The sequence below is a fragment of the Felis catus genome, chromosome C2 (assembly GCF_018350175.1).
Source record: "Felis catus isolate Fca126 chromosome C2, F.catus_Fca126_mat1.0, whole genome shotgun sequence".
In the NCBI taxonomy this organism is placed as follows: Eukaryota; Metazoa; Chordata; class Mammalia; order Carnivora; family Felidae; genus Felis; species Felis catus.
This window is the reverse complement of record NC_058376.1, coordinates 54,750,243-54,894,421: the sequence shown is the minus strand read 5'-3', so window position 1 is coordinate 54,894,421 and position 144,179 is coordinate 54,750,243. Positions and strand designations below refer to the sequence as shown.

General features: G+C 42.3%; 1 long non-coding RNA gene across 2 annotated transcripts; it reads right to left on the bottom strand.

Moving 5' to 3' along the window:
* Positions 1-89,504: 89,504 nt before the first annotated feature.
* LOC111562215 lies at positions 89,505-120,556 on the bottom strand. Of its 2 annotated transcripts, none has more exons than XR_002745250.2 (3): positions 109,941-110,634; positions 94,473-94,583; positions 89,505-92,334 (listed from the first exon to the last, which is right to left on the bottom strand). It is a non-coding gene; the product is annotated as an uncharacterized LOC111562215 (long non-coding RNA). The 2 variants fall into 2 exon arrangements; XR_002745249.2 differs by lacking the exon at positions 109,941-110,634 and adding an exon at positions 120,246-120,556 and having other exon boundaries at positions 89,508-92,334.
* Positions 120,557-144,179: the final 23,623 nt, after the last annotated feature.

Here is a 144,179-nt window from a genome sequence, read left to right as displayed (position 1 = left end):
AGAGAAAGAAACATTTCTGTTTTTATTAAATGGAGCATTATTTACAAAAAGCCATTGTTGAGATTTAGATCCCACATCATATAAATATCCATTAACCATTTCTAAATTAAAAAAACTCCAGTGTTGCTATGTGCAAGATCCTCTCTTGGGGCTTTTTTCCATAGCAATTAAAGGTGTGCTATTTGTCAGTAGCCATTTTTTGCAGTGATTTAAAGACCAAAGTTGTTTTACAGCTGTGTTACCGTTAAAGGTTTTTTTTATATGTATTAAATCAATTTATCACCGTTTGAAGCTTTGAATATCTGCAATCTTTGCCAAGATACTTTTTTATTTAAAAACATAACTTTGTAAATATTACCCTGTAATATTATATATACTTAATAAAACATTTTAAGCTATTTTGTTGGGCTATTTCTATTGTTGTTAAAGCAGGCCACAAGCACCTTTCTAAGAAATTTATTGTATTTTCAAGTTGTCCGTATTTGAGGTAACGATGCAAAGGCTCAGTTAAGATACTAATTTAGAAGTTCTTTTTTAAGGAAAATAACCAATAAGTAATCTTTTAACATATTTTTAATGTTTATTTTTGAGAGAGAGAATGCAAGCGGGGAAGGGGAAGAGAGAGAGGGGGAGACGGAATCCGAAGCAGGCTCCTGGCTCTGAGCTGTCAGCACAGAACCAGATGTGGTGCTCGAACCCACAAACCGTGAGATCATGACCTGTGCCAAAGTCGGACGCTTAACTGACTGAGCCACTCAGGCACTCCACCAATAAGTAATCTTTTAATTGGAGCAAAGGTTTAACTAAAAGTTTTAAGCAAGTCCCTTGTGTTGAATTTTTCCCATGGTCTAGAGTGAACATCCCATGAGAAAGTAAGAACCCTGGGTTATGGTCCCATCTATACTGCTAACTAACAGAGAACTTGACAACCCCACCCCACGTTTCTGTGCCCCTCCTCACCAGCAGAATGAGAGAAACCTCTTCCAAGATACATGGAAGTTAAAACGGTTCTCCATTTCAATTGTTTGTCAGGACTGTTTTGATTACAAGTGAAAGAAAACTTGTATCTAAGAAAAATGGGGTTTATTGGCTAATGTTACTGAAAATTCAGATGCATAGCTGGATAGTGGGCCTCAGAACGGTGTCTTAAGGACCCAGCGTCTCACCAGCTCTCCAGCTAGCTCTTGCCTACCTTCACAGGTTGCACGTGTATGGCGAAACAGCAATTGCAGTCCCAGACACCTTCTGTCAAGGTCTGGGAACATAGAGGGAAGAAAAAAAGAATGCATCTCTCTCAGAAGTCCCATGCACCCCAGCTTGCACCTTGGCAGTTCTGACAGGGTCTGGGCCTCCTTCTCTCGCTCATCTAGGCCAGGCGTCTCTGACACTCCCCCTGGGCTGGCCTGACCCCCATGTTGAGCCTGGAATGGAGACTGGGAGTGCCATCTGGGATGGGGGTGGGGACTGAGAGGAAGGAAACTTGAAGTCAAGTCAGGGGATTGTTACCAGGTGATGAGATGTCCCTAGCTTTTCCAGCACAGCATTCCTAGTCAGCGCCACATGCCTTACAGGTATGTGCTCTATGATTCTGCATTGTATGTGTGATTGTAGACTATTTGAATGGAAAATAATATTTGGCAGCAAGGTACCATCTCATTTCTTACCTTATAGGCAATTTAATTTTTTATGCATTTATGAGGACTTTTTCACTCTCAGCAGGAGTAACTAATGGAGTTCACAAAGCATTTAAATGGCCTACCTCCTGCACTGAAGGCTGCTCTGGATAGCACGGAACTGCACTCAACCTGATTAGGACTCCCACGGAGGTGCAGCCTTCCAGATGCAACTCGATTTCATTTTTGCACGGCGCCTTTCCAGCTGAAGGCTTCAAGTTTGACAGCTTTAGAAAATACTGGATTATGGTAACACCATCTATGTAGGACATGATTTCCCCAGAAGCTCAGAGATTCGAGCACACTCGACAGCCTTGGTGTTAGTAAGTATGAGGCCGTGCCGGAACTCTGCACCCAGTGTTTATTTTGCATGTAGAAGCTTCGTGCTCGAATCGGGGAAGTAACGTATTTAACCCTGAGTTCTGGATAATTGGACTGATGGTTTCATGTTGAAGATAGCAGTACAGACTGCACAGAAGTGATGGTGGACCTAGAAATTAGAACTCTAGCGAACACCCATCCCTTTAGTCAGCTGTTTGACTGGAATGCAGGAGCGCTTCAGCTCTGAGAATAGCCCGCCACCCGCGGAGGGCCAGGTATCTTTTCCCAAGAGCGACAATGAGAAATGCTTCCTAAGCAGTATGCTTGGGGAGGAGTCCAATTTGGAGAGAAATGATTTAGAAGTCTAAAAACCGCAATTCCATGTCAGTCTCGATGCCAGGTAGCCTGCGAGTTGTGCGCGTTTGCAAAATTGCAGTTCCCTTATAGATGCTGTCACACTGGTGGCATGGCACGAGGCTCAGGACCCTCCTCTTCACATAATCTTATTTGATCACAGCCCTGCCTTCCAGAAAAGACAACTGTCGTTTCACTTCCTAATTTTCTTTGAATTGCCTGCGAAATTCCTCAAGGTTAAACTGACATGATATATAAGCTGATAGACAGTCTAAACACATGGATTGTTGGCAAAATATAAGTGTTGTTTGCTTAAGATATGGAGTATATCTTCCGTGGGAGCACTCTACTTACTTACTTTTTAAGTATAGAGTAATTTAGCAATTTCAGTATACATAACAGATTGTGTGGGGAGATAGCTCTTGTGCTGAGGGCAACTGGAAAGTACTGGAATCTTTGCTCTTGCCTCATTGCCTGCCAGTTGTAGGACTAGTTTCCCTACCACCTTGGGTGAGAGCTGGGTGGTGGCAGGCCTCTCACCCCACCCCCCCAGGAATGCTTCTCACTCTTTTGGGAATTTCCATCCCCAACTCAACCAGACATTTTTAGAATGTGATGTTCATAAACCCCATTTTAGCAAGCTAGAGGATGCCTATATTTGGTTAACTGAAAAAAACATTTTTATTGCACTGTTATCAAGTGTTCAATTCTCACAATTGAATTGGTTGGGTATATATGTCTTGGATCTTTTTTTAATTTGATTATCCTGGATTCAATAGAGCCCACATCTCCTCCTATCTTTAGCTACATACCTAGCTATCAACAGGGATTGTTCTGGTAACAACTGTTACTAAATCGGAACAGAAAATATTACCGTGGGACCTATGGAGGGATATATTTGAACACATCAACAAGTATCAGTTGTTTTCACTTTCAGAGGAAGTTGTCAGAAAATTAATGGAATTTTTCTTTATGCTTTAAGCTCATTGCTTTAGCCTGATATGAGGCATTCATTCATTGCCTAAATTGTGAACAAAATTATACAACAATTTTTTTAAAGTCTTTTTTTAAGTTTATTTATTTTTGAGAGAGAGAAAGAGCACAAGTGGAGGAGAGGGGTAGAGAGAGAGGGAGACAGAATCTGAAGCAAGCTCCAGGCTCTAAGCTGTCAGCACAGAGCCTGAAACGGGCCTCGAACTCACAAACCATGAGATCATGACCTCAGCTGAACTCAGACACTTAACTGACTGAGCCACCCAGCTGCCCCTAAGTTAAGCTTTTTTAAAAGCATCCCAGTTAATAAAATTAAATGCTCTTGTATTATTTTTATGTTTCTGGCAAAGTATTAAATACAGTCTCCTGGGAAACATCCGGCTGAAGGGCTTGACTGAAGAATTACCAAACCTCATCCTTGTGCCTTCTGGCTGGGATCCTTCTTCTTTGCTGTATGAACTGAGTAGACTCAGTAGAGAAACCAACAAGCTCCCTCCTCAAAAGCATCCGGGATCCTCTGAAGGAGCCATCATATAGCGATGAGTAGGTCTCGGAACAGATTTTTCCTGAGTGACTGGATCCCCTGGGAGGCCACTCAGTTGCTTTAACATGTGTTAATGAGACTGGTGATCCCCTCCCGAGCCAGCTACTCATTTATAGGACTCCATCTAGTTCCTCAAAGTACTTAACATACCTGTTTGGGTCAGGTACCTACGTAGAGAAAAGCTGCTTTCATGATCACGAGCACTTGGGTGCTGCCACAAATCGGCACGGGTATCCGGTGGTGGGTAAACAGCTCCATGCAAAACTATGCCTCTAGATCCCTTGCTCAAAGTAACTGGGCACAGAGGCCAAGAGATTCATTCATTCATATAAAGAACAGTTCCTTATTTTTCCCCTGAGAGGCAAAACCACCACAATAAGTCCTACTATATGTAGAAAACAAATTTATTTTTAAAAAAAGAAAAAAAAAAATTCCTGAGTCAACAGATTCCAAGTGCCTGGATGCTGTCCAAATGAACCTGGCAGTAACACAGGCATGGATGAAAACAGTGTCTTAGGAGTCTGCCTTCTCTAGTCCTCCTGAGTATTTTTATTCTTTGTATCGGGAGATAAAAATAGGGGTTGACATCTCAAGGTGAGAGGAGAGAGAGAGAGAGAGAGAGCAGCATGTGTTCTTCAAAAGACCCAACAAGATAATAGATTTTTTAAAAAGCTGTTGCTGAGTGTAACGTACTTAGTTTCAAAGGGCTTTTTTTTTTTTTTAAATAAAATCTTTGCAAGCAATAGTAAAGAAATCTGGAACCCCCCAGGGTGACCAAAGTTAGAATCCTATCAGGGATTTAAATCTAATTATTAGCCTGAAAGTAAAGAAGAGAGAGAACGGGCCAAGTGTCAGCCTGGAAAACAATAATAGCCATGACAGTGTTCAGCAGCCCAGTCATTAGTGCCTTGAAGGATAGTTCAGCACATTTATTCTTACTCTTGAAAGAGAGCCACAGAGGTTTCTGGTTTCCTGTTCGTAGTTTCTTCTGTGGAGTAGCGAGGTTTCCTCTGCTTCTACACACCGTGCCATCCAAGCACCTGGTAGAACAGGCACTTAGAGGAGAGGCAATGTGCAGAGTCAGAGCACCCTGCACTTCACCAGCTGTGTGGCCCCGTGCAAGGGAACTCACTTGTCAGTGCCTATGTGTCTTCATCTGCAAGATAAAAATGAAATGTGAAGATTGAAAGAGATCACGTATGGGAAGTACTCAGCACAGCACCCGACCCACCGGGAGTCCCCAGGAACTGTAAACTATTTCTTTTTCCTCTTCGTATTAAACACTGGCCAAGGAGGAATTCCCCGTCCTGGAATGCAAAGATGGAAGAGGAGGATCCCGTCCCTATAGCACAGGGAGGGTCTTTGGAGCCCTACTCCTGCCACTTTTACTCAGCTCATCCATTTATGCATTCGTGTCAGTGGCTGATTCTCAAGACTTCTCGAAATGTGTTAAGAGCAGGCCCTCCAATCACTCTAGATAGAAGACTTAGATTAAGAACTTAGAGCTGCCTTTAGGCTAATAACCAGCAGAAACTAAATCCAAGTATATAGGAGAGAAGATGAATGTTGAAAATATTGAGTCCTGGTAAATATTATTTGACAAATGCAAGGATTGCAGTCGGGGGATTTTGATAAGGCTTAGGTTATACTGTAATCAGCCCATTCTCTAAAATGATGAGAGTCTTCGCTCCAGCCTGGGTGGCTGTAGAAAGCAAAAAAGGCAGCTGGAGACATGCTGTGAATTGGAAGTACCTTCTATTTGCTTCTTCTCCGCCTACTCATATGGCCATGGATGATGCCCAGTTCAAGGGGGAATCAGACGCCAAGTGAGGCTGCACGGCCTGTCCTTTGAGCAGAGTGCGGAAACTTGCTTGAGACAGTGCTTGGTTAAAGGCCCCAGATACATCTGAAGACCTGGTTTTCTATTAAGCCTTGAATGCTTACAGTATTATACACTCTCCATAGAGAGCGAATCTGAGCTGTCCTATGTCAATGTTTTAGTTCCTGACTCCTAACTTGGCAAGAGATGTGTGGTGAATCAATATGTCACAGTCTGTTAAAAGATGCTTCGCTGTTTATGTTTGTTGGGTGTTTAGAAATGCAATAACTATACTGGCGTCTTTTCTTAGTCTGTCATCTGTTTCCGAGGGAACAGAAAGTGATGCAGAGGGCCGATCACAGCACCATAATTACACCAAGAAGTGGGCGCTAGTATCCTCCATTAGGAACATTGCTATTCCATGCTACCGGATGAAGAGCATTTTATAGACACCTCCCTCTCGTTTCTTCCTCCAAACCAATCTCTCGCTTTGTTCCACCCAAAATAAAAGTACAACATGAATTGTGCCACTATCAATGAATTTTCGGTGGGAAGGATGTTCTGAGCAGTGAAAAATATAAATAAATTGGTTCTATGCTGAAATTAACTGTGGAACCAGGAAGATAAACACAGCACAACTAATTGTATCCAAGCAAGATTAATAAGAATGGTGTTCTATGGAAAGGGAAAAAAATCCACAGCATTAATGGAAATTAAGCAATATCTCAGTGAAACTCGTAAATTAAAAAATATATATCTATATGTTTAATTAAAAGCAAGACACTCTATTATGTCTTCTTTCTTACTGAGCTGCTTAAATTAAGAAAGACTAATGTTAAGTGAGAAAAATCAACTCAGGACACCTTGTCATCTGCATTTAATCGAGACTTCTGTGTCTCATACCAACTTTTAAGACAGGTCATGGCAATGGTGAATTTAGGAGTCTCATGTGAACTTCCCACGATGTGCAATTTACAGGTTTCTGTATCTCCAGTTTGGACATAGAAATATCCCAGGAATATTGTGACTGTAAAGTCACTTCCCCTATTTTTTCTCTGTGATTTTGATGAAAAGATACCATATCGGACGAATTAATATAAGCAAAGCTTATATCTACAGCTATAGCTAAAATTAGAAGTATGTTGCTTTCTGATAATAAAAGCTTTACAGAAATGTTTTGCATTTACTTGAGGTTTTGCTTCTTTTCAACTCTATCTCCTGCAGTGTTCTAGGAATCACAGTATCCATTAAAGGTCATATTTTGAGTGGAAGGCAGATTTTGGGAATTGTGCCCACATGCTTTCTCTAAATACCTTACCACAATCAATGTTAAGTTGTTTTCTCTACACCTACTAAGAGGCCAAGGTGACATTTGAGTTAATCTTCCTTGCGAAATCAGTGATGGCCACTCCTAGGTGATGGGGCAGTGAAGGGCCTCTCCTTCAAGATGCCTGAAGATTCCAGCAGTGCAGGAGCAAACAGAGGCAGGAGATCACTGTATGTCGGGCTTGTGTCTCCTCACTGGCCAGAAATGTTGCCAGGATGGGTGGACAGACAAGTGAGGTACCTGTCAAATACCTCAAAGTCCTTGGAAGAAAGAAGTTGTGACATATAAAGTCATTTCTTATTTCAAGATTAATTATGCAAACTTCTTGGGGCATCTGGGTCGCTCAGTCCGTTGGGTGTCCAACTTCAGCTTAGGTCATGATCTCCCGGTTTGTGAGTTCGAGCCCCACATTGGGCTCTGTGCTGACAGCTGAGAGCCTGGACCCAGATTCTGGCTCCAGAATCTGGCTCTGAGCCTGGCTTCAGATTCTGTGTCTCCCTCTCTCTCTGCCCCTCCCCTCCTCACACACTCTCTCTCCTTCAAAAATAAATAAGCGTTAAAATTTTGTTTAATTATGCAAACTTCTTTCTTTCCTTCTTCATCCCATGAGGTCTTTGTTCATCATTCATGAAAGTCTCATCACCCACTTGCACTTCCACCCGGGGAATTACATATCAGCAACTACTTACTGAGCACCTGCTTCACGTAAGCACCATGTCAGAGCCTGAGGATGCAGCCAGAATGAGACAGACAGACCTTCTAAGCTGGGGTGGATAATTTAATAAGCTTTTTACTGTCTCTGAGCCTTGATTCCCCCAAAGGGTACATAGGAAAGGAATAAAAGTAAAAAATAAGAATCCCACCTTCGAGACATGCTTTGAATACTCCATGAAATAAGGTATACAAAGGTATTCAGGGAACTATAACCAGGGTTGAATTAATGTTACTCACCCCTGTCAATCATAAGCAGTAAAAGAAATAAAATCTAAATGAATACATTTTCCAATTTCTTAATAATTTATACCTTTTTCAAAAAGATTGTTGGTGGGTATAGTTGAAGCTCTTGATATTTTTTTTAAGTTTATTTATTTTGAGAGAGAGAGAGGTTGGGAGAGGGGGTGTGGCAGAGAGAGAGAGAGAGGGAGAGAGAGAATACCAAACAGGCTCCATGCTGTCAGGGCAAAGCCTGATGCGGGGCTCGAACTCATATTAGATGATGACCTGAACCAAAGTCAGATGCTTAACCGACAAAGCCACCCCCAGTGCCGCTAAAGCTCTTCATTTTTAAAAGGGAGTGATTTAAGATCAAATAGCAGATCACAGGTTAGGAATCATAGGATGAACAGTTTTTTGGCCACACTTCCCTCCAAGAAACCTTCCATCAGAAGACACAAACCCTCCACCAGACTGAAAAGTGTGCAGGTGTAAAGCCCTCTGAGAGGAGGGTGGAGGGAGAGCCTTAGCTTGCCTCCCTGACCCACCCATGGGAGCAGCTCTGGGAAAACCTGTGCAGACCCAGGGAAATGCCTCTTCCAGGCCTGCCCTCCTGCTGGCTTTGCCTGGCATCATGGTCCAGTAAGTTCCAGGGCATGGGTGACCCCAGATCCTGGTAACAAAATAATCAACACACCTTTCTTCTGGATGGATCTTGGGTGAATTCTGCCCACATGCAGAGACCCCTGTTCTTCTGGCCTTCCCAAATTTTTCCAGCCTCAGTTCTGAAGTTTGGCCATTTAGTCTGTTCCAATGTCCAGGTAACCTCTACAGAAGGCCTAAAGGGGCTAAGTGTCCATGGTGGGGGTGGCAATGGCATGGTTGTTGGACAGTGAGGCAGGAAGCCTAGGAGCTCACTTCTTAGCTGTCACTGAGGAGCTGGGGGCTCCAGCAAGGTGGCTGGGCTTCCTGCATCTCAGCTTCTATATGCTTAAAATGAGGGGCTGGGCCTAGAGGCCACCAGGGCTCCCCCCAACGCTGCTGGCCTGTCGTCTCTGCTGTGAAGTTGATCAGGACAATCAGAAGTGTTTCTTCTTTAATATCCACCCAAGGAGAGGTCAGGAGGTGGCCTACAAAAGGAGCTGGTGCCCCAGTGACTACTTTAGGGTGACATGAAGACACCAGGAAAGAAATTCTGCTGACAAAAGGAGATTGCCCCTCTGTCCAGCCTGCACCAGCCCCCTGGAATGTCCTGAGGATACAAGGCCCAACTCAAGGTCAAAGACATGGCCCTCCCAGCTGCAAACCCTCCCAGGAACGCCAAATTTGGAGTAATTTGTCAAGAACACTTCAACATTCAGCAGACTATGTAGAAGGTGGGATGCAAATGGACCACAGGCAGGTGGGTTTTATTCGGTGTGTACAAAGTTGTAAACAACATTTGTTCCATTAAAAGAAAAGAAAAAGAAATCCCAGCAAACAACAGGAGATTCCAGATCTTAAAAAGTCTGGATTTCCAGCTTCTGTTAAATAAAAAAAGGAGAAGATCTGGCCACCCTGAGCCCACATGCTCACCCCCCATGGATTAGCCGGGGTTACCAGCTTCTGCTCTTCTGGGGGGTTGGGGGGCACGCATTCCCCAGGTCTTTATAGCTCTTTCCACAGCTGTTACTTGGGCCTGTATTTTAGTATTTTGCTTGTGGTAGAGAAATAATTTCTCTGAGCTCATGAATCCACAAAAAGTGAGAAAATAAAACATACCCAGAGGACCATTTGCTTTATCAGCAAGTCGAGAACACATCTTTGTAGAAATGCAGCACGTGGCTAGTGTTTTCTGTGCAATCCCCAGCATACTCCACTCATTTGCATTACCTGTCCTGGCTCTTAAAGGCATTTTATTCTTGTCCTCTCCCTGGAAAACTGGAAGGATGGAAATCTGCAGACAGCCTGCAACTTCTGTCCAGCCCTTCCTCTTCTGGAGTTATTCAAGGTCACGGCAGGATTGCCTTGGCACCTGATCTTGGCAGGATTCTGGTTGTCCTTAGCCCTTGTTCGCTTCATCACCTGCCACAGACTTAAGTCTCATCTTAAGGCAGGTGGGAATTTGGCAAACTAATTTAGCTTCTTTGCTTGAAGTACTAATAACATGAATTTCCATTATGATCTTCCCTGTCTTTCAGACAGATGAGGAAACTCGGGCTCAGACAGGTAAGTAACTTGCTGAAAGGGTGGAATTCTAGCACCGGCTGGTCTAGAAGGGGTGTGGGGAAAGGAGGTTTTCTTGTTCCTTTCTCCAGGGGAAGCAAGGTGCCCTTCCCCCACAACCTCCTTCTCTCTTCTCCCAGCACACACACTTAGCCCTCAGGCTGTAAACTGCCCAGCATCTCTGCCCCCCCCCCCCACCCCCAAGGTCACCTTCATCCAGCAGATGGGGCAGTGTGGGGAGAGGAGCCAGCTGGTGTCTGCCCGCCGCAGGCCTGCTGCCTGTGGGGGAGCCACCCCAGCCACCCCAAGCAGGCCTGACCATGAAGAGCAGGGGCCTGGAGTCCTCAGCAGAGCACCTGGCCACATGTGGACAAGGACAGGCCAGAAGGTCTCCCAGTTTTCTATGTAGGGCTGCCCAGTGCTACCCAGTTCTCAGGAGGGAGAGTACCAGGAAAGGGGTAAACATTCATCTGAGCTCAGAAATGGAGCTGAGACCACTCTGCCAAGATACAGAGAAGCAAGATTAGTAATATCATGGGACTTGGAGTGTATATAAACATCCTAAAGAAAGAGCAACCCATTGCATTGGCACTGACGGGGCAAAAATACGACCCTGGATGTGGATTCCGGGGGTCCTTTTTCCAGTCACACTCTCAGTCCCTATTGATATGCACCTACTACGCACTACTGTGTATCACTGTATTCATAGTGATATGCATCTACTCTGCACCTACTATGTGCAAAACCTACAAAGTACTAGGTACCTAGACAGACAGTTTCCCCAGCATCCCTGGCTAAGGCCACACAATCCACAGGGGAGCATATTTGCTGAGCATGAGTGAGATCTGCAGGAAATCCTGACTAACTTCTGAGGCTTCTGTGTTTGAAGTTCCAAGTCAGTGTTGAAGCAGTCAATTCAGCAGCTATTGACTGAATGTGCCCCCCCCCCCCGCCTTAAATTCATATACCAAAGCCCTACCCAATATGATGGTATTTGGAGGTAGGGCCTTTGGGAGGTGACTAGGGTTAGAATAGGTAATGAGGGCGGGGCCCTCATGATGAGATTAACTCCCTTATAAAAAGGGAAAGGCAAATCAGGAAGAGCGCTTTCACCAGATTCTGAATCTGCCAGATCTTTGATCTTGGACTTCCTAGCCTCCAGAACTGTGAGAAATAAATATTTGTTGTTTAAGCCACCCAGTCTCTGGTATTTTGTTATAACAGCCTGGGGTGACTGAGACATTACGATAGGAAACAAATAGGATAAAATGGGAAGAAAGGGAAAGGATTAGGACCTGAGGCCCCTGGGTGGAGAAAGAAATATTTTGAAACAATGCTGGGAGTATCTGACCACAGCCAACCCCCTCAAGTGACTCCCCCTCAGGTTTGCTTCAGGAATTTGACAAAAAGACCTGACTATAAATACATAGACCGTAAAACCTATGACCCACAAGGAACTGGTGTGGCCCTAGACCACCCCTCATACAATGGAAACAAGCCAATCAAGAATGGACAACGCAGCACCTAGAGTTATCATGCCAATAAAGGTAAAACCTGAGAAGAAACAAGGGGAAAGGAAAGGTGGGGGGAGGGGGGAGGGCAACCACAACTTTATAAAACCAGGACTGTTGCCGATTATCGGTAGGCATTCACTTTTGAATGTCCCCTCTCTGCAAAGAGAGCTTTTCTACTATTCTTACTTTCTAATCTTATATTCTAACAAACATTTGCCTACTGCTCATTTTGTATCCACCTCTTCATCCTTCAAAGTGACCAGACAACGAATCCCTGGTATTGTGGTAAAGAGCCCTGCAACATTTCTTTGGGGGCTTGTCCAGGATATCAACATCTTCTAGCCATAAGTAAAGAGCAGCCGGCACCCCATCTTTCTTTCTATCCTAAATAAAGGTCTCAAGCCAAACAATGGGCACCCGTCAGCCAGTTAAGAGCGAATAGTGCAACTGCTGTTCTCAAGTCTCGGGTGACAGGCTCCTTGGATCTCCTCCCAGCTGATCCCCCATCACAGTTGGGAACGCTGGTGTGGTGGAGTCCCAATCTCCTTTCAGGAAAAACCCCCGGATGCACTGAACTCAGGAGGGGAAATAGCAACTTCTGGGGCCTGACCAATTCTACTCTGGATGCCTGAAAGCTATAGGCAGAACCTGATCCCATTTGGGTATCTGGTGGAATTTTCTTTTTCTGTCTTGGCCAGCCTCTCCCTTTGGGAAATGAGTAGAGAAGCTCAAACTGATCCCTCAGATATCCTCCCAGGAGTGATCTGAGTGACCTACTCAGGACCTACCAAGGGGTCCTCCTCACAGGTCCCAACTACAGTGGAAGATGGCCCTCTCCTTGCTTCTATTTCTAACACTCTGGCCTGGATCACCTCCCAGGTCCCCACTTTTTGGACCTTTCATTTGCAAAGGCCCCTTGCAGAGTGGAGAGCAGGACTTACTTCGACATCTTCTGGGCTCACCCTCCTCCTGATGCCCACGGTGGGGATGGGAGAGAAGACATTTGGCAGCCTCCCACAAGATGCAGATGATAATTAGAGCCAACCATCTCTGGTTAGTCTGCCTTGGGATGGGGACTTTAAGGAATATTCCCAAACAGCTGCAGAAACTCCTTTTGTTTTAGGGAATTTCCCTGTCCTCTCTGGCCCAACATGGATCACCCATTTCCACTTTTTGGTGGGAAGAAAAAAAAAAGAAAAGAAAGAGAAAATCTGCATCTTCTCATCTGTTCTGAGATGACAGGCTTTAGGACCAGGAGACCTCTTTGCCCTCTGGACTTTTATCTGCCTCCAGGCTTCTTGGTGGCACCTTACCTCATCAGCCTTCTCCTTCCTCCTGTTTCAGCACCACCTTGGGTGGGGTCTACAAACTGATTCCTGTACCAGCCTCAGTGCCGCAGGCACCACTGGCTCCTCCTCCCACCCTCACTCTGGGAGGGAAGAGCACACCACGTGGACCACCCTGGTGGCCCAGGTTCAGATTTCCCTACTGGTGTCCCAGGTAAAACTGACAATGGAGCACAAATTGAGTTTTAAATGGACACAGATGGAACATATTGGTATTTAAACTAATTTAAGTCTGGTTTAATTAAGATAGACATGACTTTGGAGTTATCAGCATTAAATATAAAACTTGTTCTACCTAGATTTGCTGAAGGTCAAGGAAACTCGTGTTATTTCTGTTGTAATTTGTCAGCAAAAAGGTGACTTAAAATGATGGTTAATTTTGTCTGTCTCAAAGTTTTCATGGGTAATTGTTGAAACTTTAAAGTTTTGCTTGGATGATAAACTGGATTAAATTCATTGGACATTAGGCCTTTTCCAGATTGGATGGAATACTAAATTAAAGCATGGCTTACTAAACATAGGTTTGTGCTTTTGACTTATTGCAGAGAAACTAAGGATATTTGGATCTGTTGGGAAAACATGCTTTGTGTTTGATTAATTCGTAAATTTGCCATCTAAAAATTCTGGTGTAACAGTTTACAATTGGTTACAATTGGTTACTACAGTTTTCACTGAAGATTAAGGTTTCTAAGAGTTAAAATTCTGCACAATGTAGTTAAGACTGACAGAAACAAGGAGAGCAATTCTGTATGTAAAAAAGTAGATGTGTAAAAAAGATATAAGGAATGGAAATACATTTTGGTTGAAAGTAAAAGAAAGTAATTTTGTCCTAAATGAGACCAGTTGTTTGGAGAGAAATGGCTTGGGACAAAATCTGAATGCAAAGAAAAGTTGTAGAAGGTTTGTGAAGGGAAATCTTTGGACAGGAACTTTATGTCTGGTCAGGATGGTCTAAGGTTAAAATGAAATGGATTTTAAAAGTACACTGGTAGGGCGCCTGGGTGGCTCAGTTGGTAGGGCGTCTGACTTCAGCTCAGGTCATGATCTCACTGTTCGTGAGTTCAAGCCCCGTGTTGGGCTCTGTGCTGACAGCTTGGAGACTGCTTCAGGTTCTGTGTCTCCCTCTCTCTCTCTCTCCCTGTCCCACTCATGCTCTGTCTCTCTGTCTCTCTGTCTCTCTCTCTGTCTCTCTCTCTGTCTCTCTCTCTCTCTCTCAAAAACAAATAAACATTAAAAAAAAGTTGTTGTTTTTTTTTAAAGTACACTGGTATAAGATTAAAATTGCCCCTACTTTTGATCCAAAAGCTGGGGAATTGGTGGCAATACCCTTGCACCAGCCTCCAAATGCTCCACATTTGTGTTGTTCCTGTTTAGCGGAGGAATGGACACCCGTGCCATGTGAGGGATGGAAGATATATAGGAAAGGCTTTTACTAAGATACATGGGTGCCATTTTGCTCAACTTCGCCCAGTGTATGCCAAAAATGGATATCCACCTAGCTGGAACATATTTATATAGGCATTGCTGAAAACAGCAGGGGAATAGACCTTGATTTTGGCCCTTTTAACACCCCCCTCAATGGATGTTGATTGATATGTAAATTACTGTTGGACCAAAATAAAATTAGTGCATCCTTCTACAACCAGGGGAATCTTGCTTGGTCACAGTCTTACTCCCAAGGTCCTGCAGGTGGGAAACGGAGGCGTAGGAGACATCAGGGAAGGCGAGTCAGCTCTTGCAGAGGTAGAGTCAAGCCTCGGTTAGAGTGACTACTACCAGCACCTCGTGAGACTGACAGGACTTTTGACTGCCAGTAGCATAGCCAGCCAAAACACGGGGTCAGGAGATGAGGTTTCTCCTATCCAGCTATAGGAAATTGAGATAAGGGACACCTTTCTTCCTTCTACCTATAGATGGGCAATTCCCCCACCAAGTTCAGTACTCCTTTGGAATGCATTGTGAAAAACTGGGATAGGAGGAAACCTGGATGCCAGAGGGAAATATCAATTAAATTTTTTTTAATGTTTATTTATTTTTGAGAGAGAGACAGAGCAGGAACAGGGGAGGGGCAGAGAGAGAGGGAGATACAGAATCTGAAGCAGGTTCCAGGCTCTGAGCTGGTCCTTGATCCATAGATCCAGAGCTGGTCCTTGATCCATAGATCCAGACTTAAGTACGTGCCCTTCTCCCTGCTGCCACCTTAGGCCCTCTCTGTAATGTAACAGTCATGTGTCCTCTACAAGAAGCTAGAGTGCCAGCAGAAGGGACTTAAGGAGGCACCACTATGATGTGTTTACAAGATTTAAGAAAGATAAAAGGAGATCTAAGTAAATTTTCTGATCTGGTTAAGTATATAGAGGTCTTTCAGAAGTATATTACGTACGTTTTTTAATTGACCTGAAAATATATAATGTTTTTGTTGAATCAAGACTCAATGAGACAGAGAAATGTGGGGTTCTGGCAGCGGCTACGAAATGGGGATGAATAACTCGTTATTGTGGGACTTCCAGTTCCCTACTTCTCACGGTTTGTGAGTTCGAGCCCCATGTTGGGCTCTGTGCTGACAGCTCAGACCCTGGATCCTGCTTCAAATTCTATGTCTCCCTCTCTCTCTGCTTCTCCCCCGTCATGCTCTGTCCCTCTCTCCTTCAAAAATAAAAACATAATAATAATAATAATAATAATAATAAATTATGCTAAATTAGCCACTATTTTACAGACGCGGAATGAAAACCTGGCGGCCTTCCTAGAGAGGTTAAGGGAGGCTCTCCTTAAATATACAGCCATTTCCTTTAACACCCGAGGCCTAGCAGATTCTGAAGGACAGAATCTCAATTGCCCCAGATATTCAGAGAAAGCTGCAAAAATTGGCTGTAGGTCTGGAAGGGATCCTGGAGGAGCTCTTTCAAGCTGTCAATTGGGTATGTTATAACCAAGATCAAGAGGAGAGTAAGGAACGGGAAAGGAAGCTTAAGAAAAAATCTGAGGCCTGAGCACCTGGGTGGCTTAGTCCGTTGAGTGTCCAACTTCGGCTCAGGTCATGATCTCGCGGTCTGTGAGTTCAAGCCCTGCGTCGGGCTCTGTGCTGACGGCTCAGAGCCTGGAGCCTGCTTCGGATTCTGTGTCTCCCTCTCTCTCTGCCCCTCCCCTGCTCATGCTCTGTCTCTCTCTGTCAAAAATAAACATTAAAAAAAAAAATTAAAAAAAAAAAAGAAAAAAAATCTGAGGCCTTAGTCGCATCTTTACATGTTGTTTCAGACCAGGCTTCCTGAGGTTCTGGCACCAAGTGCCATTTATGTGGCCATTTAGGGCCCTGGAAACCAGAATGTCCTCAGAGGGGACAACCGATGTTGAAACCCCATAAGGCATGCCCCTTGTGTGGAGACCATCACTAGAGATCTGAATACCCTCAGTGTCCCCAATCTGCAAGGGCTGAGATAACCAATGTCTCTGAAAGGGATTGATGGGGCCCGGGGCTCTTTTCGATGGCTCCCCTGAACCAACGGTCTATTGGAAACCCAGAGACTTGGGTAACTAGAAATAGAAGGAAAACTGATTGATTTGCTTCTTGACACTGGAGCCACCTTCTCAGCCCTCCTTTCCACTCCCAGACCACTATCCAAATGCAGTATAATAATTAAAGCCATCTCTGGAGAACTTATGACTAAATTTTTCACTTAGCCCCTGGGGTGCATATGGGGAGACTTGGTATTTTCACATTCTTTTTTGATGAATGCCAGAGAGCCACACTCCCTTGCTAGGAAGGGACATTATGACTAAGTTTGGGATGATAGTGCTAGTAGGTCCAGAACAGATAAACAATTGCCTAAACTTACAGTAATCTGGATATTGAAGATCAATCTTTTCGTAAGGTAGAACTAAATATGCCTTATGGAGTTGTTCCTATGGAAACTGGATGGCCAAAGGAGAAATTGAGGATTGAGAATGAAAAACTAGTTCAGGTGCTTAATTATTCTAATCAACATCACACAAATCCAAATAAGTATGGAAGAGGGAGGAAAGACTATAATTAAATTAATAAAAAATATCACCAGATGCGTCAGGGACTTTTTGAATGGCTACAATTTAACTTTCCTTCTTATGGTGTGACCTTCTCCCTAAAAGGCATTGCATTTGGAATATTAATGCTTGTTGGTTCTAATTCTCTTTATATGTCATTCGCAGATGCCATTGTATATGCCAGAAAAATAAGACATCCAAGAAAATTCTGGTAACCCAGATGTTCTAAACACCCTCCCATTATACAGGACCCCTGGATGACCTCTGAACCTGCCCTGACTGCCATTCCCCATCATCGCCCCCCTTCACCAGGAAGCAGTTAAGATCGATCGTCACCCCAATTCCTAACAGCATTCAAGAGTCACATGTTCAGAGGGGAGAATATGATAGGAAAAAAATAGGATGAAATAGGCAGAGAGCTAAAGGATTAGGACCTGAGGTCCCTGGGTGGGGAAAGACATATTTTGAAACAATGCTGAGAATGTCTGACCATAGCCAACCCCCTCAAAGTGACTCCCCCTGAGGTTTGCTTGAAGAATTTGACAAAAAACCTAACTAAAAATAAATAGACCATAAAACATATGACCCACAAGGAACTGGTATGGCCCTAGACCACCCCTCATACAATGGAAATGAGCCAGTCAGGAGTGGACAACCTAGAGTTATCCAGCCAATAAAGGTAAAACCTGAGAAGGAACGAGGAGGAAAGGATGGGGTTGGGTGTGGAGGGCGACCGGAACCTTATAAAACAAGGACCTCTGCCTACTGTCGGTGGGCATTTACTTTCCAATGTCCCCTCTCTGTAAAGAGTACTTTCCTACTACTCTTACTTTCTAATCTTATATTCTAATAAACACTTGCCTGCTGCTCACTTTACGTCCACCAGTTCATTCTTCAAAGCAGTGAGACAACGAATGCCAGGTATTGTGGTAAAGAATCCTGCAACAACATCACCCAAACTCTGTTCTTTGGCAATGAATTCACCAAATGATAGCTTTGCAGAATGACAAGTTAACTTTAGGTACCAGTCAAAAGACCACAAAAAACTTTAATCCACACATGTACCAATGGAGCCTGAACTGGGTTCCAGAAAAAAAATGGTAAGAACTTAAGTTTCTACTATGTCCTACCACTTTTCTATATATTGTTACTTCATTTCAGTCTTGAAGCACTCAACAGTAAGTAGGTTTCTCCAGCTTATTTTCTTCATGAGGCATGTGAGGCTCAGAGAGGGTAAGAGACACACCTAACTAAGGTCACCCAGTTGGTAACTGCTTCAGCCAGGTTTCAATCCAGTTCTTTCTGGCTCAAAGCCCCAGCTCTGCTCTCTGCAGCTGTGCCTGGGAAGGCTGTGCTGGAGAAAGCTTTTTTGGTCTCAGACTGTTGAATTCACCTTGAGTCACCGGAAGCATTTAAACCAGCTACATAGATTCTAAACAGCATACCTGTAGTTTACTTCTTATGTCAGCATCTTCTTCCAGACGACTGAGATGCGTTTGCTGGTGATAAGACCAGATTAACCTATTTCAACTTGATGGCTGGATTCTGACACACTTACAAAAAAGAAAAAAAAGGTCCGTAAAGGACAAAACCCACAGTTATACTGAACACAATCATATTTTGTCCTAGGCAACCTTCAGGTTTTACAACCAAATATTTACTAGAGATCCAAAAGGAGATAAAAACTACTATTCTTCCTTTATTCCAAGATACATAGTTTGGATACTCTGAAATCAAGGTGTGCCCTAAAATCAGTGTGTGATTTTGATGGCACAATCTTTTTTCTTCTTCTCCCACACCCCAACTGAGCTCTGACCTGCAAGTCGGGAGAATTCAAAAGCTGCAGTCTAAACAATTGTGTGTCTTTAAAATTAATTAAAATTAATCTTAGAAAAGAAGAAATATGAAGTAATGATAAGTCTGGCCAGAAGAACACAAACTGGTTCTAATATCCCCATTATTTTGAATGTGCAACAGGATTTCAATATATGTTGTTAAAAGAACCAATATCTCAATAAAATAGGCACTGAATTTTTTCTTAAGATTTAAAAAAAATTTTTTTAATGTTTATTTTTGAGAGAGAGAGAGTGGGGGTGGAGCAGAGAGAGAGGGAAACAGGATCTGAAGCAGGCTTCTCACTGAGAATGGAGCCTACTACGGGGCTTGAACCCACGAACCTGTGAGGTTGTAACCTGATCCAAAGATGGACACTTAACCAACTGAGCCACCCACGTGCCCCCTAAGATTTTATTTTATTTTTTTATTTTTTATTTTTTAATGTTTATTTATTTCTGAGAGAGAGGGAGAGACAGAGCATGAACAAGGGAGGAGCAGAGAGATAGGGAGACAGAATCCGAGGCAGGCTCCAGGCTCCCAGCTGAGCCATCAGCACAGAGCCTATGCAGGCGCAGGCAAACTCACAAGCCGGGAGATCATGACCTGAACAGAAGTCAGATGCTTAACCCACTGAGCCACTCAGGCACCCGTTAAGATTTTATTTTTAAGTAATCTCCACACCCAGTATGGGGCTTGAACTCACAACCGTGAGATCAAGAGTTGTACACTCCACTGACTGAGCCAGCCAGGCACCCCGGCACTGGATTATTTAATAGGAAAAATTTATATACTAAAGTATACCAAAGTATAGTGTATTGTAATGAACTCTCATCACCCAGCTTCACAGTTTTCAACTTCTGACCTATCTTGTTTCCTGCTCTGCTTCCTCCCTGCCCCACATTGTTTTGAAGCAAATCCCAGATGCCAGGGCATTTCATTGCTAAATGTTACCACATGTTATCTATAAAAGACAAGAACTACCCTTTTTAAAACCAGTGATGATAGCATTATCACACCTCTCTAACAATCATCAGACCTCCTTAAAATTAATACTAATAAGTCCTTAATATTATGGAATATGCATTCAGTATTTACATTCCCCTGATTATCCTATAAATAGTCCCCCTTGTACTCTCTCTCTCTCTCTCTCTCTCTCTTTATTTCTTCATATTTCCTTTGCTCAGAATCCAAATAAAGTGCATACTCCTGTTTCTTATTTGCTGTGTTGTTGTTGAAGGGAACAGTTATCTTTGTCTGGTAGTTTCCCATGATTTGGATTCTGCTGATGACACCCTCTTGACATTGTTTAATTTGTTTCCTTCTCTTCTGTATTTCCTGTAAAGAGGTACTAAGAGCAGGAGGTTTGCGCAAACTTAGTTTGGTTTTTTGGTTTTTGGGGTTTTTTTTGGTACTTGCATTAGGAAGTACATAATGCCTGGTTGTCTCTGTCTTTGGATATTATTAGTTGTTAATGATCATAACATTAAGTTGTAACCAGCATTTTTGAAAGGGCTTCCATTTACTAAAACTACCTCAAAAATATTCCATAAAAAATAATGAGTCTGAGATGCTGGATATGCTACCTGTTCAGTCTTATGTCCCATTCTTTTTTTCATGTTTATTTATTTATTCTGAGAGAGAGAGAGCTAGCATGAGTGCGGGAGGGACAGAGAGGGAGAGAATCTTTTTAATTTAATTTTTTTTTTTTTTTTTGAGAGAAAGAGAGCACAAGTGGAGGAAGGTCAGAGAGAGAGGGAGATAGAATCCAAAGCAGGCTCCACACTGTGAGTGCAAAGTCCAACTTGGTGCTCCTACCCACCCACCAATCTTTTTTTTTTTTTTTTTAATTTTTTTTCAACGTTTTTTATTTATTTTTGGGACAGAGAGAGACAGAGCATGAACGGGGGAGGGCCAGAGAGAGAGGGAGACACAGAATCGGAAACAGGCTCCAGGCTCCGAGCCATCAGCCCAGAGCCCGACACGGGGCTGGAACTCACGGACCGTGAGATCGTGACCTGGCTGAAGTCGGACGCTTAACCGACTGCGCCACCCAGGCGCCCCTCCTACCCACCAATCTTAAGATCATGATCTGAGTGGGGCGCCTGGGTGGCTCAGTCAGTTGGGCATCCCACTTCAGCTCAGGTCACAATCTCAAGGTCTGTGAGTTCGAGCCCCGTGTCGGGCTCTGTGCTGACGGCTCAGATCCTGGAGCCTGCTTCGGATTCTGTGTCTCCCTCTCTCTCTCTGCCCCTCCCCTGCTCATGCTCTGTCTCTCTCTCTCTCTGTCAAAAATAAATAAACAAAACAAAACGAAAAAGATCATGCTCTGAGCTGAAATCAAGAGCTGGCCTTTAACTGACTGAACCACCCAGGCAGCCCAGTCTTGGATTCTTTTGATGACAAGGAAAAGCAATTCCTTTGGGTTGGCCCAAATAACAGAAGCACAGTCATTTCTGGTCATGTGAGAGTCCAGTACCCAGGCAACCTTCCCCTAACAAAACAGCATTATGGAAACTTGTGTTTCAGTTTTGTTTTTTTTTTTTCTTTAATGGGGACAGCGTTGGGGACTGTAAGAATCACTATAACAAAATCACTATTTATAGTTTCAAGTATAGAGCTAGGTTACTTAAATGTTCACATAAAAAAGCAGCATGGGACTCCATCTGACTCTTGCTCAAGAATAATGTCACAGGCCATCACCTATGTTAACACTTACACATTTCCCTCACCTCTGCAGAACAAAGGGGTTGATACTCTTAAGCAACAGGTCCTTCCCTGTGCCCACATTATCTACTTCTGCATTGGTCTTAAGAGTCTGTGCATGTCCCCTAGTTAATCAAGTCATGTAATGTTCCGTTTATCATATGAAACTCATGTGTACACACACATAGCAGTAAGAAACATGGGGATCTTACAGGCATGCAGGGAAAGCGCCAAGTGTGTGAGCAGACCTCCCAGGGGCATCAGCTGGGTCTGAGGCAGCTGCAGGGACCAGAGCAGCCCCCCAGTGTGCGTGTTCAGTTCTTCTTGGCTCTGTGCACTTCTCTTGCCAGTATAGACTAGCTTCGTTAGGCTTTACTCTGCATATCTCTGTGGCCGAGACAGGCCATTAGAATGCCCAATACATATAGCAGACACTTCCAAACTTTTTGACCACTATTTAATAAATTCTTATCATGGCCAAGTACACACAAACATGAAGGTATGTAGGTGAGTGTATGTTGTGATATAGATATATAAATGCACACACTTCCACACGCATATAATCATTCAGACTCAAATTTCACACACTATCACCCTTGCTTTGTGTGAGATATTCTGATTTTTTAAATCCTATGCCTTTGTTTAAAGAATGCTGGGTGTGGCCCACCAAATTTATTTCAAAACCCACTGATGGGTCATAACTTTCATCTTAAAAACAATAACCCTGCAGTGAAGGTGGAAATCACAGGGCGTGACAGTAAAGTTCTTGGGAGCTAGACTGATTCCAAATGTAAGAATTAAGACTCTTAAGAGACTGGAATATCATTACATTGTGAATTGGATCAGAAGCTAGAGCATGTTTATGTCTGTCACGTAACAGGACGCTACTATTTCAAGCTCAGGTGATCAGACAGCTCTTTGGTTGTCACTTGGGATTAGGTTGATCCAAGCAGTGAGTCTATCAGGGAGAGGAACCCACCGCCCCTGCGCGCATCTGGAGCCCGGCCTCTCCTATTGCTTCTGTGACAGATCTGCACTTCTAAACAATAACCATCCATCACATGGACCCAGTTCTATTGTTCTAGCTCTACAGGGCACACTGTGCTCTCTGGAGCCACAAAGGGGAGAAAATATTCACTCCAATATTCCTGCATGATAAATTCTCCCACCTCTACATAAAACCCTGCTTATAGGTCTTGTCTTTTGGGGTTTTTTAATGCCCCAACTATGACAGGAGAACTGACTTGAAGCACTGCTGTGCACCGAACTCACACTGCCTTACATTTTTCACCTCTTTCCTTATAAAGAACTCCCAGCCAGGGGGGAGAAAAAGGATAAGAGGAAAGGAAAATCCACACAATATCAGTAAGTTTACCCTTGAGATTAAGTCACTTTCTTAGATGGTGTTTTCACAACATAAATCTTTTAGGCATCCTGCTTAGATTTTAAGATGTTTGGGCAGAAATCAAATTTCCTTCCAGCTTTTATTCAGCACCACCTTCTAACACGCACACGCGCGCACACACACACACACACACACACACACATGCAGGAAGCGATTTCTACTACAGGGTTAATTTCTCATTTCCTAGGAGCAAGAAGCTCTTTCTCTGGATTATGATCAACTTAGAGGTGTTATTAGTGTACGAGTTTAATAATATTTTTGGTAACTAGAAAGAAGGAAATAACCCATGAGTCATGAAAAACCTGAAAAGATTATTCTGATGTTTGTTTATCTTGAACTAAATTTGCAGGGAAATAAAATCACTCTGGCAGCTAAAACTGCACACTCACATTCTTTTGTATGAATTAATTATACTTAACTGCTCTGTAATGTCCTGATTAATTATTTCCTGTTCCAGTCGCTTGATTGTGCATTTTTGATACAAAACCTGCATCATGATGAGAATCTTGGACCTATTTCTCATGTTGCTTAAGGCCCCCGTAGAGCTGATCTGAACAAGTAGTTGCAGAGGAAGCCAGTGTCTTCATCAGCACCCTAGGAGGGCCGAGTCAGCACAGGCAGGGACAGCACAACTGTATTTTGGGCCCAGGGCATGGGACCATCACTTACCAACAGGCAGCAGCGAGATGGAGGTTTTAATGCTGTACTATTTGTGAGAAGCATAACTGTCACCCTACATAAACACTGGGTACTTGGCTGTCACCAACAGACTCTCGGATGTATCCTGAGTGATGGGGCTGTAGGGGAGGAAAACTTTTCCCTTCTTCTCTTTAGATTCTTTGGCTAGTCTAGTGATTAAATTGGCAGATTAACAGGAGGAAAAAAAAGCTAATTTCATATGTATGGGAACCCCCAAAGATATGAGGCTCTCGGATAGCCAGGCTACAAGCCGAGGCTTGTATACAATTTGAGCTGAGGTAAAGGGGGTAGGGATCTGGGACTTCACAGGGGAGGAAGACAATTCACAGAAAGCTGGGAAAAGCCAATGCTTGATACACACATGTTTGCATGCCATGCAGATATAAAAAGTTATCTCGGGGCACCTGGGTGGCTCAGTTGGTGAAGCATATGACTTCGACTCAGGTCATGATCTCATGATCTGTGAGTTCAAGTCCCATATCAGGCTCTGCGCTGACAGCTCAGAGCCTGGAGCCTGCTTTGGAGTCTGTGTCTCCCTCTCTCTTTCTGCCTCTCTCTCTCTCTCTCAAAAATAAACATTTTTTAAAAATTATCTCTGGGAGCACCTGGGTGGCTCAGTTGGTTAAGCTCCAGACTCTTGGTTTCTGCTCAGGTCATGATCTCACAGTTCATGAACTTGAGCACTGCATTGGGCTCTGTGCTGTCAGTGCATACCCCCCCTGCTTGGGATTCTCTCCCTCCCCCTCTCTCTCTCTCCCTTCCCTGTTGGTGCTCTCTCTTTCTCTCTTTCTGTCTCTCTCTCTCAAATAAATAAGCTTTAAAAAAGTTATCTTTAGGAATAGCTCTCTCCCTGGTATAGGCCCTTAATCTAAATTCTTTTAAGCAGTTAAGGGAGAGGTGAAAGAAGAAAGAAAGAAAGAAAGAAAGAAAGAAAGAAAGAAAGAAAGAGGAAGGAAGGAAGGAAGGAAGGAAGGAAGGAAGGAAGGAAGGGAAGAAGGGAGGGAGGAAGGATGGGAGGGCGGGAGGGAGGTAGAAAGAGAGAAAAACCCAACTCTTTCTGAGTCTGTTAGGACTTAAGATTGCCATCAGCTCAAAATAGTCCACACGCCAAAGTGGTCCCATATTCTGCTCCGTCTCAGGGCTCTCAAGCGCAGGAGGAACATTGCCAGGTAGGTCCTGGAGACAAGAAAAGCTGAGTATATAAGTTTCTCATCGCCGCTACAACAAATGACCGCAACCTCGGTGGTGTCACACACACAGAACACAAGTTTATTATCTTACAGTTCTGTGTATCAGAAATTCTAATATCAAGATGTCAGCAGGGCTGTGTTTCTCCTAGAGGTTCCATGGGACAGTCCTTCTTTGCCCTTTCCAGCTTCTAGAGGCTGCCACCCTCCATGGCTGGGGTCTCCTTCCTCCATCTTCAAAGCCAGCAGAGCAGAGTCCGCTACCTCTCCCTTTCTCTGACTTCTTGCTTCCATCTTTTTCTCTCACTTCTCTGGCCTCCCGTCTTCCCCATAAGGCCCCTTGCGATTACCCTGGGTTCGGATAACCCACAGCAATCCCCAGGCACCGCCCCAAACCCCCCATCTCAAAATCCTCAATTGTGTCAGTCCCTTGGCTGTGGGAGGGACATGGTCACATGGCCATCTCTGGGAGGGGCTATGACTCTGCCTTTCACGCTGAGTATCCAGACTGAGAAGGAGCCCGTGTAGGTCATGCCCGAGTTTCTGGTGGCAGGGCAGTGCTTAGCCAGGCCTGCACAGGCACCCACAAGAGGGTGGAGCCGAAATCAGCAGGTGTGAGTTCTTATAATGAAGGGGTGACTTAACCTAGACCCCAAAGTTATCCTGCTTTTCACCTGATTAAAGGCTGATTTGCATTCAGCTTGCCCTAAAACCACAGACTACTGTACTGTTACTATAATAACCCAAGATACAAAATTGGCTTGTAAAAGTGCATTGAGGACAGCAGAAAGGTGACACTGAGAATTTGAACAATGGGAGTACCAGAGAGTTAAATTACTGGAACCCGCATGAAAGGCTGATTTTATAAAGTTATGCAGTAAATGGGTTAATCCCAAACTACCGTTAGCAGTCACACATTTAAAGGAAGAGTGGGAGGGTCAGGAAGGTTAATAAGCTTTGGAGCAGAGAGGTGCAAAGAGGTCATGGTAGGCTGAGCCCCTACCTCGCCCCTCTCCCCTGACAAACCCACTGAGCCTGTCCCCAACAAGAGATGGACACTTCAGACATAAAGCCCGAGGTCCCTTAGGTCTTCAAGTTGTGTCGCTAACTGCTCTTTCCTCTGATCCCAGGCTCTGCACGAAACCCTGGGATAATTGGTCTTCCCAGGGAGCCCCCCACATAAGGAGAGGACGCGCTGTCAATCTCTAGTCTCCTTGCCAGATCAACTCTGTTTCTCATAGAAAATTAACAAACTGGCATGCTGGCTTGCATATATTAATACCTTGGGAGTTTAGTTAGCATGAATCAGCACCTCAAAGCTGTCAATCTCCGGTCTGCGTGACAGATATATATTCTAATTTCTCATGGAAATGAGCAAATAACTATGCTGGTTTATATTCATTAATGCCTTGTGAGTTTAGTTAGCATGAGTCAGTATCTTAACTCTGATCAGCTCAGGGTCCCTGCAAGAACTGAGCTGCAGTAAATTCCCCAAGATTTTCTTCTAACTAAAAAAGTCCCATCCCACCACCTGCCGCCCGCCCCCCACCCCATCACATTGCCCAACCCTCATCCTGCACCAGTTTCTTGTTTATCTCCATGGGGTTCAGTTACACAGAGTACAATGTGAAAGGCACCCCCTGCGGTTGTGCAGCCCTGCCCTGAATAATTCCCGAGGACCTTTTGAGATTTTGCTTAAAAGCTGCTCCTTTAGAAACTCTCGTAACCCCTCGGGGCTCTCCAGGCCTCCCTGCCTTACTTCAAAGAATCCTACAATTTCCTTCTCGCCCTCTTCACCCTCATTTACCATCTGTCTTCCCCACCCCCACGTGGACCCACGTGGTTTGTTTTACTCCTCTCAGAGGCCCATGCCTGGCACACAGGAGGTGCTCAATAAATGCCTGTTGCCCAAATAAATAGATGCTGCCCTGACCTCCTTTCCTCTGCCTCTTTTCAGCCACCAGAGACTGGAAAACGGATGCTAACACACCAAAAGATCCAGAAGGAGATATTACACATTGAGGGAAAGGTCACATTCAAGATAAGACAGAGAATGCCTTTGTGGAGTTAACAGGAGGCTGCCTTCCCAGGAGCAATGGAGAGACAGCCCATTAGGACAGACTGTGACAGGACAGTGCTGCCGCAGTGACAGGGCCGCAATGAGGCATCTCTAACCAACAGCCGGACATTTCTATTTGAATGTCCTGACATTACCACAACTCAGCATGTCCCAAAGCAAGGTCAGAGTCTTTTTCATCTGGACTCCCAAGTGTTCCTACTTCTGGGCGTTTCCCAGCATCTTAACTTTGGAATCATTTAGGATTCCTCTCTCTTTAAAGTTCATAGCAATTAAACCTACAACTCATGTGGGTTTCTAATAGTACTGCTGCCTTAATTGCCAATCCCCCTCTGTCATACACCCGGGCAACTACCACAACATCTTGAGTTGGCTTCCGGTGTTTGGTCTCTCACATTTTCTCACCTATACCATGTCTTGAACGTGTAAAAAAAGAAAAATACTACTTTTATAACCTCAACTCCTCTCTTTTCTGAAACTCCTTCAATGGCTCTGTGAAGGGCCATTCACTGTCAGCAAACTGGCCTTTGAGGCCTTGCACATGGGCCCCATTTTCCCATCCTCATTGCCTGCTGTCTCACATCTGAAGCCCTGATGCTACTCCCCGGCCATGTCTCCTCCTGTGGGGCAGGCACATCCTACCCCCCTCCCTAAAGATATCCATGCTTCTCCTGCTTCCATCCTTTCCTTCAGGCTGGGCTGTCCTCCCTTCACTTCCCTCTTCTCTAAGCCCCACCTACCCTTGGCATCCCAGCTTAAGTCCCAAGGCCCTTATAAAACTTTCCTCAAGGGGCGCCTGGGTAGCTCAGTTGGTTGTGTCTAACTCTTGGTTTCGGCTCAGGTCATGACCTCACGGTTCATGACTTCAAGCCCCATGTCAGGCTCTGTGCTGAAAGTGTGGAGCCTATTTGGGATTCTCTCCCCCTCTCTCCCTGCCCCTCCCCTACCTTCTCTCTCTCTCTCTCTCTCTCAAAATAAATAAATAAATAAACATTAAAAAAACTTTACTCAATTATTTCAACCCATATCTAGAGACTCACAGAGCAGAAATGAGTGTTAAGAGAACTTAGACTTCAGAGTGCAGCCCTCTTTACAGCTCAAGAAATTGAGGCTGGCAGAGCCCAACCTCGCCCCCTCTCAGAAGTCACCACTTTCCCATTCCTCATGGCACTTACTCGCCAGCTGCCTGTGTTCTTCCTGCTTCCCATCTACCCTATGGGAAGGTTGGCTTCAGGAGGACAAGGGAATCTAGGGGGCTTTTTCTGTAGCAAGCTCAGTGTCTCATTCTGTGTCAGGTTCAGAAGGCCCTCCACAAATACCTGCATTGAAAGACACTTGGTGAGTATGAGTACAGCAGCCCCCTTATCTGCAGGGCACATGTTCCAAGACCCCCAGAGGAGGCCTGAAACCACAGGTAGTACCAAATCCTATATACACTGTTTTTTCTTGTACATACACACCTATGATTTTATAAACTAGGCACAGCAAGAGATTAACAACAACTGATAGAACAATTATAACAACATGTTGTTTCTCAAAATATTGTTGTTACACTGTACTCTTCCTTCTTGTGATGATGTGAGATGACAAAGTACCTGCATGATGCGATGAAGGGAGGTGAATGACGTAGGCACTGCGACATAGCATGAGGCTACTATTGACCTTCTGATGATACGTCAGAAGGAGGATCATCTGCCTTGGGACTGCAGTGACCACGGGTAACTGAAACCACAGAAAGTGAAACTGCCGGGCATGGGGTGTTGGGAGGAGACTACTCTACAAGGAAATTAAAGTAAAGAAGAAAGAATTTGGTTATGGGTATTTCCAATCAGTGCCAGGTGATAAGGTGGCCTAATTCTCAGTGACCCATCCCAATTTGCTATGATCAGGTAACCTGGTCTAACAGAACTCTCCTAATGGAACTGATCCCTCAGTCCCTGAAAAAGCTGACAGCCTGAGGCTATTTGCCAAACAGACTTCTCACAGTTGGACGGTGCAGCAGGTTAAATAATGGCTCCCCGAAAAAGGTATGTCCCCATAATCTGTGGTTATGACCTTATTTGGAACAAGAGTCTGTGCATATGTAATTAAGTTAAGGATCTTGAAATGAGATCATCCCAGATTACCCACGTAGGTCCTACATCCAATGACAAGTGTCCACATAAAGGACAGAAGAGCAGAAGAGGCAGAGAAGAGGAGAAGGCCAAGTGAAGATAGAAGCAGAGACTGGACTGATACAACTACTGGCCAAGGAACACCTGGAGCCATGAGAAGCTGGAAGAAGCAAGGAGGATTCTCCTCTAGAGCATTTGGAAGGAGTCTGGCCCTGCTGATACCTTGGTTTCAGACTTCCAGCCTCCAGAGGTCTGAAAGAATACATGTCTCTTGTTTTAAGCCAACTGGTCCTTGGGAATTTGTTTCAGCAGCCTTAGGACACAAATATAGGGGAACCTGGAAGGTTCATCTGTCTCTTCCACCCTGTGCACAGAAACATTAATGGAGCAGTCAAGCATGGAAAGGTCATCGTAACTTGATCGGTGTTGGGATAGTATTCCCACGGTGTGGGCTGCACTCAAAGGAGGAGCATTTGTCCAGTTGGTGCTGGAATGGGGGTGGGGCAAAAGGAAGGGACAAAGAGAGACAAAGTAAAGGAAGATATTCATGGAAGGCCTTTGGAAGGAGGAGACCCTTAACTGAGTCTTGAAGAATGAGGACTTAACTGGATAAGAAGGCTGGAGAAGGTGTCACATGGGTGACACTGCACAGCAATCAGTGTAAGAGAACCCAGTGTGCTGTAGAAGTACAGCAGCCAGAAGTCTAGGTCTTTGAGGGGTTGGGTCTTTGAGGGCTTCCTAGACCACATTGAGAAGTACAGGCTTTTCTTTTACAGGTGACTGTCAACAGGGCCGGTACCAGGGCTTGTCTCAGTACATTTCTTGGTTGTCACAAAGACCAGGGGGTTTCTACTGGCACTTAGTAGCCCGCATCCAGGTACATTTAATGTCTTACAGTGTCAGTGGACTGTCCAGCACAACGAAGAATTTCTTGCCCCTCCAAAACTTTCAAAAGAGTCCCATCATCTTGAGAAAAACTGTTGGTAATAATACAAAATCCCTGATGGGGTTGCAACAGGTAAATGACCGGAGGGGAAGTTCAGACAGTTCATTGTGGTGCAATGGGAATGTAAGATACAGGAAGAGGAGAGTGATGGCTTGAGAAAAATTAGGAAGCCACAGCCCAAGTACAGTGAAGGCTTGATGAAGATGTGAAGACCTGAGCCAGCAGCAGAAGGCAGGATGGCAAGGGGGATTGGGAGGCAAATTCAAGAGACATTTAGGTTAAAAGTGTAGAATTTGTTTTTGAATAAGAGACTGAATCTTGGACTTCTAGTTCAGAGGTGTCATTAACACATAGTAAGAATAAAAAGAGGGTGACTGGATCATAATTCAATTTGGGACTTGTTGATATTGAACTGCCTATGAGACAGTGAAACAGAAATGTCCATTAGGCAATTGAAACCTAACATTCAAAGGATGGCGTGAACGTTGTAATCTCTAAGTAGTGTATTTTCAAACAGACTAGCAGAAGGTGGTTTCCCTAAGTGGACAATTTGAAGCCTAGAAAATTACTAGTCTCACCCTAAATGGATTGGATGTTTACAAGTTAGTGTCATTTCACCAGATTTTGATTCCTTTTTTTATTTAAAGGACAAAAGAAACTCTTGACCTTCAAGTGAAGGGCTTTGTTTGCACTCAGATTAGTTTGCAAAGGAAGATAACTGCTCAGGTGCTCAGGGTTCATGCCACTTGTGTGACAAGGAGCTAGATTGGTTTTATGAAACAAACAGTTGGAAAAAACAGAGCATTAGAGTGGCTTAGACAACTAAGACTGGAGTAAATGTTGATTCTTGGCCTTTGAAAGAGGATTCTAGATTAAAGAAGGTAGTATTTCATTTTCAAAACATTGTTCTTTGTCGTGCTACTCGGATCACTTGAGATATTTCTGTTAGCTTATGTTTGATTGTAAAAATAACGTCACTATTTTGCTTCCGTTTAGCAGGGATAAAATTTCCAGTACTGTTCATTTTCTTTAGCTACATGTAGTCCATGAGAGCTCCCAAAAGTTCCAGAAGCTCCTTTCACTTTTCAATCTGATGGCTTTATCTAAAATCCATGAAGGCAAGGACCAGACCTGTCCAGTCCACCATTAAATCTCCAACAGACAGCATACCACCGTGCACATGGTAGACACCCAGCAAATATTTGATTAAACAAACAAACAAAAAAGCTTTCATTCCAGTGAGTGAAGGAGTATTAAACCACTAACTACAGTAGTAATTCCTAAACTGCTTTTTGATGAAGTCTCCCAAGGGGAAGAACAGGCAGCTCAGCAAAAAGGCAGTCTGTAGGATTAACCTATTCTGGGGAGAGGAAGGATAAGGAAGAGTCACTCACACTGTGCCCTATAGGCTAAGACAGGAAGCAGGAGGACCAGAGGAAGTGGACGTTGAAGTCCTAGGACTATGGATGCCAGAGATGAGTGATGTAAGTAGGAGATTAGGAAAGAGAGAGGTTGGGCTCTGAGAGCCTCAATTTCCTGAGCTGTAAAGAGGTGCAGCACTCTGAGTTCTAAGTCCTTTCAACACTCAGCTCTTCTCTGAGTCTCCATATGTGATTTGAAATAATCAAGAAAAGTTGCATAAAGGCCTTGGGACTTAAGCTGGCCTGTGAAGATAAATCTCTTGTGGAAATCCTCTGAGCAAAACGATAAGATCAGAAAGGAGCATGGGCCTTCAGCACCAAGAGAGAGATGATTTGCTTTTCCGAGAAGGGGAGGAGAAATTTATAAATAGAAGAAGAGAAAGAGATTTATTTATTTATTTATTTATTTATTTATTTATTTATGAGAGAAAGAGAGAGAGTGGGGGAGGGGCAGAGAGAGACAGGGAGACACAGAATCCGAAGCAGGCTATAGGCTCTGAGCTGTTAGCACAGAGCCCAACGCAGGGCTTGAACTCATGAACCATGAGATCACGACCTGAGCTGAAGTCAGGCGCTTAACGGACTGAGCCACCCAGGCACCCCAAAGAAGAGAAAGATTTATGGTAGAAAGTATTAGGCCAAATTATTTACCAGGAATAGATGACCTCATATAATCTCACAAAACTTTCTGAGATTGGGACTGTACTCTTATTGTCCTAATTTTTCAAATTTGAGAACATTGAGGCACAAAGAAGAAGAACATGTCCCAGGACACATAACAATCAAGTGACAGGGCCAGGAATGCCATACAGGCAATCTGGCTCCCCAACTACCACTGGGAGAGCAAGGGGCATGGGGGCACAGGTAACCAGTGAGGTGTATTTCTTATCACAGTCCTGTAAGGTTTTTCACAGTGTGATGTAGGTTTTTATCTCCTTTTCCTCCAGTAAGTTTATAAGCCCTGAGAGTGCAGGAAGAGAGACTCTATCATGGTTTCCTATAATTCTTTATAGTTCTAGAACCCGGACAAGGGTTCAACCCTACATTTTTTTTTTTATTGGAGAGGAATCTATTATACACTTGTGCCTGCCCTACACAGGATTCCCTTCTGTCCACGTGTCACTACCAGCCTGGCCAGAAGTGGACACCTGAGTCAAGGTCAGCCTATGACCTTGAGTTTAATTATGATGGGGCGCTTCCCAACAAAAACAATCTCTCCTAGCTAGTATCTATTCCAACCTATCAGACCCTCTTATGTGGGGTGTGAAAACAGGATATTCAGAGAAAATCATTAGTCAGTAGCAGGATGGAGGCCAAATGACATACTGAAAGAAGACAGCAAGCAGAAACTATTAAGCAGAAAAAATAGAGTAGAGTCAATAAAGAGTCAAAGAAGAAGTTGAAACAGTAAGTAGCTGGGTTCCTGTCATAGAAAATACTAGAACAGAGAAGTTGTGGCTACCAGCAAGGCCAGCTTCACAGATGTGTGACCTGTGCAGTCTCACAGCACTGGGCTCAAAAAAACTCTCAACTTGCAATTTTTGCCCTGAAATTCTTTTTTTTTTTTTTAATTCTTTTTCAACGTTTTTATTTATTTTGGGGACAGAGAGAGACAGAGCATGAACGGGGGAGGGGCAGAGAGAGAGGGAGACACAGAATCGGAAACAGGCTCCAGGCTCCAAGCCATCAGCCCAGAGCCTGACGCGGGGCTCGAACTCACGGATCGCGAGATCGTGACCTGGCTGAAGTCGGACGCTTAACCGACTGCGCCACCCAGGCGCCCCTGCCCTGAAATTCTTAATAACTGTTAAACAAGGGACTCTGCATTTGTATTTTATCCTGGGCCATGTAATTTATAATAATGAAGGTGATCACAATGGCAACAATGACTACTTTTAAGAAAAGAAAAAGGAAGAGAGTGGGGGATTTGGGCAGACTGGAGACTGAAAGGTACCAGTGTCGTCCCCGTCAGCCCTCTCCATCCTCAGTTCTCCAGACCCACCAAGCACGGCCTGTGCAGGATTCTGTCCACTGCCTCCAGGGTAGTCTGTTTAGAACACAAGCCTCTTCATTCTGCATAAAACCCTCCAATGCTCCCAATGCCCTTAGGACAATGCCCCGTGGGATTATAAACTTGACACTGCAGTCCATCTATCCTCATCTCAGAAACAAGGACAGGCTTGGAGTACTCTCTGTGGGAGACAACAAAATATAACCAGGCACCGACTCGTTACCAGAGAAATATCCCCTCTTAGAGATTATGGCTTGTGTTTGGAGATCTTAAAATATTTCAAGATCCTGACCGGAGCTGATGAGGGAGATTGTGACCCTCTGGGGCGGTGGGGAGAGGATGACACCCCAAGGAGTGTGCTGGAGAAGTAACAGAAGATGGCTAGAATGAGACCTGGGGTCAGTTGAGAGGGACGATATGAAGTAGGAAGCTGCTAGTTACCCTAGAACCTCTGTTTGGCTGAGTTGGATGTAATGGTTGGGGTCAGAGCTAAATTGTGACAATGGAGCAAATGAGCAAATGAGCACAGCCTCTTCTTCTGCCCTTTTCCCAAGCAGAGCTCTCAGCTTCTCCTATAAACAAATGTTGAGTAGATATTTAAAAAACAAAGTTTTAAATAAAGGGTGCCACGTATTGGACCACAGGACTAGACATGATTCAGTCCAGCCTTGCTCACCTCTTGCTCTTCTTTCTCTGTCTGTCTCTGTCTTTCTCTATATACCACTATTTTCTCAGTTCCTGGAAAATTCTATACCAGGGATTTCTCAGAGGCTCTTTTCTCTTCCTAGAAAGTAGTCTCCTTCCTTTGCATTTGTGTTCTGATCAGCCATGGGCATGATGGCAGGATCAGGTAAACAGAGGCAGTTGTGTGGATGTCAGGTGCAGACAAAATAGACTTCTCTCCAACTCCAGAAGGAGGACTTTCTAACTACAAAGAAGTATTAAAAAGATGATGGAAGGGGTCCTGGGTGGCTCAGTCGGTTAAATGACCGACTTTGGCTCAGGTCATGATCTCACGACTTGTGAATTCGAGCCTTGCATCAGGCTTTCTGCTGTCAGTGCTGAGCCTGCTTCAGATTCTCTGTCCCCCTCTCTCTGCCCCTCCACCACATGCACTCTTGTGCTCTCTCTCTCTCTCAAAAATAAATTAAAAAACATTTAAAGAAAGATGATGGGAACACCTGGGTGACTCAGTTAAGCGTCCAACTTCGGTTCAGGTCATGATCTCACAGTTCATGAGTTCAAGCTCTGCATCGGGATCTGTGCTGACGACTTAGAGCCTGGAGCCTGCTTCGGATTCTGTGTCTCCCTCTCTCTCTACCCCTCTCCAACTCACACTGTGTGTCTCTCTCTCAAAAATGAATAAATATTTTTAAAAATTAAAAAAAATTAAATACATTTTAAAAGGATGATGATATCTGGGTTTTTGTTGTGAGACACTTTGATGGATTGCAAGCCTCTCAATGATTCAGATTCTGTCTCCTCATAATATCTCTGTCCTCTGTATGGGAGCAAACTTTGCCACCCAAAATGTGTCTCCTTGGCATGCAGATTATTTTAGGCTGTTTATTTTTAAGAAACAGAAGGCTCAGCCAAAGTATGGAAACAGCCCAAATGTCCATCAACAGATGAATAGATAAAGATGTGGTATATATATATATATATATATATATAATGGGGTATTACTCGGCAATCAAAAAGAATGAAATCTTGCCATTTGCAACTACAGGGATGGAACTGGAGGGTATTATTATGCCAAGTGAAATGAGTCAGTCAGAGAAAAACAAATATCATATGACTTCACTCATATGAGGACTTTAATATACAAAACAGATGAACATAAAGGAAGGGAAACAAAAATAATGTAAAAACAGGGAGTGGGACAAAACATAAGAGACTTAAATATAGAGAACAAACAGAGGGTTGCTAGAGGGGTTGTGGGAGGGGGGGATGGGCTAAATGGGTAAGGGGCTTAAGGAATCTACTCCTGAAATCATTGTTTCACTGTACGCTAACTAACCTGGATGTAAATTAAAAAAAAGAAAACAACAGAGAGAGAGAGAGAGAGAGAGAGAGAGAGAGAGAGAGAGAAGGAAACAGAAGGCTCAGGAAGAACCTTTGACATTCCCAACTGCCTAGAAGATTAGATAGAGGACTTGCTCCAACAGGAATCTGTCACCATAGATACCAACATTATGATATGAACTAGGGGAGGTAGACAGGGAGGAACTTCGCAAGTTCTCTATTTCATTGTTTCTATATGGCCTAGCAAGCATTTGTTTATGAAACATTTACTCGTTTTCATCTTCTATGAATTGTCTTCCTTCTCTTTGAGGCTCCAGACCCCTGCCCCCTTCTTCTTAGTTCTGGATGTCATATAAGCCTTAGTTGCCTGACTGCCTGTGTGCTTCCATATTCTTATGGACTCTGTACATATGCAATTAAATTTGATTTTCTCCTGTTAATCTGTCTCATGACCAGTCAAAAGAATCTTGAAGGGTAGAGTAAAATCTTTTCTCACCAACACTTCCCATTCAGACCCCACCCTGCCCCTGTCTGTAGTGACTAAGAGTACACACTGAGGAGTTAACTTCCCCTGTTGGACTCCTGGCCTCACCACTTAATGTTTATGTGTACCCGGGGGATATTATTTTTAATTCATTGGTTTGTTTGGTTTTTGTTTTTAATCTCTGTGCCTTTATCTTCATCTATAAAGTTGGGATAACAGTAGTACAGTACCAACTACAGAGCCAATAGGATTAAATGAAACAATTTATTACCTGACATCATAACTGCATGAAACATTTTAATTATTAGTGCAGTGTCTGACCCTTGGTATTATTTTGAACACTCAACTCAATAAGTACTTAATAGATGTTCCTTGCATTGAATTGAATGCTAAATCCCGTTGCTAAGCTCTTATCACTGCACCCTTACTTCTCTCTAACATAACTCTTCTCTTCAGAATCCTATCTGAAGTCAAGATAAAAATGAAAGGAATAATCCAAATCTTCCGTTCCTATGCCCCATAAAATATTTTGAATTTCAAACAGAAGCAGAATGTTTTCTGATGGAATACTCTATTATATTTTCTTGAAAGACTCTTTTAAAATATTCATCTACTATACTCAGTAAAAGAGGGCCAGTGTGCAAAGCAGGTGAAAGATATTATGAAGTTCTCTGCCAAGCCGTAGAAGAGTGTCAGTTAGTGGGAATTTATCATGTGCAGTTCATGAGGCCCCAGGGTCATGATGTTGGCATTTAAACATTAGCAAGAATAGCGCTGAAAGCAAAGCTGATGTATGTAAGAATGAGTGGGCCCCAGTGCTGCCTTTTGTTCTCTCAGGAAGATCATAGCATATTAATGGGAGCTACTCCTAATTCTTCCTCAGTGGCTGCCACATCAGTCTGAACACACCCTTCTGCAGTCCTCTAGATGGCTTATTTGATTATAATGGAGTAAATTTTAACAGGGTCTGCCATTCCCTTCTTTCCTTCCTCCCTCCCTCCCTTTCTTCCTTCCTCCCTCCCTCCCTCCTTCCCTTCCTTCCTTCCTTCCTTTTCTCTTTCTTTTATTAAGTAATTCAAGAATATTTGAGGCCATCTACCAGGGGCCAGGCAGTAAACTGTAGTGATCTGATACTTGGTCTCATGAATCTTCCAGTCAGACAAGGAATGTAGACACTAAATGTCAGTAAATTAGAAGCTGCCATGAATGACAAGAGACTGGGTCTGGACGATAAGACAAAGTCCCCTGGAAGAAATAATTTTCCTCTGAGATCTGAAAGATGCCCAGTCCAGCTAGGAGACACTGGCTGGGAAGAGAGAGTGTGGGTGTCAGCAAGGGCAGTGGGAGAGGGCTATGGGAGCTGTCCTGAGGTCCTCGGGGCCTATACCTGTTCTGGGGACTCCATCGGCCCCTCACGGTCTCTGCACCTGTGCTAGGGGTGACTTGCTGTCATGGTTTGAAGGGAATATTATGCCCCAGTCTGGACTTGATAATGGCCAGAGAGCACTCCCGTTTGCACACATGGAAGTCCTGGCAGAACTGTCTGCCTCAGTCTCGAGGTTCTAAGAAGCATAGCTAGAAGTGAAATGCAGGACTTTCTGTCTCTAAAACATGTGCTCATACCACAATGCTAAGTAAGGCCCAGAGGGCTTTCTTAGGTAAATCTTCCCACCTGAAAATACCATCTTCACACAGATGCCTGAAATTACTCTACCAGAGGAAAGATAATACCTTGGAACAGAATGTGGTTTTTTCCTTATGCCCCTGTTTTAAAAACAAACACTGAGCAAGCTTTGGAATGTTGAAAATGCTCACGATAAAGAAAAGGGGAACAGAATATTCTTAAGGGTATGTTTACTGTTGAAATCAAGAGTACTTCCATATCTTGAATTCCTCTATACCTTCAATAAATACATAATAAAAAATTAAAATTATTTTAAAATGCAAATACTCCTTGGGAGGGGTAACCTATTAAGTCAGTAACATTTAAGAGTGTATATGTTTATTGGGAAATTTTCATCCTAACAAGAGACATGAGAGCAGGACACAAATTATGGCTGCCCCCCCAAAGTTTGAGAGGGAGAGGCAGGGAATATGTGCTAAACATAAATATCATACTCTTCAGGACTTTACCTTGTACCAGTTCTTCTCAGTTATTATAAAATATTCTGTGTTCCTCAAGCCTAGTCCACATCTGCACTGGACATTTGTTCAGAGTGTTCTCTGTGTGAAATATCTTCTTAATTCTTATTTCACCTCCTCTAAGAAACCTTTGTAGATCTCCTTCGTCAGAAACCATCTGTGCCCCTCTCTCTTCCTACACTGTGTGGTGATATCTCTATTATTAAACCCTTACTGTATTAATGCTTGTCCTAAAGTTAATTAAGCATTCATCTCGGGGCCCCTGGGTGGCTCAGTCCGTTTCGTTTCAGACTGTTGATTGCAGCTGAGGTTCATGATCTCATGTTTTGTGAGTTCTAGCTCTGTATTGACAGGGTGGAGCCTGCTTGAGATCCTCTTTCTCTCTCTCTCTCTCTCTCTCTCTCTCTTGCTTCCTCTCACTTTCTCTCTGCTCTTCCCCCACTTGCTCTCTCTATATCTTTCTCTCTCTCTCTCAAAAGAAATAAATAAACATTTTTTAAAAATTAGACATTCTAGGTGCCTGGGTGGCTCCGTCAGTTAAGTGTCCAACTTTGGCTCAGATCATGATCTCACGGTCTGTGAGTTTGAGCCCTGCATCAGGCTCTGTGCTGGAGCCTGTTTCAGATTCTGTGTCTCCCTCTTTCTCTCTCTGCCCCTCCCCCACTCACACTCTGTTTCTCTCTCTCTCAAAACCAAATAAATGTTAAAAAAAATTTTTTTTTAATTAAGCATTCATCTCTTTCCCCTTTGAAATTGTGAATTCTCAGGAATCCTAGCTCTTAAGTTTGTTTATCTCCCACAGGGCCCAGCTTAGTGGTGTGTACGTAGTAGGGGTTTAATAAATGTTTAAAGGCTTGAAATGAAAGTATGTTCTTCCTAGTCTGAGTAAATTTTTGGTAGGAATTTCTCCATAAATAGCCATAATGAAGAGTTTTTCAGCTCAAGCCATTTGCAGGATTGCTTTGCCCTTGATGAATTTTCTTTGATAGAAAAAAAAAAAAAGTAACCTAAATGCTCTTTCCTATGATAAGAGTCATAATTTCAAGAGACAGAGCTGTTCATAGGCAAACATTTTGAATTCTGTACTATGTTCAGAGCCAATTAGAAGCAATTGGATTTATGAATTTTTTATTTTCCTGATTGATTTTCTATTTAGTTTCTTCTGAATAACTACTTAAAAATCTTTCCATAACATTCACCCTTTTCGTTGATTTCTAGCCCTAGAGAACCAACCTTTCAGCAATTATACAAGCCCTTCACACGGATTTTTTGGGGGTTTTCTGGGTTTTTTGGGGGGCTTCCACTTCTTTTAAAGTAGTTTATTGAAATCTTCTCCAGATAAAAACCTTGAAATCATTAAGCAGATCACTGTTCAGAACCATGTTAATTCTTCTATTTTTCTCCTTAAAGGAGATGACTAGTGGACAGCTTGGAATAGCAATGAGGTATGGTATTTATCTGTAATACCTCTCTCATGATGAATAACTAAATTATCCAAAATCCTATTACTTGGAACATTTCAATCATGGTAGAATAAGGTCTCTGATTTGGATCCTGGTTAATTTGGAAATGGCCTCCTTCCCTGGGGACATTCAGAGCTTCTGAGGCCAGCTGGTGATGGGGCCTGAATGTGAACACTGCAAAGCTAGGAATGTGAGCAAGAGCTTTTTAATTCCTGGTTAAAAATAGCCTGTGAGCTCTGGGGCTTTGCCCACCTTCGTTTTCTCCAGGGATTTCAGCTCATGTCCCAAAGATCCTCCCCTGGCCCTAAACACTGCCACAACTGTGCTAAATGGCTCAGGTGTCTACAGGGAATTGGACTTGGTCAACATTTAGAGCTATTAATCTAACAAGGGCTCAGACTCTGGGAATCCTTTCTGGCTACAACCTCCCCAGGCCTGGTCTTGGCTCCCAGAAGCCCTGTGTGTTCTGAAACCTTATCAAACCATCCACTATTACTTTCTTACTCATAGAAGAAGAGCAGGAGGGTCCTAGTGCTGGCTGGGCCCTTAGGGAGCATCCTGCTCAGGGATTCGAGCTTAGGAACTCTGTCGTCAAATAAAATCACATATGGATGCCCCCATAAGAAAGAACAGACAAGCGGCACCTGGGTGGCTCAGTCAGTTAAGTGTCTGACTCTTGATTTCAGCTCAGGTCATGATCTCACAATTCATGAGTCTGAGCCTCAAGTTGGGCTCTGCACTGACAGCTTGGCGCCTGCTTGGGATTCTCTTCCTCCCTCTCTCTGTCCCTCCCCTGCCTGTGCTCTCTCCCTCTCCCTCTGTCTCTCAAAATAAATAAATAAAAACATTTTAAGAAAGAAAGAAAGAGGGAGAGGGAGAGAAAGGAAGAAAGAAAAAAAGAGGAAAGAAAGAAAGAAAGAAAGAAAGAAAGAAAGAAAGAAAGAAAGAAAGAAAAGAAGAGGAAACAGGTAAGAACAGAGCTGCTGTGACCAAAGCATGAGTGTAGACCCCAACCACTCATCATGTCCTAGGTTCTGGTTTTATAGATTACACAGTAGAGGCCTAAACATATGGGATTTTGCATAAATTCAGTTAGTGGTCTTCAGCTTTTATTCCTATTGGTAATGCAGAGCCTTGGCCCCCAGCCAAATCCCCGTTCACCAGCACCTCTTCCCTCATATTCTTGGAAGCCTCCAGAGAGTTTCTTTCAATGATCATGACTGATATCGTTCAACTCCCTATATGTGCCTGTTGTGTTGTATGCACTCTGTTCCCCTCTCCTCCTGCCCTTGTTGCCCCCTTGGGCTCTAGGCAATGTGCTCCTAAATCCCACAGGCCTTGTTACTGCCTCTGCTTGGCACTTCTGCCAGCCTGGGTAGGCCCTGCTCAGCTTCAGTGAGTACCCTTGCTAGGGCAGTGGAGATGGGGAGACCCTGAGGTTGACTTCTGCCTTTATGCATTCCATTCTGTTAAAAGGCAAAGCTAATCTCTTAAAGAATAATTCAGGAAAATAGTGTTTTGTATTTGCTCACAGCCAGTGATTTGAATATTGAGTCAGTAGAAGGCTGGGATGAGGACCCATCTGATTTATTGAGAACTAAGGTGTTGGTTCTGGGTCTGGTTTATAGGCTGGATTCTTCCAAGATGAGTTCCCACCTTCAGGCTCTTCGGTTTCTCAGGCAAATCATTTCCCCTGGCGGTTCATTAGATTCATTAACTTGTAACAGTGGGTAAGGCATAAACCGGGCCATCTTCACTGGCCCCATCTCTGGATTCCTCCCTCCTAACTCCTGCCCCGAAAACACACTGTGGAAACAAAATTTGTAAGGAACTTAGTTTAAATTTAATTGATCTTTACCAAAATGAGAGATCAGGGTATTTTGAGAGGTTTCTAGGTGAAAATTATGTTTATCGTGGGTATGAATCAATGAGAACTGACCTGAACAATTAATTTTAAAATTTTGATCAAGCAAACCAATTGTTGTGCAGGATCTAAAAAAGGCACACAGATATACCTAATAACGAGGAAATGTGAGAAATACACACACACACACACACACACACACACACACACACACTCTCTTCCCTAAACCAGAAAGGAAAAGGAGGGAATTTTTCCATTCCTGTTATCTCCCCTTAGGGCTGTTTTAAGGCTTTGGTCCTTGTGAAATAATAAGAAATATCTATATATACTAGTCTTTGCCCCCAGTTCCTGACCAGGGCTCCTGAAACCCTTAGAAATCCCTAAATAATAAAAGCACGAGAATCATCTCTTGTTCTAGTGAGGTGACTTTGGGTGGGCTCCTGGCTGGGGGCTGGCCACTAGAAAGATCAAGGTAATGATTGGAAACTTGGAATTTTCAGCCCCCTCCCTCCATTCTTCAAAATGGGGAGAGGGCTGGAAATGGAATAAATAACTGATCATGTCTCTGTAACGAAGCCTCAAAAAATTCCCAGCAGTGTGGGGTTCAGAGGGCTTCCAAGTGGGTAAACACATCCATATGCCAGGAGGGTGATGCACTTCAATTCCCGGGGACAGAAGTTCTGCACTCCAGAAGCTCCCAGACCTTACCCTATGTATCTCTTCTTGTGGCCGTTCATCCGTATCTTTTTTCATATCCTTTGATAAACTCGTAAACATAAGTAAGTGTTTCTTGAGTTCTGTGAGCTGTTCTAGCAAAGTGTTGAATCCAAAGGGGAGGAGGTCATGGGAACCTCCAGTTTGTAGCCAAGTTGGACAGAAGTTGTGGTTAACCTAGGGACCCACTACTTGTGAGAGGCATATCAGGTGGGGAGAAGGGACAGTGTTATGGAACTGAGTGCTTAACCTTGGGGGATCGGACACTATCTTCAGGTAGACAGTGTCAGAATTGAGTTAAACTGTAGAACACCCAGCTGGTGTCACAGAATTGCCTGGTGGTGTGGGGAAAGCCCACACAACTGGTATCCCAGAAGCATTGTCAGTGTGGTAGTGGTGTCAGAGTAATGAAGAAACAAAAGAGGAGGATTGGAGGTTTTCCCTACACATTACTCAAAGTGTGGTCCACAGACCAGCTTCATGGACATCATCAGAAGCTTGTTAAAAACGCACAATCTCAGAGCCCACTCCAGAGCTGCTGAACCAGAACCGGCATGTTAATAATGTGGGAGATCCGTACACACTTTAAAGTTGTGAAGCACTGCTCTGGATGATATCATCCACTTGCACATGTAGAAACTATCAGAGTCCACATGTGGATGGGGTACAAGAGGGACAAAGTCCTGGGAACTTGGAGAGGAACAGGAGAAAAGGGGAGGGAGAGGGAAGCTGGGAAAGTTTGAGGGAGAAACAAACTTCATTCTTCTCCCTTTTGCCAAAGATTGGCTCTGGGCACCAGCCTTCAGAGTTGAAGCCAAGAGACACATCATCTAACTATCCAATTTCAAATAGGAACTGTGGGTTTTATCCAACTCCAGAGTGAGGCTGATATCAGGGACACTGGCGCAGCCGACCAGGACCCCCGCTTCCCGATTCCTGGCTGATCACAGCCCTGGAAGTACCGTTTAAGAAACTGACAACTGGCCTTTGAAAGAATACGTCATATTCACTGTTGTTTCCCCTTGAATGGAATCAATGCTCTGCCTCAAGATTTATTTCCAGCCTGACAACAATGTTCAAGACATGTAGGTGGGGGGAGAAAATCCTAACTTTAGTAGGCAACGATGACACAGCCCAAGATTCTTTCTGTTTAAACCTCCTTGTGCTAAGGCAGTTAGATAAATGCAGAAGAGAAGCAGGTAAGTACGTGGCTTTGCAAAATAACACTATCTCATTTGCAGAAGATGGGTGAAGGTCAGTAAATAGCACGTTTGAAAGCAAGCCATATCTCTAGGCTCTTCCATTCCTAGGCATTCTGTCCTAATGACGAATTTCTCACTGGGAAAGGAGGAGATACTGGCATCATGGGAATGGGGGCAAACCAGCACTGGCATGGCTCTGTTGTGTCTTCTCTGGGTCCTACTTTGTCCAGCAAAGTAGATTGGTCAGGGATCAAAGTCCACCCGCACATGCACCCTGTGTTCACACCCTTCTCTGGGTAAATACCACTGCTCTGTATCCTTTTCTTTTCCACTCAGAGAATCTGTCTTGATGACCCAAGAAATCCAGGGCTTGCAGCCAGAAGCCGTGCTGTGGACACAGGGCTTCCTCTTGGGCAAACAGCCGCACATGACAACACAGAATTAGAAGTAGAGCCAGGGCAATGCGTCTCACTCACCACTCTCAGAGCTCTGAGACAGGCTGCTATTAATCACTCCAGCCACATCTATCAGGCTTTTCTCATTTGGCCACGGTTCATAGTCACAGATGCACAGCCAGGGTCTTCTGTTAAATCAAATCCAACAGTTCTATGATAAGGATGACACAGGTGAATGGGGGCAAGAATGTATGTACAATCTTAGCTATGTGTCCACACTACTGAAAAAGGAGAGAAAGGAAATGTCTGTTGACTACCAACCAAATGCCAGATTATTAATTTCTCTGTCTTTCTCTGTCTCTATAGATATGTGTGGGTGTGCTCGCATGCGTGTGTATGTGTGTGTGTGTGTGTGTGTGTGTGTATGTATGTATAAAATCTTATTAAGCTTCATGATGGCCCTGCATGGAAGTCAGTATTAACCCTGTTTTCAGATGAGGATATTGAGGCTCAGAGAAGTTAAGAAATATATCTAAGGTTACACAGTTATTAGTAAAGAAGTTAGTATAGAAACTCAGGTTTAGGAGACTGGCAGAAATAATCAGAATAGAGAGGAAGATGAATAGTAGGGAACTGAGTCAGACGGCATGGAGAAGGTGAAAAGAGAAAGAAGGAAAAAGAAGGAGGAGGGGAAGAATAAGAGGAAAAGGCCAGGAGCAGAAGCAAACTACTTTTATAACCACAGTTCCTACCCTGGGGTCCCACTTACAGGCCGCTTTGCCACTTATAGGCTGGTGGCTTGGTACAAATCACATAACCACAGTCTCTTAATCTGTAAAGTGAGGGCAGTAACATCCAGCCACCTGCTTCACTGGCTTGTTGTCAGGATCAAATAAGAATCTCTGTGCAAAGTTCTGCAAAATTAGAAGTGCTGTACAAATGGAAGCTCTTCAAACGGTGTTCGAAGGATGTATGAGAATCAAGAGACCAGGTCCTTGGTATAAAGTGAAGGAGACTATCTACCAAATGGTTAACAGAGCAAGGAACCCCTACTTCAGCTTGGGAGCCAAGCTGTGAGAACCTGCAAGTCTTATTTCACATGGAATCAACCCCACATAGGGAGAGGTGAGCCAACTGACTCCAGTCCTTTGCTCCAGGTGGAGATAGCAGAGAACCAAGCCTGCTGATCATCTTTCCACTGAGGTTTCAGAGAGTGGAGACCGCCCCTCTCCCAAATACTGTGTGGGAATGAAAGGTAATCACCTCCTTTCTTCCTGGGCCAGGACAGTATCACCAAGTTGTCCAATGCCTGTGTTTTATGCTTTTATTAATGACATCCTGGGAAAACAGTGAGAAGTGAAAATGTAGTGAATGTTGGGGGGTGGGGCAGGGCAAGACATGGAGATCTGGAAGGAAGGAAACAGAAAATTTGGATGTTAACCCCATGTACGTGACACAACTCCAAAATTGAAGAATACTGAAGAAGTTTTTACTGAAATAAAGTCCAGGAAAAAGAAACCAGAGAGGAATAAATTAGTTGGAGAAATCTTTCTTCTGTTTTTTATAGGGCACAGTACCAGAAAGGAGGAGACTAATTTGAGTAGTTTCTCTGAGGTGAGAACCATGGAGGAATTTTTGACAATGGAGCTAAAGGCAGTGTTGTTTGGCCTGAACTGGAAACAAGGCCTGAGTCTGTGAACTTTGCTCAACCAAAGAAGACCAAAAGCTGTAATTGTCAATATCCACCTGTTTAGTGTGTGTGTCAGGATTTGTGATTTTTTTGGTGGTGCTGACTGAAAGGTATTAGAAGGAAGATGCTACAGAATGAAGGAGAAAAGCCCGTGTCTAAAGATATGCTCCTGGGAAGAGATAGCAGGAAATATCTCTGCTTTTCTTTCCTCCCTTGGGAGGGACACAGTGGACTGAATGGTGTCCTCAAACATATGGCCACATCCCAATCCCTGGAACATATGCATATTACCTTATTTGGGGAGAAGAGTCTTCGTGGACATGACTAAGTTAAGGATCTTGAGATGAGGAGATCAACCTGGACTGTCTGGGGGGTCCTAACTGCCATCACAAGTAGTCTTAGAAGAGTGAGGCCAAAGGAGATTAAATAGACACACAGAAGAGAAGTCGATTTGAAGATGGCGATAGAGACTGGAGTCACATGACTTTAAGCAAAGGAATGCCTGGAGCCACCATATCTGGAAAAGGCAAGGAAGGATCTCCCCCTAGAGCCTCTGGAGGGAGAGTGGCCCTGCTGCCACCTTGATTTCAGACTTGGGCCTCCAGAACTGTAAGAAAATCCATTTCCACTAAGTCACCAAATCTGTGGTAATTTATTACAGCAGCCATTGGAAATTAATGCAGATTGAATAGGAAAAAGTTACCCAGCAGCAGAAAGAACTTCAAGTCTTTTGACGTCCCTCTTAGGTGCAGGACTAAGATGATTTGCCAGAACCAGGAGGCAGCGGTATCGACCAGCACACTGTGCGGATCCTGGTGGGGAGTTGCATTGGCGAGGAGACCTTATCACGAATGGTCTCCTCAGAAGTGCTTGCTGACACAGGACCCATGGAGAGAGCTGGATTTTCAGTACCCCACCGCCACTCCAGGTTCTTCATCTGTAGAATGGAAGGGACAAAACCTACCTCACAGGCTTGTTAATGTGAGGTCTCAGGCACTTCACAAAGCCTTTGGCTTCCTGAAAGGGCTTGGCAAATGTTCATTGCTATCACTGCCCAAGATCTAGGTAAGAGCTGTAGGACAGGTCCATCTGACCTGGGAGGCGTGATCTTTCTGGAGCCTGAGGCTGTCTCGTCATGCAGGGCTCACCCTGTCCCTGTGAAGGCACTAAGTTCACAAAACACCAGGTCTGTGCCAGGTCTTGCCTGCTGTTCTCAGGAACTACATATCTATGCTCCCCAAATCATAAGGGCTGGAAACCTGTGAACAGTATTTCTCAGACTCCCCTGCCATCTTGGTTCTAGTTTAGATTCCACCCATAGGAGGCCCTCACATGAGAGCAGGTGGCAGGTAGAGGAAATTTTTTTTTTTTTTTTTTTTGGCTCCAGCATGCATGGCAACAATCTAAGAGCAGTGGTAGAGGCAGTTCCGGCAGCAGAGGGATCCAGCAGGGCAGCAGCTGATGCAGGCAGTAAGGGTGCGAGATCTGTGGGCCCAGAGGCCACGGGGCTGGAGGGCTGGCTGCGGTGCTGGGTCTCTGAAGCACATGACTCCTCCCACCCTCATTTTCACTCCTGCTCTCCCAACCACTGGGAAACTTTCCTCCCTGTATAAAATCCCTTTTTACTCGAAATACCTACCATGACTTCCATTTTCCTGACTGAATGTGTCACCAGAACATCAGTCTTCTGCAGGGACACAGGGGCCAAAGCATGGAGATGTTACGGCCCCCAGAAGGCTTCCTCTCCCAGGAAGTGCCACCTAACATTTTCAGTTAGAGCTAAGTCTTAAAATGAAAATATACCAGAGGGAGCTATCATTTTGGCTTGAATACCTTTGGGGATCATTGTTTGTATTAGAATCTGTCATTAGAGAAAGTTTGGTAAATGAGGATGAGGGAGAGGAATGCAAATAGCACCAACACAGAGAGAGGAAGCTGGGTGAAAGATGGAAAAAAGAGAAAATCCTTCAAAATGAGGAAAAAGCACCACTGATGAAAAGTACAGTTTTGCCCAGGTAGCCTTGATTACTTCATTTTTTAAATTGTGGCAAAATATACTTAATATAGAATCTACCACCTTAGCCATTTTTAAGCACACAGTGACATTAAATACATTCACATTGTTATAACAAACATCACCACCAGCCATCTCTAGAATTTTACATCTTACCAAACAGAAACTCTATACCATTGCACAATGATTCTCCATTTCCCCTCTCTCAGGCCCTGGCTACCACTGTTCCACTTTCTGTCTGCATGGATTTTACTACCCTAGGAACCTCATACAAGTTGAATCATATAATATTTGCTTTTTTGTGTCTGGCTTTGCCATGTAGCACAGTGTCTCCTAGGGTTCATCCATGTTGTAGCATGTTTCAGAATTTGATTCCTTGTTAAGGCTGAATATATTCCGTTGTATGTATGGACCACATTGTGTTTATCTACTCATTTGTCAATGGACATTTGGGTTGACTCCACCTTTGGTGATTTCAAATAATGCTGCTGTGAACATTGATGTACAGATGTCTGTTCAATCCCTGTTTCCAATTCTTTTGAGTAGAAATTTCTACCTCAAAGTAGACTTGTTGGATCACAAGGTTATTCTAGTTTTAATTTTTTGAAGACCGCCATACTGTTTTCCACAGCACCTGCAACATTTTACATTCCCACCAGTAATGCACCAAGTTTCCAACCTCTCTACATCCTTGCCAACATATTATTTTCTGTATTTTTTAAAAAAAAAACAATAGCTATCCTATTGGGTGTGAAGTGGTATCTCATTGTGCTTTTGATTTGTATTTCCCTAATGATTAGTGATGTTGAACATCTGTTTGTGTGCTTATTAGCCATTCGTATATCTTCTTTGAAGAATGTAACTTGACTTTTTACAGGAATTAAAGGAGAATAAAGAGATTTAAGTATGCAGAAAGAAAGAAATGTGTACCCCTCTCCCCATATGAGCTTCAGAGACTACGAAAACCAATTTTTAAAAGAATGTGTGAGATCACATTCCTTACATATACTGAGTGCAAATGAATGCAGATGGGGCTTTTCTGCCTAGTCAAATAAACTTAATCAGAAAGCAGATTCCAATATAAATTCAAGCAAGTTGTGAAACAAAATGCATAAAAGCACGTCAATTTCTATTGAGGGATGCATAAAACCCTATAAAAATAAAATTCCCCTTGTCATTCAAATTATGATTTATATGTGTCTGGTCTTCAGACAATAGGAAGTTGCATTTTAGGCTCATGGACAAGGGAGGAGGGGCAGATGTGAAGGGAACAGCAAATCAGTGAAAAGAATAAAAAGAAATGCTTCCTGGCCTCTCTTTTTCACATCACACTTGATGCCCTCACAAGTGATACTCAGAACTGTGCAGGAGAGAATGTTCTCTGGGTGCAGTGAGGAGGAGGATCGCCGGCTCCTGCTTGCTGAGGGCATTTGTCTGGGATGGGCGCGTGGGAGACAGTCTGTCTTCAAATCTAGACACAAGAGAGATCTTATTTTCTTTCATAATTCCTTTTCCCCCCTTCTTTTTATATTTACGCTAAAGTGTGTGCATATTGTTCAAGCATCTGGGACGTGATTCACCATTACTCTCTACAGTTTTTATTAAGCTTTGTGCCATTCACAAAAGAATAACAATGAAATTAATTAATGGCCAAGTTTATTTGAATCTATATTGCATCAAGTTTCTATCTCAATGTTCTTGGCCAAATAAAGAAAAAAAGATGCACTAGTGCTAACAGCTAACAGAGTACTTAGCAGATGCTTGACATTTATGAATGAATGACCACTTGGAAATTTGAACCCTGGTCATTTCTTCCCTGAGTTGTTATAATTACTTCCTAATTGCTTTCCTTGCATGACACTTAACTGCTGTCCACCAGATCATGTAACTAGGAGTCATCTTTACCTCGCCTGGCTCACGCTTCACTAGCCATCCACAGATAGGAGCTGTTATATTGTCTTCAGACTAAATCTACAACATCCAAACTAAATCCACCCCTCTCCAAACTCTCTGCCACTGACGCTGATCGACTGTAGCAGGCTTTTTTAATAGCCCTCTTTCCCAACAAACTCTCTTCATTTTAGTACATTTCATTTAGTACAAAATTCCAACACAGCGATCCTGCTTCCTAAATCAAATGACATCAGGATACCATTTCTAGAAACATACGTCACAGCAATTACAAGCCTATGTAACAGAAAGAATAGGCATGGATATGTGAAAAGTATATGAAGAGTGATGTTCATTGATCATAACTTGTAATATCAAAAATTGCAAACAAACCAAATCTCAATCTATCTAGGAATAAAAGAAACAGTCTCACAAATGGAATACTATGACAAAGAAGTAGGTCAACCTGTGTGATCTGGCATAGGAAGGTGTCTCCAACAGGGTTGTCTTCAAAAGAAAAGTTGCAGACAGACAGACAGTAGAATATAGACAGATGGAGCATTTTGTATAGAGTGTAAACATGAATTATGTAGGAAAGAGTTAACAAAGCAGGCCTGACAGTAATCCTCTGAAAGTTCTGTTTAGCAGGTTGGGCTTTGGCTGGTATCTGGGCACTTAGAATTCAGGAGAGTTCTGCTATTCCCAACTGAGTGAAGTGGCTCACTTGTGCCTAAACTGCTTGTACAACCAATGTGGTTGCACATGAACTCTTGCTTTCCTTCCGGGAGTCAGAAATTTTGGTATGTATCAGTTAGAGGTTACCTGTGTGACTAGCCCCATAAAAACCCCAGACACGGAGTCTTTAAAGAGCTTCCCCTGCAGACAGCATTTCATACGTGCCATCGTAATTCATTGCTGGCAGAATTAAGCATGTCTTGGGTGAGTGCACTGGGAGAGACCCTGGGAAGCTTGTGCCTGGCTTCTCTGAGTTTGTCCTTTACACCTGCTCCCTTTGTTGATCTTGCTGCAAATCTTTTTCACTGTAAATAGATCTTGTGAACATGATTATATGCTAAGTCCTGTGAGTCTTCCTGGAAAACCATAGAACTTGGGGGTGGTCTTGGGGGCTCCCAACACACAAACACATAACTATTGATACATGCATAAGAAAAAGTCTGGAACCACTGAAGATTTTTCATTTTAAGTGGAGGGTTGAAATTATCATTTTACCTTTACTATATAATATTTTCAATGCAATGGGAATACAACTGAGCTTTAATTCTGTGTATGTGTGTCTTCAGTGATTGGCCAGGTTGTGATGATCACTTACATGTATGTCACCGCATCATGATGAGTCCTTTGGGGCTGGGGTCCTGTCTCCATTTTTGAAACATCTCCCATGACTAGCAGTGGGCAAACCACATGGTGCATACTGAATTTGAAAGAAAAGCAAACAGAAGGACATGGAGATGATGTAGAGAGAACCTGAAAAGCATATTTTCATGTAGAATCTCCTTTCAAGTTTCAGATTTTCAGTACCTTTGATTTCCTAGCTTACTTCAAGCCTCCCCAATTTTTACCCCTATTTGGAAGAGATATGGAAAAGCCAAAAATAAAGAAAAAAGAAGAGGTGACATGTCATTGGATGAGAATAGAAAAATAACTACAATTTAAATTTCTTCTCCCCAGAGGCAAGCAGCTAGCCCTTTCATTTAACATAGTTTATCCAAAAGAGGACAGTAAGACTTTTTTCTCAAAGAAATCCTTGCAGCAACATGACTGCTATATCAGAGAAGGACATCATATATGCAATAGTTTAGATATAAAACAAATGTAGAAACCTTTTACATTTTCTTCCTTTTGAAGGCTCGGTTTCATAAGAATGATTAAATACCTGAGTAACCGTAGGGTAGCACTTCCTGAAGATGAGCAAAATCAAGTGTTTGTTCATTGCCTTGGGCTATACTAATACAGAAGTGTTTTCTGGGTGTTTTGTTTGTTAGTTTGTTTGTCTTGTTTTGTTTTTACCTTCACCTGATACATAAGAGTAAACCATAATAGATTCAAATTCTGGCACTACTGAAGACTTGTCATAGCGTAGATTTCGAAGGGACATAAATAATTAAAGAAACATACAGCAATATGCGACTACTGAGTAAAAAGCGGGCTGGGTCCAATATACTTTGTTTTGAGTTTTCAACTGTCTTTACTTGGAGTCTATAATTCAAGCTGGCACTGAATCAGTACTTTCTAAGTTTTCTCTTGCTTTTTTTTTTTTTTTTTTTTTTGAGAAAGAGAGAGAGAGTGGGGGAAGAGCAGAGGGTGAGAAAGAGAATCTTAAGCAGCCCAACACGGGGCTCCACACAGGGCTCGATCATGAGGTCATGACCTGAGCCAAAATCAAGAGTCTGACACTTAACCAACTGAACCATCCAGGTGCCCCTTCCTACTTAGTCATAGATATGCCATGTATTATATAGACAGTCACAAACTGAGAAGGCACAGAAATGCATACTTCACATATGTGTATGAATATTTTATCTCCATGTTAGAGCCAACCTGTGAAAATGAGTATATTGGAGCGGTCAGGCTGGCCTTATCCAGGATCTGAGAATAATTTAGAGGCACCGAAACTATAATTTAAAAACCATTAAATTCCTCCCTGAGCTACTGCTACTATGGGCTTCCAGCCATAGCCTTGAAAAGGTTTTTTTCCTGGTGAAAGATCAGAACCTGTTTTACATGCTGACGCTTTGTAAAAATGTGAATCCATCTACTCTGGTTATAGAAAGTCAGAGTTCACTTGACATTTTCATTACTAATAGTCATTTTTCAAACGAAACTCACACTTCAGTGGATTCTCAGTGGTCATAAATGGTTGTCAGAACTTGTCCAGGGTTCATCTAGATATTCCTTTGAGATATACTTATTAACAAGTAGACAGATTTCTTCCATGTGCCATAATATATAGCCCACATGTGGTCAAATACAAAATAGTGTGTATGTGTGTGTAATTATCTCATAGCTCGATGACAGGTGGCTTCTTTTTTAAAAAGAAGGGTGGGGGAAAAGTTGCCTGTGCAGGTTTTGGTCAATTCTCCCCTGTCCTTTACATTTAGGTTTAACTAATTGATGACAAACAAAGGCTTAAAATCAAATACCTGGGTTTAGAATTCAATGCAATACAAAGTAATTGAACAATTAAATATCTGAGTAAAACTCAACAGGCAGTGACTCATGCATGTATTTTGGGGAATAACAACCCCAGACAAAGGAAGTAACACATGCAAAGGCCCTGTGGCCAGAGTGAAATGAATTAGAAGAAAACAGTAGACAAGTTGTACAGAAAGGAAAGGTCCCAAGGGGACAGATTTTATAGGACCATGAAGCCATTGTATTTTGGCTTTACCCCATAGGAGGTAGACAGCCTTTGGAGGGATGGTTTTAAGCAGAGAAATGGCAGGATCTGATTTAACTTTAGCTGCATCACTTTGCTGCATTGACTAGACCACAGAGCAGCACAGGTGGAAGACAAAAGAAGCTGTCAGGAGCTCCTACAAGAGATGCTGGTGTCTGGGTGCAGGGTCGAAGCAGTAGAGGTGGCAAGAAATGTGAGGACTCTGGATGTGTTTTGAAGATAGAACCCGCAGGATTTGTTGACCAGTAGAATGAGGGGTGGGGGAAGTTTTGGTCAAGAACAACTGGAAGAATAAAGCTGGTATTACTAAGGCTTCTTCGTCTAATTTCTTTTCAGTGAACTTTCTAGCTTTTCATTTTCCTGGAGTTATAAAGACACAGCTTCAGTGACCAATGGGCCGGCAATCCTAAAAAGGGCAATTCCAAAGGTGTGTCTAGAGACTGGCCCGGAACCGCCAAGCTGCCATCAATCTGAGCCTGGGTCTATGGTGTACCCAAGGCACCAGGACAGGGGAGGGAGGCCAGAGTCACTTTACCCAAAGAACTGAGGCATTTCCCAGAAGAGCAGTTTCCACAAGAGTAAAGAAGTATGAGTTACCAGACCAATGACGGTCAGTCCTTAGCAATAGAGAGGGGAAGTGGGGAGTACTTTGAGAATCGGCAAGTGCAATGTCTGACTCTGACGTTCTTTCCCAGCCTGGACCTCCCCTGACTTCTGCCTGGGTCCCAGAGAGAGAGAAAGATGTGAATAAAGCCTGAAAGAGTTTCCACTAAATCTCGGTAGGGCCTCTGGCTTGAGCTATACCAAATTGGAACCCTCCTGTCAAAGTGTGGACTGGCTGTGCGTCCTGCTTCCCACAGTCCCACAGGGCTTTCTGGGGGCCACCAAAAAGCAGAAATACATGTCAGACTGGGCTCATTCATCCCTGAATGCAGGGCACCCCCTGGGAACTCCCAGAAATCCATGGTGGCAACCATGCTGGACAAGAGAGCCTGCATTTGGGGCCTGAGATAACACCAATGAAAGAGAGTTGGTAGGTCTTCAATTGCATGGTGATTTCTTGGGCTGGGGAAGGCCTGCCTGCCCATCTCCACTCAGACCTTGGAAGAGGAGTGGCAGCCCACCCCTAGCTGGGATAGCCCCTGGCTTGGCCAGGGTAGCCATTGCCAGGAGCTAAATTTTAGAAACAAAGGGATTGTGAAAATCCACTTCTAGCAAGGGAGATTTCAAAAGCTCAAACACTGAGACTGGAGTGTTTTTACCTTTTTTGAAAGTGCAACCATATTGGAATTCATTTTTTTTTTACCCCTTGAGTAAGGATTAAGTTGCGAAGTGAGAGCAGCTATGATGCTGGAATGAGGTGAGGAGAAAGTGGGCTCAGGGCACACTGAGTCTCTGTTCTGCTCATAGCTGCCATGGGACACCCAAGCCTTAGGATTCATGACCTCTGTGTCATACGTAAATGTGGGGTGAGAGACTTAGCAGGCAGGACCCCTGTTCCCCCAAACCTCCAAAATGCTTCCACCCACCTCCAGGGTCATAAAATGCTTCTCATGAAATATGCTGATTTCACCTCTTCAAACAGGTAAAGGGGGGTTTAAACTGCTCCTGGAACCCATCCATCTGGAAGCGTAAATAACGAATGGCTCCTGACAGGGTGTTGGAATGGTCCATGAAAGAAAGAGGTGTAACCCTCAGGAGCAAATTGAGGTCAGCCAGTTCAAGTTCCAACCTCGATCCCAACTTCTAAAGATCTTGGGCAAAGTATTCAACTCAGCACAGTGGATCTGAGCCTTGACTATACATTAAACTCACCTGCAGAAATTTTTAAAATCCCAAAGCCCAGGCATTATGCCAATGAAATCAGAATCTGTAGGGGTGGGAGCAAGGATCAGTATGTTTTTTAAAGCTCTCTGGGTGATTCCAACACGCAGCCACTGTTAAGAGCCATTAGTTCTCAGGCTCCCCCACCCAGGCAACTAAAACAATCTCCATGCGGCCATGTTTTACAAAAACTCCTGAGTGCCTACCATATGCATTTAGAGCTAACAAACATAGACTCTCGTTAGTAATGAAGTCATCATGCTAACCTCACCAAGCTATTGTCAGGATTATGCGAGATAATGTATGTAATGCTCTAAAGTAGTGCTTGGTTCTTAATAAGCATTTAATAAATGATAGGTATTATTATTATTTTAATTATCATTATTGCTGCTGTTATTATTAGATACCACACAGGGAGAAAAGGAGGCAAGGAGGGAGACTGGAGGTCATAAATACTGACTTAGGGACATCCTAGGCTGGCCAAATCTAACTCCACTAGCTTTTGTGTTAGGCTTAGCATGGCCCGACAGGGCACAAGAGCCATGACCTGACAGCTTGTCTAGAAACGTCTCAAATTTCAGAACAGATCCCTGATCTTTGACCAGAGGCTCCACTCATTCTGCCACCTTTTGTGACTTGGTTCTGGAAGAGGAGGTCAAGGAAGGGAGCATGCTACCTGGGTCTGGTCTGGAAGTTTGAAAGGAGGCGCCTAACCAGACTGCCCACCCTTTGGCTTTGCAAATCTACCTCCACACTAGCTGCTGGGTACGGCCGAGGAGTTGAATTAGAGAAGACAGTTTATTTGTAAAAGGCTAGTGACAGCCTGTTCCACCTGTGCTGTAAGTGAGCCCTAAGCAGGATTTGTAAAAAGACAAGACAGCGGAGGTCACCTGGGAGATGCGGAGATGCTGGGTCTGTGGGGACCTCCTTCTTCCACCCGGCAAAGGCAGAGGCAGAACTCTGGACTTCATCTTCCGGCCTCTCTTACCGGCCTGCCTTCTTTCTCCATGTCTCCTTGAAATCAGGCAGCTACCACCTGCCCACTACTGTTGGCTTGGACAGACTTTCTGAACCTCGCATACCTCATCCAAATATTGAACCAATAAGATATTCTTTGAAGTCAACTTCACGAATGAGGGACTCCTTCAACAACTGAATCAAATGCAGTGAAAGGAGGCAATGCAGCTGCCAGGCCACAGAAGAAACGCCCAGGGCATGCCCCCTCAGAGGCTGGACTCTCCAACAGACCAGCGTTTCGAAGCTGGAGGCTTCAAGAGCATCCCAACAGAGTAGCACTGGCTCAGTGTGAAGAAACTCTTCAGGGAAGAACGGATTTGTCCTGCCCTGGCCACCTGGAAATAAAGCCTTTCTACAGTGAAGACACCAACTTGTTCTCAAGGCCTCTGATCATTAACTGCGTGGACTCCAATTGTGGCGAGGGGGCAAAATTTGCTTGTGATCTGAAAGGCCCATCGCAGGCCGCGGGCCCCAGCCGTGCGCTTGCAGGAGGCACTGGGTTTAATGACTGTTCACTAGGCGATTACTAGGAATTAATTCAGCAGAGAAGATAATCAATAGATGGCCCACTGAGAGTGGTCCATTAAGGTAGAACGGCTCGTCTCTTCAGGTGTGATAAATAGTGCATTTAAAGTATTCAATACCATAATAAAGGTTGTAATTAAATGAGGCAAATTGGCATCTTAATAACTGCATGCTTGAAAAGATTTAAACTTCAGCCTGAGACACAGAGTAACATTCATAATCCCTCAAATGGGTTTCCTTTCTAGAAGGGAGAAAATAATGTCTGACTCTTCTCCTGAGAAGCTGACAGGGCAGATCTGTCCTCAGATCTTTACAGAGTTAAAAGTGAAGAGGTGACTTTGAGCCCCTGCCGCTGTGTCTTTTGTTCTGTTTCCCTGCTAGCTTAATTATTACCATCCTCCTCGTGGGAAGAAGGCAGGCAAGAAGAGGCCTGGGGGAATGCAGCACAGGGACCCGGGAGCCCCAGCAGTATGCAAATCAGTTAACACAAAAATCACTTTGCGGAAGTACAGTAAGTCTTCCCAGACCAAATCATCTCCATTTCTGCTGCTTATTATTAAAAAGAGAAGCACTTGCTGCTACCATTTGTCCTTTCGCCTTCCCTCATCATTTCTCGAGTCTGTGCACCCGTGTGTGCATGCACACACACATGGATTTAAAATCCCATGTTCTCCTGCCCCTGTACGTTCTGAATAAACATTTTTCAATGCAAATTTCAGGTACATATTATAATTACAAGTCATCTGTTCAGCGGTTTGCAAAACAGATACAGTTTGTTCATTTTCCTCCCATCCAGGAGGTGTGTGTCAACTGCTGGACATTTGAAAATGGCTGCTGACATTGTCAAACATCCCCCGAGGTTTAGGATTATGAGTCTAAGAAGAGATCCAGTAAGAGAAAGAAAGAAAATGCCTTCACTTTCACATTTCTCTGCGTAAGTGCACACTGCCTTTGATCCTCATCTATGTGTGGACAGTGTTTATGGACAATCACATGTTAATCAGTTCCGTCCTGGGAAGCCTTTCACCCTGTGGACACAGAGTGAGCCTGTCAGAATACAGCCGAGCTCTCCTTCTCTGCCATCCCGCCCCCACCCAATTCCAGTGTGCACCCAATCACTGCTCTTCTGCATTCTGAGTATTAAATTCAGCAATCTCTAGTAGAGATCACAGATTTCAAGAGTGAAACAAAATGCTTGTGGAGACCATAAGGGAGGCTTTTAAGCTTAAACTGTTATTAAGTTTAACTCGATGTTAGATGAAAATATCTTGCTTTGTGGGCTGGTAAGATGACATATATATATATATATATATATATATATATATATACATATATATATTTGTACAGTCACAGTTCTTCTCAGTGCCTTTGGGCACAATGCTGTCCCAAGACACAGAGGGGAGAGGAGCCTTCACAGACTTTCTCTCGGCTTGCCCTCTCCTCTGAGTTGAGCCTGGAAGAAGAGAGTTTAACCATGCCAGCCAACTGTCAACCCAATGGCAGAAGTGAATGGAGCAAGTCCCTCACTTTACATAAAAATCAAATCCTGCACTTTTGTATAATATATAGTGACTGACCAATGTGTTTGGGACGTTTAGCCCTTTAGAGCTAAAAAAAAAAAAAACAAACAAACAGAAAGGATGCTTCTGGCAGGGCTGCCTTTGTGCAAAGTATTGAAAACTTACTCCTCTGGGTCAAGACTTGGTCTAACCCTAACCACAGCCCTCAAGGTTGCCCTTTCCTCCTGGTGGACACAGCTGGTATGCCAGGAAGGACTCACTGGTGGTGCAGGGAACTTGGGCAGGGCCGCAAACACCACTTGTCCCCTGGGCTGGGTGCCCTCAGGGGTGGCTCTGACTCACCGAGTTGCACTGGGATCTTAGTGAGCATACCCAGCCCTGGGGAGATGAGGGTGAGCACCCGGAGTCAAGGTTGGTCTGGCAGGCCTGGGCCAGAGTGGAGGGGTGAGAGGCAGGCCTCTGAATCCTGGGCCCAACCAGAATTTCTGCAGGAAGACCCCACTCAAGCATAAAGCAGCACAACTCGTGTACTGTTTTGTCTATCCCAGGCTGCAACGTCATGGCTAGGCAGGTTTCTGGGGACTGAATATTGCAGATTTTGCAGCCTCAGCTGTCAGAAGAGGTCCACACAGTGATCACAGTTGTCCGGAAGCTTCTCCTGTGTTTGAGGTCAGAGCAGCTCAGAAAGCTTACCCAGTCATACCCCCTTCAGCTTTCCCAATTCCTCACTGCCACTGTGGAGATCAGATTTCAAGTCCCTGGTGTCCTTCTTCATTTGTTCAACAAATATTTACTGGCTGCTAAGAATGTGCCAGGCCCTGTGTTAGGTGCTGCAGAAATAGTGCTAAGTGAGAAAGATACCTATTGGCCCTGTTCTCCTGTACTTTAATGTCTAGCAAGGGAGACCAGACCCTAAATAAATACAGTAAAACCTTGGATTGTGAATAACTTGTTCTGAGAGTGTTTCACAAGACAAGCAAACATTTCTAACAAATTTTACCTTGATAAATGAGCAATGTCTTACAATATGAGTAGTACATGATGCAAAACAACACATGATCACAACTGAGCCAATGGTTCTTGAAATTGGCTTTGATATACAAATGCTTTGGATTATAAGCATGTTTCTGGAATGAATTATGCTCACAAACCAAGGTTTTATGTAATTATATAAGTAATAGTTTGTTTTAATTGGGTAATTGGATCAAGTGCAATGCCATTGTCCTCCAAGGGCTTGGCCAGGCACAGGATTCTTGACAAGCTTTCCGAAGGAACTAGGACTTAATTTGGAGAATTGCAAATGTATACGTAGAGTCAGAAGGGTTGGCAGACAATCTGGCTACCCTATTCCTAGTGCACAGACAAGTGCATTGATATGTAGAGTCAAGAGGAAACTTGCCCATGATCAGATGGCTTATTGAGCCCTCAGATTAGTTCGAGAGCCAAACCACATGCAAGAGCATACAAATGTGTAGCCTAACATACACTTCCTAATTATATTAGTAGGTAGCAAGGAGTAGAGGGGTGGAAAGTCCCACAGTGACTGTGTTTGATTTTGGAGTGCCTTTCTGCATAACCATAACAATCATGAGTGTGGTTAGAGTTCTGGGAATTCCCTTCAAATAAAATGATGAAACTGCTCTGGAATGGCCTGACTCACAGGTTGCTGGGAAGCTGTCCAATATCTCTACCCGAGTCCTTGCTCAACTCTTCTGTTAAGCCTGCATCTTCTTAGTGAAGAGTATTTCTTGGTGTCAGAATGATAAAAGACTTCTTCCTTACCCCACCTTTTTCTTGGAGACACATAACTCACATTCAGGGAAAGTATACAGGGAGAGTTTTATTTCAATCAAGCTACACTTGAACTAACCTAGAGGAGATGATTCCTAGTGAGTAACTAGAGTGTCTCCAAAACAAATATCTAATGTACTTTTTGAGGACTCTGCCCCCATCCAAGAGGTCTGGTATTACCAGGAGGATTGGGAAATCCCCTTGAGGGCTGGTTTGCTATAGCTGACAGGAAATTTCATAGTGCTTCCCCCTTCGATGGTTTCCAAAGGCCACTTATTAGGCTGAGTAGTCCTATAAACCATTATTTTCACAAGATGATTTAAATTGAGCATTGGTAGGACTGTTTGAAGATACTTTTAATGTAGTGGTTAAAATTGGATGATGTTACAGTCCCAGTGAAGCTTACGCTGGCAGGAGTGATTTAAATATTTAAAGTATTTAAGTTGTTTAGGCTGTAAAAACTGTGCATTGAAATGGTGTGAATGTGGTCAATTTCCCCTTGCAGTCATGCTCTGGCTCGGTCTCAGAGGTCTCCCTGATCTCACAGTTTCACTCCATCAAAAGAGCCCCTAACCCTGGGGCTGTTGGAACAAGAGGATCCAAGGGACAAATTTCAGATTTCTGTCTCCTTTGTTCTCTGGAGCCCAGGTGAATGTTCATATATTTTGCTGCCACTAATGGAACTCACCCAAGAAGCCTACATCTTTTATTTCTTCTGTGGAGTCACTCGTGGAATAGTCGATTATTGAGGTCTAATGGCAGTAAACGTTTGCATAAGGGCAGCTTCCCCACCAGATATCATATTCTCCTTTCCTGAACCAGTGTTACTTAATGGCACACAGCTAGATTGAAACAAGTCTTGTAGGGTGACACAGACTCCAATTAGAAATGTAAAAGATTTTGAAATGGGCAAAAAGGATTAGTGGGTATGCTGTCTAGGGGTCATCTCCATCTTTCATTGTCTTTGAGCTATTTTACAGTTGCTAAAGGTATAGAAAACTATTAACAATGCAAATGATTCTTATCCATAGAAATGCAGACAATTTCTGTCTACCCGAATGTAGTTGATTATTGCCCTGTGGATAGTCACCAATTTTTCATGTATTTATTTCAGTATTCCTCATTGCTTATAAAAACATTTGTTCTGGATTCAGTAACATCTTCTTTACTTTCTCATTAATTAATGAGTTAAATGAAATCTTTGACACATGTACATTCTTTATTTGTCTGAGTGTCATGATTTAAACTATCCAAAAATGTTAGCCTTTAAAATAAAGGTAAGCTCAATCTCATACAATACAGCTGTGGAAATATTTCTTAATATGGACTGTGATGATTATAAACTAAAAAACTGTAACAAGTTCACTTCTATAAACTGCCTAAGATGATAGCAGAAAAGAACACTAAAATAACTTAAATACTTACTGAAAAAGCTCTGCAATTTTAGGTTCCAACAGACAGAAAAGGCAAGTGAAACGGTCATATCAGTGGGTCAAGAGGATGGGGCCCACACTCCGGCTGGGACTTCTGGTCATCATTTCCCATGTCATAATCATAGCCATTAGAATGTTTGCAAGTCCAAAAATGGTACTCCAACACGAGGCAACCTTATGGACCACTTCCTATTACAGAATTATGTTACCATAAACTGTTGCCTGCCCAAGAACTCATAGCTATTGCAAGAGAGCAAAATTTGTCACTCCCAAATGTGTCATCTTGGTATGTGGACTATTTTAGGCTGAATATGTTTAAGAAACAGAAGGCTCAGAAAGAATCGTTGACCTTCTCCTAACTGCCTAAGAGAATTTACAGAGAAGACCTGCTACAATATGGGAGCTAACACAATAGATAACTATAGAACAGTCTGAGCTAGGGGTAGTAGACAGGGAGGCACCTGGAAAAGTCTGTTTGTTAAAATTACTCTATATCCCATTGTTTCTGGAAGTCCCAGCAAATATTTGTTTACCAAAAATTTACTCTTTTTCATCATCCCTGTGAATTGTTCTCCTTCCCTTTGAAGTTCCAGACCCTTCTCTTTTCTTTAGCTCTGGATGGCATATAAGCCTCGATTACCTGACTGCCTGTGGGCCTCGTATTCTTAAGGAGCTCCCCACCAGACACACAATTAAATTTGTTTTTCTCCTCTTAATCTAATTTCTGTCATTTTAATTGTTCAACCAGTCAAAAGAACTAAGAGGAACAGGAGGAAATTTTTTCTTCCCCAACACTACATAAGACCTTCCATGCTACCCAGAGGAAGCAACTTCCTTGATAAAAATAATAAGACCTCATGTAGAGAGAGACAACACAATGACTTAATCAGGTCTCTTTTTTTCCCCTCTGTCTTCTTTTTTCTCTGTCATCTCATCTTTACTTTTGTTTACTAAAATAAGAAAAGTGCGGAAAGGAAGAAGTGCAACAATCACAAAACTTAGGCTATAAGTTATTGCATTGATTCTTGGTTTGTTCTCACCTGACTTTAGGAAAAATATATTTACTATAGATAAAATTTAAGGATGCTCACTTTTGGGTTTGATGTTCAAATCCGAGGAAGACATTAGTTATTCCACAAAAGAGAAAGGATTACCAAACAGTAGGATGCTATATATATAATACCTATATTATATATATATGTATATATAATGTATATGTATGTATACATGTGTATGTATACATGTATACATATGTATGTATGTAATGTATATGTATATATATATGTATATTATATATATAGCATCCTACTGTTTGGTAATCATATATATATGTGTATATATATATAATATCTAGAAGAGTATATGAAAAATTAAGTATCTCTGATAAATTACAGGTAATTTTTATTTATTATTTTATTTATTGTTAATTTATTATTTATGTATTTACTATTATTAATCTATTGAGTTTTTATAATTTTTTTCTAAATCTCCTATAATAAACCTGAATTATGTTTATAACATGAGAAAAAAATTAAAATAGTTATTGAGTTTAGTATACAAGCCTTTTTGATTTAGCAAGAAACTTATGTGGGTTACCTTCAGTGATGGATTTTTTTTTTTTTTTTTTTTTTTTTTTTTACACAAAGGGAGACATCCCATCAAGTTGTCTCATCAGCTAGAATTGTCATTACTCTGGACCTGGAACTTTGAAGACCAGGATATACAGCATGTCTCCCTGAGACTAACTTCAGTTAAACAGTAATATCTTAATGGGGCTGTAGCCCTGGGAAATGATGTATGTTTTAACTCAGAATTTATCATAGATCTATAATTTTTGAACAGCAGGGAAATGCTTTCCAGGTTGTACTCAGCCTTAAAAGTTGTTCTTTGCTGACCAATGAAGGAGGAGGTTTCAAAACCTTTCACATACTATGAAGTTCAGAGAAAGTTGAAGCTCAGAGATAGGGAGATTGAGATTTTTTTTGCAATTAATATAAAAATTCCTAGGATTAAGGAAATGACCAATTTGCAACAGATTGCTATCTGAGTGAACATATAAGAGGGCTGGCAAAAGATAGAAAATCAGCATGGCAATCCCCAAGAAAGAACAGGAGCAGAGCTATTTTACCATTTCTTAGGAGGAAGAGATTGGATTTTAACATCAGAATCACACTGTATATTTTATGTTGAATGGTCCATAACAGTCTCCAGTAAAAGCTTACATCCTAGATAAACTGAAACTTCTGGAATGCCTAGTGGACCTATGGGCAAACTTCAAGCTGTCCTTCACATGGTGGACCAAGAAGCCTCATGGCGTGGAAAATTGATTAGACATTTTGAGGGGACCACTAAACTTTGGATCTAAACATCTTCAAGCCAAAGGAAAACAAAGGTTACCTCTTAACACCCTCCTCCCATCTGGCCCAGACAGTGAACAAGATGGGGCAAAATTCCCTCCTAGAGAAACAGAAGAGTTGGGGTCAGAGCTCACTCAGGCATGAGAGTTCAATGGCTGATGCCAGACTGACTGCCAAGCCAGCCCCGGCCGGACCAGTTCCATGAGGGAGAGAAGGCTGGGAGATAAAGAGCAAGTGATAATAACAACAGTAATAAGGAAACACGCAGAGTATCTAAAGGACCAAGGTAGCACAGTTGTGAAAACTTAAAGTATCCCTTGGGGAGGAATTTCTTCCATTTCACTTCAGAAAGAGAAGTTTGCTATGGAAAAGAAAAAAGACAATGATGACACATTGCAGATCAAGAGAGAATTTGTAGCAAAGCAGGCAGTCGAGGAAAATGGAGTCCCACGGGCTCTGCAGGGGACTCCTGTGGCAGTGACCTAGGGACTTCTTCCTCTGGCCTGTAGTGTGGTAGGCAGTCACAGGCAACAGGCTATTTCTTTCACTGTCACTTGTGTGGCATGCTGTAGGTCCGCCCTGGGATCAAAGAGGCAATTAGCGAGGGGTCAGGATCCTGTAGCTCTACCTGGGGACAAGCCAAGGAGTTACTCTTTTCTTTCTCTTACAAAGACTGAGTTGTGGTGTGGTCTGGGCAAAAACCTTTCATCTAGTGGCTTTGACTACCTTTAATTATATATTCTGTTGACACTCACAAGTTATATAATAAAATAATTTCTTCATGTAGTGTTGGACATCTTAGCTAGATGTATCCAGTTGAACATTTCTGTGAGCTTTCTAGCACCACATTCATATAGGAGTATTGGGAAGGTAAAATAGTTTCACCTTTAGGAAAGCAATTTCACAATATACACCTCATGAATTTTTAAAGTACTTTTATTCTTTGTCTAGTAATTCCATTTTTTGGAAACATCCTAAAGAAATAATGCTAAATGCTAAGATAAGTGCACAGAGATGTTTATTATCATGTTAGTTATAAAAGTCAAAAGGCTTCTATTAGTCTTAGTGCTTAAAAATTGGAGATTGGTGAAGTAAATTATGAAAATCCATTTTACGGATGTAACAGAACTATTAAAACAATGTGTTTATGATAAAATTTTAACAGGGAAAAAGCAAGCTAGTGAGTTTAATATACAATATAAACTCTTGGCTATATAAATAATATACATTATGTATAGAAATAACGAAATAGATTAAAAATTCTCTCTGAGTGATAAGATTGTTTGATTTTTATTACTTTCCCTTTATTTTTTTATATTTTACTTTTTAAGTTTCTACATAAGCAAGTGATTAATTTATAATCTTAAAAAAAGATACTGCAGATGCCTGGGTGGCTTAGTCAGTTAAGCGCCCCACTCTTGATTTTGGCTCAGGTCATGATCTCACGGTTTGTAGTTTGAGCCCCACATTAGGCTCTGTGCTGACAGTGTGGAGCCTGCTTGGGATTCTGTCTCCCCCCTCTCTCTCTGCCCCTCCTCTGCTTCCTCTCTATCTCTCTGCCAAAATAAATAAAAGTAAACTTTAAAAAAAATGCTGGGATGCTTGGGTGGCTCAGTTGGTTAATCATCTGACTCTTGATACCAGCTCAGGCTGTGATCTTGGTGTCACAAGGTAAATCCCTCCTGTCAGTGCAAAACCTGCTTTGGATTCTCTCTCTCTGCTCCTCCCCCACTTGTTCTCTCTCTCTCTCTCTCTCTCTCTCTCTCAAAATAAATAAATAGCCATTTAAAAAAATGAAGAAAAAATGCCATGTGTGTATGTATGCATGTGCACATATATCCTATGTACACATGCACACACACACACACACACACACACACATTTGGTGCCTTGACAGGAAAGCAGCCCACCCTTGCAAAATGGCTGCAACAAATGTTCCAGGCTTCACATTCTTTTTTTTTTTTTTTAAGTTTATTTATTTTGAGAGAGAAAGAGCACGTGAGTGGGATAGGGACAGGGCGAGAGGGGAGAGAGAATCCCAAGCAGGCTCTGCACAATCAGCACAGATCCCAGTGCGGGGCTTGAACCCATCAACCATGAGATTATGACCCGCGCTGAAATCAAGAGTCCGATGTTCAACCGACTGAGCCACCCAGGTGCCCCCCAGGCTTCACATTCTTATTGCTTTCCCTTTTCTAGTTTGAATAATAGTTGTAAATCTACTTTTTCTATTCCTTTTCTTCCCTCTCCTCATGAAAAACTATACACACACCACATACACAACACACACAAACTCAAACCCACTGTTGGAGCGGAAAAATTTTTATCTACCCTTTAATGTTCTTTTGGCTGGTCTAAGAATTAAGTTGACAAGAGACAGATTAACAGGAGAAAATAAAATTTAATTATGTATGTGCAGGGTCCATAAGAATATGAGGCCCACAGGCAGTCAGGCATTTGAGACTTACATGCCATCTAGAGCTAAGGAGGAGGGGGCAGGGAGTTGGGACTTCAAAAGGAAGGAAGACAATTCGCAGGAAGATGAAAGACAATAAATATTTGGTTTTTAAAAAAACTTTGCTTGGCTATACAAAAACAATGGGACATAGGGAGGAATTTTAACAAACAGACTTGCTAGGTTCCTCCCTGTTTACCACCCCTAGTTCATATTACACTGTAGTTATATATGGTGATAGCTCCCTTCCTGGAACAGGTCCTCCATGTACATTCTTTTAGGCATTCTTTTAGGTCATGGGACTTTCCTGAGCCTTCCATTCCTTAAAAATACTCAGCCTAAAATAATCGACATGACAAAGAGACACATTTTGGGGTGGCAATTTTGCTCACCGACAACACCCATACACGTGACCAAAATCTATGTGGACAGAGACCTGAGATTAAATAGTATCAAGTATATAAAATGCCTTCTGTAAATGCTTTCTCTCTCTCTCTCTCTCTCCTCTCTCTCTCTCTCTCTCCTTTCCCTTACTTTCTTCCTTCCTCCCTTTTTATTTTTAAACTTTCCTCTTAAGTATCATTTTCCATTCAGAGATGCCCAGAGAGAAGGAATAAGATGGGCATGGGGGAAGGGACAGCGAGGCAAGCAGATTTCCTTGGCAGGATTAGAGTGGTTCGTGTCAGCAAGCAATGAGCCAAAAAGCTGCTGAGATGAGGTCCAGGGTGAGTTGGAGAAGAGCCTGGGAGGCAGATAGCTTGGATTAGATGAGACAGGCCATTTGGATCTCCAGTAGTTTCCCCAGCAGGGAACACCAACATTCCAGAGAAGACTGACTGTAAGGAAGGTCCCCGGCCAAGTGCAGGTCCAGCCTGGGAGCCTGTCCTCACCTTCAGAGTGCCAGGAAACATGGGAATGGCACAGAATTCTTATTTTTCTGCAGGCTGAGTGGGCTATTTTCTCTTCCCTTTCCCACTATACTGGTTTCATGTAAAACAAAGGTCATGGATTCAAATGCCTTAGGATTCAGCCATTATATAAGTGAGGCAGGCCAAGTGTGATGAAACACAGAGCGACAGGAACTGCAGCCCACCGGGAAATGTTTGCTCTCTGAAGTGGTTCAGCACAATCTCATGCCAGCACTTCTGCTCAGCAGGTATGAGGCTAAGGGTTGCAGGTCTTCTAATTTTTCCAGGGAAATTGAAAATCCAGAGAAGCTTGGAATTCTCAGTGTGTGTGTGTGTGTGTGTGTGTGTGTGTGTGTGTGTGTGTGTAAGAGATATCAATTTTTTTAATGTTAGCTCCATTTAAAAAAAAACCAAAAACATAGAAACAAATATAGTGTAGTGTAGACCAAACAAATATATAACATGTTTTCTGACTGGATTTAACTTATGGGCCATTGGTTTGGGAATCTCTGAAATAAAACTATGTAAGACTGCCTCCTTCTTTCCCTTATGACTGGTAAGAAACATGGTGTCTCTTGTAAAATGACAGATATTTAGTTCCTATTATGTGCACAGCATACCCTGGATACCAGGAGATATACTAAGCTGTTCTCTGCCTTTCTAGGAGCTTAAAATATTATTGAGGCAACAAGACATTCACTCAGGAAAGTCAGGTGATAGTGTTATGCAGCATACTGATACCAAGGCCAATATTGGTAAGATAAGATATACCAAAGTCACCTTAAAAACAAAGAATGGCTTTTAGATCTATATCAAAACTTGCCTATATAGTAAAACCAGTGGTGTGAAGGTATCTAGGGTATTGTTCACTTTTATATTCCTAGCACTTGGCACATAGTAAATGATGTTCAACAAATATTTCTTGAATAAAACGTAAAAATTAGTAAGTCATAGAAGGGAAAAGTTTTGTGAGCTTAAAGAAGTGGGGGGAAAGGGAAGCAAATCTTTTTATGGTTGATGACAGTAACCAATAGTGAGACACTGAATTTAGGGACCAGAGCATTCGGTCACTAAGGTCCCCATTCCTTTTGGAGAGAAGGGGTATATAACTAGTTCTCACTATAAGCCATATTAAACAACTTGCACGGCTATCTTTCCTCTTTGCTGAAATGTCTAGTCAACCTCCTGATGACCAGTTGAGGTTCCCTGACATCTTGATGCGGGGAGCAAGAAGATCCTGGATAGGAGATCCACATAGTCTGCTCTTATGAATGGTCTGTGTTTCTCTAAAATAAGTATTCTGAATTCCAGATGACTGAAGAGTTTGATTAGCAGGACTCTGTCTCCCCAGGCCAGATGCCACTCTTTGGGATCCTGTCTTGGTAACTACAAAGTAAAAGAAAACTTTTTTCCTTTACATTTATTTATTTTTTGAGAGACGGAGCACAAGTTGGGGAGGGGCAGAGAGAGAAGGAGACACAGAATCTGAAGCAGGCTGCAGGCTCTGAGCTGTCAGCACAGAGCCCGGCGTGGGGCTCGAACTCACAAACCACGAGATCATGACCTGAGCCGAAGTTGGATGCTTAACCGACTGAGCCACCAAGGCTCCCCAGTAAAAGAAAACTTTTGAGGGCCTCACAACCACAATTTCATGAAAGACTCTGGGTAAGCAATATGGACCAGCATTCCCAGGGCTCCTTACATTAGATGGGGAACTTATACAGATCACAGGTATCTAGAGCTGCATCTTTCCACCTGTTTTGGAGTTTTGAGGCAAGAACTCATTCTTTAATGAAAACACATCCAGAATTCCAATACATGAAATGATGAAAGTGTCAAGGCTCTGGCAAAAGAACGTAGGAAATCCTTTCTGACAGGCCTTTGGCTACTGTGCTTTCCACAGCTAACACACTTGCCCCTCTGGGGAAACTGAGGCACCTCTGCTCAAGCTCAATGCTCCCTAGAACATGGTGTAAAACCAGCTGGGTGAGACTGTATACCTGCAGAATGGAAACTTGATTTAGCCACTGCCCAAGGTAATAATAGCAATTATAAATATTCGTTTAAGTAAATTTATTTATTTTGCACTTGCTATGTGCCAAATAGCACTTTATATATGTTAATTCACTGAATCCCCCCCAACAGCCCCATGAGGTTAGGAAATATTAATACCTCCATTTTACACACAAGGAAACCAAAGTCTAAGAAAATTTAGCATCTTGCCCAAGCTAGTAAGTGATAAAACCAGGCTTTGGTTGTAGGCAGTCTGACCATAGAACCAGCCCTTTGAGCACTCCAGTCTTATTGGTTCTGTCTCAATACCTTGGGAAAGTTATTAATCTCATAGGATTTGTACACATGTGTCTAGTTTTAGTTTTCTTTCTCTTGCCTAAAAAGAGAGGAACAGGCAAGGGAGTCAGTCAAGCTTCAAAAGGGCCTGGACTGGAGGCCGGCTCTATTCCGCCCCTCTTTGCAACATTGGAAAACAAATGACTCCCCTAACAGCGTCAGGAAAATATGACATCCTTGCTCTACGCTGCACAGGAGGAGGGATGCAGCATGGAAGCCATGGCTATAAATATCAGAGTTAATGAGGGAGGACTCCTGGAGACCTAAATGAATCCATTTTATGGGTTTGTCATACATCAGGTTAATATGATTCTGACGAATAATTATATTCAAAACTGGACAGGGATGGAGAATGCTGTTATTCCTTCTGGTTGTAATAGCAGAGCCTTCTGGCCAATGAAAGGTTGATGACGCCAACACTGAAGTGCAGAGTGAAACTATAACAATGTGTGGCATTTAGACAAAGGAGCTCACAGCTCTGCACTCACCCTGGCTCAGGCGATGGGATTGTCATTGTCTGATTCCTTAATGAGCAGAACAGCTCCTTCAGGAGGATGGGGTGGAGGCAGAATGGAATACTAATGTGGCTATTTTTTTTTACATCAACTACATCATGGGGAAGGACATATACACGGGGTGAGCCCTGAAAAGAGGGTTTAAGTTTGCCTATGTCAAACTGTTAGCAGCTTCTTATTTAACTAGGACAATGGTTATTCTCTCTCAAGTTAATTACAGTGGCCTCTGAGGGAAAGGGGCTTCTTACTGAAGAATGGGGGCAGGGTGGGGGAGACACTATGAGCTGTGACATTTGTCACCTAATTGTGTTACCCTGAAGTCCTGGAGTTGTATTCTGGGCTGGAGGGCTGGGACTCCCAGGAAGACTGACCCCAAGGGAGACATTCAAGTTCATGGGCCTTTCCTCAGCCACACAAGTGGTTTCTTTCCAGCGCTATGGACTGTTCACCACACAAGGGCATCATCCCAGGGGGTGCAGAGAGGCTGAAGTTCAGCCCTTACTCTGTTCCCCCAACCTTGCCACCTGGAAGAAGGGGGCATTTTCTAATTTGAACAGAAGTGCTGTATGGGTTAGCAGTGGCCCTCAGCTTATCCAGCATGGTCAAGGACCCACGGCCTGGGCAGTTAAGGCAACAAAAGGGACAGTTGTTAGTCCAAAACAACTACCATTTGCCCTCCAGATTCTCCTTCCTTATCACTCTCAGCCTCCTCTTCTGTGGCATTGAGAGGAAAAACAAACTCATAGATACCAATACAGATTGGTGCTTGCCAGAGGTGGGGGTTAGGGAGGTGGAAGAAATAGGTTGAAAGTGGTCAAAAAGGCACAAACTTCCAATCATAAGATAAGCCCTGGGGATGTGATATACAGCATGATGACTGTTGTTAACAATACCATATTGTATATTTAAAAGTTACTGAAAGAGTAGATCTTAAAAGTGCTCATCACAAGAAAAAAGGTAGTGACTGTGAACGATGATGTTAACTACACTTACTGTGGTGATCGTTTTGCAAAGTATACATAAATCAAATAACTGCGTGGTTCACCTAAAACGAATACCGTGTTGTATATAAATTATATGTCAACCAAAATTTTATAACTTTTTAAAAGAGAGTGGGAAATGAGGCACGCAGTCGCGACTACACTAAGAATAAAATTTCATTAGGCCCTGGCCTGACTCTGTTGGCACTGTTTGTTCTCCGCAGTAAGGACGTGTCCTCACTAATGCCCCTTCCTCTCTGCACCTCGCTCCTGCCCAGGAGCTCGTCAGCCAGGAACTGGCAGTGAGACGTTTCTTCGAATGTGCACACCAGAGTCCCCTTCCCACAACGAGGTCAGCCTGGACTTTGTACAGAATGAAACTCAGGGAAGCTGCTTTAGCAAGAAAACAACACAGGAGCTGTCTCTCACCAATCAATCAAAACCGATAGCGGAGTCTTCAGCGTGTTTTTTTTCTTCATGACATCCTCCGAAGCCGTTCTGGGTTAAATCGGTTAGCTGACTTCTCCTTGAGGTAACTGTGGTGACTTCCACAAGAATGCATGCCAGAATATTACCATGAGGAAAGAGTCTCCATTTTTGAGGACAGCTGCTCTTTCCTCCCATTCAAAAAAGTTGCCAGTAATGTAGGATTCTCTCCAGGCCACTGAACACTGGCCCAGGGACCCTCTTCCCCCGGCCTCCCAACCCCCATGTGCTCATCCTTCCTTCTACCACCGCCCAGTTGAGCAGGAGGCCTTGGGCTTGGGCAGAGCCTCCTCGAAAACAGAGAAAGGCCCTGTGAAGGTCAGGCCTCAAACCCAGTATTTGGAGAACACGTCTTCCTTCTTTTTTTCTTTCCCAGGGTCAAGAAAGGATAAGGCCACATATTTTTCTAAACAGCAGACACACAGCATAAGAGAAAATCATTTTTTTTTTCCAGCTAAGCTTCCCGCTGGGTTCCCCAGCCAACTTTCTGCAGCTCATAAAATAAACACCATTCCCATTTATCCCCCCAGCTCCAAGTCCATCATTACTTGGCTCTGCACAAATGGGCAGGTGGTGCTGCACAACAGGAACTAGATGAGCTCTTTTTTCCTTCCTGGACGGAAGAAAGAGGATTAACACAAAATCTTTTCTATGAGTGAATGACAGGGCGGATAACTGGGAGGTTCGTGTGAATTTCATCCTGGAGAAAATTATGGAGGTGATAATTAGAATAGTCTTGCTGTCTCTGAAAGGGCAAGCCTAGAATCTGCCACATTGACCATCTCATGCATGGTCCAGATTGGCTTCATTAGATGGAGATGTGCAAACATGTGGTGAGGAGGTGGGGGGTGGGGGAACAAGGGGGGGGGAACAATGTGGGTGGGCAGGGAGCAGAAATAACCAGAAATAACGAAGTTCTACTAGAAAGCATTACCTACTTTGTTTCTTTTTAAATATTGAAATTTGGGAGGACTTCAAGGAAGTGGGGAAAACATTTCCCTGTTTCAAAACAGGGAAAACATATAAACGAATGTGCATTTTCTGTACAGTTAATAGACCTTCAGTGCCCTCACTTGCTTGGGCCTCAATGAGCGCTGAGAGTTTCTGGGAGTTGTAGAATGTTCTAGGTGGGGAGCTGAGGCCTGCTTATAATTAGAAAGCATTTCTGGATAAGCACAGGCTAACTTCAGAGCTGCTGATGCTGCCAAGTCTTTGTGTAGCTGAGAGGTGGCTATTAAGTGACAGTGCCTGAAGAACGGTCACTTCTTTGACATCTGTAGGCCCTGAGGCATGGTCTGAGGCTGGAAGAGGAACAAGGGGTGGCTGAGTCTGCAATCCATGTCAAGTGTGAAGTTTCCTAGGGGAGTGTTAGTGTTGCAGGGTGAGTGTTGGCATTCAGAAACCACGTCTCCTCCTCGGTGAGATTCAGGACCTTCCGTCTGATATTAATGGCTGTTCTAGGGCCTCATCTAGGTGTGAACATGTAGTGTATCTGATCCAGTGTGTACCTATTGATACCTTTAAATACTAAGAAGACAATCCATACCTGTAGGGATACCACCAATCACCTTGGACTTGGGATGCCAAAATCCAACCTGAAATACCCTAAAAGTCCCTATTCCCATGACTTCCTGGGGGAAAGATGGATCCCAGGTCAGAATGATCCTTCTAACTAGGGAATCCATTTCCTTGGAGGAATCTACACATAAAACTGATAAGTCAGAATCCGTGAAGGGTCTAAAGTTTTCATCTTGCTTGCAAGTTAACAAGTTAGACTGCCACAGTTTTATTTACATGTACCACAATATATATTTTTATTTATATATGTATCTATATACACATATATGCACACACATATATATACATATATATGTATATATGTATACATATATATACATATAATACATATATACATATATATATATATAAAACAGACAAACACACAGATGGGAGTCATGATATCTTTGGGTCAATGACAAAGTCCATTTATTACTCTCATCAAATGCAGCATGTTGGAGAAATATCCCCCAAAGTGTATGCCGGGAGGGCCAAATGGCACCCACACATGTAGTGGGATGCATTATTGGAGATAACCTCCAATAGTTTTTGAACCTCCAGAGTTCAAAAACTCTGCTCTTGTATAAGGCTGCTGGCAACCTACATGTCCTCTTTCTCTGGAGAGAAAAAAACCTTAACTATAATCTTGAATTTAAACTAATCTTTTGGTAGTGGAGGGGAAGTATTTATCTTTCTTACCTCGAAACATCTCCAGGGAGGGAGATGTCACTAAGCTTTAGTATCCTGAGATGTCTTCTAATACAAACATTCTTAATTTGGCTGCAAATGTCTTTGCTCAAAGAAATGTGAGATATTTGTGGAGAATTGTCTCTCGACAAAAACATGTAGGTAAAATAAAACTACCCTCCCTCAGTAAGAATCTATTTAGTTATACATAGATTTTCAGGAATATTTTATATAATTATACCACCCCAAATATTGGTCTTTTGGGGAATAGAAAAAAGAACAGTAAAGGGAAGTGTGGCTACTTTCCACATTTATCCCTCTATTATCAACCACTTATGAGAAATAACATTCTATTAAGGGTCATTGGAGTCCAGGGGTTCCAGGCTGTGACACAAATGGTGGTCAGAGGAATGGCAATAAAGACATAAATTGAGAGGGCATCAGCCCAGGGGACAGCTCAATAAAAGGCATGAGATAAACTCCCTCTTTCTCAAAGGACTGTAACAGAATGAGACTCTTGAAGCATGGGGTCTTACAGTTGGAGTATAAGGGTACACGTTTTTGCTGCTATGTGTAGCTAGCTTGCTGAGTTTTCCTCGGCCTAGAGACGGGCTGGACCATCCCAATCAGAGGAAGCCCAGGCTCTGAAAATCTTGGCTTTTTGCTCACTTTCTTTGGACCAAAATGCTTTTGACTTGTCTGCGCACTGCTCTTTGGCTAACAACCATCTCCCTGGGCTTCCCAAAAAAGAAGACTTTGGCTAACAACCATCTCCCTGGGCTTTCCAAAAAAGAAGACAGGGAGTTTGTTTTTCTTTAAGGTGTGGAGGAACTCAGCCCCCAAAACAAATCCCTCGTTGACAGTGCAGTTGAGCGGTTCATCATCACCTCCCCTGCCTCACTGTGGGCTGACTTTCTCCTGTCTGACCTGGCAAGGGCCTCAGATTTTCAAGCTGCAGTTTTGCTTTCCAGCTTCCACCCCGTGGCACACCTACCTCTTCCATGCCTCCCTGTACCCAAGCAAAAGATGATCTAAATCCCTGTTGCAGGTGAGGGTGAAAGCAGTGTCATGAGTTGTAAGGATGAGGTTCCTCTTAGTTTGAACCATATGAAATTCTTTTCCTGAAAGTCATAAAAACAGTTAAGAATTGGCAATTTCATGATTCGCCTAATGGTTCTTCCTGCTGAAAGCAGCGTGGGTATACATCACATTGGTTCTGCAATTGGTCTCTGGATAAGACACTTCCTGTTTGGGTAAAATTTCTTCTCATTCGAGAGGCTCATTCGATACCATGATTCCAAATACTGCCCAAATACTGAAATGGATAACTCTAAAGTGTGTACCTCCAACTTCAGCTCCTCTCCTGGCCCACTGGACACGCCCATTTGTATATGACAAATGCACCTCAAATCTAACATGTCCAAAATGAAATCACCTTCCTCTTCTCAGACCTGCTTGTTCTATATTCCTTCTGGCAAATGGCTCCACTGTCTGCCCAAAGTCACTGAGATCTACCCAGGGAACATGGTTGGCTGCTCTCTCCTTGATCTCTACCTCTAGACACATACATTACTATCTCCTTAATGGTGGTTAATTTATTTCCTACTTCCTCCCTGCCCTCTTCTAAGCCCTCAGAATTTTTACTTGCCCTCGAGCAACAACAATCTCTTCATTGTTTTCCGTGCCTCCAATTTTCTCACACCTCCAAATGATACGGAATCCTTCAACGAGAGAAATATTTCTAAAACACAAATCCAAAGGTTGTTCCTCTTGATGTGTCCTGTTGTCTTTATGATAAAGTCTCTTTTTAATGTTTATTTCCTTATTTTGAGAGAGAGTGAGAGAGGCAGAGAGAGAGAGAGAGAGAGGGAGAGAGAGAATTGAAAGCAGGCTCCTTGTTGTCAGCGCAGAGTCTAACATGGGGCTCGATCCTATGAACTGTGAGATCCTGACCTGAGCCAAAACCAGAGTCAGACACTTAACCAACTGAGCCGTCCAGGTGCCCCTATGATAAGTCTTTATCCCTATGGCCCATAACACTTTGTATGTCATGGTTCTCAAAAGAGGTTGGGATCAAGCAGTATTATCCCTTTCGAGTTATTTGGGGTTTCTCAGTGACCAGGATGTTACCGACATTTAGTGGGCAAAGGCCAGGGATGCTAAACATCCTGAATGGGAGAAGAAATTTTACCCAAAGAGGAAGTGTCTCATCCAGAGACCAATAACTCTTGAGTTGAAACGCATTGCTGGGTTTTTTGGCCACTTATTCAGTCTGATTTCTACCTACTCAGACTTCTTAACTTTGTGCTGGAAATGGGAGGTGTCTATTATCTTACACCCGTCTTTGCCTCCCCCATTCACCAGCTTCTTTATTTGACCACTCCTTCCTTTCTACTTATCCTGTAAGAACTCCTCTCAGATGTTATAGGTCTGAGATTCCCTCCTTCCCTTCTCCTCCTCAGCCTGGATCTGGAGCCTGGCCTCCAAAGTACCTTATGCTTCCCTCTCTAGCACTGGGTTTGGAGGTATCTCCCATTCCATGGTGAGGCCTGAAGGGCAAGCCAAGCTAGTTTGTTTCTGTGTTCCTAGCATGGAGCTAACATTGTAGTAGCTTCTCAATGAATTTTTAAATCTATAGAGTATCTTCCACTTTTTGTCAATATCTTTTACATCTGAATGTTAATACATCTGCTTGGTAAGAATTCAAACGGTACAAGAAAGAGAGCAGGTAGCATAGTCAATAGAATTATCTGAGTTTGAATCCAGGCTTTCCTGCTTAACACATCAGGAGATAACAGAATACCATTGCACAGTGATGAATTCTAAGTGCTCTAGAGGCTTACGTACCAGCTCTGCCCCCCTATTAGCTCTGTGACTTTGGGCAGGTTACTTGACATCTCTCTGCTTCAGTTTATACAAAAGTAAACTAAAAATGATGAAATCTGCTCCACATGGTTTTGGACAGTTAAATGTGATAATACACACCAAACACTTAGAACATTGCCTGGCCCAGAGCAAATACTCAGTAAATGTTAACAATATTATGATCAATAACAGCAAGAATTCATAAAAGGGTATATATTAAAGGCACCAGCTTCCCTTACCAGTGACTACCATTATTAATATTGTCTACGTATTACTCCAGACATGTTATTATATAGATACCCAGGATTTCTGAGCTTCCAAAAACAATAGGAGCAAATGACACATTTCTAATTTTTCCTCATTTACAAATATGCTAGAGATCTCACTCATTGTTTTAATGGCTTAATAGTTTAACAGTTCTATGATTTATTTACTAGTTTCATAATTTTTTGACCAACTCCCCAAACTGGGGATAATTATTTCCAGTTGTTCACTGTTGCCGTAAAAGCTTTTTGTTGAGTAAGTGCATTTATCACAAATACTTATCTTTCCCTTAATGGAAGGCAATCTCAAAAACTGCAGAACTTTTGGTTGCCTGGCTTCCTCAGGGTCTCTTACACTGCCCTATATTGATGGAGTAGAGGTGCAAATGACCTGGGGTTTTCTTGTCTGTCCCTTGACTCTTCCAAGCCCCCAGAGGCATTATAGTCTTTGGGATCCACACAGCCTGAATTTTCACCAGTAAATACATCAGATAACTGATTACTACTGCTAAAAATGATTGAAGAAGACAATTTAGGTAACACAAACAGACTTTATTTAATACTTCATAAAGTGGATGTGTCCATCTGGAGAACTGCGAGGTGGAAGGCAGGAAGTGTTTACAGAATAAAGAGAAGGAAGTAAGTACAGAGCCCAGAGCTGGCTTGGTGTTTGGGGAATGGCTGATTAGACATTACTAGGACATAAAAGCTGCCTACGTTTTGGGTGGCTGACGTGGCCCCCTAGGCAGGGGGTGCTTCTTCTTGGGCCAAGAATTTTATTTCAAGACTGTTGTTGAAAAACAATGTGGAACTCTAAACTCCAAGGTGACTGCTGCTGGGCAGAAGAGGGGGGGACCTGCTCCTTCATCTTTCCAGATAGGGAAAATGATTCACAACCGTCAGAAATCTGATACAAATTTTAGAAGTACATGCAATCAGTTATATAAATGATAAAACATAAATCATGGTTCTATTTGCTCTGTGACAACTAAAAGAAATGGCCAAGTTGTCATCCCTACAGAAAATAAATACAAATCCGTGTAATACCTAAGTGAGTGTTCCCACTCCCTCCCTCTCCTACAAATAGACTCACCTTGTGCCTGTGGATGGCATCGGAAGAGTGGAGGAGGCTGGAAGTAGGAAGGAAGGACCAGATGGAAGAGGTGGGAAAATGTCAGTGAGAAATTCTCCTGTGTCCCAGTTTTGCCCAGAGCTGCTTTTGCCTCAAGCTCTACCACAGAAACTGTTCAGAAAGGAGGCCAAAGAGGAGAAGCTCCTCTGTGAAGCTTTCCAGGGGTAGACATTTCTGAAAAGCTGATTGTGTTTCTTACCCATCCTGCAGGCCCACCGTCACCCACATCCAGTCAGCACAAAGACTGAGACAATAAACCCACTCCACAAAAGTTCCTGGAATCCAGGCGTGTCAGAGTCAGACTGCTTGAAATATGCAGTTCCCCTCTGGAAGATTTGTTCCTCATGAACCCATGCTTTACTAACTGTCAATTGGAGAAGCAAAGGCAGGAGTCAAGACCGTGTTCTTAGCATCTATCTTCTGAGGATACCGTGCCGCCGCACGAGGGATTAAGGTGAGCGATGAAGAAACATCTCACATTTGCCCTGGAGGAGCACCTCATCATTCTACTGTATTTTGTACAGAATCAGCCATTTTTTCAATCAGATTTTTCCTGCTTTCGTTTCTGCAGTCAGGTTGGCTGAATGGAAAGACTAGCCCGTTCGTCTGGAAATGCCAGATGTACTTTTTCTTAAATCCTGGAATGCCTGTCACTGAACACGGCCAAGCTTCCATCTGGAAGTTTCTGCCCGGTGCTGCACCTGGGCTACCGGCTCCTGGGGCTGCGAGGACTCTCCTGTTGGACTGAGAGTGCCTGAGCGTCCCCCTTGCCTCTCTACTCTGCAGAGGGCCAGCCTGGAGTGGCGGGAAAAGCATGAGATTTAGAGACAGTTTCTATCAACACTCCTTCCTAGCTCTGTGACTTTATTTCTCACAGTTGACACTCAGTACATTTAGCTATTATTATTATTATTTTTTTCAACGTTTATTTATTTTTGGGACAGAGAGAGACAGAGCATGAACGGGGGAGGGGCAGAGAGAGAGGGAGACACAGAATCGGAAACAGGCTCCAGGCTCCGAGCCATCAGCCCAGAGCCTGACGCGGGGCTCGAACTCACGGACCGCGAGATCGTGACCTGGCTGAAGTCGGACGCTTAACTGACTGCGCCACCCAGGCGCCCCATTTAGCTATTATTATTAACATTTATTAGTGACCAGATGTCACCAGCAAAAAGGCACGGCTAGTCCCCTGCTTCTCACTCTGCGTCCACAGATGAACTTCATCTTCGTCAGCTGGGAGTTTATTAGAAAGGCAGAGTCCCAGGCCTCACCCCTGAGCTGCTGGATCAGATTCTGCACTTTAGCAAGATCCCCAGGAGATTTCCACAGGGTCGGGTTCTAGAGGCCCTGCGGTCGACACTTTGCACCTCCCTGAAAGGGCCAACCAGCCCGCTTTATTCAGAAGAACCATCTCTCCTAACATTCTCCTTGTGATAAACATTTTCCCACAGCCCCAGACTAGACCTGTGGTCATGTGAAATATGGAACTTAACGGGAGCAAGGGGACAGAATATCTGACTTTGAGTTTTCCCATCACCATATTTAACTCCCATTTCATAGCTATTTTGCTTTCTTCTTTCTGAAAAGTGTGGAGCATTATTTTTAAAAAGCCCAGCCTAAGTCATGGATAAGACCTTGTGGTGACTTTTTATACGCCTTTCTCCCAAAACATTTCTTTTAAGGAAGAAAAGATTTCCTACAGACCACCCCCCCAGAGGAATCTTCCCCCTTCCCACCTTGCTTTTGGGGGGTCAGACACGGCACTGATGGGGCTTGGCCATGAGCCAAACTGGGGTGGACGCCCCCCCTTCAATGAACATCACAGGCCCTGCCTATTAAATGCTTGTTTCTTTCCACTGTACACACAGGATCCCAGGTCATTTGCAACGGCAGTGTTTTAGTATGACCCCCAATGCCTACTTGCCAGAGAGCAGCAGCCCTTCACCAGGACCGACAAATTAGAGACCGAGGCCTGCTGCTCCCGAAGCCCCGGCTTCCTGGTCAGAGGCCTCTGGTTACCATCCGTGGCACTGCTGAGGGCCTGTTTAGAAACAACGATGCTGTCTGGGCTGTGAGCTATGGCACTAAACGTTTACGCAAAGAGACCTCACCCTTATTTTCGGTAATCATTTCCTATTTTCCAATGTTCTCTCGCCAAAAATGTCCACTATGTAAAACTTCCAGCAGGAGTGCTCGTTGTCACCCTTGGTGTCCTTGAGCAAGAGTTGTACAAGGTCCTGGGCTGCACGGGATTGCTCTGAGACCATTGGAACCCAGGGAGGGGCTGGCTGTGGGTTCTCGAGTTAGTAAGATACTCAGCAGGGATTTGGTCATTTGCAAATAATAGAAACGCAACTCAATCCTAGCTCAGGTGTGCTCAGCCACTGGGAACAGTGCTGTGTGGCTCACAGGGAGAAGAAAGGGCTGCAGAACCAGGGCATGAGTGATGCCCGGGGAAGTCTCAGTGGTTCCAGAATTTGTCCTTTGTTCAGCACATGTGTGCACGCACGCATGCTGGCTTCCTTTATACCACTAGAGACAATGCTGAAAGTAGCTCTTTGCTTCATTGTTTCTGTACTATGTCCCCAAGGAACCTGCAAGCTACTAGCCTGCTTTTGTACATCCGCAACTCCACACATGGCAAGCTAAAAATGGTTTTAAATTTTTAAAGGGTTGTAAAACAGTAAACAAAGAAAGAAGCCTATGAGACAGGACCCTATGTGGGCTGCAAAGCCTAAAATATTTACTATGTGGCCCTTAACAGAAAAAGTTTTCTGACTCCTCGGAGGAAGGGGACAGACCCTCAGCCCCTCCACCAATTCCAGCAGAAATGTCCTCAGGAGATGTGCGCATCCTGGAGGCAGTCAAGGTGGCCAGGGAGATCAGGAGAGTCTGACTGACCAAGCTAGAGTCATGTGACCTTGTGGGACTGAGGGAGCAGGGAGAACACGGCCACTGCCAAACTGTAGCCTGACGGGACAGGAAGGAAGTTCACACTGCCCTGCCCTCTGGCTTCCTGCCAGTGCCTCCCTTTGGCCAAACCGAACCAGAACCAGGGGGCATGTCCTAGAGCTCAGCCTCCGGGGAATGGAGCGTGGTTTGGTGGAATGAATCGGATGGAGCAAATGGGGAAAATACAGACACAAAGTGCACAAGAGAACAAGTTTGTATTCTGGCTCTCCTCAGAGATGGCCTCACGCATTTTCTACCTGTGGTCACAGAGGCCTGAGCTTGTAAGGACCCACGCTTGGTCCAACCCTCTACTGTCGCTATCTTGAAACAAAGGGCCCTGCATTTTCAGTTCGCCCTTGGCTTCACCAGTTGCAGAGCCTTGGCTCTATTCTTAGGTCTGCGTGATCTCAACAAGTCACTTTATCTCTTCTGACTTTCAGTTTCCTGATCTAGAAAATGATCTTAACAACATTTTCCTCTCAGGGTTGAAGAGCAAATGAGATTTGTATGTAAAGGGCCTGCTTGAGAGAGTGAGCCATCAACAAAGACAATTTCCTTCCTTCCCCCAAAGTGCTCTTTCTCCAATTTTCCCCAGAGATGGACTTTGGCAGCTTTGGGCAGGCAGCTCAGGAAAGAGCATGCTCTAAAATGCAAGAAGCAAGTCTGGGTAACCCAACTACAAAGAATACCGGCCTTATTTCAGGCCACGAGCTGATCAAGAGGGAAGGAGGGACAGAGGAAGGGAGAGCTAATTGGTTGTTTTGGCCACTAGTCATTTAGAGATCATTAGGAAAAAAAAAAAGAAAACAAAAAAAAACAACCTTAAAAATCCCCTAGCTCCCTTGTTTGATTTGTGAGGAAACTGAAGGCCATAAACATCAAAAAACTTGCCTGAGGTTCACAGAAATAGTGCAGAGCAGAGCTTGACCCCAACCCAGGATAACTAGGTAGTTCATAACTAGGTAGATAACTAGGTAGGATAACTAGTTCAGTGAGCTCTAGACTCCCTCCTGTTAAATTAATTAAACAAGGAGCCTTTAGACTGATGAGGGTCTAATGCCACGGTGGCCTAGATAAGCAAACCAAAAATCCAAGCCTGTAAATGCCTCAAGGTTACAAAATCGAAACACTAAGGAAGACGAGACACAAACAGGCAACTAGGCTTTCAGTTACAGCCAATCAATTATTTCCTTTTTTTTGTTTTGTTTTGTTTCCGCATGTTTTCTATATAAGACTTTCCCCTGGCGGAACACCCCTGACCACCTGGGGTTTTGGCATTGCCCCATTCAAACAGAGATATGCTCAAATGCCATCGTAAAATGTTTAATATGCCTCAGTTTATCTTTTAACACAACATACCCATGCTCGTACCAGACACTGGACATGGTTTGACTTAAATATAAGGCTTGGGAATTATTATCAATTTGTTGCGGTCCAAATCGTCCTTTTACAATTTGCCTTTTCTCCTCCTCACTCCCCTCCCCTCACCCCACTCCCAAATCCCCTCCCTCTTTCTTTCTCTGCACCTTCCAATTCAAAGAAACTTGGTTTTTTTTTTTTTCCTTAGGGACATGTAATAGCATCATGGGTGCCATGGGCCTCAAAGTGAAGGGCCTCAGGACTCTGATGAAGCCGACGGCAGGATGTCCTGAACACCAGAGCGCTTAATGGAATCCGCATGAAAATTTCATTTTCTCCACATAATGACTCGGTTCTAAAATATTCAATGTTTTGTGAGTCTCATTAAGGTGAAATAATTCTATTCTAACTTGAGTCATAGATTTTCTACCTGCTTCTATTCCTAAAGGCTTTTTGCAATTCTCATCAGAGTATTTTTCTTTTTTTTTAATGCAAAATTGTCTTCTATCCCACAGAAAGCTTTAATCTGGTGAGGACAGTCTCTCTCCTGGCAACATCCAGGATACTAGATGAACAGGGGTCAGCTGGGAAGTTTGAAGAGAAACCTTGGTAATCTGCAAAACAAAGCTGGGAATTCTCTAAAGAATGTTTAGCAAAGATACTACAGTTTGAAGTGAATAGGAAGGGTTTTGTTCACAGGCTCTGCCTGGCTGCTGGATTCAAAGAGTGTTCAGCCCCAGAAAAGAACATCAATGTCTTACTTGGAAATTAAACACACACACAAAAGCCTTCTTTACTGCCCACGTTGAGTTTTGCTTGACTGTAGGAAGGTTCATCACGCCTGAAAATACGTATCATTGCCTCTGATCCGAAGCAAGTGCTACAGAGGAACAAAGACACGTCTTCTGGCTTTGGGGAAACAAATTGTCAAGGAATTTGTTTCAGAAAGATCTACAAAAGACCCAAATGATTCTGTAGAGGGAGACTTTGAAGTTTGGTCTGTGGATTGTGAGTGGGGTCGCTGGCCCTCATCCCCTAGACCATGTTTGTGACCTCAGGCAAGGCACGTGAGCTTGTTGTACCTTTATTACTGCATTTGAACATCAGGGATAATACTTGCTGCCTACTTACCCTCAAAGGGATATGCGAGGATTAGCCAATTAAAATTTGCCAAATGCCTGAAAATCAATGGAGGGAAAAATCTATATGCCTATAAAGTATCATTATCATTCCCCTCTGTCTACCTTTTCTCTCTCTCTTTTTTGCTATCCTAGGAGACTTCATGAGCATTGCCTGAGGTTTTGCTTTTGGTTGCTATATCGCACAATGACCATCTCCTTTGAATGATTTGTTTGAAATTGGTCCTTTCTATACTATCAGAGGGAGGTTTCCAACGCAAAGCATCCTAGACTGACTGTCAATAGGTCATACCTGGCAAGGCTTCCTTTGGGTTTATCTTCAGAGTCCCATAGGGTGGAAAAAATCAACCTATTTAAGGTATAATACAATATAATTTGGAAAAATTCACCAATTAGTGACTCAAAGCTGGTGAAGAATAAAAATAAAGTCACTTTAGAGCCCTGTTACAATCCTTAAAGAGATGCAACTTTCAACCAAAACAATAATACTTTATATGTTACAAATATTGCCCCTCCGGTTCTTACAACCACCTGTAAAATGAGTATAACACAACTTGGTCATATTATACTCATTATACAGCTAAAAAAAAAAATTGAGATTCAGAGAGGTTGAGTGATTTTTTCCACAGTATTTAGCAATGCATGGCAAAGCCAGGTCTAGACTCCAAATTTCTGTATCTTCTGGTTCCAAGGGCAATAGATTTTCCCACTACACCTTGCTGCTATCCTTTGACTATGGCTCAAATGATATTAAAAGCACAAATATGATTGCTTTGATACTCCAATATGTGTTCTTTTTTTCCACACCACCAAACAACTCCATTCTGGCACTGTCTCCCTGGAGATAGCACCAGATCCCGCTTCATTCTTACAAGACTGTCTCCCTCATTTCAGATGCCAGTTGCAAGTCCGGATAGTCACTCCTTCTGACAACATACTATAGCTTGGAGGTTCTGATGACCTTCTCCTCTGGTTTGATTAATGTGCTAGAGCAGCTCACAGAACTCAGAGAAACACTTTGCTTCCTAGATTGCCAGTTCATTATAAAAAGGATGTACTCACTCAGGAACAGCCAGGTGGGAGAGCTGCATAGGAAAGGTAATGGGGAGGGATGTAGAGCTTCCATACCCTTTCCAAGCATGCCACTCTCCCTGGATCTCCTTGTGCTCACCAACAAGGAAGCTTTCTGATCCTGTCCTTTTGGGTTTTTATGGAGGCTTCAGTACACAGATATGATTGATTAAATCTTCGGCTCTTGGTGATTGAACTCAGTCTCAGCCCCGCTCTCCTCCCTGGAGCTGGGGGTGAAACTGAAAATTACAACCCTTTAATCACTTGGTTGGTTCCCCTGGCAACCAGCCCCCATCCTTTGGTTACTTAGGGACTTTTCAAAAGTCACCTCATTAACAAAAGACACCTTTATCGATTTCTTCCATTAGGAAATTCCATGGGTTCTAGGAGCCCTGTGCTAAGAAAAGTGGATGAAAGCCAAATATATATTTCTTATTATAAATTACAGTGTCACAAGTATCCTTTCCTTTACTTCGCAGACCACCTGGACCTGTGCAACATATCTAATCTGATAAAGAACCTGCAGAAAGCCTGGAATAGAATGCCCTTTCCAAGACCACTTCCTGTGTGCTTTGGGATCACAGGATGCCAAGTGCTCACTCTCTAATTCTACCCATGCTGTTGCTCTGACATGTCTAGCGTGTGGTAAGCAGTCGGCCTATCAGGAATATTTGGTAGGCCTTAATGCAGAGATGGAAAATAGTTATCATTGTTAAAAAAATAAAATTCAAGGGGTGCCTGGGTGGCTCAGTCAGTTAAGCATCCGACTTCGGCTCAAGTCATGATCTCACGGTTTGTGAGTTCGAGCCCTGCATCTGGCTCTATGCTGACAGCTTGGAGCCTGGAGCCTGCTTCGGATTCTGTGTCTCCCCATCACTCTGCCTCTCCCATGCTCGTGCTCTGTCTCTCAATAATAAATAAACGTTAAAAAATAAAATAAAGTAAAACAAAATAAAATAAAATTCAACTAAGTAAATCTTAAAGATCTTATTGGCTTTATTCAACAATTCATGAGTTGAGCGGCATCCAATATAGCAGGAAAAAAAGAGTCCATGGAGATGTATAAAATGAAAGACTTTTTTAAGCAGAAAGTAGCAGGAACAAAGAAATTATTCTAGGCAAAAAAAAAAAAAAAAGGTTAAAAGACGGCAGGGGTCTATCAAGCAGTTTACTGAACTAGTGCTGATCAGGCAATTCTTGATTGACTGGTTTAAGATTCCATTTCTGGGAGAGCTGAAACTGTAATTAAGTTAAGTCTTGGTTTGGTCACGTGGAGCTTAGCATAAGCAACTGCATTTGGAGCCTGTTGTCTTGTTTTTAACGTCATCTTGTGGGCTAATGAGTGCTGTGATATGCCAACCAGATCTGTCTTTCAGAGCCAGAGTTGCCATTCCCCCAGATTCTGGGCAGCTCTTGGCTAAGTTCCTTTCCAAGAATTGGCAACAGCCCAAGAGAATTGCCCCCACCAAGATGTTGGTGGCAAGATGTTTGAGTTGGGGGGTAAGAGAGGAAGGTTTGTGAAGGTACAACCTCCCTGCCTCAGGGCAGAGCAACGTCAAAGGACCATTTGATGTTCCAGAACTCCTCTTAAAACTTGGTCGGGGCCTTTGTTGCAATTTCACCACAGTTCAATTTCTTCCTAGGCCTAGCCTTCCCCACCCCCCTCACCTCGCATGGTTATTATTCCTGAGGGAAATCTCCCAATAAACCTCTTGCACACAATTCTGAGAATTTCAGAACCTGTTTCCTCCGGAACCTGACCTGCCGTGAATAGTACCAGAAGGGGCCCAAGAGAGCAGACTTTAGCCAGCTGGCAATGATGACTCCATAACTGGTGGGAGATGAAGCATTAATTGCCCTTATCACATACGTGTAGTAATCATTAAAATTTTCACCAGTGATGAATTGGGATAGGATGCTGATGGAAGTAAATTGTACCAGCAAGGACAGTATTTCTGGCATTTGAGAGTTTTGTGGTAAATACTAATTATAAGGACTTTGAAACCAGATGACTATTTGCTAAAACCATCCATGCATGAGATGACAGCAATGAATGGCTGAAGGCAACTAACCACCAATATAAGCAAAGTGTGAAAGCCACAGAGCCTACTGGGCAGGATATAAAGAGACTCCCATATTCAGCAAGATGGCAGAAAAATCTGAGGGTCAGGGCCAGGATTTAAGTATAAGAGTAGTGGAGTTACACGGAGGTTGAAATTTCACTTTGGCAGGTCTCCTACACTAAGCTCATGGCCCTGCTTGGAGGAAGGGGGAACCTGAGACTCAGGATGAGGAAGAATCTAAACCCTCAGATTCCACTGGACTATCTAGTCCTAGAAAAGGTAGAGCATTCATTTTTATTAAAGGCTAATTTTTCTTTCTTACTTGAAGGTGATGCAGAAGACTCTACCTTTCAGGGCAATATACACCCCTTATTATCTACTCCACCACCTCTTATAATCACCAGAAGAATAACTTAGGGTCAAATCATAATGTAGCCCCTTTGGGGAAGTGCTGGGATTATAAATCAAGGAAGGGGATTATACACCTAAGGACCTGAAGGATCCAACCATTTATTGGCAAGGGACAATGAATGAATGGGCTGGAATTTGGGGCCGGGGGGGTTGATTAAGGAGGATGGAATATAAAGTTGGATAAATAATAGTTTATAGAGGGGTGCCTGGGTGGCTCAGTCAGTTAAGCGTCCGACTCGATCTCAGCTCAGGTCGTGATCTCACGGTTTGTGGGTTTGAGCCCCACATCAGACTCTGCTGCTGACAGCACAGATTCTGTCCTTCCCTCTCTCTCCTCACCCCCCCACTCTCTCTCTCTCCACCTCTGTCTCTAAAAAATAAATAAATAAATAAACTTAAAAAAAATAGTTTCTAGATACAGAAGCACTTGCCCTTGATGCAGGATTTAAGATCCTAGCAAGAACCTCAGGAAACATGCCAACATTGTTGTGGCAGATGATGGAGGAAGGGATGGAAAGGCCAAGGGAGAGTGGGCATGTTAATGTGGCTATATCGTGCAATGTCAGAAAACCTGTTAGCTTATTATGTTCTGTGAGAGACTTCAGAGGACATTCCATTTACCAAAGAAAATAGGATTCTCTGGGGACACCAGCATTGTTAAGAATCTTTGTGGTGGCTAACCTCTATAGATCAGGACTGATTTTGGAAGATGCTGTTGCAGAACTGTCTCTCAGACAACCAAGTGCTGGGAGACTCCTGAAAAAATACAGTCCAGGTGGTGGCACTTAACTATCAGAAGTAAAGTAAGCTCAATTACTGTAAAGAGTGGCAAGTTTGGGGCAAGAAGACATGACACCTACAGTGCTATGGAGATAGTGAATGGAATACAGCATTTCCAAGGTCAAAAACAGAATGAGCAGGCAACAATCACTTCTCAATGTATACAACAAAAAGAAAAAAAGGCTAAGGGCTGGTGCCCCAATAAAACGTCACAATCCCTTCTGGGTTTCTGAATCTGATCTGGGTGTCAACCCAGAGCCCATCAGCTGAAAGACTGGCTGGGTCCCATGAAGAAATGACCCTGCAAGATCATGGCAAGTACTATAGTAACAATTCTCCCAGACCTTCTCCTGAGGGATCTATAATCATCTGCTTAGGGAACTCTGTGCTAGGGAAAGGGGGATACTCAAACATTTCAATAACCCTGTGATGACAGAGCATCAGGTCAGCAGAGCATCAGGTATGTACACTGTTGGTCATTTCTCCAGCCCCTGAATATACAATTGGAATAAGGAGCTGACAGAATGTTTGTGTTGGTTCCTTTGTTTTTGGTATCTACCACGCTATCCCCCATTTATCACCAGTCTTGTACCTACAAAAGTCTGATGTGTCCTGCAGTATGACAGTGGGCCGCCACAAATCAATCAAGTAGTAACGCCATCTGTAGCTGCTGTACCAAATGTGGTATCTTTGCTGGAGCCGGTTAGTATGGCATTTAGTACATGGCATACAGCCATTGACCTGGATATAATATAAACAACAGGACATAGCCATGATCTTGCCCCATGGCTATATTAACTCTCTCCCTCTCTCATAATACGGTGACTGGCCTGTTTGGGTATTCCAGAGAACCATATATTTGTCTACTTTGTTGGTGACATCATGTTAATCCATTCAAGTAAGCATGAAGTGGCAAATATTTTGGAGGCCTTGGTAAGACAGGTGAACTGCAGAAGGTGGAAGATATAGCTAATGAGGATCCAGGGACCTACCACATCAATGAAATTTTCAGCTGTCTAGTGGTTTGGGGCATGCCAAGACATCTTCTTCAAGGTAAAAAGAACAAAATACTGTATATTACCCCTTCAACCACTCAGGGAGAAGCACACTGACTGGTTAGATCTCTTTAGGTTCTGGCTGTAGTACACATTTGGTAATAATTCTCTCACCAAATGTTTATTGCTCTGTTTAAAACTTAGCTAAAAACAGTAATTATTTTTTTCATACTTAACGTGTGACAGGAATCCAGGAAGGTCTCAGTTGGGTGGGTCAGGGTTGGGTCTCCCATGTACTTGTAGTCCAACAATGGTTAGGCTCTGAATAGTGGTGGGAGGGGTGGTGGGGTGAGGTTGTTGGAGGGGGTAGTGAAAGGGAAGGCGGGGGGGGGGGCGGGGGGGCTGGAACAGCTGGCACCTGGCAAGACCTCTCTCTGTCTCTCTTTTTCTTTCTCTCTTCATATAGTCTCAGCAGATTTCCAGTCTATGAGGACTAGGTTGGGCTTCCTGAAAACATGGCTGTTGGTTCCAAAAGCATTCTCAGAAGGGCAAGTAGAAGCTACAAAATCCTTTCTAAGCTAGTCTCAAAAATCACTCATTACTTCTTCTGCTCACCTTCGGTTGGAGCTGTCACAAGCTCCACCCCCCCCCCCCAACCAGATTCAAGGGTAGGGGACATAGACACCACCTCTTAAATGGGAGGATTTAGGGATCATGTTTCTCAAATGCCATAGTGTGATAAATTGAAATTAGCATCAATTTTAGAAAAGCCTGGGCATGTGTGTTGGCTCTACTACTTTCTACATGTGTAATAATACAACCCATCTTTTCGGGAAAGGGTTTTTTAAACTTGAAGTATAGTCAGCACACAACGCTGCGTTGGCTTCAGGTGTACAGCATAGTGATTCAATAACTCTTAATGTTATGCTATGCTCACAAGCGTAGCCACCCTATGTCACCATACAGTGTTATTACAGTACTATCGCCTATATTCCCTATGCTGTACCAGGAAAGGATTTTTGCTTTAGTTTCCTCAATGGCAACATGGAGGATAGCAATTCTTTGTGGTCAAACTCCATAGGATGCAAGGAATAGAGACTCACTCATGTTACCAAGGGTTACCAGGAAAAAAACAAACCAAGGGTAGGAATGGCAGCTGCCCCAGAACTGAAAGTGGAGGTCATGGAGTCCCACTCTGGTCCTCTTGCATTTATTGACTTGGCTACTCTTTGCCTTTCAGTTTCTCCCTCTTGCTTCCTGCTCACCTTCTGCTGTCTCTCGACTCTCCTTATCACTTCTAATGGTTCATGGTTTTTGCTTTCCTAGAACTTCAGCTAGCATCATGGCCTCCCCAACTTCCCTCTACATAGAGACATGTCAACATTGGCTCTCACCACTATCTTATTTTTTAGGAAGATCCTGGTTCAAATTCCTAGGAATGGGATAATTTTCTGGCCTCACAGTGGATTATCTGTTTGGGTCACTTAGCAACCACTCTTATATAAAGACAGGCTCAGCCCTTACAATTTTAGCTGGAAGAAAAGGGCAGTCAATTGTCAGGCAAAGCTATATATTCATCAGCATGGTCCAGTGTAGATGTTGACCCCCAAGGATTGCGGTGCAGACCAATCAGAATAGAAAAGTAAAAAGTATTATAAAATACAAAGTTATTGAAGAAGATGTGACATTATGTTTTATTTTATTTTTTTTAAACATTTTATTTTTCAAGTAATCTCTACTTCCAACATAGGACTTGAACTCACAACCCCAAGATCAAGAGTCACACGCTCCATTGACTGAGCCAGCCAGGTGCCCCTATTAAGTTTTAAACATACATTCAGACGTATCCCCAGGTTCATTAGAAATCCACATATCAAGTTAACATCCTTGCTAATTAATCTAGCATACGTCTTTACAGATTAATGTTTTGTTTCCATAAATGATTCTTGCAAATATTCTTCCCTAACATCTGGCTGCACGCTAGCCATGTCAGGATCTCTGAGTCGAAACAGAATCCTTCAAGTTTCAAGCAATTAGGCATTCAAGTGAATACCATGCTAATATGTAGATTTTAGCATTGTATTTTCTTGGATTCTCTTTAAAAAGAGGGAAACAGAAATTATTCTTCGTTCAATAATAAAGCATTGAAAATGCATCTGTTTCCAACTGCATGTGGTATCTGCTCAAATCTGTATTGGAAAATTACACTGTAAATGCTTTGTAGGCTTTTTTCCCCCACTCATTTTCAGTCTCTCACAGTCTCTCACTTCTTAATCAATTCCTATTTTCTCAACACAGACTGCATTGCCACCAAGCTATCAAATAATAATTTTCTTAGAACTCACAATGAAAAGGAAAAACTTAGCCAAACAAACAAACAAGCGTGACGCTCAGGAACCTTTTGTACCTGCGCCATCACCCTAAGGCGTTCATCCCTCTGCAAGCGGTGGGTTAAATTCAGACAGGCACCTGATACGGTGATTGCAATTCTTTAATTCAAGATTTTTCTTTAAGTCTGAAATGAACTTCCTTTCCCTTGTCTTCAGGAAAGCCTGCAAATACCAAATCCAATTATGAGAGAGATTTAATTTCCCTTTTGGTATATGACCCAGCACAACAATTATCTGTGGATGCTTAAAGAAAATTCATAAAGTACAATTCTCTTGGTTCACACCAGATAAAGTCCCCATGAAATGATGCTGTGGTTGGCGTCATCTCCTGACATTCATGCATGATTCAGCACCCCTAGACAACAATTTGAGGGAATCTGTTTTTCCATTACAAGCAGACTCTGTCTTTTTGCTAGAAACCGGAAGGATCCGAATTCCCAGCTTTTTAAGGCTGGCTGCCTCCTGTGACACCCAGCACCCAGAAGCAATCCAGAGGCTTTTCTGGGTGTTTCTCTTCACACTGCTCCGTGGCACGGCAGTGATGAGCATCCATCCAGGTGATTGACGGTTTTTTCACTTGTCCGCTGCCTGCTTCTGCATCTGCTGAGACGGCCTCTGTGTTTATATGTGTGATTAGGCTGAGAATTCTTGGGTCAACCACCCACAGATTGTATCAGAAATAATCAATCTTATTTGACTGTCTTAACATTTTGGCTATTTTAGTTGTTGAGGCAACCAGATCTGATGAAGTATTCGCTCGTCAATTTGATGTTCCACAATCGTCTGTCATGGTTCTGAAGTTGGAGGGGGAAAAAATAATAAAAATCAACTGTCAAAACAGTTCATTCCAAACAGTCAATCCAATCATGATTTTCTTCTTGACACCAGAGAGCATTGCTTCTCTTTTCCTTTTTTTTCCTTCACCTCCTCCTCTTCTCCTGAGATCTGTCCCTCCCACAAACAGTTTCTTTCCTCCGGTTATGTTGATGAGCAGCAGAGAAGGAAAATATTTTAGGTTCACAAAGGCTTACATTTTCCTAGAAGATTTCTGTTTCCTTTGTTTTGATGTTTGATGACTTTTTGCTGTTGGGTAGTCCTGGAAGGACAGATATATTGAATGTATGGAGAGTGTTGATCTTAATGGAGAATTTAGGCAGCAATGTCCTTTGCTTTCTCGTTCAAGATGAATTTTCCTTTTCGGGGAGCACAGCTCCAAAGCCAGGGACAGGCAGCTGGCTTGCACAGTCCCTTCCTGTGCCTGAGCCTGCTCCAACCTTCTTGGAACAGAACAGCTCTGAGTCTGGCCCTGGTGTGGGATGTGGCTAGCTTTCCAAGTTGGGAAATGTGTTAGTAATTACTTTTTACTGCTGTCTTTATTTGAATTTCCAGACTTCTCCCCCCTTCTCCCAGCCTGTTTTTCTCCACCCAGCTTTCTACCTCATTCTGACTGCTAATTTAACCCTGGCTGCCTTCCTCCAGAAACATTTGACCTTGTGCAAGAACTTGGCATGAATTTCTCTCCTCCTACTTCCCCAGAAGGGAAGCACTGGGCTAGGATAATTAGCATCAGCAAGCAGCTCGCCCGACTGCCTGCCTGTGTCCTCTGGGTTCCACCTGGTTCAACGATAGCCCCCTTTTTTCTGGGCAAAAGGGCAGTGGCCACTAGTTTCCAGTTGCCAGGAGACCTTGTTCCACATTTTGCTTCAAGAAGATGTTACCAGGGATGTGGACTAAGCCAATTAGCTCCTTTAATGAAGTAACCTGTAGGGGAAATGTAAAAGCATGGGAACCTCCCCAGTCCACATCCTTTCTTTGGACTTGAAACAATTCTATTGGTTTTTCTTATCAAGAAAGGTTATTCTGTTTCAATTGATAGTCTAGAAAGGCTTACAAGGAAACTAAGATTGTTTAACCTACTTACCTTTGCAATCACTTAAGAAATGTCCATTTCTTCCTTCTGTTGATAAGCTAATTACATACCACTTTTATCTCCCTGTTAATTAAGCCCCTAAGGGCAAATACTGGGTATAGTTTCATAACTGAAATACCAGCATATATGTACTTGAAAATAATGCTACTTCAGTCCTTGAAAAATGGTCCACAATTCCATATTCACTAATTCAGTCCACTTTCTTCATTATACGGAATGAGCAGGGTTTCATGGTACATGTTTGTGAATGTATATTATTAGAGATTATAGAATAGAACTATGTTTGTAAAATGACTTGGGTCATAGGGATTCAGTATAGAGCTAAGGTCAGTTGGGTGGAGATCGTGATAGAAATTATAGATAGGGACATTGACGATACCCACAGAAGCACAATCTATTGAAACCAGCCTATGAAACGCAAGAGACTTAGTACAAAACTCAACCATTCTGTGCACATATACAAAACACATATATTTTGTGTATACGTACAGGACACTTAGTCACACAGATTAGGACTAAATTGTGGATCACCACCCTATCCTTCTATTTACTGGGCAGGGGGAAGTAGCAATTGTATGTATGGGTCCAGGGGATAAGACCTCTACTTGTTAGGAGATGCATGTCCAGAGATGAGATTTCTCCATATTGTATCTACCTCTCAGATTAATGAAAACTGGCATTGTTTTCTAACAATGAGATTCTCCCTGCCTCCACTTAGGAGGACCAGTTCCTTAATCAAGCTTGGATTCTCCATAATGAAGCACACTACATACGGCCAAAAAGAGAGTGTGAGAGCAAGGCCATGCACTCTAGGTCTAAAGCTCTGCCTCTAGCTGTGGGCCCCCGAAGTATTTTCAATAAGGTACAAACTTGACTGTTGTACAAATACACAAAGGACACATGCCAAAATTCATTTGCCCTATTAACGAAGGAAGCAGTGGGACTGTAAAACTGGTTCAATAATTGGAAAGACTAAATCTGTATCTATAGATAGAAAGACAGATAGATTGAAATGATCTTTGGAATTGCATTTTATACTGGACAAAAATCAGTTGCATCTTCACGACAAAAATTCATGAGTTAGGGACACTTGGCTGGCTCAGTCGCCCGAGTCCATACCCTTGATCTGAGGCTTATGAGTTCGAGCCCCACATTGGGCACAGACCTTACGAAAGAAAGAGAAAGAAAGAAAGAAAGAAAGAAAGAAAGAAAGAAAGAAAGATTAAAAAAAAAGACAAAAGAAAGAAAAGAAAAGAAAAGAAAAGAAAAGAAAAGAGAAATGAAATGAAATTCACAAGTTAAATTATAACTTCATATAAGTTCATAGAGCCTGGTACTAATCAATAGTAAATAAGAAGTCACACAAGAGTACATTCCCCTACAGAATGAATACTCTGTGGGCTCCAATTAGATAAAGCTCCAGTATGATATTGAAGGTCATGCAGGTATCTTTTTGCTTTATTTTCAGGTTTGGGATAATTTTCCCAACAGGACTTAGGGTAAATTACCTCTCTCTCTGAACTGCAATGGCTTTATTTGAAAATCAAGAGTAAGGATATCTACATTTCAGATTGCTGAACGACTTAAATGAAATTATATATCTAAAGCACACCCCACAATACCTCCATAAGTGACAATTCCCTTTTCTACATGGATTCTTTTTATTCCATGTTAACTGACATTTTGCCAATCAGATCTCTTTCAATTGGCACTTCCACATATTACCAAAATAATGATAATTGATGGTTATGATGATGACCCTGAAATCTTCACAGCCTTCTGTGTCATTACAGTTAAAATTATGTGTTCAGCATAGTATTAATGTTAAGTGTAATTTATTATATTCTACTTTTTAAAAAAACGTCATTATCCCTGGACCTTAACTCAGTTAAAACAAAATTTCCAGTTAACCAAAACCATATTTTCCAGATTATTAAGCTTATAAGAAAACTCTAACAAGTGTTTTTACCTGGAACACCAGTTTGAATCCAGAAGTGCCCATCTTAAGTGGTAGATTTGAACAAATGTCCTCTAAATTTTCTTCCAACTCAAAGATTTTATAATAAGTGGAAAAGGATACCTAAGAAAAAATAACACATAGAAAGGAGAAAGTGTATACATTTTAGGCCTCAGAAAAAACACAATTGTATACTAAAAATAATAACTGTGGGAGTAGTGTTTTTATTTCTTTAAAAACATGTCATTATGGACAATTTCAAACATATAGAAAATAATAAAACACTCAGATACCCACTACCCAAATTTAACACAGTTTAACATAAACGTTTTACTCTTTTGTCATGTCACCTTGAGATTAAAAAAAAAAAAGATACAGCTAAATCCCTCTTCTCATCCTCTAGTCTCTCCCTTTGCCCACCTTCTACACCCCAAAGATAATCATATCCTGAAGTTGATCTATATCCTATGGCAATGTGCATCCATAACAATATACAGCATTGTTTTGTGAGATTTGAGACTTTACTCAAGTGGTATCATATGTGTCATTTTGCAACTTCTTTTTTTTTCACTGAACACTGGGTTTTCTTTAACTTTATCTGTATAGATCTATCAAGACCTACTCTATTTTGTATTCCAAAATGTAATTATCCTACAATTTGTTGAACTATTTCTTTTTTTTCTTTTTTTTTTTAATTTTTTTTTTCAACGTTTATTTATTTTTGAGACAGAGAGAGACAGAGCATGAGCGGGGGAGGGGCAGAGAGAGAGGGAGACACAGAATCGGAAACAGGCTCCAGGCTCTGAACCATCAGCCCAGAGCCTGACGCGGGGCTCGAACTCACGGACCGCGAGATCGTGACCTGGCTGAAGTCGGACGCTTAACCGACTGCGCCACCCAGGTGCCCCTGTTGGACTATTTCTTTTCTGAGCTATTATCTCCAATTTTTTGCTGGAACAACTCTGCAAAAGCTATCTTTGTAAGTACAAAGAATTTCCTGGACTATGAGGAATGTACACCTTCTACCTTCCTAGACATTGCCGCATTGCCCTCTAAAGTGATTATACTGATTTCTATGTCTCATAGCATGAATATTTTCATACAATTATAGACATTTGACTGTCCTTTTCAATGAAGTGACTTCATAATCTGTGCCTATGTTTCTATTGAATTGTTTCTTTTTCATATTCATTTGTAAGTGTGCGTGTGTGTGTGTGTGTGTGTGTAAAATCCTTTGATGGTTATATGTATTAAAAATATTTTTTTCTATTATTCATTTGTATTTTTAATTTTTTATGAGTAGGAAGTATATTTTCTCCTTACATAGATGGCCCTTTTATGGCAGTATTTATTGATAGCTTATCTTTTCCTCATAATGCTACCTCAGTCATGAACATCTCAAATATACGTGGTCTGGCAATGGGTTCTTGGTTTGTCCCAATGGTCTATTTGTCAATACTATGCTGCTTTAATTGCTATAGTTCTATAGAACACCTGCGGATATAGTTGTGTGGGTCTTTCCTCCTTATTCTTTTTCAAACTTGCCTTGACTAATCCTGGCCTTTTCTCTTCCACATGAATTTTAGAATCAGGTTGCCAAGTTCTATGAAAAATCCCATTAGTTCATTGGTTTTGAGGAAACCTCAATTACAAAGCTAGATTTCATCCTAAGAAAGTTCATTTGTATGATAAGTATGTTAAGAAGAATGAGTCCTGGGCTAAAATTTGGGGTAGAATATCTAACTATATAAGAGCATTTGGACAAGCCCATTTATAACTCCGGGCTTCAGTGTCCCCATCTGCATAAGAGTCTGGCCCATGATCATACGATAGCATACCAAGACCAATACCACTCAGAAAGTAATTCCTAAAATAGCCGCATCAGCTGATTAGAATTGCAATTAGACTCAAAATTTCTGGGGTGCCTGGGTGGCTTAGTTGGTTAAGCCTCCGACTTCTGCTCAGGTCATGATCTCCCGGTTGGTGACTTTGAGACCCGCATCAGGCCTCTGTGCTGACAGGTCAGAGCCTGGAACCTGTTTCAGATTCTGTGTCTCCCTCTCTCTCTCTGCCCCTGTCCCACTCATACTCTCCTCTCTCTCTCAAAAATAAACATTAAAAAAAATAAAAAATAAAAAAAAGAATCAGAATCTCTAAGGATGGAGCCCAGGAATCTATGTTTAGCAAGTATCTCAGGTGATTCTTATGTATGGTGTGATGGTTAATTTTGTGTCTCAACTTGGTTAGGCCACAGTATCCAGATATCTGGTCAAACAGTATTTTAGATGTTTCTCTACACGAATTTTTTAGATGAGATTAACATTTAAATACATAAACTGTGAGTAAAGCAGATTATGCTTCATAATGTGAATGGGACTTGTCCAATCACTTGGAGGCCTTAATAGAAAAAAGACTGATTTTCCCCTAGGAATAAGGAGTTCTACCAGCAGACCATCTTTGGACTCAAACTGCAACTCTTCCATGGGACTCCAATCTGCCAGCCCACCCTGCAGATTTTGGACTTGCCAAACCTCCATAATTACACGAGTCAATTCCTTAAAATAACTCTCTCTCAGATGGATAGATAGATAGATATAGATCTCTCTATGTATATATTGTATATTATTTACATTTATATTTCTTTCTCTTACTGGTGCTGTTTCTCTGGAAAACCCAGACTAATATACATGGTAAAGTCTGAGAAGCTCGCCCTCCAGAGCACCTAGCATAACCCCATCCTTTTATGTATGATTTGTCCAGGTTTACCCATTTGTGAAGAGCTGTGTCTACAATGTAGGTCACAGGATACCCAGTTTGATGTGTTTTCTGCTGTGCTGTGCTGGTTAAGGAAAACACACTGTAAAGAAAATAAACTGAGTGGGTGAGTTAAGGAGAGCAGACATTTTATTTTCACAATGAATTAATGTGAGTTCCACTTAAATAAGGAGCTCACCTGGTAATTCATTTATAAATTTCTACCTGCTTGACAGAAAAGGCAGCAGCAGAGAACTGAAAGAGTGGGCCCAGATACCATTTAAAGCTGAATCATAAATGAAAATAAAGTATCTCTGAAATAAAAATGAAAGACAAGATAAGCTTCTTTTAGTAAAATATTTCATTACCCTCCACAATTTAAAACGTGTACAAGTGTAGGAGCGCCTGGGTGTCTCAGTTGATTAAGCGTCTGACTTCAGCTCAGGTCATGATCTCGTGGTTTGTGGGTTCGAGCCCTGCTTCGGGCTTTGTGCTGACAGCTCAGAGCCTGCAACCTGCTGCGGATTCTGTGTCTCCCTCTCTCTCTGCCCTCCCCTGCTCATGCTCTCTCTCTGTCTCTCAAAAATAAATAAATGTTAAAAAAATTTTTTTTTTAATTAAGAAAAAACGTGCACAAGTGTAAAAGTGGGACCACAGACATAAGTGTAGACATAAGCTCTGTATGCTCACCACTTGGGCTTGGAAAGCATTTTGTGGGCAAAATTAACCAGTCAGGCCCTGGCGGTGTGAGAGATCCATATCCCAATAAGGGGGAATGAGGAAACGCAGCTGTAAACTTCATCCACTTCCTAGTAACATACCCTGATGTAGGGAGAACAGCACAAAAGGATCTAGGGTTAGATCATTGGAAAAATTTCCATAGCGTAAGCACTTTGAATAATGGAAAGTACTCTGCATGACCTGAATCTAAATTCCTACCCAGCAAGCCAATGACCTTGGGATCCCAGGTCGAACACTTTATGTTTCTAAATGTACGAACCTATTGCTATCAGAGAGATTTTGCTGACTTGCGCTCAATAATGGATCAGGCCTTAGTGAGTAATCAGTGGATTGAGAAAAAAGGAAATAAAAAAGCGTCTTTCCAACCAGCAGATCTGTTTTCTCCCTGTGTGAAGCACAGAACACACAAAATCATCACTACTTCCAACGACTGGAAGAGTTTACAGAAAGTGAAAACTAATCCTCTCATGTGGAATATAAGCCTGGACACACAGACATTTATAACCCTTTATCTCAACTGAAAAGTCTTTGGTGCTTTCAAATGGCTCTGGGTTGTCTGAGGCTGACCTGGGGCCTTGTTAGAAATTTAGCATCTCCTCCGGCATCACTCTTGCTAGGGTGGAGAGCCCACACTGAGGCAATGGGGGAGGCCCCTGGAACACTGCATGAATATTTATAAGAGAAAATGTATTAATAGAGCTTAAAGAACGTCTATCCCCAACCCTCCAAGAGACAAAAGAAATGTCCAAGGGAGATAGCTGACTAGAATTTTTTAAGCCACTGATATTTTAAAATCTATTATTTTTAAATGGCACCTCTCCTCTCAGCATCTGAATGGGGAATTTCAAACACACACTGCCCATTCCCTGCCTTTATCAGCTGTCCTCCCAGGGACTCTGTTGGGAAACTTTCTTTTGAGTTTATCAGACCTGATTCTCTACAGAGAAGCCAGCAAAGCCGGTATGTTTCAGAAATGCATATGCTGTCATTAAAATAGCTGTCCGTTCTCCCAGAGTACCTCCCATAAAAGCATTTTAATTCTCTAACCAAAATGTAGTTCAGCCTTTATTCCGCAAAGCCAATTTGTTTATGTTTCCAAGTTCAATCACAATCTATTTGTAAAACCTATTTAGAATCAGAGTCACATAGCCAGAAATGATCATGCTCTAATTTCCTTATTAGAGAGATTCTTGTTGCAGCTGGCAGCTTGATTTGACTGCTCCCAGGGTCTGGAGCGACATGTTCTTAACCTCGTTTCCCGATTTTGTTCTTCACTCCTTTTGTTTTCTTTCCCCTCAAAATACAAATATCAAGCCAGAGAGGAAAAATCCCTAACTCTGTTGCTTAGACGGAGGTGAAATAAGAGACTGCCACCTTTTTACCTGACAAGACATGAACGAGATTGGGCTACACATAATATCTGCAGGAGAGAAAGGAAGGAAATGTTCACAAAACACAGCATGACAAGAAGGATGCTTTAGGATTTGGGCAAAAGGTTGATTATTTCAAAGGACTCGGAATGCTATTTTCTGGATAATTGAATCGAAATTAAGGCAGAAAGCCTTTGTAGCATTTGAGAAATCTACTTTTTCTTGCAGAATTTTCTTTACAAGATAGGTGACTCAATCTTCTTGACATAGCAAGATACATCTTTTCAAGGTAATTTAACAGTTCTCTAACAATGCGGTGTCCTGAAGCGTCTCTGTGTCTGTATCAGTTGGTGAAATCTTACCCATCCTTTAAAGTCTGGTTCAAATGTTATTTTGTGAAGCTTTCCCCAATGTCTCAATATTTTCTTAATGCAACCTAGTCATTTGTTATGTACAGTATTACAGATTTCACTAGTCTAAGCCGAGGATGCTATGAAAACCACAAAGATGCTCCCATCTTGCTTGTAACGGTGGTTAAAATAATGTCATATCACAAGGTGCACCCTGTAATAGATTATCAATTGCCCAGAGACCTTGCCTTCCTTCCATGTCTCTCAAATTAAACTAGACTGAGAAGCAACACGGTCTACTAATAACTAAGTGTCAAATAAATATGTGAAACTTGTCACACAGCGCTAAGCTTGTTTTCCAAGAGTCTGGGGTACAGAGAATCAGGCAAAATGACATGTTCCAGATCTTTGAATTGGACAATTCAACCAATAATACGAATATATTCAGCCAAAAAAAGATGAGATCTTACCATTTGCAATGAAATGGATGGAACTAGAGGGTATTATGCTAAGTGAAATAAGTTGAACAAAGAAAGACAAATACCATGTGATTTTACTTACATGTGACATATATAAAACAAACAAACAAACAAACAAACAAACAAACAAAAAACAGAACAGACCTGTAAATACAGACAAGAAACTGATGGATGCCAGAGGGGAAGGGTTTGGGGGGTTGGGCAAAATGAGTGAAAGAAAGTGGGAGACAGGTTTCTACTTTCTGAATGAATAAGTCTCAGAGATGAAAGGTACAGCACAGGGAATACTGTCAACGGTATTGTAGTAGTGTTGTGTGTGACAGATGGTGGCTACACTTACGGTGAGCATAGCATTGTATAGAGTTGTTGAACCACCATGTTGTAGCCCTGAAACCAATATAACATTATGTGTCAACTCTAAAAAAAAAAAAAAAAAAAAGATGCTTGCTAATTGCTTACCTAATATTCATTCATTCCTCCCTTTTTTCTCACCAACTGAACCTTGAATGTATTAATTTTTTTGAAGGTGTATGTGTCCAATTTAAAACAACTTTCCAGACTCCCAGCAGTTAGGAATGGCCCTATGATCCAGTTGTGGCCAAGGAGATTAAAGAGGAATGCACTGAGTACAACTCACAGGAACTTTTCAGAGGCAATTTCAGCTGGTGTGCTTTTGGCCCTTTAACTTTGGTGTTCTTTTCCCCTTTTTTTTTAATTTTATTTTATTTTTTAATGTTTATTTACGAGAGAGAGAGAGAGAGAGAGAGAGAGAGTGAGCAGGTGAGGGGCAGAGAGAAAGAGGGAGACACAGAATGTGAAGCAGGCTCCAGGCTCTGAGCTGTCAGCAAGGAACCTGACATGGGGCTCGAACTCATGAACTGAACTGTGAGATCATGACCTGAGTCAAAGTCAGATGCTTAACCAACTGAGCCACCCAGGTGCCCCTCCCTTTCTTCTTGCTTAAGACCTAGACTTAGTGTCTGGTAATACAGCAGCCATTATGTAATCTTAAGGATGATGAAATAGTAAGATTTAAAGAATCTGGACCCTTGATGATGTTGCTGGTTCATGTTAGTCTTGGATACCAACTCAGATCTGCTCTGGCATGAGACAGTAAACTCCTTTCCTGTCTACATGACCTTTTGTCAGGCGTCATTACTTGTAGGTGGGAACAATCCTGACAGATATGCCTTTCTTTTTTTTAATGTTTATTTATTTATATTGAGAGAGACAGTGTGTGAGAGTGGGGGTGTTAGTGGGGGACGAGCAGAAAGAGAGGGAGGGAGAGAATCCCAAGCAGGCTTCGCACTGTCAGTGCAGAGCCCAATGCGGGGCTCAAACCCCCAAACTGTGAGATCATGACATGAGTCGAAATTGAGTCATATGCTTAACCAACTGAGCCACCCAGGTGCCTCCAGATATGTCCTTCTTAACCAATGGAGAGGCCCAAAGTAAACTTGCCTGGGACTTACTTGTCCAAACACACAACTCCTACAGCTCGAATATCAGTTGCCCCCACCATCTCCCCTTATGATAATGCTTGACAGTCATTTCAGAAAACCTGGCAACCCACATCAATGAAATTCCCAAAGATTATCAAGCCCTCTTGTTTTTAGCCAATTTTTGTATTGCCAAATAAAATATTTTTACTTGCTAAATCTAGTAACCCTACCATTTTTTGGGGAAACTGTCTAAAATGTTTTACAAGCTTTCCAAATATCTTGAACACTTTGTAATCTTAATATTTTCTGCATGTTTCTGTGATTACTACATTCTGCTTTCTATACAATGCTCTTTGTTAATGTTTACTCATGTGTTTCCTCTATATTCAATAGTTCCAGTATGCTAAGTTTATGTTTGTAAGTGCATGTAAACACACACACACACACACACACACACACACACACACACACATTTTCTCCCTCTTGCCAGTTGGGAGTGTTTTACTGACAGAATGGCCACCTATGATATCTTGGCCTTGCCTATCCAATTTACTCTTTTTAAATTTTTTTTTTTCAACGTTTATTTATTTTTGGGACAGAGAGAGACAGAGCATGAACGGGGGAGGGGCAGAGAGAGAGGGAGACACAGAATCGGAAACAGGCTCCAGGCTCTGAGCCATAATCAGCACAGAGCCCGACGCGGGGCTCGAACTCCCGGACCGCGATATCGTGACCTGGCTGAAGTCGGACGCTTAACCGACTGCGCCACCCAGGCGCCCCTCCAATTTACTCTTTAACACCTGCTTTTAATGTGACTATGCTAGGATTTTGTCTAAAGTAAAACTAAACAACTCTAAATAATGATTTAAAGGATGAAGCTATCAATAAAAATGGTGGACTTTGTGGTATTTATTTTCACATAAATGTTTCTGGCCTCCTGGTTCTTGACTGTGTTTGGTTGCAATACCTGTATATTCAAATGATCTCTCAATAAGAGAGGTGCTGCTGTGTAATATTGTCTCTTTAAACACTTGCCCATTCTGTGTGTGTATACATGCATGGGCATCCCTGCATAGGGATGCTCACACACACGTGCACGTGTGCACACACGCGCATACACACACTTAGTTGTCACTTGAGAGCTTTTATGCCCTGAAAGTCTATTTATCTGAATGTCGTCTGTGCTAGTGTTTAAGTTCCTTGATGGCCTAGATGACAGCGAATAATTTTATTGAATACTCTTGACACGCAGCATTACTCATCAGCTGGGCTTGATCAGTGCTCTCTGGTGGTGTCAATTCTCTGTATATTCTTGCTTCTCAAGCAAGGACTGGCAGCAAAAGCATAGCCAGGTTGCTTAGGAGAAAAGCAGAGTCAAAAATCCTTCCCCAGACCTACCAAATCAAAATCCACATTTTTAACCAGACCCCAGATGAGTCCTATGCACATAGAAGTTTGAGGAGCACGGATACAGAGCAGGGGTTCTCAGACTTTAGTGCATCAGAGTCACCTGGAGTGCGCACTGAAATACCAGTTTCTGGGCCCCACTTCCGGAATTTCAGATTCAGTAGTTTGGGGCGGGGTCTGAGAATCTGTATGTCTAACAAGTACCTGCTGGTGTTTGGAGACCAAGGCCAAGTCTTTTTGAGAACCACTGCTCTCAAGGAAGCTAAATGACAAAACTGTCAAAATGCAACGGCTTAATAATCAGAACGCTGCATTTTAGCTTTTATTCTTCAAGTATCTAGCTGTGTGACCTTGAGAAGGTTGTTTTACTGTCTCTCTTTTTCTCATCGGTAAATAAGATGATTTGAGGATCAGCTCAAGCACAGAACTTGTCTTCTTGGCATCTGTTTACACGTCTGGTCTCCCCTGTACATTGTCAGCTCCTTGAAACCAGGAACCACATTTTAATTATTGTTGTATCCCCAGTGAGACCATAGAAGTCTCTCAGCTGAATGAGTGAATAAATGAGCAAATAAAGAAATGAATCCAAGATAGGAGGTACAAGTTGTAAAAGCATTTTTAAAATGAAAGATATTATTGTTGTATATGGTACCTAGTTTTTTAAGATTGGTGATTAAACTACTATCGTGTCAAGGACACTAATAGTAATAATAATAATAATCATAGCAGCAACAACTAACATTCATATGTTAGATGCAAAAACTAATAATTTTTTTGAATTTATTTTGAGAGAGACAGAGACAGTGCAAGTGGGGGAGGGGCAGAGAGAGAAGAAGAGAGAGAATCCCAAGCAGGCTCCACACTGTCAGCGGAGAGCCTGATGCAGGGCTCAAACCCACAGAACCGTGAGATCACAACCTAAGCCGAAACCAAGAGTTGGATTCTTAACTGACTGAGCCACCCACGCGCCCCGCAAAAACGGATAATTGAGGAAGAAGACATATCCAAGATATTGAATCCAGTAGGCATGAAACCATAAGATACCAGGAGGCATGAGTTGCTATGTCTAGGGAGATGAGGATTAGAGCAATTAAACTAGACTCAAGGCACTGGGTGTTGTATGGAAACCAATTTGACAATAAATTTCATATATTTAAAAAAATAAATAAATAAGTAAATAAAACAAACCTCAAAAAAAAAAAAAAAACTAGACTCAAGGACAACCAAAAATGCTACCAAACTTGTAGACAACATCTACTTTAAGGGTGGTACCACTGCTTGGGTGAGTCAGAGGATTTCTGGGAAAAGACTCTGCAATTTCATGCTTAGCAATTTAGCTTTCTTTGTGACAGCATTGCAAGGGTGAGCGGTGATGGGAGTGGCAAGTCGAATTTATATCTCCCTACATCCCAGTTCCTTGTATGACCTCAAAGCTCCAAGCCAGGTCTACGCCTCAACTCTCATTCCACAGGTCCCGGTAACTGCAAGGGACTCAACCTGGCTTAGAATCCTTCAGTTCCTAGTGAACAAGGTGCATGGGGTGTGACACCAGGAATGTTTCCAACTCCTTTGTTACCTTAGAAACTGTAAAGGTTTCCCTTACCACGTCTGATTGCAACAAAAGCAAGAAGCAAATGTTCCTGCTTGTGCCAAGAGAATAATGCTCATAGAAAGAAAGATTGGATCAACAGCTCTATATGTACAAAGAGAAGTTGAATGTGATCAGGGACCAGCATATCATTTTATTAAGAGAGAGTAGATACCCTTGGTACTTGAGAACTCAAATTTGTTTCCTCAAGAAGTTTTCATTTTCCTCTGCTGTGCACATCTGTCACCTACTTGCTTGCATTGATTTTTTTTTTTTTTTTAAGGAAAAAAAATGCAGCATACAACTCGTCTACAATGTGGCGGGATTTAATTAATGTTTGGGAAGTATTTTGAGCTTCTTTGATGAAAGATGTTGGCTGCCACTCGTGTTCTTACTGCACAATTTTCCTGGTGGTTGTTAAGGTTTTAAAGTGAAATAAAAATTCAATGGGATCTGAAACACTGCTGATGGGTTGAGTTTTTATTCAGTAAGTTAAAGAAAATAACACATTAGAATCACCTAAGCATACGAGAGTGTACCTGCAGCGTTGCTAAACTATAACCCAATATATCTGCAGAAGGAAGAAAAAAAAAGATAACGAAGCCCAGAAAGCGGGTATTAGCTTTCTACCAATAGATAATTGTAATGCCACTGTGGGTTCCTGAAAGATACACCAATACGATTGCCAGGAGTCAGTACCTGATCTTTTAGGCAAGTTACTCGCAAAAGTTGAATATGGCCACTATTTGAATGAGATCAACAAGGAACAGAACATTTAAACAGAGCCAAATGTGGGTATAGCAGGCATCAACATCCATGTATTTGTGTATGCAAATTAGTTTAAACATTTGATAGGCTTCAAATTATTGTGAATGGCTTTTCCTTCTCTCTGATGACATGGAAATATCCTACCCTCCAAGCCCTCACACTTTCCTGAGCACCGCTTAGGCTCCCTTACTGGAAACACAAATCTAACAAGTTTAGTTGGCTGGTTGCTGAACCCATGGCTTATTCCCAGCCAGAAATTAGATAAAGGAGTGGGGCTGCTACAGAAGGCGCCCTGGTATCACCAAAGAGTGACATAGATGTTCTTGCCAAAGATTTCATTCAGCAGTTAATTCAGTCTCAGCGCTCACCGTCTTCAGTATCTGTCCAGGTTGGTTAGATGGCTGGCCCATCAGTCAGCAATTCGGTAACACCTTATTATCTGCCTGTGTCCTGTGTGGCGCTGTCCCGTCATTCCAATGAAATTCCCATCTTCCTGGATGTATGTCTTGTTGACACACCGGCTGGGCAGGACCCAAGGACCCATCCCACCACAGCTTAGCGTAAGTGATGCATGGTCTGAATGCTCCCAAGTACCGAGATCCATCGCTGAGCAGCCATTTGTCCAGGATCTGTTGGGTTTGGGTCTGAGCCCTGCAGTTCAGCACACTGATCTGGGTTCAAGTCCTCCTTTCCTAGCTGACTTGCATTAAATAACCCCAGCCAGTTACTCATTCTTCCGGAGTCTCAGTTTCCTCAACAGTAAAATGCGCATTATAATGGGACCTAACTCAAAGGGCTGTTAAGAGGATGGCATGAGACAACGCGGGAAGGCACTCAGGTTTGATACAGGTTGATATAGGAGACACGTAGAACTAGAAGGGGCTTTGACAGTCAACTTATCCTAATACCTCATTTTTTAAAATGAGTTCCAGAGAGAGAAGTGTCACAAATGTTGGCAGAATAGGAAATTAGATGAAAGAAAAGAAAAACAATTGCCTATCTAGTCTATGCCAGAAACCTCACATCTACTATCATTATTAATCCTCAAAAAGTTCTCTGAGGTAGTGTTATCATTTTCTTTCTTTCTTTTTTTTTTTTAATGGAAGAAAAAAGCTCAGAGAGGTTCCGTGAAGTGGTCAAACGCCACACAGCAGGTGCATGCTGAAGCTGAAAGGCAAACTCGTGCACTTGAGTCCAAAGTCCACACCCATGCCTCTCTACTGTTTTGTCTCCATGTAGAAGGCAGGACTCCTATTTTTAGGTAACTTATTTGACACTGGGTATAAAATCCTTAAAACTAATCAGAACACACCCGAGCTATTATTACCGAGGGAGATTTAGTTGTATCCTAGAGGTGCTTAATGGGACGGTTCCTTTTTAGCTGAAATCCGAATATCAACATATTTCTTCCTAACAAAGGCAGAGAAAGGTGGCTGTTTTCACATTCTGCCTTCATGTGGCAGAGAATGCTAATAGAGGAGAGGCACACAGACAGGGCATGGAGGGCATAGTCTGAGCAGACAGAGCCACGGTGCCAGGTAAACAATCCCAGAGAGAGGCCTGTCTTGGCAGTCAGAGGTGGGTATACTGCAGCAGGTACTGGAAGAGCCCATGTCTGTAGAAATCAACAGACAAAGGCCGTATTCAAAGGGAAACCTGAGGAATGACACCGGCAGAGATGGAAAAAGTCTGCAGGTAGTAACAGGCCCCAGCAAAAGCCACCACCATACCAGCACCGCCACACAGTGAGAACCTGCAGAACCTGAAATCAGAGGTGTCCTGGCCGTGCGGAAGCAGTGACTATTCCCTTAGTCACGGAAGGAACTGGAAATTTTCCCTGGTTCCCCATGGATCTTTTGCAGAGGCAGTTGTAGTTAATCACGTGGGATCTGAGATCAGACTGCTTGGTGTGGCTTCTTCACAGCTTGCCAACTGTGTGACCTTGAGCAAGTTGCCTAACCTCTCTGTGTAGCTCAGCTTCCTCATTTATAAAATGGGTTGAAAAGCTGTACCCACATCATAGGATTATTGGGAGGATTAAATAAGTAAAATTGCGCATGGATGGTAGTTGGAATAATTGGGGGCACCTAGTAAGAGCTCAGTAAACTGTAGCTGTGATTATAACTTCAGGGTTTGCTCAGATGATGAGATAGGATTTACGTCTGGCATCCAGTAAATACTGGATAAAGCTTCACTGTTATTTTATACTTGCATATATTTAACATTCACAAGCTTGGTAGGCATTAAATGGTTGGATTAACCCAACCAGTATGGTTGTAAATAGATATCTGGTCTGGGTAAACCCTACCTGACCTATGGCCGCCAAGATTCTAGCAAAAGAGCAGATAACTGGGAAAGTGCCACTTCCCCACCCCCTCCGCCCACCGTGCAGAAGGCTGCTCCAAAAACAGATTTCTGTGTGGTGCCTACAATGTCATCCACTGATATCAGATTATGGTGCAGTTTCTTTTTCTAAAGACATTGGCAGTAAAAGGACACCAACCACAAAGCAGGATTCAGATTCTCTTCCAAGCAATCATATGTATTAAAGGTTATCATAAGTATGTATATGGCACCAGATGCCCTCCCGTGAACCTTTTCCAAAATTCTCCCAGAGAAAGCTCTGACCTGCTGCTTTATTGCAGAGAGCTGCGGAGGTGGGGGGGGGGGGGCGCTAATAATACAAACAATAGGCACTTTATTTTAAAGGATCATATCCGATCTTAATGGGCAAAAGCTGAGAAAAGTGAGATTCGTGAAAAGCAGCAGGAAATTATACTGACCATCTTTGCACCACTCAATTGAGATTCAGAATGAGGTTCACCCAAAGGCCACCTTCCGACTGGTGATTTACATGGTATGAGTTAAGTAATAAAGCAGCCATGGAGGAAAACTTACTTAAAAAAAAATTGCTTCCTCTGCTGCCTGACTGGCGGGTGGAGAATGAAGCAAGACCATCTACAGAGAAAGCAGAGAATGTGGGGTGCATGTGGAGGTGGTCAGGACAGAGAATCAGGTTAGGATGGCTTCGCCTCTAACCAAGAGGTTTTGAAATTATCCAGAAAGAAAAGAAGACCTGGAATCCTGAGGTCCATAAAAAATAAAGCAATATGCAGCTTTGTGACAAATAAGACTGCCAGCAGAAAATATGCTGTTTCTGGCCAGCTCTTCAAACCTACTGAATCATCTGCCCAAAGGCAAAGCATTTGTGATACTAAATAACCCAGTCTTAAAATGTCCAGTGTGAAATTTGTTTTTTTCTTAAAAGAAGTAGCTTTGTATTCTCAGGCTGTGTTTGTGTGCCCATGCAGTCTGGCCATTTTGAGAGACATGACCAGTCAAGGCAATTGAACCACATCAAGTAAGACGTCTCCTTGGTGTGATAGCATGTTGAATTTCAGCTACACTCTCCTCTCAGGACCCTCAACTGAGTAAAGACAGCAGTGTGGCTGACCAGCCGACCAGGCAGCCAGTCAGGTGGTTTGTCATTCTGTCAGGCTATCTACAACGCCCTCTGGAAGATTCTACAGGGTACAGTTGGGAACGAGTGGAAACCTGGTTTAATGTGGTTACCAGATGACCAGCCTAGAGCCACTCAACCCCCAACACAGAGAACTTGAGAGCTGTGCATCTTTAGTTTGACATGACTATTAGCCACTTTGATTCCTCCTGGCAGGAAGAGTAGAAGTGAAATTTGTGCAAATCTTCCTTTTGATGTAATGAAGCATTCCATAAACTGAAAATCTTAAGACCCAATTATAAAGGCCAAATTGCTATTTTACTTACTAAGATAAAAAGCTACAGTCTCAGTCATTTGCTTTTTGTAATTTCCCTTATCTCATGGATTCCTCACAATAAGTCCATGAGGAAAGTATTCGTTCTGGTCACGGATCTATCTGTTAGTTGCAGGTAACACAGACTCAATTCAGCTCAAACACAAAACAAAACAAAGCAAAAAAAAAAAAAACAGGGAGGAATGAAGGTTGGGGATTATTGCAAGGTGAAGGTACAGTCTCACTGGATCTAAGAAAAACTGAACAATCAGGCTTCAGGACAGAAGAGACAAAACTGAGGTAGTTCAGGAACTGTCACTCTCTACTCCCACCCCTCTCTTGAGTCAGTGTCCACCATGGTCTGAACATTTGCAGTATGATTGGGGTACAAAGATAACCCATTATCAGGAACTAAAGTGAAGTGGCCATTGACAGAGAAAAGGATTTGAGCAAAGCTTACCTCACAAACAATTCTAGTATAGCATTACTATCTCCATTCACCACATAAGGAAACTGAGGCATAGGAAGGTTAGAAGGGCTTAATCTTACAGTTAGCAAGGAGCTCTAGGCCTCCTGAGAGAATGGGTGTTGCATTCAGACAGATCTACGTTGAAATCCTCTAGCTCACTTGCTGCTGGATCCTGGGCTGGTTTAATCTCTTCACACTTCAATTTCTTCACCATCAAAGTGGGATCATGTCAAAGGTTTGTTTTTAGGGTTAAATTAGATGAGATGATCCATTTAACTCATCTAATTTGGTGCCTGGAATACAACAGCATGCAAAAAACAACAATAGTCCTTCTCTCACCTGTGAAACCACATCCTAAGCTGCATCACAGTTGACCATGGAATGTAACTGATCTTTTGCTCTTCCTCCTCCAGTGCATGTGCTGCCACTCCCGGAGACTGCCAGCTCCTTAGACCATGTCTCCTCTCTCTCGCACCCCTCCCTGGGCTGGCTGAGCACTTTGGCAGTCTCTCCAAATTCCTGTGGAATTAAACTGGCTGAATGTGTTCCACATGTCCCTCTCTTCCCTGCAAATCCATTAAGGACCACACCCCATCTTTACATTTCATTGTGTCTTCCTCAGGCTATCAGCTTCTCTGGGGCGCCAACATGGTTTTTTCTCTTTTTCCTTCTGTCTCTCTTTCATGGAGCTCCACCTGGAGGTCAGTGGCTTCGGTTTGTTATGAAGACAAATTTATTGCAGAAGAAAAATGGCCTCCAGGCGAGGCAGCTGTTCAACTTCAGATGACTCCAGATAAAGAGAAGGAATCCTGAATTGTACTTCTTGAGTACATTATCATGGGATTTCTTTGTTGGGGGCGGGGGAGGGGGAGAGCAGGGAGGGAGGATGACACACAATTGTCATCTCACAAACTTCTTCTCCCAGTTACATGCAAAGTCTGGATGTCAACAAGGAGCTCAAGTATCTCCTAGACAAGGTGCTAACTTTGAAGAGAGATATCCATCCCATAGGATGCATAAAAGATAGAAACAGGAACTTGCATTTGACACATACTATCTTGTGTCTGCACTTTACATACAGTACTTCATTTCCCCAGCAACCTTGCAAGGTTGGGGATATTATTCCAATTTTACAGATAAGGAACACTGAATAATAACCCTAAGCTATGCAATTAGTAACGGATGTGCTGGAACCCAGCAAGGGGGCTGCTGCAGAGAAGATACCAGGTCAGTCTTGCTTCCAAAAACCATTCATTTCCTTCTTTGATGTTTTAGGCAACTCACCTTGACCACCACTAACTGAGAGAGAAGACTGGTACCCAAGGGGACTGGCTGAGCAGAGCAGAAAGAAGGAATAGAGTTGTTTTGGAACAAAGCCACTAGTTGACCATTACTGAAAAAGAAAGATTTGCAACACTAGTTTGGAGTCGTTGAAAGACCATCATCAGCACATGGGCATTTGGGCCAGACTGAACCAAGCCCTATCCGTTATTATACATCCTTGAGCAGGTTACTTAACCTTGCTAAGTCTCAAGTTTCCTCACTTGTTAAAAAGAAGAACGATAGTGGTGCCTACCTCATACAACTTACTGTAAAAAGTAAATGCAAAAGCTTGCATAAAGTGTTCCTTGCTTAGGAAAAGGCCTGTATATAGCAAGTACTCAAAAAATGTTAGCTATTATCAGGGTCCCTGGGTGGCTCAGTGGGTTAATAAGCATCCGACCTCGGCTCAGGTCATGATCTCGCAGTCCGTGAGTTCGAGCCCTGCATCGGGCTGTGTGCTGACAGCTCAGAGCCTGGAGTCTGCTTCGGATTCTGTGTCTCCCTCTATCTCTACCCCTCCCCGGCTTGTGTTCTGCCTCTTTCTCCCAAAAATGAACAAACATTAAAAAAATTTTTTTTTAATATTAGCTATTATCAATAGTGGACAATTTTAAATAAATGGAGATTACTTTGTCACAGAAATTGCTACCAGGATGATAAATAAGATGTCCTTCCTTAATGAAGAGATGTGATTCATTTACAAATAGCACACATTTGCATGTAGACAATAATGTGATAATATCATTAAATGCAGTTTGTTCCTCTAACAAGTTTGAAGGTACTACTTCCCATTGATGCTGAGCCCCACCCCCTTGTTTACATTGTTAAATTGCTTAGCAACCCCTCTTCTAGTCTTAAGTAGAGATAAAACAGTGCAATCAAGAAAAGGACAGGGGTCCCTGGCTGGCTTAGTTGGAAGAACATGCGACTCTTGATCTTGTGGTCATGAGTTTGAGCCCCATGTTGGGTGTAGACATAAAAATCACATTTATTTTAAAGTGCTTTCTCATGATTTTGACTTTTTGTGATTTTGGATGATTCTTCATATCCCTTGTGTAAGGTGAGGGCTGACCACAGTAGCTGGGTGTGTTGGTGGAAGGGTGAGAATCATCTTGGGAAGAGAAGGGTTTCTGTGCTCTTGGTTGCAGATTTCCATCTCATCAATAATTCTTCACTTTCTCTTCCCTGCCTTTCAAATCTTGCTAGCTCAACAATGAGAGAGAAAAGAAAGGTGGTAGTGATAAACTCTGCTTACGTAGAAAAAGACAGAAACATTTACATCGTGTGTTTTCAAAGGGCACCAACCCAGTCTTTGTCTGTTACTGTATTGAGCAGAGAAATTCATGAGCCTATGACACCTTGAAATCCCATCAGTATCAATATCCCTGTGCCAAGGGTAACATTCTCAGCTTTTTGATAGCAGCCTTTCCTATCCTTCACATTACCACACTGTGTGTCTCATCTGTAACCTCTTCTAGAAAGGCTCTTATCATTGGTACTTCATTCTAATTTATGTTTTCAAACAAGGGAGGAAAAAAAAAGAGAGAAGCATGTATTCAATTTTATGATTGACTTATAAAACCTCAGGTAAGTTTTCTAACATGAATTTTTGAGGGCTGATCACTTGGACTGCTACAGCCAAGACTCCAAAATTGCTCTCCATTTCAGGTGGAGTCCTTTCCATGCTATATTGTCTTTCTGCCTGTCTCTTTCTCTCCTCCCTCCTCTTGAATACTGGACTTGGGATCAGGAAACCCTCCGCCTCCAGATTTACCTCAGATCTAGTTTCTAGCCTCATTAGTTTGGGGCCTTGAATAAATCACTTTACCATTCTGAACATCTATGTTTCTAAATGTCCAATGAGATTGCTGTATCACGTAAATGCCAAAGTCCTCCTCACCTCCAAAATTTCTAACCATTCATTTATCTGAGGACTTTCACTTTTGGACAGAATGTAAAGATCCCAGTAAGCTAACAGCAATACTGTAGCAAGAAGGAAAAAGAAATAGGTACATTGAAGACACCATTAAAAACACTGAAGAATGATGGATGCAAAGAAATTAGACTGAAATTCCTAAGGAGTTTATGATCATCAGCTGCTGGCTTCCCAAGAAGCATTTGCCCACTGTGGGTATAGGCTGAAGGCTGGATTTGGGCCATGCAGGCCTCTACTGGGAAAATAGGAACACAGCAGAACTATTGGTGAAATGAGACTGAAGTAATGTATTTGGTATAGGATTGAAGTAATGGATTAGAAAACAGAGAAGTGCCAAATATAAGATCCATTCCCTTAAGGATGGTGGGGAAAGCTTATGTGGGCTAACCCAGAAAGGGAGAATAAGTTTTTTTATAATCTGCAGTGTTTAGGAGACAAAGTCCCACTAGAAATAAGAGTTTTTGATGAATGGATAACAGTTCTTCCCTTTAAACCATTTGCCAGATTTTGAACCTATGTGAAATGGGTGTCTCCAAATCTCTTCAGGCTCCTAACCTCTGAAGAGCAGAACTGTTAGAGTTAAGGATACAAGGAGTTTCTAGGCTCCCCATTGAAAGCCCAAAGATGCCCTTTGCAGAGAACAGGGACCAACTGGAGGGCAAATGGCTTATCTACCAAGATTTACTCAGAGCTGCAAACCAGCCTCACACCCAGCTCAATCCCTACCTGTCTGCCTACCAAAGGAAGGGAAGAGTCCTTGATGGTACAGGATTTCATCTGAGCATTCTGGGATTTTTGTTTTGTTTTGTTTTGTTCTGGATTATTTTTGATACCCAGTTTCTATAATACAATTCAAAATTACTAACATGAGAAATGAATGGAAGATGTGATTGATAATCAAGAGGAAAAAATCAAATAATAGAAGCATACCCACAGATAATTCAAATGTGGTAATTAGCAGAAAAGGATTTTAAAATCATTAAGATTTTTATATGAAAAAATAGAGGAGAAATGAAATAAAAGATTAAGAATTTCAACAGAGAATTGAAATTGTTAAAAAAATCAAATAGGATGGGAGGGAGGGGAGGGTGGGTGATGGGTATTGAGGAGGGCACCTTTTGGGATGAGCACTGGGTGTTGTATGGAAACCAATTTGACAATAAATTTCATTAAAAAAATTAAAAAAATCAAATAGGTATTCTAAAACTGAAAAAATACAATAATATATTATTTAAATTGAACAATTAATTGGGTAAGTGTAATAGTACATAGACCACAGATTTTTTAATTCAAAGACAAGATCATGTTTTAAAAACAGTAGCTCAAGTTGAAACACAAAAGTGAGGGAAAAGAGTAAAAAGAACAGAATAAATATAAGAGACGTATGGTACACAGTAAAAAAAAAAAAAAAAAATCCAATACACGTATAATTGAAGTCCCAGAAGGAGAGGAGAAGGGGACTGGAAAAGAGCAATTGTTATAGAGATAACAACTGAGAATTTTCTGAAATTTATCAACGATATCCACTCCACTCACAAATTCAAGGAAGGGAAACAGGGAACACTAAGAAGAATAAAAACAATGAAAACCACATTTAGGGACATCATATTCAAAGTGCTGGGAAGTAAAGACTAGGAAAAAAATCTGAAAAGAACCAAAGGAAAAAGAGACACATTCCGTTCAATGTCACAAAGAGACTGATGGCTGACTTTTCAATAGAAACTATGGAGGGGTCCCTGGGTGGCTCAGTCAGTTAGGTTTAGCATCTGACTTCAGCTCAGGTCATGATCTTCCTGTTCATGAGTTCAAGCCCTGCATCAGGTTCTGTGCTGACAGTTCAGAGACTGAAGCCTGCTTCAGATTCTGTGTCTTCATCTCTCTCTCTGCCCCTCCTCTGCTCTCTCTCTCTCTCTCAAAAATAAATAAACATTAAAAATAATAATAATAAAAACATAGAAACTATGGAAGCCAGAAGATAATGCTTTAACATCATTAGACCTGAAAGAAAAATGCAACACTGAATAAAATTATATCAAGTGAAAATGTACTTCAAAAGTTAAGCCCAAAATAAAGATATTTTCCAACAAAGTAACTTTGACTGAGTTTGGCTCTGGAAGCACCATAAGATTTACTAAAGGAAAATTTTCAGGCCAAAGGAAAAGAATCCTGGATGGAAATAGTAAACTATGGGAAGAAATGAGGAGCACTATAAAGAATAAATATGTATACAAGATTTTTTTTAATATCAACTTTTTAAAAGAAAAATTAGAAAAGATTATTGAGAATATAATGTAGGAGTCAAATGTTAGCTAGTGTCACACAGAACCAGAAGATCTAAATGAGATTAAACTATTGTAAGTTTCTTGAGTTATTTGTGAAATGGCAAAAATGCTAACCTACAAGATATATTGGGAAGCTAGGAAGGCACAATAATTTTCTAGGAAAAAAGACATAAGAAAATGAAGAATGTATAATAAGAAACTACTAGAGGAGAAACATGGAAAATAAATACTTCAAAAGAAGGTAAAAAAAAAAGGCATAAAAGAACAAAGCATAAATGGGAAAAATAGAAAAAATAACAAGTAGAAATAATTAAATGAACTATGTCAGTAATTTTATACATACATGGACTAAACACTCCAATCAAAAAGGAAAGATAAAATGGATTTTTTTAAAAACACAAGACTCAATTATAGGCCCTTTATAATAAATATATTTTAAAGTTTAATATATTTATCTGGGAGGAGTAAGGCAAAGGCTTTGAAGATTAAGTGCCCTGGGTTTGAATTCTAGCATCTAATTATAAACTGTTTGAACATAGGTAAGTTACATAACTTCTCTGAGCCTCAGTTCCCTTATCTATAATAAAAGAGCAATAATACTTATCTGAAAGGGTTTTTGTGGGAATGAAATAAAGTTAATGAGAAAAACCAGAACAGGCTAGAAAAGCCTCAATTAGTAATAGGTATTACTGTTACTGTCATCACCACCACCAATGATCCCAGTTTCTCTTAGGGAGGAGCTGTAATATTGTGGTTAATGGCTTGGGTGCTGGAATCACACTGGTTGGCTTTTAATTCCAGCACTGTCATTTATTAGCCACGTGACCTTGAGTAAGTACTTAAACTCCTACACCTTGGTTTTCTCACCTATAGAATGGGTACCTCTCAGAATTGTGAATACAAAAATGAGATCATCTATTAAGATACTCAACACATTGCCTGGAACATGAGTGCTCTCTACACAGCAGCTGGAGTGACCATTAAAACATAAATCAGATAACGTCAATCACTTGCTCAAAAGCTTTTCGTGTCTTCCCACTGCACACAGAGTAAAAGCCAAAGCTTTACAATCACCTACCAGGTCCACGAAGATCCATTACCTTTTCTGAACTCACCTACTAGCTACCCCCTCGTTTATGCCACTTATTTTACACACCTGTCTCCTTGCACTCCCTCAAATTAATCAGGTACGCTACCTTCTCAGGGCTATTGCACCAACAGAGTCCTCCTCCTGGAGAGTTCTTCCCTCTGCAATCTCCATCCCACCCCTCAGATCAGCATGGCTTGCTCCTTTACCATTTTTGGGTCTTGCTCAAATCCATTATTCAGTGAAGGTGTCTGGGACGACCCTATGTAAAATTGTACCTCACTATTTCACCACTTCCAGTCTTACTTCCTTGGTTTATGTTTTTCCTTAGAAGAAATCACCATTTAATTTTTTTTCTATTAAAATTCTTTATTAGTTTGTTGTATGTTTTCTCCCATTACAATATAAGCCCATGAAGGCAGGGATTTTTGTCTTTGACCCTTACTATGCCCTGTAGCACTTAGACATCTACCTGGCACATAGTAGGCACTTAAAAAATACTTATTCAGTAAAAGAATTTAAAAGTTAGGTGCGCCTCGGTGGCTCAGTCAGTTAAATGTCTGACTCTTGATTTCGGATAAGGTCATGATCTCATGGTTCATGAGATCGAACCCTGCGTGGGGCTCTGCGCTGACAGCCCAGAGCCTGCCTGGGATTCTCACTCTCTCCTGCTCTCTCTGTCCCTCCCCCACACGTGCACATGCACGAGCAGGCTCTCTCTCTCTCAAAATAAATGAACTTTTTTTCTTAGTGACCATTATTATTATTTGCTTGTCTGGTCATTTCTTCCTCCTCTTCCTTCTTTAGTAACCATTGGTGGTATGGAACTCGAGACACAACTGAGCTCAGCCATCCCTTCCTCAAGGGGTTCTCCCCTGAATTTCCCACATCAGTTCCTCCTGTTTTGCCTTCTCACAACATTGATCTCTGTTGTGTGGTTATTTGGTTTAAGTCTGTCTTTTCTACTAGACCTATATTGGTAGAGACCTTATCAATTAGTATACTTAGTACAGTTCTTGGCACGTAAAAAATACTCAACAAGTAAATAAATGAATGAATGGTCGGAATAAGCTCTTGCTTTATTTTGCCTATTGTAACGCTAATTTTACATGTTACTTAACCCCTCTGGCTGTGCTATGTTTAGTTTTTGTTCATGGTTAACAAGCTTTGGCATTTTTAATGTGCCATTTCCTTGTTGACACTGAACTGTGTAACTTAAACTAAGCTGTGTTCTGGTAGGTATTCACAAATATTTTTCATTGATTTGTATTCAGAGTAAAAGATGAAAGAGCAATAGGTTGCCAGTTAGCAAAAATTCATTTACTCTTGTTCAGATCTGCGAAAGCATCCAATTAATATTATGCATGAATATTTCACAATAGAAGAATCCTGGAAGTTAGTCTAGTAATAAAAAGAACAAAGTGAAGATAGATGCATTCTTCTTTTTTGGGATGGAGAGATTATGGCAACCCGTAGTGCAGGCAAGAGGAAGGAACGGTCATTTATTGGGAGCCTGTCATATGCCACATTCCATGCAAGATACTTTGTATTTATGATCCCATTTGGTCCAAACCACGAGTGTGGTGGAGGTGAAAAAATGCCAGCAAGTGCAGACATGTATGCACGTGTGCTCTTATGCAACCATATTTGTAGGTATTTGAAATTAACAGGCTCTAGTCCTGTCTCTGCTTCATATTAGCTGCTCAAGCTTGAGCAGGTCACTTCATGCCACTGAGCTTTGGTTTCCACATTTGTAAAGTGTGGATCATAAGGCCTATCTCACAGAGCTGGTATTAAGATCAAATAAAATAATGGATATGAACATTCTTTGAAATATCGAAAGCGTGTGTGTGTGTGTGTGTGTGTGTGCCTGCGTGGTGTTATAAGGATCAAAGCAATAATGTCACCCTTTGGATATCAAAATATATTTTCATTTTCCCTGGTGAAAGCTAGATGTGGGGTAAAGTCATATTGTATCAGCTTATTAACTGTTCACTTATTGCAACTCAATCTAATAAACATATTAAGCACTTGTGATGTGCCAGACTCCGTAAAGCCAAGAAGAATAAAATGAACTAAGCATGATCCTGCCTCAAGGAGTTCACACTTGAAAGGAGGAAGCATACAGGTATAAAAATAACTATAAGATGCAAGGCAGAATATGCATAATTATATATATATTAGGGAATTACACCTAGTAACCTATACAATAAATATATATTGAATAACAGCTGTGGGCCAGGCACTGTTCTAGAACCCAACAAAACAGTAGAGAAGAACATTTTTTTAAATAACTGGTTTTCATGGGGCTTACATTCTAATGTGCAAAAAGGGAGAATAATCTCATAACCCACAGGATAAACAAACCAATCTGAGTTAACTGCTGTGCTGCAAATAAAATAGGGTAACGTGATAATGAGTTCTGAATGAGCAGCGGTCAGCTAAGGTTTCTGTTATCTGAGCTGAGGCCAGTATGACACCGAGGCAGCTTGGAGGAGAGCTTCTGAGAGAGAATTCCCCCTAGCATGCATGAAGCACAAGAGCCCGGAGTCTGTGGGCGCAAGGCTCGGAAAGAAGGCACCATGTGAAAGCGTGCTCTGACAAAATGTGAGGAAGTGAGTGAGCTGAGAGCCCAGCAAGGGTGGATGGGGCCAGACCACATTTTGCTCTTGTGTAAAGAACTGGGGGGATCTAAGTGAAGCACAGTGGGGAGCCAAGGAAGCCAAGAAAGAAAGGAGATGTGATCTGATTTACATTTTAAAAAGAGCAATCTGGTTGCTATGTGGAGTGGGTAGGCTGCATCGAAGAGAGAGGGAATCCAGGAAGACCAGAAGAGATGCTATTTTTGCAATCCAGGTGAAGGATAAGCAATAGTGACTTGTAAGTAAGCTAGAAGCCAGCTAGATGTGGGGAGAGGGACAGATGCAGGATATATTTTGGCGGTAAGCCAACAAGAATTTGAAGAGGAAAAAGGTTGTTTCTAAAAGAAGGCCTCAGTGTCTATCTTTAGTTCGAAATCCTTTTATGTCAAACAATAAATTAATTCTATAAATATACCTAATGTACATGTAAGCTACTATTAAAGTTCTTTGGCTTTTTAAGGGTAGTACATGCTTATTAAAGAATTGCAAAAAAAGAGAAGAGCAACAATTAAGAAAAACTATATGCTATATATAATATAAAACATGCTGTATACATATCTAAGACTAGAATGCCTACATTTTTCCCCGGAAATACGATTTGATCTTGTGTTTCTGAGGTGGTTGTGCTATATCAGATTGTGCCCCCCCCACCCCCCACCCCCCGCTTTTTTTCTGTAGCATCTTTTGAAAACTGCAAAGTTTCCCAACATCAACACAAACACCAGATGTGGACATTGCTTCATGTAAGGGAGATAACTTCCACCCACTGGGGCAACGGGACTGGGAATGCCCAGTTATCTTAGCGCGTCAGGGGCTGGATGGAGCACAAGTCCATCTCACCAAGGCCTGAAATACAATGCAATCAGACAGGTTGCTGTAAACCCATTCCCTTCCGTGCTTGGACGGGGGTGGAGGGAGGGTGCAGCTATTTACAGCAACAACTGTCTGAGCGAAGACTGCGTAATGCAGTCCCTTGGTGTGAGCGCCACCCCCCATCCCCCGCCCCGCAACTCCCAGTGTAAACCCTAGGGATTCCGTGGAGGTAAGGAATGGATGGGAGTGAGTCGTTGCGGGGCAGGCCAGGGAAGGAATACTGTAGAGAGCCGTGGGGCCACCGGGGCAGGAGGTATGTTCCCACTCCCCATCTCGTGCACCCGCTGGCCGGATGCAGCCTCCCGGAGCCCGCGGGGCTGAAATGAGGCATGCATCAGCTCCCTGCAGCATCCTCTCCCCTACGGCGCGCAGTAATGGATCTGTGCGTCCTAAAAGAGGAAGATAATGCCGGGTTTAGCGTATAAATAGCTGGTTGTACGCTCGCCCTGCGAAGCATTGATTGAGAGAGCCAAGCTGACTATTGATCTAATTTTAACTTACATTTTAGCACGCACCCTCTCCGCCTCCCTGCCGTTGTTCGGGGCGGTGGAGCTCGGGGCACCATCGTCTCCTGCGACCGCCAGAGGGCGGGCCACTCGTGTCCCCGCCGCCCTGCCCGTCTGGCCTGTGTTTACGCAGACACACAATGCCGGCCTTTATTGGGTCTGAAAAATAGGAGTTTGATTTTTCTGCGCCGGGATGACCTCATCACTCATGCAAGTCAGAGGGAAACGGGGAATTGGATGACAGGCAGTTAGGAAAATAAAGGTTGCATTTCACCCCCTCCCACGTCACCACCTACACAGAGCGCTAGGGATGTGCTTCTGATTTTAAAACCACTTTGCGGAAGCCGGGAAGCGGAGGAGGGCGGTAGGAGTGGAATGTTAAATTCCTCTTGGTACCCTGCCACCGGGTGTGCTGAGGCTTCTGTTTAGGTTAGTGTCACCTATTGACCACCTCCAGGGTCTCAGTATTGAACTGTCACCAAATGCCAGGGGACCAACACTCTCTAGGAAAGAGTGGCATGCCTTTAAAATTTTATTAGTTATTGCAAACATGATTCATCTGGCCAAGGTATATAAATAATGGTCATCAGCAGTTTTATACTGACTGCTAGCTTGGAAATTTCAGATCTGCTTATGACTTCAAATGAATAGTGTGGAAAGTGAAGCTTATCTACATTTTTGTCGCCACCTTTTGGGACCACAAACTATTGTAGGGCAACCTATATGTGGTTAAGAAGGGAAACAGAAGACTGGAAAAGATGCCTCCCCATAAATTCCCCAGACCTAGAACTCTGCATTTGGACTTTCCTTCTGGGGTTGAGTGAAACATATCAGGAGAAGCTGAAACATATCAATAGAAGCTGATGTTTGTGTCAGGCATTCTACTAACCATTTTACATTTGTTGCCTCATTAAATCCTTAAGACAACCAATCAGTTAACTTCTGTTATTATCCCCATTCTACAGTTGAAGAAATTGAGGTGAAGTCAGGTAGCTAGAAAAGAGCAGCCTCAATAGTGAGTGACCACAGAGCCCTCACTCTTGATCACCATGCTACATGCCTTGAAGACATGCCTATTACTGGCAAAGTCTTAAACTTTCTGCATCTCTAAGCACAGGAGGCCATGTGTGAATACAGGATGGCAATTCTCAAGTAGGCAGCTAGGCCAAACCAAAAGCCTCTTCGTAGGGTGAGCTCTTGAAAAAGTGAAAAATGTACAAAGAAATTCTCATCTGAAGCGTTGTTCCTGACAGTAGCTTATAAGCTGGAAATAAAGTGACCAGAAAAAGGAAACTTTCATAAAGGGCCCTCACTTGGCCAGTCATTCAGCAAGTATTTGCTTCCAGTGGCCAGGCCATAGTGGTGGGCACTGGGATACTATAAGGAAGAATATAGACATGGTGCATCACCTCATGGGAACTCCTGAGAGAGGAGGTCATAAATAAGTGAACAATAAAACCCATAATTGTGATTTGCGATGATTGTAAAAGGGACATGATTTATTTGGGGAGGGGAAGATAAGGCAGGCCTGTCTGAGGAAATGACATTCCAGCACGGAGCTACGTGGAGAGCAGGAATTAGCCAGGCAGAGGATGGGAATGAGCACACCACAGACAGACAGGGAAGGCTTTGAGGAGGAGCTGGTGATGAATGGGAGAGAACTCTGTAGAGCTCACAGAGGGTCTTGTAAACCCGAGTGAGGATTTCAGACATCATCTTAAGTGCCATGGGAAGGAAGAAAGACCCCTTGATGAGTTTTAAGCTTGAGAGTAAAGTGATTTGATTTACATTTTAGGAAGATTACTTTGTGATGGGAAGAATGGGTGGGAGATAGGACAAGGGCATGGGCATGGGGACGCCATCAGGAAGTTAGTACAGTAGCTCAGGGGAGAGATGACAGCAACTTGGATGAGGGCTGCCATATTGAAGACAGAGAGAAGTGTATGACCTATTTGCGAGTTTCGTGATGGCTGGATCCCTCAGGAGAACTGAGGAATAGCGAGGGGTCAGACACCTCTCCCAGTGTCTGGCTTGAGGCACCGAATTGAATGAGGCATCCTTAACACATCCAACAGACCCTAAAAGAGGAGCAAGCTGGGCCAACTATTGGCTTAACGAGTCTTTCTTATGTGAAGAGTAAAGGCTGCTGTCCATCCAGACAGAAAGGAGACTTCAAAAGGAAGCTTTGGGTGGTTGGTCACTTCCTCATGGAAATGACCTTTTTGTTGTTACCTCCACAGTCAAAAAGATAAGTATTAATATCATTGTGAGTAAAATCGAATAAGAAAACAAGGAGGCCGTCATATATGTTTTTGCTTTGTTATAAAACTGGGAGTGCATGAGCTCCAAAGGAACCAGAAGAACCAACCAGCAGCAACTCTTGGCTGGAAAAGGATCTGCAGGGCTAGTCAGCAGCCCTGCGGTTCACAGGCCCACATATGAGGAGAATCATGGAGCATCCGAGTTAGAAAAGATCACATTAACACCCATTAGGAAACTAAAGACAGAGAGATGAAGTGACTTGTCCAAGATCACACAGCAAATCTGTAAGTGAACAGGGGAAAAAAATAGGTCTTCTGATTCTTTCCTATGTGGCTCTTACTTTCAGCAGTTAAGACTTTCTCTTAGACACACAAGCCTCTTCATAAGGAGATTTCTGGACTGTTGTTACACTTCCATCCAAATTCCATGAGAAATGCCTGTCCCAGAGTCTTCCTACCATTCTGCAATTCTCCAGATCAAGAACCCCAACTTCCCACCTCAGAGTTTGGCATCTGGCCAGGCAGTGCTGCCTGAAATACCAGCTCCTGGCAACAGATCATTCTTCCCTGTGTCAGAAGAGATGGATAGATTATTTCCTTCCTTCAGAGTGCTGGTAGGATGCACTCTCGCCTTTGTGGGAGGCTCCCAATTATAAAGGAAGAATGGATCACCTGCTATGCACAGACCTTTTACCTACAGAGTTCTGTTAAGTTAATGAAGTAAACACTAGCTGTTCCTCTCCTTCCCCATTCTATTTTCTTGTCTTCCTTTATTTGAAAATGTTAGAATTGGACCGGAACTGAAAATCATTATCTTATGCCAAAGAAGCCCTTCTGCTTTAGAGTCATGGATGTGTCTGTTTTTTTTCCTATTGTGTGTGGAAATGTGAGATGCAATCAATTGACCAACAACTTGGACTTATCAGGAGTAGAAATATGATTAAAGTTGCTACTACCAATTTAAAACAAGGAAGATGAAAATGGTTTAAATCCATCTATCACACCATTTTGAAATAAAGATTTTCACAGTTATGATTAGTGGGGGTATTTAATAATTATGAATCTTAGGTGTTAGGTATAAATAGTCCTCACTGCTCAAATTCTCTATTTCCTTTTATTTTTTTAAAGATATTTTTATTATGGTGAAACTTACATAACATAAAATTGACCATTTTAAAGTGTACAATCCAGTGGCATTGAGTTCATTTAAATTGTTGTGTAACTACTTCCTCTGTCTATACCCAAAACATTTTCATCACTGCAAAGAAAACTATGTTCATTGTATTCTTGAACAATATGGTAGACCAAAAAAGCCCTGAAGTCTCCTCTGAGGAATTATTAAGTCACTCTGATTTGACCCTGGGAAAATCACCAATCATTTCTCAGCCTCAGTTCCATCATTCAGAAAATAGAGGAGTTGGGTTAAGATGACTGATTCCTTTTAATCTCTTCAGGTGGCAAATATTTATGTGTTTATAAATCTTGTTCCCCCAATTTTATTGAGCTATAATTGACATGCAGAGCTGTGTACGTTTAAGGTGTATAGCATAATGCTTTCAAGCAGTAAATACTATTGTTTATATTTACACAACGTCCTTCTGAAATATTTAATTTCCAGAATTATCACAGTCTCTATTACAAGGACAGTAATATTTAATGTCAGTAATTTTCTAAAGAAGACTGCATTCCAAACTGTGATTTTCAGAAAAGCATCTGATGGCATTTCTCAGCAGAGATTGACATTTATGCAAGAGCAAATAGCCATAATGATTTCTCAAATAAACAGCGGGGTAAAAACAATGGCATGAGGAAATAGTTATGAATCGTTCCTACAATATAGAGTTTAATCAGAGAACTATCCGTAGTTTAATCAATTCACTTAAATGCTAAACACTCCTTTAGTATTCAGTCACAGCCCCTTGAAACAATTCTTCCCATGTTGACTAAAGGAGGTTTAATTTTTAAATTTATACTTGTCTGCATTTTTTTTTTCAACGTTTATTTATTTTTGGGACAGAGAGAGACAGAGCATGAACGGGGGAGGGGCAGAGAGAGAGGGAGACACAGAATCAGAAACAGGCTCCAGGCTCCGAGCCATCAGCCCAGAGCCCGACGCTGGGCTCGAACTCCCGGACCACGAGATCGTGACCTGGCTGAAGTCGGACGCTTAACCGACTGCGCCACCCAGGCGCCCCTTGTCTGCATTTTTAATTATTTCTACATTGCATGTATGTGATTTTTTTAAGAGCGAGAGAGAGCATGCATATGCACATGTGAGCGACAGAGGGGCAGAGGGAGAGGGAGAGAATCTTAAGCAGTCCCCACGCTCAGTGTAGAGCCTGACACGGGCTCACTCTAGCTCAAGACCGTGAGATCATGACCTGAACCGAAATCAAGAGTTGGACGCTTAGCCAACTGAACCTATATGTGACTTTTATCAAGAGAAAAAAGCAAAAGCATTAAAGAAAATTCATCCCATATAAAAAAAGACCACCTCAAAATCAGAAGATTGTTGCCTAATGGAAAGATGCTCCTTTGATATTAATTTCCAACAAAAGTCATTTGGGGCAAAATGCATGTAAAAGCAGGGAGGGCCAGCCATATAAACAACAGGAAGAGCTTGAGAGTTGGGAATACTTTAATCAGGCTGCCTGCCCTTCAGTAGGAAAAAAAAAAAAAGCTTATTCTTTGAAAAATCAGTTATTTGGAATTTGCCCACCAACATACACACTGAAATGACACTGCTTTGAGTTATTTCTCCAGTAGATGTGGGGCTTTTGCTGGCCCTGAACAGAGGCATTAAATTGAGGGATGTCTGTCTGGCAGTAGGCATCCAGTTTGTAACTATGAAATCCAGTTAACTGTCCTAATTAGGTTTATGGTCCATGGCCTTGACCTCATTAGGAGACAGGGACTCTTAACTGCTCACCAGCAAGCAAGAACATTCATAACGCAAGGTGCAAAGGAAAAGGACAACTCAACAGTGTGTAAGCAGACTTTTCCCATCCAGATACGAGCCAGGCATGCCAATTTCCTTCTGGAAGTCATAAGCAAATGAATTTTTAAGAACAACTCTCCGAATAAACAAATAGAAGCATTTTTCCCCCTGCTTTTCATGCTGCTTATCTGGCCTTGGCAAGCTGTTCATTGATGAGAAAACATTTCTTTAACCACAAGGTTTTCAGGAGGTTCTATTCTTTTCCTGGCCAGCTCGGTAGCCCCTGACATGCTCAAGCATAAACGGGGTGCTTTCGCCACCTCTCCCTGCTGTGCACACTTGTCTTGACTGTTTTTGGTAGGGAAATCAATTCGGCGTCTTAATGCTAATTAAGGAAGGAAGACTGGGACTGAAAATGTTTAAAAACTTTTTTCTGTTGTATTTAGACAAAAACACCTTCCCCACTCTTCAGTCACTTGAATTACCACCCCTTTTTATTCTTTAAGTCTGGAGCTGTGGTTCCCAATGCTTGTCCTGCAGAAACCCCACATAGGCATGTGCTATCCACTCCCGGGATACAGATAAAATGGTCTGGGGATTTCCTGCCTTCCTCTTCCTCTCCTGCTTCTGTCCCTCTCTGAAAGCACATTGGAATGGGTGGGAACATGGGTGACCTTAGTACAAGGATAATCTTACATCCCCTCCAGTTTACCTGAGAAGTACCCTGTTTGCAAATCACAGAACGTTCTTACTTGTAACAAATTGCCTGTGGCAAACTTCACAACTGACTGGAACAGTATGTCACAACACTGTGCTTGGGAATTAGAGCCGTAATCTACTCCCACTTTCAAGATGACGCGAGGGACAGTCTATAGGATGTTGCCCCAGAGGGCTCCGAGACTGAAAGCACAATATTTCATGTTCAGAGCAGAAGTTTCTCCATGGGTCAGTGTTTAATCTGTCGTAGAGAAAATAAACTCTGTAAGATCTGTTGCAAATTAACAGAAATACAATGTGCAGAGATACTAAAACAGCCCAGGTTACGTTGATACATATCAATACAGAGAAAATGCATTGATCAAAGCACTTACCTTTCTTATGACAGAATTTCCTCTTTTTTAAAATGGAAGGAATAATAGTACTTATTACCTCTTAGGACTATTAGTAGCGGTAAAGTAATGTAAATGCTGCCTGCTGTATAATAATCTCTCAGTAAAGGTTAACGTCATTGCTATTACTATCATTATGTGGACATGGTCATTTTTGTGTTAAACTGAGGGTAAACGCCAATGCTGCTAGTGTTGCTAATTTTACTAGCACTGAATTCATCCTAAATATGACATAATAATGAAAGGAAGATAGGTTTATGACCATTTCTTTTAGCCAGCTTGGATCATCATTGAGCCAGAATAGAAGTACGGATAAATAGAAAAATAGCTTTTAAAAATGGTTAAATTCTAAAGGAAGTACAAATTGGTATGAACCTTCTAAAGGGTGTTAAAAGCCTTAAAATGTGAAGATTCTATGTGAATATTCTATGTCCCAGCAATTCCTTAACTGTGAATTTATTTTGTGGAAATAATTAGAGATGTGTGAAAAGATACATGTGCAAGATTCTTCATCAAATTTATTTATAACCCTGGAAAACTGGGAGAGCCTTAATGTCCAACAATAAGCTACTAGTTAAGTAAAATATGTACATTTATATGAAGGAGTGCAGCATAGACACTAAAAATTATGTTGTATAAGACTATATAATCACAGGAACAAATGTTCCTGATATACAGCCCAGTGAAAATAGCAGGTACAAAATGGTATATTATAAAAATACTATTCATATACAAATATAACAATTGGACTGAGGTGTACCAATGCAAATATTTTTTAAATGAAGCTTGCCATGTTCTCAAAACTTCTTTATCTTCCCATACACCCAGAGCATCCATCTTTCTTTTTGCCTATTCTTGTTTAAACCTTAGTCTAGTCTGTTGATTTTTATAATCTAACCTGGTTATTAAAGTCTTAGGCCCTTTCGGTTGAATGTTCTGTAAAAATTCAATATTATTAGCTGTCACTGTTCATAGTTTCAAGCTTCCTGTCTCTGAATTAACACGGTCTACCCGACTATCTCCAACTCTGAGCATAGCAGAGAAGAAAGAGAAATCCTCTTTTTGTGTTTGCCTGAGAGCGTGAGTGGTGAGCAGATGACCTGGTCCCAATCTGATGTCACTTAATTTTTGTGGCATCTGCTGCTCGGGAGTCTCAGTATAAATGATACGTGCGGTTTCCTGAGAACACATTTTGTCTCACACCAATCTCCTCAGGGAGCACTCCTTGCTCATAGAGGACGGCTGTGTGTTCCCTTGACCCCCAGCAAAAGGCTTTACTCCTGTGTGCTAATCTGTGTTTCCATCAGGCATTGTGGTCTTTTCCTGTGCCTTCTGAGAGTCGCAGAGAACTGAGAAAGGTGTGCCCCCTTCCTCCTCTCTCTTCCAGGCACACTACAAAATCTCTTCGAGCCCCACTGGCATAGATTACTCCACAGAGCCTCTGCCTTCTGAAATCACCTGAAGAGCAGGAACCCTCAATCCACAAAGACATATTAAGTAGCTCCCTTGCTCCCTGGGGTGGTGACGGTTGTCGTATGGATGGGATAGGATGGTGGAAGGGTAATAGAGCAGGAGAAGTCAACTTGTCATTGCTACAGGACCTCAGAAGAGCACCATCAGAATTCCTGCCAGGACTCCCTCTATTCAGAAAAAATTATTAAAGTATATGTACATAAGATAAAACGCTTCATTGTAAATATAGATTTGGATAAATATTAACAAATGCCTCCCCTCATGCAATTAGCACACTCAAGATGTAGAACATTTTCATATGTCCAAAAAGTCTCCTCTTGCCTCTTTAAAGTCAATTCTTCATCTTGGCAACGGCTGATTTGCTTTTTATTCCTTGAGATTTGTTAGAATTTCATATAAGTGGTATAATTCGGCATGTACTTTTTTTGTGCCTGTCTAAGCATAATGTGTCTGAGATTCATCCATGGTATTACTGTGTTTTTTTTTTTTTCTTTTCACCGGTAAATAGTGTTCTGTTACATGGATATATCACAACTTACTATCCATTCACTTGATAGATATTTGGGTTTCCAGTTTTGAGTTACTACAAATAATACTGCTATATAAACATCCATAGACAAGTCTTTTTTAAAATTTTTTAATGTTTATTTATTTTTGAGAGAGAGAGACACACACAGAGTATGAGCAGGGGAGGGTCAGACAGAGAGGGAGACACAGAATCCGAAGCAGGCTCCAGACTCTGAGCTGTCAGCATAGTGTCTGATGCAAGGCTCGAACTCGCAAACGGTGAGATCAGACCTGAGCAGAAGTCCGATGCTTAACTGACTGAGCCACCCTGGTGGGCCCATGTACAAGTCTGGATATATATCCTAATTTTTCGTAGGTAAATACCTAGGAGTGTGACTGGATCATATGATAGTGTACATATCATGGTATAAAGCAGCCAAAATCTTCCAAAGTAGTTATGTAATTTTTCATCCCACCAGAAGTGTATAAAAACTCCAGTTCCTCCATCATTGTCAACACTTGTTTTTGTCCGTCTTTATAATTTTAACCTCTCTGGGGAAAGTATAGTGGTGTCCCATTGTGGTTTTAATTTGCATTTCCTGATAAATAATGGTGTTGAGGATTGCACTTATTAGTTACATGTATGTCTTATTTGGCAAAGAATCTGTTCAAATCTGTTGCTCATTTTTTTTAAAATAAACATTTTGGGGCGCCTGGGTGGCGCAGTCGGTTAAGCGTCCGACTTCAGCCAGGTCACGATCTCGCGGTCCGTGAGTTCGAGCCCCGCGTCAGGCTCCGGGCTGATGGCTCAGAGCCTGGAGCCTGTTTCCGATTCTGTGTCTCCCTCTCTCTCTGCCCCTCCCCGGTTCATGCTCTGTCTCTCTCTGTCCCAAAAATAAATAAACGTTGAAAAAAAAATTTTTTTTAATAAAATAAACATTTTATTTTATAATAGTGTTTCGATTTATAGAAATGTTGCAGAGACAGTACAGAGAGTTCCTAAATAGCACATACCCAGTTTCCTCTATTGTTAACACCTTACATTAGTATGGCACATTTGTTACAACTAATAGACCAATATTGATACATTATTATTAGCTAAAGTTCACCCTGTATTCTGATTTCCTTTCTTTTTGCCTAATGTCCTCCTCAGCCGACCCTCTGTCCTATCCAGGATACCACATTAAATGTAGTTGTCATGTCTCCTTAGATTCCCCTAGACTGTTTCAGTTTCTCAGACTTTGCTTGCTTTAGATGACCTTGACAGTCTGGGGGGAATATTGGCTTATGACTTTATAGAATGTCTCCCACTTGAAGTTTGGTATCTTTCACAAGATTAGACTTGAGTTGTGGGTTTTGGGGAACAGACCACAGAAGTAAAGTGCCATTCTCATCACATCACATCAAGAGTACAGGTTATCAACATGACTTAACCTTGATCACATGGCGAAGGTTATGTTTGTCCACTGCACATGTACTCTTTTCTTCTCCTTCTCATAGTGTATTCTTTGGAAGGAAGTCACTATGCACAACCCACCCTTGAAAGTTGGGGAAAAATACTCTCCTCCCTCAGGTAAAATATCTGAATAAATTATTTAGAATACTTCTATTTGGGAAATTTGCATTTATTTATTTATTTACATATTCAATTATTTACTTATACCAATGTGGACTCATCAGTATTTATTTTATACTTAGGGTTTTAACCCAACACTATATGATGTATTTTGGTGGTCAAATTACTCCAGTGTTGGCTATTGGGAGTTCTTTCAGTTAGCTCCTGTGTCCATCTGACATATCTCATTGTGTTTTTTCAAGCACTTCCTTTCCAGAGCTATAAGACACTATCTAGAAGAAAAGATTTGGCAAGTTAATACATTTGCATTTTCTCCTACCCAACTGCTCACAAGGCTCAAATTCTCCCCTACTCTGTGGCTACCATGTCCTTCACACATGTCCCTCCCACAGATGCCATCTTTGTTTCGAGGACATAGGACATGATATGTAGAGAAACATTTCTCTACATGATTGAATGGTATTCATGAGGAAGGAAGCTTACTGTAATTGGTAGCCCTGTGATAACACTGAATGTAAGATTGTTCAAGTTGAGGCACCAATATATAACATTATATGTAAGAACTGTGTAATGTGTGTGGTATGCAGAACTCCCTAAAGCAAAGTTCGGACAGTGGTGCCGAATGGAGGAATTAACATGTGTAAGTCAACTCAAACACGTGACTACCCACTCTCGTTTTAAAACCTTCTGTGATGGAACTTCTCAGCCAACTCTTCCATCGTTTATATAACTTTCTCGTCTGGTTGCTCTGTACCAGTGGTCAGAAAACTATAGCCCACAGGCTAAACCCACGATTTTTTTGTAAATAAGATTTTATTAGAACACAGCCATTCATCCATTTGTGCATTATTGATGGCTACTTTCACGCTCAAATGGCAGACTTGAGTACATGCAGTTGCAAAGGCTAAAGAAATATTTCTCTGGCTCTTTATACAAGAAGTTTCTTGACCACTGCTCTATTTCATGACTAGCCGAAATTGTGCACAACAATAGAGGGTCATTTTCCTGAGTTATAGCCTCTGGGGAGACAGAGAACCTCCCGTCAGAGCCATCTCTACAAGTAAAGTTCATATGAGAAGTCTTAAATACCACTTGTAAAATTAAATAACCCAGTTTGTCTAATCCCCTTGATTTAACTTTCTCCCTTTTATCTGGAACCAAAATTTACAAGTCTCACACATGCTTAATTGCCTGTTCAAGCTCACAAATTAGGAATACATATGCAAAAGCCTAAAGTGTTGATCAAATATTTTTTAGAAATTCAGAAGGAAGACAAACTTTCTCCTTCACTAGAGGCCCTCAAACATTAGAGAAGTGGGGTGCACCGCTCTGCTCCCCTACATTCACAAAATTATGTGGATGTGTGCAAATGCTTTGGGCAATCTATATGGAGAGGACACCAAACACAAGGGCTTCCAAAAGAAAATGCAAGTTGTTTTTTTTTTTTTTTTAAGTTTTGTTTATTTTGAGTGCAAGTGGAGGAGGGGCAGAGAGAGAGGAGATAGAGAATCCCAAGCAGGCTCCTTGCTGCTATCGCAGAGTCCGATGCAAGGCTTGAACTCATGAACCTGTGAGATCATGACCTAAGCCAAAACCAAGAGTTGGACACTTAACCCACTGAGCCACACAGGCACCCCAAAATGTAAGTCGGGTTTTAATGAGGTACAACTGATCATGAGGTGATCAGGGAAATTTTTTTGTTTCTGCTTGACCTGGGAGAGTTTTAATGTATTTACTTTTTTTTTTCCTGTGTATATATTTCTTTAAAAAATTTTTTTTAATGTTTTTACTTATTTTTGAAGGAGAGAGAGAGACAGAGGATGAGCGGGGGAGGAGCAGAGAGGGAGACACAGAATCTAAAGCAGGCTCCAGGCTCTAAGCTGTCAGCACAGAGCCCGATGCAGGGCTTGAACCCACAAACCATGAGATCATGACCTAAGCCGAAGCCGGATGCTCAACTGACTGAGCCACCCAGGTGCCCCTATGTCATATTTCTAAAAGGAAGGAAGGAAGGAAGGAAGGAAGGAAGGAAGGAAGGAAGGAAGGAAAAGAAAGAAAGAAAGAAAGAGAAAGAAGAAAGAAAGAAAGAAAGAAAGAAAGAAAGAAAGAAAGAAGAAAGAAGAAAGAAAGATTACTGAGAAAATGGCTATAAGCACTTTATTTATTTTTCCAAGATTTTATTTAAATCCAAGTTAGTTAACATATAGGATAATAATGATTTCAGGAGAATTTAGTGATTCATCACTTACATACAACACCCAGTGTTCATCCCAACAAGTGCCGTCTTTCATACCCATTGCCCATTTAGCCCATCCCCTCACCCACCTCCCCTCCAGCAACCCTCAGTTTGTTCTCTGGATTTAAGAGTCTCTTACAGTTTGCTTCGCTCTCTGTTTTTGTCTTATTTTTCCTTCCCTTCCCCTATGTTCATCTGTTTCATTTCTTAAATTCCACATAGGAGTGAAATCATATGGTATGAAGGCTACAAGCAATTTAAAGAAAGGGCTAAGCCTCGGGGTAGCTATCCTAACTCCAGGTCAAGTGACCACCAGAGAATTCTGAGGCCAGAGGCTAGTCCAGCCAAAGGTGTGCTTGACTCTCTGGACAGGTGGTGCCGTCTAGTGGAGAGCCAGTCTTGTCTGCCCTTGATTGCTGCTTTAGCCACTCACAGCTCTGTGAGCTGGAGCAAATTCTATAGTCTCTTTGAGCCTAACCTGTAAAATAGGGGTTGTGTCTGCCTTGCAGAGTTACTGTGAGGATACAAAATGATAGGTGTAAAATGTATGGCAATTGATAAATGATAGTTTCCGTGACAATTATTCTTGCAGGGACATTGTACAGCTGCATACTTCAAGAGCCAGAGTGTCGGAGAGTGAAGTGAGATGAGACAGACCACAGGCATTCTGGAATAATCACTGTGATCCTCTCTTCTACAAGAACCCCTTTTAATGTGTATAGCTTGTTTGGACCTGGAGAAGGTTAGAGTGAGCCCTGCTGCAATCTCCGCTCCTCTCCCTCGTCCTTGTCTCCCTCTGCAAGGAAAGTCAGCGACCTCTGTGACAAATTGCACACATCCCAGAGGAAATGCAGACTTCACTGTAATGAAGACTGAGACCACAGAGAATTTGCAGGCATGTGACACCCTGGCAGGGCCCTGCTAGAGGCAGAAAGGCCATTTTCTCACAGAGAAACAGACAATTTCGGATTAAAGTCAGACCTTTACTTGGCTTCTCTTCTGATTTCCCTCCCAGCTGATGGACCCTTGGTTTAATCCCCAAAGTGCCCAAATAGGTCCACATCCTATTCATCTTCCTCTGGAACGTCAGGAAGGAACCCAAGGTCATGGATGCCATGCTGTGCCAGAGGCCAGTCCTGGGAATGAGGCAGCAATGAAGATAAACTGCTAGGACTGAATCACCAGCAAGGCTAGCAGTGGGGGAGGCGACTGCCTACATGTGAGTGGGGAGGGGATAGTTTGCTTGGGGAGAGTGTATTCGTGTCCTAGGGCTGCCATAACCAAGTACCACAAACTGGGTGGCTTAAAACAACAGACATTTATCGTCTCACGGTTCTGGAGACTAGAAGTCTGAAAGCAGATTGTCAGCAGGACTACCCTCCCTCTGAAAACTGTAGAGGAAAATCCTTCCCTGTGACTTCTAGCTTCTGGTGTTTGTGGGCAACCCTGAGCATTCCTGGTCTTGCGGACACATCACTCTGGTCTCTGCCTCGACATCACAGGGCACTCGCCCCCTGTTTCTTCACGCATCTGTCTGCGTGTGTCTCTGCATATCTTCTCCTCTTTGTCGAAGGAGCGGTCACATCAGGCAGGGCTTTTCCGACTCCATGATGACCTTATCTCGACTGGATTACATCAGCAAAGACCCAATTTCCAAATAGTCAGAAGATCTGCAACCCCAGAATTTGCCTTTTTTAGCCAGCCTGAGAGTCACAGCCTTCAGTAGAAACAAAAACAAAAACAAAAACAAAAACAAACAATAATAACGGCAACAAACCCAAGAGTTTTGCTCTATTACCAGCCACTTTCACTATATGGTGAATAGGTTTCAGATTCTTTTGGAGTTAAGATATGGATACAGTAAAGAACAAAGAGAAGGCTTGAGGGATTTGGTGTGGGAAAAGAGTAAAATGGGATTAGAAGAGAATACTGGAAATCTCAGGACGGAAAGACTTCCCTCACCTCTGTTTGGCCCACAGTTGGCCCTGGACACCAGCCTTTATATATGGAAGCCAAGAGAAACATCATTCAGTTGTGTCATTTGAAATCGGACGACAGTGCTGTTTCTGTCCCCACACCTGCGGGCAAGTTGGGGCGGTTGGTTCTGCAGGCCAGGCTCGGATTCTCCACCCTTTCAAGACTCAAAGGGACAAGCAGGTCCCCTCAGCCAGAACACCATCACCTGAGTTGATCGTCACAATTTCTCGCTGATGCGGAAGTGTGAAAGCGGCTCCGAGTTGGAGGGTCTGCTCTGCCTTACCTTTGCCAGACAGAGTAAGCAGCAGATTCTCTAACTAGGACTCAGCCTTGTTTAGGCACCACTCCAGGGAAGGGGTGCTACAGTTCATGTTCCCTGCACACCCAGGGCACCAGAATTTTTATTGTGAACCATGGTTGGAGGGGACAGCAGTGGGGGAAAAGGTGGCCAATCCGGCTTAACTACTTCTCTCTGTATACCTTGTGATATCTAAAGATGCTCTTTTCCCTGAAACTCCACAAAAACAACAAAAAAGAAAACTAAGAGTTATTGAACCAGAGCAATGAAATGGAAATCCACATGTTTCGCTAAATGAACAACAAGCTATGAATAACACAGAGTTGTATCTTTGGTGTACCTCTGATGCTTCCTGTTAGAAAGGACCTGGCCTTCCAAAGATTTGAAGGAGACCGTAAACCCTTCTCCTTCAGCTTCTTGTCAACATTGCTTAATAATTTAGCTTCCTGAAAGGCTACTGGCCCTTTTGTAGAGGCCAGTAGAAATATCATAGGAATGTATTCAAGAAATGAGTCATTGGTCTTGAGCAAAGTAGAGTAGGGAGGATATCCCAGGAGGAGGTAATGGAGGGACTGGATAGATTTTGCATTCCCAGGAGGAATGGCAACATTAAAGTTTTATGTAAATGGACAAAGGAAATGGGACAAGGAAGGAATAGTACAACCACTCACAGGAGGGGCTGGGCTAGCACTAAAGACGTTCATGTCCCTTTGGGAAAGAGATTTCTAAGGAGGAGGGGAAGGGGTACATAATCAGTCTTGTATTTCTATGCTTTGGACTTAGGACACTAGGATATGGTTCTGTTTTCCACCGCTGATAAATTGATATATGGAATATAAGTTGAACTTGAACAAGCAGAATTATGAAACTTTGGATTGGCTTTGCTTCCAAGCTGGCCCATGGTGGTGGGATTTCTCCAACTGGAAGTGTACCAACATCACATGGTAGTGAAGCCCCGGCCCTGGATCCAAGACTCCCTGGGTTTTGAGTCCTAGCTCTGTGACTAACTAGCTACATGACTCTAGTCAAATTTAATTATCTCATCTCTTCCTTAGTCAAAAAGGATTTATCTGTAAAATTGGATAAAAATTATACCTACCTCTAAGTGTCGTGAAATGGAATTAAGTTGTAAACATAGTAAAGACTCAGTAAATACCACTACTAAGAAAAAGTAATTAGCAAAAAGTGCCTTCAGGGTCCGACTTGCTTCCAGCTTTAGTTTGAAGTCTCATTCTACACTGTCCTCTGATCCTTCTCTCAATGCTGTTCTTGTCCATATTTTCCAATGTTCCATCACAATTCATGCCAAATGAGTCTGGTCTTTATAAAAAGGATGAGTTACATTTCAGAGAACGTACCTGCATTTGTTCACAGTTCACAATTTTCAAGCCTAGGTTTTTATTTGTTTGTATTTGTTTTTGTTTTTCCGGCTGTGTTCCACTATATCCAGCTTTTTCTTTGTGCTACTGCAAAGATGTGGTCAATTTTTATGTCTTTGGAGTAAGGTCTTTTCTCAAGTTCTTCAAAATTTCTGCTCATAGCTTCCTGGAATTGGCTTTTCCCACTTTCCCTGCTTTGGTGGAATGTGGACTCTCCTAGCTTTTGGTGAGGAGAGAAAAACTCCCTGGGTGAATTCAACCTAAAAGCCCTCCCTCTGCCCTCCCCGCCCCGACTACTTAGAAGTCATTTCCTCTCCGTGCACTTCTGGTGTTGTACTATTTTTTGTTAATATCCTCTTCCTCTCTTTCCTTTCCCGCTTTACCCTACTGCCCTATCCATCTCTCAGCTCTTTCAATGTAATAAAAATGTCCACAGACAGCAGTGCGAAAAGTGTTACTGTTTAAAGAGTTGGTGTCCACTTGTCCATGCTTTATATACAGTGTGATTTGATGAGTGCATGAGGCTATATCTACCCCAGAACATTACCTCTTTTAGTTTCTCCCAAGGTCTGAAATTTCCATGATTAAAACCCTTCCTCCGGTTTGAGGCATCTTCTCCCCAAGACTCCTGTAAAAATGCAAATACATTCCTGGGAAAGGTAACTTGCTGACAAAATCCCCGTGGCTTGTCACATTCCCACTCGATGCAGTGTGGCAGCAGGGTCCCAAGGGCACCAAATTAGTCTGTGAAGGAAGGAGAGGTATGATGCCATGGGAAGAAAAATGCTTTCACCCAGCAGGCTCCATCCATCCAAGGGAAGGGGCTGCAGAGGGGGTGGCCACAAATAGTCCTACAGGACTGAGACCATAGCAGTATTCTGCCATCAGATGGGGAAATGGAGGCAGACGCCCCAAAGGGCAAATTGGAAAAGACCAAAGATACACTCAATTTTTTGGCGGAGGGCCCTCCATAAGAAAGACTGTTCAGTTTTGGTTTTAATTTCTTAAAGACATGCTTTATGTTTTAGGGACTTTCTGATGTTTTACAACCTGGGAGAACATGTTTTCATTAAGTAACACTATGCCAAAGCTGACATTACTCAGGATGTTAAAGTTGATGTGCAGACATTTCCTTGAAACGGATATACTTTGTTCAGTTCTTTTGCTTGCTTTTACAAGCCCTGAGACGGGCACAGCCCCAGGACTCCAGGGTTTCCTTATTTGTGGGGTTTGTAATTCTTTTCTCTTTCTGATTCTTTCCTCCCTCTTGATACTCACTCTGGCTCTTCTGCACAGAGCATGCTTGCTTCGCTGCATCCTTCCTTAGAAAACCATTTAACCCCAAATTCTGAATTTTACATTTATCACAATGAAGCCAAAGACCACAAAGTGAGTTTATAGGGGTGATGTGAAGTTCACATAGGACACAGAATAATTAAGCAAATACAACACAATCCCTTTATTTATTTATTTATTTATTATCTTTTTAAAAGTTTTTTTTAACGTTTATTTATTTTTGAGACAGGGAGAGACAGCATGAATGGGGGAGGGTCAGAGAGAGAGGGAGACACAGAATCTGAAACAGGCTCCAGGCTCTGAGCTGTCAGCACAGAGCCTGATGCGGGGCTCGAACTCACGGACCGCGAGATCATGACCTGAGCCGGAGTCAGATGCTTAACCGACTGAGCCACCCAGGTGCCCCAACACAATCCCTTTTTAAATCCTGTATAAGATTTTGCAGATCTCTGCTTTAGGATAATTTGAGAGGCTTTTCCCCTTTTTTTCTTTTCTTTTTAAAAGAAGGCAGCAGGGCAGAGTGGGAAAACCCTGAACTTTGGACCTAGACAGACATGAATGTGGACCAACTCTGCTTGAAGTATGGCTGGACATGTTTTATAAAGTCTCCCAGCTGCACCTAGTCAGCATGGATAGAAATTGCTATATTTCAGATTTGTAAAGATTAGAAGTCATTAATAAATCCTAAGGCTGTTTTGAGGACTAAATAAATTAATGTATGCCAAATAATTAGCCAAGTGCCTGGAAAAAGCAAAAGCTCTATAAATGCCATGTATTGTTACTAATATTATGAATAAAAATTATAAGACATCAAACAGAAAACTAGAGATGACAAAAATTAAGCCAAACAATAGGATATTATTCAATGCTAAAAAAAATAAGTTTGTGATCGAAAGACATGAAGGAAACTTGAAGGCAAATTGCTAAATGAAAGAAACCAATCTGAGAATGCTATATTCCATATGATTCCAACTATATGGCGTTCCAGAAAAGGCAAAACTGTGGAAACCATGAAAAGACCAGGGCTTGCCAGAGGTTGAGGGCAGTGGGGGAGGGGAGTGTGGGCAGAGGGAGGAATGGGAAAAGTACAAAGGATTTTTAATCCAGTGATAATACTCTGTGCAGTACTGTAATGACCATATTTGGAGAGAAAAAAAATCTTACTCTACCCTTCAAGTTTCTTTTAGCTGGTTTAAGAATTAAATTGACAAGAGACAGATTAACAGGAGAAAATCAAGTTTAATATTGTACATACCAGGGCTTCTAAGATTATTGAGGCCCACAGGCAGTCAGGCAATTGAGGTTTCCTTGCCATTCAGAGTAAAGGAGAAAAAGGAGGGGTCTGGGGCTTCAAAGGAAAGGAAGATCATTCACAGGAAGATGGAAGGGTAAATATTTGGTAAACATGTTTGCTGGGCCACTCAGAAACAATGGGGCATAGAGGACTTTGCTCAAACAGGCCTTGCCAGGTTCCTCTCTATCCCACCTAGATATTATCATCATGTGGAGATCCATGGTGATTGCTATCTACCTGAAGCAAGTCCTCTGAATTCTTTTAGGCAGTTGTGAGAGAAGGTAAAGAGCTTTTCCTGAATCTGCTGGGTTTTAACTGCTTTTTAACTCAAAATAATCTTCATGTCAAAGTGGCCCATCTTAGAGCAGCCTGCTCTTGGCCCCTACACTGACTGCCTTATTGGTGCTGAGCAGGAAGTTAAGACTACATTACTTGGAGAGGTCGGAACTATAATTAGGTTGGGTATTAAGCTCCAGTTTGGTCACTTCACCTAAGTGACACCATCTTGGGCCCGGGCTTTTCTTTTTAACATTTCCCTACAATGGATATGTGTCATTACACTTTTGTCCAAGCTCACAGAATATACAACACCAAGAGTGAACCCTAAGACAAACTATGGGCTTCGAGTGATTATGATGTATAGTGTCAAATGTAGGTTCGTCAGTTGTAACAAACGTACTGGTCGGATGGGGGGGTTGTTGATAATGGATGGGGAGGCTATGCATGTGTGGAGACAGCGTACAGGGACAGTATATGGGAAGTCTCTGTACCTTCCTCCCAATTTTCCTGCCACTCTAAAACTACTCTAAAAAAATAGAGTCTCAGAAAAGAAATAAGCCAGAAAAGGAACAGAGGAAAAACATAGAGCAGGGAGAAGTAAAGTTGTATCCTTTTCTACTCTGAGTTAAGGTCCTGACTTTCATGACTGTGGACATTGAGCAGTGGAAGAAAGATGAGGGCTGCCGGACACAGGGAAGATTCAACTTGGAGGAAAATGACAGGTGGTGACAAGAATGCACAGGCTTCCAGGCAGCTGCAGTATAACAGCATTTGGTAATAGCTTGAAAGTGGGAGATGCTATTATCATAAAAGCATACAAACAGGAAGTGGTGAAGTATTCATTGTTTTAAAGTCACTTAGTCAATAACATTTATCTTTTTGTCTGATTATGAAAGTAATATATGTTCATGTTGAAAAATTAGAATATACAGAAAAACACAAAGACAAAAATGAAACTCTATAACAGAGAGAGGACCATTCATCATTTAGGGTAAGGCCTTGCAGCTCAAGAACATATACATGTATATTTCTTAAGTTTTTTTTTTCCTTCTACAAATTTGGGCTCGTTTTACAAAAGTAACAAACCTAACTTTCCACTGAATTATATAATGTGAACATTGTCCCATGTCATTAAATATTCTTCTAGTGTATCTTCTTAAAAAAGTATTATTGGGGCGCCTGGGTGGCTCAGTCGGTTGAGCGGCCGACTTCGGCTCAGGTCACGATCTCACGGTCCGTGAGTTCGAGCCCCGCGTCGGGCTCTGTGCTGACAGATCAGAGCCTTGAGCCTGTTTCAGATTCTGTGTCTCCCTCTCTCTGACCTTCCCCTGTTCATGCTCTGTCTCTCCCTGTCTCAAAAATAAATAAAACATTAAAAAATTGTTTTTAAAAATAAAAAAGTATTATTAAAATAAGGTGCCTGGGTGGCTCAGTCAGTTAAGAGTCTGACTCTTGATTCTGACTCAGGTCATGATCTCACAGTCGTGAGACTGAGTCCCACATCAGGCTCTGTGACAGTGTGGAGCCTGCTTGGGATTCATTCTCTCTCTCTCTCTCTCTCTCTCTCTCTCTCCCCTCACCCCCCCCCCTCATGCTCACATTCTCTCTCTCTCACTCAAAATAAATAAACTTAAAAAAAGTATTATTAAAAATTTCAAACATATAAAATGTAGAGAAGGTAGAATAATGAATTTCCATTTATCCATCACCCAGATTCAACAATTAACAACATATGGCCAGTTTTCTCTCATCCACTCCTCCCACCCAACCCTTGGACTCTCCTGAAGCAAATTCCATATAGTATGAAATTTTATCTATAAATATTTCTGAATGCATGTATCCCCAGAAGACATGGGATTTTTCTAGAAATGTAATTACAGTAACATTATCACGTCTAAATAATTTGTAATAATACCATCAAATTGCATTCAGTGTTTTGTCATATTACATGCTAACTGTTTGAATCGATCAGATTTGGGGTATATGAGAGATTAGGCACAATTAATTTGAAGTATTGATGTGAATTCACAATGTGTTTTTATCTAAAACCATTGAGATATTTTATCTAAATTAAAAAAAAAATCTGTACACTGAAAAGGCCTAGAAACAATGACTAACCCAGAAGCAAAGAACACTTCTAGCACCAAGATTATAGACTCTAAATACCATTTTCCAATAAAAGAAAAGAGTTTCTTGGAGGAATGTCAGATTTCAGGTCTAAGGCAGAAAATAAACAAGATGAGCCTGAAACCTCACACACCAGAAAGCAAAGAAAGTGTGCAAGAACACTGTGGCAACATCCAAAGGGCTTCAGGAACAGGGACAGGCTCCCATCAACAATGTGATCATTTAACAAGGATAACACCCATAAAGATAACTTTGCTAGACTGAAATGCATCACACATGTGTAAATCCATGAGTTCACAGCGATACCCCTCCAACTACAAAGAGCTCATGGGTTACCTTGAAAGATACCAGAAAATGAGCTTTATTTTGATAATAAGCTATTTGAGAGAAAGTATCAAGTATTTATCTGATCTTTCCTTTACAAATTATATCTTTAGATAAACAGTTAATAAAGGGAAGGGACAATTAATAAAGAAGCTCATAAAAGTAGAAAAATGGTAGCACTAGAATGGCACCATTTTATAGCTCTTATGATTTAGTGACCCTAACATCTCCAAAGAACAAACAAACAAAATCAAACAAAACAAACTATGGAACATTGATTTGTTTGTAATTATTCATTTCTTCTCCAAGCTAGTTGTGATTTCCTGGAATGCTCCACTGACTTTGAGCTTGGCCATGAGGCTGCCTTTGAATAATGGAATGTGAGCAAACCTGACATATGCTATCCCCAAACAGAAGCAAATGTGTGATTTGGCTCCACCCTTCTTGAGCTTCTGTCCTTTACCATGGAAACAGTGAGCATCAGCATCAGGTAGTGGCTGCTTCCTCATTCTGAGAGCCAGAGTGAGAAGGTGAAAAGATGTGTCAGGAAACCTGGACGTAATGCACAGCCTTGAGGACAGGAGAGCTGACCGGCAAACCTGGGGAAGAATAAATAGTGTTAGTCCTAGTAAGCCACTGAGATTTGGGGGGTTTGCTAGAGAAGTAGTTTTGCCAAAAATATAAAATCTGACTCTGAGGGAGTTTCCATTCTCAGCAATGACAGGAAATACAAGGGATAGAGCAGCATGTTAAAAGAGCAGCATGGGGTTCATTCAGCTAGGTCCAGACTGTGAGAAAACCTATGAGACAAAAATCCTATGAGTTTTTTATTTTTTGGTAAAAACAAAATTGCAAAGAGTAGAAAGGAGATGGAGGAAGAAATTATAGATGAAAAGGGACTTAAAAGACATTCAACCAATTGCACTGTATATTTTAACTTAATCAGTAGCATTTGATGGATACCCCATTGGATAGATCCAAGAATGGCCAAGGGTAACTATTGCAGGTGGAGGACAGAGGGTTATGGGCAGAATTTGATTGTAGGCTGGATGGTGTCCACAGGGCCAAGGGTCTCCTTGGCCCCTTGTTGTGGCATGGAGTCGAGGGTGTGAAAAGAAGGAAGGTAAGCCAGAAATCTCATTTATATACTTATGTCAGTCCTACAATGTCTGGGGTTTGCCAGATTTATCTGAAGAGTTTTCAAGATGGTCTTCTACAGGCAGTGGAATCAGGGGAGAGTTTTTGAGCATGCATGTGCCATGATGAGGTTTAGGAAGATTATTTTAGCAGTCCTAAAGAGGATGGATTGATGTGGGCGGGAAGGCAGGCGAGCAGCTCGACTCAGAGGCTCTTGCAATAATATGAACAGTAAGTGATGGGGCAGCTGTGATGGAGATAAAAAGAGAAAGATAGGAAAATTCAAACACCATTAAATTGTATGGTGATAGAATCTCCACTTGTGAAAAATTGCAGGATTGCTCAAACATTTCCAGGTCATGAAATGATGACGGTAGTTCTATTCAAGAATCAACTTAGAAATTTTGGATTTCGTACCTACATATGGCTTCAAAGGAGAAAAGTCAGGGCAGGCATGGAAGTGTTGCATCAGAAAAGCAGGCCCAGGGAGGTGGCTCCACCACTGAAGACTTTAACAGCTGGATGTGCAGGCTGGCGAGAGAAAGCTAACTGTGAAATTATGGTGATGGAGACAAAGAACTTTTCAGCAAAGGAGATGGAAGGCAGATGGGGGTGCGGCAAAATTAAAGAAGGAAGCAGAGTAGTTATTCGTAGCTATTCTTCTGTTATAACTCTGAAATATGTGTGCTTAAAGACTGAATAGAAAGTAATTGATTTGAAATAGAAAAGCATTAAAACTTGGAAATATGCAAACACGAGAAATGACCCTGAATTAAATGAGTTTAAGTGGTTTTTAAGGCTTTCTCTGGTCCATATGAGTCACTTTAACAAAACATTTTCATAAAACATTTTGAAAAAATAGTCATCGGACTTTTTGGAGGAAAAGAGTCCAGAGATTCAAGGCAAACTGTATGGGTAAAAATTATGAAACTTGTTGCAGAACTCCAAAAGATAATACCTCTGTATGGGAGCTGAATTCTGCCCAATAGAGGGTATTTGTCAGCTCCCTACCTGTCCCAAGTCAGCTGTCCCCAATGCAGACCCTGATTGACCAAAGGCAATTCTCTAGAGAAGTGGAGGCTAGAAGTGATCGTAAACCAGCCCCGCAGCATCTGGGGGACAGGTATGCCAAATGGTAGGGCAGATCTGAGTGGGGCATTGAAGGACCCATTATACCACCTGATCACCTCCCACCCAGAGATCCATCACACAAAAGCAAATAAGGTGCTTCCAACAAAACGAAAATTGCAAAACAGTGAAGCACCTATATGTGGATCTTGAGAAATGTTAACAGAAGACCATGGGGGGGGGGGTTGTTACAGAGAGGGAGGGAGGCAAACCATAAGAGACTCTTAAGGACTGAGAACAAACTGAGGGTAGATGGGAGGTGGGGAAGAGGGGAAAGTAGGTGATGGGCAGGGAGGAGGGCACTTGTTGGGATGAGCACTGGGTGTTGTATGGAAACCAATTTGACAATAAATTATATTAAAAAAAGAAAGAAAGAAAGGGAAAGAAAGAAAGAAAGAAAGAAAGAAAGAAAGAAAGAAAGAAAGAAAGAGAAGAAAGAAAGAAAGAAAGAAAGAAAGAAAGAAAGAAAGAAAGAAGAAAGAAAGAAAGAAAAAAGAAAACTAGTGAAGCAGCTAGTGCAGAGAAGAGTCCTGCGATGGAGACAGCTGGCATACCTGGAAAACCCTGTTGGTTTTCTTTCCCACCAAAGC